Consider the following 131,752-nt stretch of genomic DNA (forward strand, 5'->3'; position numbering starts at 1 on the left):
TGTCTTTTAGGAGGCAATCTGCGTGAGCGTTTATTCAATGGAAAAAGCTCCGCTCTCATTCGTCTCTCTTCTGAAAAAAAGGGGGAAAAAAGGCAGCCATCTGCTTCCCACAGTTCAGGACCTGTCCGCGTTGAGGCATGGGAAGTCGTGGCCTAATGATTAGAGAGTCGGACTCGAAATCGAAGGGTTGTGAGTTCGAGTGTTGGGCCGGCAGGAATTGTAGGTGGGGGGAGTGCATGTACAATGCTCTTTCCACCCTCAATTCCACGACTTAGGTGCCCTTGAGCAATGCATCAAACCCCCAACTGCTCCCCGGGCGCCGCAGCATAAATGGCTGCCCACTGCTCCGGGTGTGTGTTCACAGTGTGTGTGTGTGTTCACTGCTCTGTGTGTGTGCACCTTTGGATGGGTTAAATGAACAACATATAGGGGTCCTTGCCTGTCTCGATCTGAGGATCAAAGACGGGCCCAGAAGGCTAATGTCGCAACTCGCGCTCCTCCCCCACCTGCAGGCAGGGGTTAGAGGAATCGTGGGTCACGAGGAGGTAAGCAGAACCTAACGGGTGTGAGCTAGACGAGGCAGCATTCTCGTCCGAATCAGAGTGATACCGAGGTATCTACTTGTTTCCTTTGGGGATTTTTAACCCTCTGGAGTCTAAGAGGTTATCAGGAGCGAATAGCCTCATAACGTGTATATGCGTTAATCGACTTCAGAGGGTTAACTTCTGCTTTTACCGTCCCCTTCCTAATTCCCCTGTAACCACCAGCTCTCCACCTGATCGAGGTTAGGTGGAAACCTCTCGCATAACAGTCTCCTATGCTGGACCTATAATGTTTTTGGCTGGTTCTATGTTCATAGCAACCACCTGACTGATGGTCCAGACTAAACGGAGGCTCCCCTTGAGCGGAGCTCCAGTGCAGGAGGGTGGGTGAGTAAATGTTACCCTCTCTGTATATACTTATGTATATTTAATTGCTGGTGGTTACGTTTCTACTAATAAACTCTGTGAGTTTCCTTTGCAGTGCTCAGTTACAGTGTTTACTAAACACTAGCCAGCAGCAGCCATCTGGCTTCATGTTCCGGTATTAGGTGGCTGAGATCACAGGTTTCTGAGGGAGCATCCTTGATCATCAGAACTGGCACAGCACTGCAGGGAATTTCATGGATGTTCGGCCAGGTCACCCCGAGGGTGCTTCGTGCCCTTTCTTGAGTTGGTAAAAGCCCCGTTCATCTTGGGCGCCACTCCACCTATGTATCCTCAGATTCCTATCTATCTAAACAGGGCTACTAGAGAACTGGCGAGACAGCTCTTTCAGCAAGCTTATGCGTAAGCTAGCGGTAGCCCCTGTGTGACAGGCAAGACTTGGTACAAATGCTAGGTTCTTAGCCGTATCCCTTTAAAGGAATCTTTCCTGATTCCAGGCCTTCAGCTCTACCCTGGGCAGAGGCCCTAACAATTAAGTTGGGTATGTAGCTTAGACCTTTGGCCATAAAGGGTACTGTCACAGACAGCCATCTAAACCTTCAGCATGGCAGCATGGGTATACTGTTCCCCAAAGCGGCCCCTAGAGGACGCAGTTCGAAGTTCCCTCGAAAGGGAACTGTCTCAGGTTACGTATGTAACCAGAGTTCCCTGAGTAGGGAACGAGACACTGCGTCCTCTAGCTCCCTCTCATGCTTTGGACGCAAGCTTCAAACGAAGAAGATAGTGACGTCCTCTCCCGGTGCTTATTTATAGTCGCGCCAGTAGTGACGTCAGAGGCTGTCACCGGTCAACAAGTTGGAGTTTTTTCAATGTATGCTTCAGACATGGGTAACGATGAGGTGTTCCCCAAAGCGGCCCCTAGAGGACGCAGTGTCTCGTTCCCTACTCAGGGAACTATGGTTACATACTAGTGCTGTCAATCGATTAAAAAAAATTAACTAATTAATCGCACAATTTTTTACAATTAATCGCGATTAATCGCAATTAAAAGACTGAAACTTTTTGGATATGTAAATGTAAAATGTAAATAATTAATGTAAACTCAAGACAAATAAACTATTTAAATTCAAAATATGATTGTTTATTGGAATTTTTGTTTAATTGTAACACAGATTTTCTCATGTAAACAACATACCTGCAATAAACCATCAATATCCTCCAAATTAACTGTTGGCTTGAAAGCCATATTTATTACAGAAATAAAAACACAGGCATGTAAGTACCATTTGAATTTCAAATCAATCAATGCCAATAAAAAACAAAAATGATTTCCATGTTGAATTCTAAGTGGACTGCAAAAAAATTCCAAAGTATAGTCATTGCCAGTGCTTTAAGTGGGCCGGTACTCAGTACTGCCACTTCCAAATATAGCTCTTGAGCGTACCGCCACCTATCCGTGCGCCCAGAACGTGCTTGTAGTGTACCGGTACGCTCATTTGGACATCTGTTTTAATAGAGGTTTTAATCTTTTACCTGCACTGCTGATTTTCAGAGCGCCCTTCACAATGCAAGCTTCCTAATTCATCCCACCCAGAGCAGAATCACATTACCCATTCACCCTTAAGTTATACAAGTGAATAGCGCATGTGTCGCTTTTCCCACTGTTAAGTGTCAACAACTCAACGTGGCCGGAGAAGGTGTGTGAAACTCGTTGTGAGTTATACTAAAGCAAAATCTTGAGTATTTATTGTCTGATAAACATTAAAAACTGTCTGCGGAGGTTGAGTCGTCCTGCAGCCCCCGCTGGCGGTTCATTGGCTGCAGCATCTTTTTTCTAAGTTCTAAAAAAATACCGTAGACGGCAAGACACAAATTTAGATATTCATTTATCTAATTAATCTATAGCCTATGCACAAAGACAATATGATCTTTTTGTCCCCTTTTTGTTTTAAAGCTTGATGAAGAGAGAGAGCGCAAGTTGCTGCAGCTGAGGAGGACAGTGATGCACGCGCACAGGAGTGATTGACAGTTCGCGGCACTGTGTACAAAAAATACTCTGCTACACAATTATTTCGTTATTTTCGTTTAAGCTTATTAACGTTAGCGTTACAGAAAGGTCTGATTTACTGTTACAGTCATTGTTTTTTTTTTTTTTTAAACAATGACATTTGAGTTCATGATTTTAATGTTGCTGTTTCTTGTGGCAGACTAAATGAAGAGTAATGTTTCTTGTGGCAGACTGAAGAGTAATCCGGCAGAGTTTTATACTGAAACTTTCCATCTAAAAGTCCTTCCTTGGTCTTATCCATATTTCTTTGCACGTTGAACACACATAGGCCACAACTGGAAATAAAAAAAAACTGCAACCGCGTTAATTGCGTTATTTTTTTTAACGCGTTAAATATTTCAAATTAATCGAATGCGTTAACGCGCTAATTTTGACAGCACTATTACATACGTAACCTGAGACAGTTTTCTCAACTTGTTGTATTCAGTTTATGCAACAAAATATTGAGAAAATTCAAAAATCTTGTGCACCTGGTTGCCTTAAACTTTACATTTTTCTCAACTTATGAACTTTTACAGTGTTTAACAGATAATAAAGTTGTCATTTTATGATGATAAAAACAAACAAGCAGTAGAGATGTGCTATATATCAGAAATTAATTTGGCTGGGTCTTTGACAGAAAGTAGAGATATAGCAGATGTATTGTAGTCTTCTTTTAGGTCGATGTGATGCACATTATTTTAAAGATATGTATATGGATTTTCACTCTAGTTTAAAAACGGAGGAATATCTGCAGACTAATAAAGCCTATGTTTTGAAGGTTTTACAAATCATCCAACAAAATAAAAGTGATAATGTGAATGGGAGAGTTTAGAAGATTTGTGGTTATCAGTTCTGAGACATCAGTTGTTTGTTTTTCAGACCTCATTGAAATTTCTGAGAAAAAAAAAAAATACTAAATTCCTAATTAGACCAATGCATGACAACTGAACAATTTCTCGTCAAGGCTCTGCCCTGTCAGCTTTGTCTGGGTTGTCTTTGTTTAATTTTTCTTTGTTTGTCTTGTGTCTTCACACATTGCTTTGTCTTTGTTTATGCCTGTCATGTTCCTGTGGTCCCACTTCCTTGTTTCCCTTGTTCAAGCTCTCTTGTTTAGGCCTTATCTTGTCCTTGTTTATGTAATTGTACTCACCTGGTCCTTGTGCACTTTCCTCCCTATATATTGTGCTGTTTCCTCGTGTGGTTGCTGGTTTGTCTTGTAAAAGCCCTCATAGAGACAGTTACTGACTTGCTGCTCTATATTCCAGTCTTGCCCTGTTACCGTGTATCCTTGCTGTAGTTTTTGCTCTTGATTATCTGATTTGGTTAGAGAGTCGAACTCCCAATCGAAAGGTTATGAGTTCGAGTCTCAGGCCGGCAGGAATTGTGGGTGGGGGGAGTGCATGTACAGTTCTCTCTCCACCTTCAATACCACGACTTAGGTGCCCTTGAGCAACCCCGGGCGCCGCATTATAAATGGCTGCCCACTGTTCCGGGTGTGTGTTCACAGTGTGTGTGTGTGTTCACTGCTCTGTGTGTGTGCACTTCGGATGGGTTAAATGCAGAGCACAAATTCTGAGTATGGGTCACCATACTTGGCTGAATGTCACGTCACTTTCACTTTGACTTTTTTTTTATTATTGTAATGTCATATTTAGTTAATCATCAGTCTTGTTTCTACTCTTGAACTTTTTAGATTTTATCAGAGATGTGCCGAACGAAGCTTCTGACACAGTGCTTTACCCCTACATCTGGTGGTCGATAAAAAATGTATCATTTAGATGTTTTGTTCATTGGGATGTCATTGTAAAGTTTAATTGTCTATTTAATAAGAATATGTTTTAAAGCTAGGTGGCATATGTGTGCAGCAATACGTCAATAAATTAGATTCACGTCATTTTTATTGCACCATAGAGAACTTTGAGAACTTCACTCCGCCCAAGTAGCCACTCCGCCCAAGTAACGTTAGCTGTGCTCCTACGCCTAGTGAGAATATAGTTCCCAGTATTTATACGATTAAATTAGTCTCTGTCTCATATAGCCTTGTTATGTGTACACGCTGTAACTATACAGATCCCAACATGTAAATAGGAAAATGTTTGCATTATTTTGACTCTTATTGGGATTACTATGCTACCAATATCCATTTACATCCAGTCTTTGTGCTAAGCTAGGCTAGCGGTGGGTGCGTCAAATAACACTTACAGAACGCACATAAATAAAAAAAGAATGTATGGACTTATCTAACTTTGGGGAATACTGTGAATAAGCTAAAGTCCCAAAAAGTCGGAGTGTTCCTTTAAGGATGGACTTTTATCCTTTTTGGGAACAGTGGTTGAGCCCGCAAGCTGTTTTAATTTTCATTCAGTCAACTGACATTCACATTGTTTTTAATAGTAGTTCTATAATTAACAACAATACGCCACATAACATTGCACTAAAAGGATCGCGAGTATGGGACAGTGCAATTGATGCGCTTTGTATCTGAGCCTATAGTGACGTGTCAGTGAGGTAATGAAGCTCTGTATTCACAGGTCACGTGACAGCCTCATTTCAAGCAATGCTCCGGAACACTAGTGTCAAAAACTCTAAACATGTGTCGACACTAGGTGTCGATCTACCCATCCCTAGATTTTATACTTTAGATATCTTTCTGTCTAAATTTGGATTTTTCCCTTCTATTTGTTTTTGTTAATTTTGCTTTTCTTTTTCCTTTATTTTCCCTTCTTTCATTTGATCTTCCCCAGCCCAGATTTGACCATGACTTACCCCAGACTGTCTCCCTCTTAGGGCATTAATCTCTTCTTCTCAGGGCATTAATCTCTTCCTCTCAGAGCATTGATCTCTTCCTCTCAGAGCATTGATCTCTTCCTCTCAGGGCATTATCTCTTCCTCTCAGTGCATTGATCTCTTCCTCTCAGGGCATTGAGATGGGTAGTCTCTCCAGCCATCTGAGGGAAAATTGAGATTGTTTTATCTGTGAAGCACCCGTTGGTGTTCGGCAAAAGCGGAACTTGCGGTATTGGATGGATACATCTTGCCATCGGAGGGAAAATGTGTTTTAGCTGCGATGTACTCGTTGGTGTTCGATAGGTAAGTGTAGCTGACTGATTTTTTTTGGGGGGGGGGGGGTTAATCAGGCTTTTTCATCGGGTGAGCTTCGCTGGTGGTCGGATGGAAAGTCCAAGATTGCTTAAACGGGAAAGCATCTGACAGGATTTTAATACCCGCGATGTCATACGAGTAAGCTTTGCTGATAGTTGAACGGAGAAGGCAAAGGTTGGCTCAACCGGGAGCACTCTTGCAGCGCCTGACAGGGAGTTCGATACTAAGGATGATTTGTTTGTCTACGAGGGTAGACGCTGTGAGGCTTACATGAATAATTGTTTAGCAAATCCAATGAGCTGCTTTCGATAATGAGTTCGAAAAATCTTGGTGCAGTCATTGTATTAGAAATTAAGCGTGCAAAAATAAATTGGATTTCCTGTGCCAGTGTAGCCCAAATAGGTGCCATGTATCGGCCATGTGGTCGTTGTCGAATCATCATATTGTCAGCACATGAGATTTATGGTACATATCGATGATGTAATCGTGCATGGGTGGAGTAAGAGAAAAATTCTTTATACTTGTCTGGGCTTACTATTTGCCATTTTAATCATGCAGGTGCAAGAAAAGAGCCTATGGAATCACCAATAATCGAAAAATGTACGGACGTACTGATAAACTGGCATTAAATATAAAATACTATATTTAAAACTTCTAATTCATGTAGTCGGCACTACTGTCATATCGTTTGTCCTGTAATTTATTATTATAATTTTTTTTTACGATAGTAGATTCCATTTTAAGTCCAATGATTTAACCCTAATATGGACGTAAATGAATGCCTTAAATATAAGGTATTCAAAAACCGGTAAGTTCATATATTTGTAGTGAGTTCAGTTGAAATGATGCCTTGGTTGTACGCGCTCCGGACCACATGCCTCATGATGGAACCGACGCGCCGCCCCTGAAACCAGAATGAGATGCGTTCTAACGTAACTGTGGCATTAAACTCCGTTAGTGAAAGCTCCTTTAAAATATGGCACGTATCGGATTACCTGTTAAAGTACGATGGAATACCTTATATCTGCAAACGATATATGTCTATTTGTGGATGGAGACTTCTTTCCACCTACAGGCTCACATCATCCTTTGAGAGCATGGGCGAGCGTGAAGTGCAGTGCTGAGATGGGATAACAGAGCGGTTTGATAGCCGAATTATGGTAGGCTGCCTAATAATTATAATAAAAAACGTTGATTGGAGAATGGGCCCAATATCTTCTTGGCTATTGTCGATACATGATGCTATCACCGCAACCTAGGATGCGTGGCATACCTTCAAGCGGAGGTGATGTGTGTTTTTTTTTTTTTTTTTGTGTGAACAGAAGCTGCTGCGGCAGAGGGGGGGGTACAGGAAAGGCTCCAGCGGGAGCAGACACTGCTGCGGCAGTGGGGGGGTACAGGAAAGGCTACTTGCTTCGGCTGCTGTAGATGTTGGCTGCGGGAAGAGTAAAAAGGATTAGTAACATTTGATGGGGCAAGCTGAAAATTAATGGGTAGCCTACTGTGTTACCAGCTTAGCAATTGGTTGCCTGATTTGACAATTCCTCAAGCCTTGTCCACATTATTATGTTCCTGTTGGAAAAGCATCTTTCCTCTCATTTGGCCTCTGGGCTTTTTAGACGGCCTCCCGAGCGGATACGTTTGGAACGCTGTTTTCACGTTGTAGTAAGGACTGTGGAAACAGAGGCTTTTGGAAATGATGAAGCATGTTTAGTCTTGTAAGACGTTGTACCGAAAGACATGATTATAGCAGTAACGTTAACCCCTTACCAGTCACCCCCAATTTTTGGCATGGAGACAGAAATTACAAACCCAAAATAAAGATGTTTCTGCATGATTCTTTCTGACTAGATCCATGATCAACATTTGTCCACGAGCTAACACTTTTGACATTTACCGTTCAGGAATAGGAATTGTTTTCCTGACATAATTACTAAATAACTGTCACTGAAATTATGTTTTATCGAAATATTGGACAAATATCAAAGCCAAAGTCTTTAGACTTTCAACTGATGCATGGTTTATCCAGATCAAGTAAGAGAGTGATGTTTAAAGTGCTGTGAAAGTGAAACGATAATAAACTGGGGCTGTAGGCAATGCTTGCAAGCAAATGGGTTAATAGCAGTTATCTGCTATTCGCTTCCAAGTGGTTTCTAAAGATATTTACTTGCCAGTTTTTTTTGTTTTTTTTTTCTACCGTCCTTAAAAGGCGACAGTAATTTTTACTCACACTTGCTATCCTGCGTCAAAACACAAGGGCAGATGCGTTTTAGATGAATTTGAGTGATCACGCTGGTGAATGGTGAAATAGGTCCCTAAATGATTTGGTCCTACCAGAAAACTTTCATGGAGATTAAAATGTTAAATTAAATTAAGCATTTAGCAGACACTTTTATCCAGAGATTTACAAGAGATTTTTATTTTTTTTTTTTTTAATCATGGAACTGTCTGTATCGTTTCAGTGAGGTTTAAAAGTGCGCGGTAAGGCAAATGTAATGCCTTGGCTTCGTGATTAAAGGTGGCATCATCATCCGACGGAACGTTGTATCTGAAGTCCAAATCTATTCGCGATCCACACTCCAGATCAGCGGGTGGCGGTAATGCACCTTTACGCTGGTTTGCCAAAACCGCCATAAAACACTAGTAGAAGAAGACGGAACTGCGTCATAACGTACTTTAACAAACTTTAGCCGCGAACCTGCTTTTAGATGCAACACTTTGGATGCCAACTGAAAAATCCAGTGAAGAAAAAGGAGAACCTGTTTTTAGCGTCTTCGCCTGAAAATGTATTGGTTAACGTCGCGCGGTCTATGCCGCTAGAGGAAGCGGCCTCAAACTGCCACTCGGCCGGAACGCCGGGGTTAAAGGCTGAGCCGCGGTGAGAACTGGGGTTTGGCCCGGGCTGGGTGGATTATTTCTGCTGCAATCCAGCGCTCGGGGAGAGCTCGGTCTCGGGCGGCACGATCGTTGTGTCGAGTGAGGCGAGCTCGGAGCTTGCACGGTCTGTTGGCCATGATGTGTGACTTGGCGAGGAGAGCAGCTGTCGCAATGACGCTTAATGCTGCTCAACGGCCGTGTTTGGCTGGGTAGGAATGATCGCGGGTCCGGCAAAAGCAGCAGGTCTTATAAATCCCTTGTGTAGCTCTCTTCGTTGGTACGAAAACTGGGTCTGTGATAAGGTGACAGACGAAGCGAACCAGCATGCTGAGAAACCGTCAATGGATAGAGGTAAGTCAGCGATATTTATACTATGGGATTGATTACTTGATTATGGTCCACCTGTGTTGATTAGGCTAAGTATCTGATGCGCTCCTCCCGAATCTTATTAATAAATTACATTTATAGAGTAGTCAGTTAAGTTATCTGCTACAGTTTGCTTACAGGAGTATTGGGAGTGTGGAGAATGATACTCTTAAATTTCATATACAGAGATGTGGATACTGAGGCCTGTTACATAAAAGACACTAAGAAACAAATCATTTTACTGACTGATGTTTTAGTCTCATTTTATTTTTATTAGTAATAAAACTGCCTGGGTTTTTGAGCTGTGCAAGGCACAATACATTAAATACAGTTGGTTGTAGTCTATATTTTTACTTATTTGGTGTATTATTTACTTGCATTTTCTGTATACTTCCAATAATAGTATGAGTGAGAGTCAATGATAATATCAATGCGTTCAATATCAAAGTTTCCCAGCATTGTCACAGTGATTGAGCTTGACCTATGTTAAAATAATTGCTTTATGGAACCAAATAATTTGACAATAGCTGGGGTTCCTTCCAAAGTTGCGAATTTAACTTGTGGAAATTGGAATATCGCACAAACCATTTAAGAACAAGCTCTGTTTCAAAGACAGACAGAGAACAAAATTGGCACTTCCTGATAAACTGGTACTATACATAATTAAGTAAAGTAGCTTCTGAATATAATAATTTTCCAGTATAATAAATTACTTGCTCCTCAGAACGAGAAGACGAAACACAATGAATGTGGTCATTGCTTTCGGAGGTGGATGCTGCTGTAACAGTTCTAGGAGGCAATTATACAGAAATACTCTGATGACAGACTTTGGTTGGGCATTTCCAAATGACCATATAACAACATTTCAGATGCTGTGGAACAAGATCGGTCCGCTGGTTAGTCAGGTTATACTGACCCATAGTGCAGAGTCAAATTATTTTTTTTTGATGCGCTTAGAGGAATTTCTTAGCAAAATGCATTTCCATCTTCTATTATTCAAATTAACCATTTTTTTTGCACAAGTCAAAAACCACCTCAAGCGAGCGTAAACATTTTAGTGAATCAAGGCATTTTTATTTAAGATCTCAAAGAGTATGAGTAAATGCAGGACATTAGAACTTTACTCCTCAGTGGACTGTATTCTTTCACCTCTATTATTTTATTCTATACTCTGACAGGTGCAGAAATCATTATCCAGCCAGGCACATTATTAAATATGCCGATGATCTGGTGGTGCTAAACCTGTTAAAATAAGGTGAAACAGAGCATGGGCAGGTTTTGAACTATTTTTGGATTGGTGTGATAGATCTCCTCTACAAATGAATGTTTCCAAGATGATAAACTTCTATAATAGTATAGACTAAAATATATTATTTTGGGTACCAGACAAGATTTGCTGTTACAGATTTTGGGTATCGACAGCTCTGCTGACTGGTTGTTCTGTTACCAGACAAAACAGATATGTCTACACGATCTGGTGTCCAGGGCTTGATCTTGATTATCTATCATGGAGGCATGATCTAACAATGCAGATGGAGTTGGATATGGAAGTTATATATCCTCCTATCTTATCTTTTATTGTCATTGTCATAATAACAATGAAATATCGTTAGAGTATCCCCACTGCATTGCAATGGTGACAGTGATGTAAAAGCCCAAACCTAGATCCCATAAATAATAAGGAAAAGATAAATAATAGATATATTACATGATGTTGTGAGATTGCTGCAGCACTGCAAAGTCCAGTCACAGTTACTTCAGTGGTGGGATATGATGTGTGCCTGTAGATACAGAACGAGGGGAGATTCTGCCTCACTTCCTCTGGAGCTGGAGCTTCTACCTGAGGGCAGCAGGGGAACAGGTGATGTGCAGGATGGTGCTGGTCACGCAGGATCTTCTACAACTTTATTTAAAGAGCTGGGCAATAATATAGTTGCTATTTTTGATAAAATGAGAAGAAAAAAAATTAAGCAGCTGAGATTTGCTAGAGAAGAATAGAGAAGCTGTAGAGAAAAGTATTCCCGGCCAACCCTTTTTTTTTTTTTTTTGAAGTCTCTTATGCTCACCAAGGATGCATTTATTTATACAACATAGAGTTAACGCTGTTATATTGTGAAATTTGTCAATTTAAAATATATAAAAAAATTAAAACATATTTCTAATGGTCTGTTAATGATACAACCACAACTGATACAACTGATAACAGAGCGCTCAAGCGGGTACTGCATGTCATGTTGAGGTCATTAAAATATGACTTTATAATCCTGCAGAGGTCTGGGAACCCCTGAGTTTATTTGTTACATTGGAAGTAGAAGTTGACCACAATGCACTGTGGGATGCAATATTTTACACATTTTGTCAGTCGGTAGTTTTTGCTATTCTAGAAAATGTCCATACTATGGAAAGTATATACTGTACAGTCCTGCTCAAATAATAGTTTGATAGTTTGCTATACAGTTAATCAGTCAAGTTCCAGAAGTAAAACCTGATTCTATTAACAATACATTTAAAGACTAAACTACTGTGAGCTCTGAGGTTGTTATTATTATTAAAAAAACACTGCTACTTGTACTATAAGTACTTATATCACAGCACTTATATATTGTTGCTTTCTTGTTGGTTTGATTGCTTCTATTGTACGTCCTCCCTAAATGATTTAATGTAAATGTTACAATGTCAGCCACTATCTTGTTTTTGGCCTTATACGAGATGTTGCACCCTTGTGAATGGACAGGGAACAGCTGCTTCATGGAACAGGAGTGTGCAGTAATATCCTGAGAAAGCAGCAGAGGGCAGCAGAGAGCCTTTTAGTTTTTAGTTTTTAGTCATTCTGGGCGAGGTGTGAATATCATTCACCAGCCAGGGATGTTCTGAAAGTGATTTTAAGCCTCTCTGTGATCTTACCACGAGGTGTCGCTCATTAGTGGAGCTTTTCACCACAGACACAAGAGAGCTGTATAGGCTGCTGAGAAAAAAGGACCATATTTTTTTTTTTTTTTTGTGAGAGAGACAGGGTGAGAAAGAGAGAGGTGAGAAAGTCAGAAAGGGTGAAACACACACTTATTACAATACTTGTTAATAATTTGATTTGTGACTTTAAGATCATTTGCATTTGTCCCTTTGACCCAATGAAAATAGTGCAGAAACAATGCATTTGATGTCAAATTCAACCATAAGTAAAGTAGTAGAACTAGTTTTATAACTAGTCATTCATTAGTTCTGTCTCTAGTCTGTCTCGACAAACAGTGCTTGTTTGCTGCTTGTTCAAATAATTCCTTTCTCATTCATATTTTTTTAATATATAATTTTTTATTTCAATGAAATGAGGTGAATTTTTTCAACATGCATTTTAACTGTATTTTTTAATATTTATATATTATATTTTGAAACATTTTTAGCTGTTATGTATTTTAAATGTTACCACTCATGCGAATAACCCTTATAATAATTAAATTGGAATTAGAAAGGTTAAGGAAGAATGGGCTGTGGAAGAAATATTAGAGAGCAACAAAAAGAGGAAAAATATTTACAGTGACAGAGGGAATGAAAATGAGAGAAAATGAGGAACACAGGGGCCCTCATAAAGGAGTCACTGTTACACACATCATTTAAACACTGTGGTATGTTAGGTCTCCTCTAGGGCTATGTAATAAATTACATTCTCAAAAGGTTAAAAATGAGTTATGTCATCATTTACTCATTTACCCTCAAAAAAAATAAAAAAAATAAATAAATAAATAAATAAATTATTTTGAAGAATGCTGGTAAGCAAACAGCCACTGGCTTCCACTGAGTTGTTTTCCATACCATGGGAGTCAATACCAACATAGTAAATTGCTTTAATGAGTGTCATCATTCACCCTTCAGATGTGCTTAGAGTCTGACCTGTTGAATCACTTTCTAGATAACCCAGTCTTTCAAAGTTTGCATTTACATTCATTTATCTATAGCAGATGCTTTTATGCAAAGCTATTTACAAATTACAATAATACACAACAGAGCAATGTATCCAAGCCAAATGAGAGAACAATACAACTGGAGCTAATCTGATTCTTTTAGATGTAATAACAGAACATGAAATTCAAAGCAAAGCTTCATAGTTCCTGTCTGTGTCCAGAAATATATCAGACGCAAACACAACTATGTGGCACCACACTGCATTGACACTGTGTGCATAAACCCAGTTCAAATAATGCTAACAAAAGAGTCTCATAACACAGCTTTTATGAAATAAAGGATTTTTACAAAATAACTATGTTGGTTGATCTTTTTCTATTAAAAACCATGCAAAAAAAAAAAAAGGTCTTTAATAATTGGTTAGACTAATTGGTCTAAAATGTAAAATGCAAAAATTGTAAAAGTATTAATTGTGTTTATTTATAGAATAAAGAATATAGGTTGTGTTTTAGCCGTACTGGCATCGCCGTCGTCATGCAAACATTCATTTATAGGAAAGAATGAGACAAGTCTAACCTGTTTTATTACATGAACAATTGACCTTCTTGTGACAGACAGAGAAGACAAGTCATACAGGTGATTTAAAGAGAGAAAAGACATAAGACAGCTCTCTTTCCCAGTCTTTCACTTCAGCCATGGAGTTGTCAGTGATCCTGCTCAGCTTGATGTTCAGTACGGAGGGTGAGTTTGATTATGAGTATTTAAGTATGTGTGCTTGCAGAGTCAATTGTGAATTGTGTCTCAATTAAATGTTCTTAAAAAAGGGTCAAATTTCTAAATGTGTAGAAACTCTGATGCTTTTTTTGTTTCTAATGCTTTCACTGTGTTGAATCAATAATTACATTAATCATTATTTTCTTTTTCATTTTCCAGTTAAGAATGTAAAAACTTCCTTAAAACAAGGTGCATTTACATAAAAGAAGAACTGCATAGGTTATTATTAGCATATGTATTTACTCCTTTCTGGGGAAGTCTGGATTAGGCAAGTTCTTTAAAAGTTTAAAATGGTTTACTCTACAGGCTCAAATGCACGGTAAACAATAAGAGCAGCACAAAATACACCACTGGGCAAACGTTTGGAATTATTAAGATTTTTTCATGTTTTTGAAAGAAGCCTTTTCTTTGAGTTTGCACAAAAGTATTGTGCAGCACAACCGTTTTCAACTCTGATAATAATCAGAAATGTTTCTTGAGCAGTAAATCATCATATTATTCTGATTTCTGAAGATCATGTGACACTGAAGACTGGAGGAATGATGCTGAAAATACAGCGGAGCATCACAGAAATACATTACACTTTAACACAGATTCACAACGAAAACAGCTACTTATATATATATATATATATATATATATATATATATATATATATATATATATATATATATATATATATATATATTCACAAAATTACTGTTATTTTACTGAATTTTAGATCAGATAAATGCAGTTTTGCGTATAAAAGACTTTTTTCAAAAACATTGAAACATCTTATTCCAAACTTTTGACTAGTAGAATATTTTGTGTATATTGTGCACATAATTTAGTGGCTGCAAACTGTGGAGTAGCTCCTCTAAATACACGTGTAGTGGGTGGCACTGATGCGCCTGTGGGTAACTGGCCCTGGCAGGTCAGTGTCCATTACAACAGCAGACACATCTGTGGAGGAACCCTGATCCACAGCCAGTGGGTGATGACGGCCGCTCACTGCATCATCTCGTAAGAAGCGCTGCTGCATGACTTTTCCATCTTTAGCAGCTTAAAACAATAGTTCACCCAAATATGAATATATGCTGAACATTTACTCACCCTCAGGCCATTCAAGATCAGGATGAGTGTGTTTCTTCATCGGATTTGTAGAAATAGCATTGAATCAGTGTCTCATCAATGGATGCTCTGCAGTAAATGGGTGCCGTCAGAATGAGAGTCCAAACAGCTGATAAAAACATCACAATAATCCACAGCTCTCCAGTCCATCAGTGAACATCTGGAGAAGACAAAAGATGAAACAAATCCAGCATTAAGACGTTTTTAACATCAAGCCATTGCATCCAGTTAAAATATGAGTCCTTTATACATAATATTGCTTACTTCAAATCTGTTCTGATGAAGAAAGCTCTGAGGTTCAGTACATTTTCTGCATTTTATTTTTGGGTGAAATATTTGTTTAAGATTTAAACTATTTTTCCATGAGACTGGTAGCAAATTTTGTGAAACTTTTCTCTATCTTAAGCAAAGGTTTATTCTATCTCTATTTGTAACAGGACTAACCTCAACAGCTGGACACTGTACCTGGGAAGACAAACCCAGATCACGCCTGCTGCCAACCCAAATGAAGTAAGAGTTGGTATTCAGTCCATCACCATCCATCCAAAGTACAACAGCACCCTGTTCAATAATGACATCTCCCTGATGAAACTGAGCCAGTCTGTGACCTTCACTCCATACATTCGTCCAGTCTGCCTGGCATCCAAAGGGAGCATCTTTCTCAATGCCACATTCTGCTGGGCTACAGGCTGGGGAAACATTGGCAAAAACCGTGAGTGCTCCATTCACAACATAAACATACGTGTTTGAAGCACATTTTTAATGCACAGGGTACAATTTCTATAGCTCTAACCTCTATAAACACAACTCTGCATTAATTAATTACTCTGTAGATTTCATACTTTAATATATGTAGCTTTGACAACCTGAGAACACCAGTGAATCTCTCAAAATCTAAGAAAATCTAAGAAAAAAAAATTCTAAAAACAAAAGAACAAAAGTAAAATAGTGTGTGTGTGTGTGTGTCTGTGTGTGTTAATTTATTTGATTAAGAAAACAATCTTTTCAGAAAAAAATTAATTACTGTAATAAAAGATCAATTATTTATAAATAATTTTATTCACTTTAATTAATGTTAGTTTAAAACCCTACTTTAAAAAATAAAAAAAATGCATAGATGTTTGCTTCCGGCTTCACTACCATTCGGACGTTCTAGCTTATTGCTCTGCACTTTGCTGCTTATTTCTGTACTTTTTTTTTATATATATATATATATATATTCAGCAGATCAGCACAGTGCTCAAACTACAGATTTTTGGCACAAACACTAAAACTAAAAACTCTTTGGGACTGGTATAGTACTTCAAAAAGAAGACTTTGCCTCCCACATTCAGCAGCTTAACATTCCTGAGACGGGATAACAACTGCCTACATTCAAACAGAAGAGAGAGAAAATGCCTCCTGTTGGATCTACTTGTTGCATGAACTGCTGCAAACTTCTACAAAAGGATTGTGATTCTTGAAACAAAGTTACTTTCTGGACTTCCAAAACAGAGGGAACACTCAGCAGACCGTCATCACGGACCCTCTCAGCAAACAGCCGGTGAGTCCCACGAATCTTCTGAATCTCAACAGTTTATACCAAGTGTAGAGGAACAAGCCGAAACTGATCTCCACACTAATCGAAGGCACAAACAGGGAGCGAGACCCAAAGGAACACGAGACATCTGATTGTCACGAGTTTCTCGTATTGCTGCCGTAGCTTCCTCTACCCCAGATAAGACTATGACAAGGCTTGTAAATACTGGTATTCTTACTCCCCTTAAACATCTTGAGTACAGATTTGAAGCATTAATGAATGTGGGTGAGGAATCCCCAAATGTGATTGAACATGGATCGGATCAACCAGCAGCTAACACCGCTACTAACAGGCGCTCAAGGACGAGCAGACAGCAGCTTTCAGCTCAGAGCGCAGCCGAGCCCAGGACTCTGATAGTGGGTGACTCTGTTATCAGAAACATCCGTAGCAGGACTACATCAACATGCTGCCTTCCTCAAGCAACGGTCTCTGATGTGAACAAGGAACTTCAGAACATTCTGATGAAGCACAAGACTGCAAATCAAATCCTCCATGTGGGAAAGAATGATATTCGGAAAGAACAGTCAGAACTCCTTAAGAAGGACTTCATTGAACTCTTTGAAACACTTTAAAGACTCAAAGTTCAGTCGTTCATCAGTGGACCACTCCCAGCAAGGGGAACAAATGTGTTTTCATGGTTGCTTGGGCTGAATACATGGCTACAAAGATCTTGCAATATTAAAGAAGTCTATTTTATCAACAACTTCAATCTTTTCTGGGGCCATATTCAAGTCACCTTTATTTATATAATGCTTTAAACAAAATACATTGCGTCAAAGCAACTGAACAACATTCATTTGGAAAACAGTGTGTCAATAATGCAGAATGATAGTTAAAGGCAGTCCATCATTGAATTCAGTGATGTCATCTCTGTTCAGTTGAAATAGTGTCTGTGCATTTATTTGCAATCAAGTCAATGATATCGCTGTAGATGAAGTGACACCAACTAAGCAAGCCAGAGGCGACAGCGGCAAGGAACCTAAACTCCATCGGTGACAGAATGGAGAAAAAAACCTTGGGAGAAACCAGGCTCAGTTGGGGCCAGTTCTCCTCTGACCAGTCGAAACCAGTAGTTCAATTCCAGGCTGCAGCAAAGTCAGATTGTGCAGAAGAATCATCTGTTTCCTGTGGTCTTGTCCTGGTGGTCCTCTGAGACAAGGTCTTTACAGGGGATCTGTATCTGGGCTCTAGTTGTCCTGGTCTCCGCTGTCTTTCAGGGCAGTAGAGGTCCTTTCTAGGTGCTGATCCACCATCTGGTCTGGATACATACTGGATCCGGGTGACTGCAGTGACCCTCTGATCTGGACACAGACTGGATCTGGTGGCTACGGTGACCTCAGAACAAGAGAGAAACAGACAAATATTAGCGTAGATGCCATTCTTCTAATGATGTAGCAAGTACATAGGGTCTTATGGGAAGTGTTTGCGGTTCCGGTTTACCTAATTAATGCAGCCTAAAAATCCTTTAAAGGATTTGGATATTAAAACCATATTAGTATGTTATGTGTAAGCCAGGTTAAATAGATGGGTCTTTAATCTAGATTTAAACTGCAAGAGAGTGTCTGCCTCCCGAACAATGTTAGGTAGGTTATTCCAGAGTTTAGGCGCCAAATAGGAAAAGGATCTGCCGCCCGCAGTTGATTTTGATATTCTAGATATTATCAAATTGCCTGAGTTTTGAGAACATAGCGGATGTAGAGGATTATAATGTAAAAGGATCTCATTTAAATACTGAGGTGCTAAACCACTCAGGGCTTTATAAGTAATAAACAATATTTTAAAATCTATACGATGTTTGATAGGGAGCCAGTGCAGTGTGGACAGGACCGGGCTAATATGGTCATACTTCCTGGTTCTAGTAAGAACTCTTGCTGCTGCATTTTGGACTAGCTGTAGTTTGTTTACTAAGCGTGCAGAACAACCACCCAATAAAGCACCAATAAAGCAATAATCTAACCTTGAGGTCATAAATGCATGGATTGACATTTCTGCATTTGACATTGAGAGCATGGGCCGTATTTTGATATGTTTTTGAGATGGAAAAATGAAGTTTTATAAATGCTAGAAACATGGCTTTCTAAGGAAAGATTGCGATCAAATAGCACACCTAGGTTCCTAACTGATGACGAAGAATTGACAGAGCAACCATCAAGTCTTAGACAGTGTTCTAGGTTATTACAAGCAGAGTTTTTAGGTCCTATAATTAACACCTCTGTTTTTTTTCTCGGAATTTAGCAGTAAGAAATTACTCGTCATCCAGTTTTTTATATCGACTATGCATTCCATTAGTTTTTCAAATTGGTGTGTTTCACCGAGCCGCGAAAAAATATAGAGCAGAGTATCATCAGCATAACAGTGAAAGCTAACACCATGTTTCCTGATGATATCTCCCAGGGGTAACATATAAAGTGTGAAGAGTAGCGGCCCCAGTACTGAGCCTTGAGGTACTCCACACTGCACCTGTGATCGATATGATACATCTTCATTCACTGCTACAAACTGATGGCAGTCATATAAATACGATTTAAACCATGATAATGCACTTCCATTAAAGTGTTCAAGTCTATGCAAAAGAATGTTGTGGTCAATTGTGTCAAACGCAGCACTAAGATCCAGTAGAACTAACAGAGAGATACAACCTGCATAATTTCAACACTATCAACATCAATTCCATGTGACAGTATTAAATTTAGAGTATGACTTTGACAATGAGTAGGTGCTGAAACGTGTTGTCTAACCCCAATAGAGTTCAGAATGTCTATAAATGCTGATATCAATGGATCTTTTTCATTATCAACATGGATATTTAAATCACCAACTATTAAAACTTTATCTGCAGCCAGAACTAACTCGGATGTAAAATCACCAAACTCTTTAATAAAGTATGTATGGTGCCCAGGTGGCCTGTATACAGTAGCCAGTACAAACATAACAGGGGATTTATCATTAACATTGGTTTCTCTAGATAATGTTATATGAAGCACCGAGATGTCAGGCGCTCTGGCTCCCGGTAAACATTTGACTATGGTGGCTGGTGTCTCTATATTCACGTTCCGTACAATAGAATCACCAATAATTAGAGCACTTTCATCAGGTTTCTCAGTGGGTGCATCAGTGGGGAGAACCTGTTTAATGTTTTGATCGGAACAGAAGAGCGGTGTTTTGACCCACGACTACGCTGCCTCACTGTCACCCAGTTGCCCTGCTGCAGGGGCTCTGTTGCAGGAACTGAACAATGTAAAGGAATCCCTCAGCTAGACGCATCCAAAGCCGTATCGAGAGCCCTAACACTCTTACTGTCCTCAATTAAAGTTTGGATGCGTGTCTCTAATTCTGAAATCTTCTCTGTCAGCCTAACAATTTCCCTGCATTTATCACATCTGAATCCCTCATCTGTAGGGATGGGTACCGAAACCCGCTATTAAACTGGCCCCGGGGCTAAATTATGAAAGACCGTGGTATCAGTAAGATCTGACGGTATCGTTTCTGCTTTTGGTACTGGAGGGAAAAAAAATAATGTACTATGTATTTTTGCTTAATAATGTTGTCGTGCACATTTAATCTCGCCAAACATTTCTAATGTGCGATCAGTCACACACAACAAGAACGAGCGTGGTACACGCATAACAGTACGAAAACTTCCGCTTAATACAAAGAGTGACGATGGCGGAGAGAGCAAAATGTTCCAAAGTGTGGTTATACTTCACTAGAGTTAATGCTGACAACCCTCGTGGTCATAAGTGCAAAACAATATTTGCATGTAAGGGCAGAAACACAAGCAATCTGTCAAAGCATCTTTCAAAAATGCATTATGTGTATCGACTGCCTAGCTAGCTCGTCTCTGGTTGTTGCCCCATCTACGTCAGGTATGTATGCTAAAATCATGTTGAATCTCCCTGGTTTGCTAACCTTAAGTAGAAATTCTGTTGATTTATTTTGGGAAAAATGAGAATGAAATCAACATATTTTCTACTTGTTTTTAAAATTCCAAATAAGGAAAAATCAGTATGTAAATGTAAACATTTATTTGGCTAACTTAAATGCACAGCACCTCAAGTTAGTTTACAAAATAGCCAATTGCCACATTTTGCAACCTTTTTATTATATATATATATATATATATATATATATATATATATATATATATATATATATATATATATATATATATATATACACTAAAAAATTGCTGTAGTTTCTACAGCTAATTTTTACAGAATTTTACTGTATAAACATTTTACAAGATGCAGCTGTAATTCACAATGCATTATGGGTCAAATAAGGTTTTACAGTTGTTAACAGTATATTTCCACATCAACTGTAATTAATTTACAAGAAGCAGGTGTTGTCACTGTAGTTCCTGCTTTTTACACTTAATTATACTTGATAAATATATCATTTTTAATATTTATTTGAGTATATACTTATAATGTATAAGAGATATCATGTCACAATAGCCTCCTATCCTGATATTACACAAGCGGCCTTGTAACTTCTGTGTAGTAAACTGGGAATTGCTATCATAGCATAGTTACACAACAAAATCCCCAGTGTTAATTTAACACTCTGAGTGTGGACACATATAAAAGTTACACTGAAGCAGAGTTGAAGTTAATGAGATAATTAAGAAGTTAATTGAGTTATGATTGAGCATTATTGAAGACACCTGATGTTAACAAGCAGACTCACCAAACGAGAAAATAACAATTTGTGTGTCACCATTATAGTGGTCAATGTTTGCTTTAGTTGGGATCTTGGCTTGTAACTTTTTATTTTTCAGAATAATGTGTCAAGCCAAAAGCAAAAACCATCGGGTGGTGATCATTATGTTTTAATGTAAGTGTTGCTTGACCTTAATCACTGAGCTCATTTAAAGGCTTTTCTCTTATTATCGATCATTATTGATTGTAACAGCGACTGGACAAGTTAGCCTGATTAAAAAACTAGAAAAAAAAAAGACTGAGGAAGCATCGAAATGCGAGACTGATTTTGATTTTGAATATTCTTAATTTAATAGAACATAAGCTCAAACAACAGAATTTGTGATTTAATGTTGATTCCAGCATTTTGTTTTAATAATTTTCTTTAAAACATTTTTTTTTTTACAAAAATTATACAAATTCTGTTGATTGACCTTCATTTGTATAGAAAGTTAATGTTCTACTCTGAGTATGGCTTATTTTTTAAACATGTATTTGTAGTTATTTGTGATGCTATGTTTTTCTATAATAAGATTTTAACTGTTAAAAGACTGACATTTTTATTTTACCAGTAAAAGCCTTGCAATGTCTTTCTGCCAGTTTTAATAAATACTTGCAACATCATTGGCTTTATTCATTTTTATTCATTTGTAAATGTATTAAGATAGAGCTCATGATATGGCATTTATATACATATTTTATAGTTTACTGTTAAAATTATTCTTTAAAGCAGTTTCATTGTTAAATTATTACAACATCATATTTTATTTAGGGGTATTTACAGAATTTTATTGGCAACTTTTTTGCTAGGTAAATACTGTACTTTAGTGAAGTTACAAAATATTGCTGTAAAATATATTTACAGGACTTTATTGGCAACTTTTTTGCCAGGTAAATACTGTACTTTAGTGAAATTACAAAATATTGCTGTAAAATATATTTACAGGACTTTATTGGCAACTTTTTTGCCAAGTAAATACTGTACTTTAGTGAAAGTACAAAATATTGATGTAAAATAAACTACAAGTTAAATTCAATGTTACTACAAAAAATACTACAAACTACTATATTTCACATACACTGTGCTTTGGACACAAACTTTCAATAATAAAAAAAGTAATTTGACCCGTTTTATGGTCTTGTATTTATTTAGACTATTTGAATAATATAAAGTTGTGGCCTAGTGGTTAGAGAGTTTGACTCCTAACCCTAGGGTTGTGGGTTCGAAACTTGGGCCGGCGATAACACGACTGAGGTGTCCTTGAGCAAAGCATTGAACCACCAACTGCTCCCCGGGTGCTGCAGCATAAATGATGAACACCGCTCTTTTTTTACTACTACTTTTTTTTTTTCAGGGTACAGCAATTAACTGTAATTTGCTTTGCAGTAATTTCCTGTAATGCATTTTACAGCAATTACCAGCATTTTTACAGGATTTTATTGGCAACTTTTTTGTTCTTAAAAAAAAACACACACACACAACACAAAGTACCGATAAGAATACTGTTAAAGTACCGGACCGTTAAGCAGTATCGGTAAGATTAGTAATACCGTTAAAACCTTAACGATACCCATCCCTACTCATCTGTGACAGAGATAGATAGACTGTACATGTGGCAAGAGGTGCAAATAACAATAGCAGGAGAAGCCATTACTCACCTTGCTTGATGAAATATTCTTACTGCGGTTGTTTGATGAACTTGTGAAAAACTGGAGCGAGAGAGAGAGAGGTGAAAAGAAAACAGCGATAGGTTCGAATGAAAACGCTAATGACAAGCTAACGAGTGCTAACGCTTTTTAGATATACTTAACTCCCGGATCAGTGTTTAAACCAGATGCTTAAGGTCAATATCTACTTTTCCCTCCATCATCCTTCAGTAGAGTGTGTCAATCTATTCCGCACACACACACCGGGTCTGAGTCATCATGTGGTTGACATATCCCACAAGGACACTGATAACACCATGCAGCCAAAATAAGCACAGCGGACGGACACTATCCCGGATGAGCCCTGCCCACAGAGCTCCTCACAGACTGACTGTGATGTTTCAAAACAGCTACTACTGAAAGCAGCTCTCAGTGAAATGAAATGACGTCAGTGAAATGAAGTCAGGTACATGCTATAATAGCAGCAACATTCACAAATGTTTACAGAACAAGCGGGAACCCAGTGTGCCTGTAGCTTTTTCTATTTCAGTTTTATCACGTGATAGAAAGTCTAAGGCCTTCTCAAGCCGAAGGGCAAACTCATCTAATCTGGGGACTATTATGCATCAAACTAAGATTGATGTAAAGACACAAAGTACTGCCATCAAGCTAGCACTTTTAAACATTCGCTCACTGAAAAATAAATAATTTCTAATCAATGACTTTATAACCATAAACAATCTGGATTTTATGTTTCTAAATGAAACATGGCTAGAAGACAGCTGCAGTGCAACAGTCCTAAATGAAGCAGCCCCTCCTAACTTCACTTACATGAGTGTTTGTAGGACTGTTGGGGGGGGGGGTGTAGCTGCTCTATTTAAAGATGTCTATGAATTTATCAGTTTGGAGAAGATCAACAGCAGTTCAGACTATGAAAAGACAACGCAGAAAAGCCAAGCGGATGTGGCGAAAGACGAAACTTGAAATTCACCATAGCATCTATAAAGACAGCCTTCATGCTTTTAATGTGAAACTAGACACAGCTAGACAGAATTTCTTCTCAAACCTTATAAACAGTAACTTTATAACAAAACTCGTTTATAACAACACTCATTCTCTTTTTGCCACTGTTGAGAAACTGACACAATGCAGAGGTCAGATAGATTTGTCCACAATATCAAAAAGATACTATGTCTGCTTTTGAACCAATTGATAGCAACATTTTGGAAGAAATAGCGCATCACCTAAAATCATCAACCTGCTATATTGACACACTTCCCACATCTCTTTTTTAAAAGTGTGTTTAGAAGCAGATCTTTAAGAAGTCGTGAACACCTCACTTCTTTCTGGGACATTTCCAAACTCCCTGAAACTGCAGTTGTTAAGCCCCTCCTGAAAAAGAGCAATCTTGATAACACCATTTGGGCAATTATAGACCAATATCTAATCTTCCTTTTATATGCAAAATTATAGAAAAGGTCGTTTTTAGTCAGCTGAACAAATACTTAAACTCAAATGGATACCTGGACAATTTTCAATCGGGTTTCTGCATCACAGCACAAAGACAGCACTCATAATGTTAATAAATGATATTCGCTTAAATTCTGACTCTGGCAAAATATCGGTGCTGGTATTGCTAGATCTCAGTGCTGCGTTAGACACTGTCGATCATAACATACTACTAGAGAGACTGGAAAACTGAGTCAGGCTTTCTGGGATCGCATCAAATGGTTCAGATCATACTTAGAAGAGAGAGGCTGTTATGTGAGTCTATATATTGCAGATATGCTCACTGAATAAAAACCTAACAGAGCACTCAGATCATTAGGATCAAGTCAGTTAGAAATACCAAGGGTTCACACAAAACAAGGGGAGTCCTCCTTTACTTACTATGCTGCCCGCTGTTGGAATCAGCTTCCAGAAGAGATCAGATGTGCTAAAACACTAGTCACATTTAAATCTAGACTCAAAACCCATCTGTTTAGCTGTGCATTTATTGAATGAGCACTGTGCAATGTCTGAACTGATTGCACTGTATTTTATGTATTCACTGTATTTTATGTAAAATCATTTTCTATTTTTAACTGTTTTAAATTCATTTTAAATAAATCCATTTTTAAATCATTTCCAAAGGTTTAAAATTGTTTGTTTTTATTTTTGTATTATTTTCCTTCATGATTATTTTATTTTCTTTTATGTTAAGCACTTTGAATTACCATTGTGTACGAAATGTGCTATACATAAACTTCTCTTGCTTTGCCTTGCCTTGCCTAGTTAAGTAGGAATGAGTTGGATGTATATCGATATTGATTTTATTGATATATTGATCGGACATGTGTTATAAAAGCTGAACCTTCTTGTCTTTATTTATGGGTATGACGTAAATACACAGATAAACTACAGAAGAATGCATTTTCTTAGGAAATCTGCCAGGTCACTTTTAGGAATATTGTAATTATGTCAAACAATTAATTAATTAATTAATTAATTAATTAATTATTTTTTTATTTTTTTGTGGTGAAATGAGACATGGACATGTTTTTGTAATTTTGATTTATGTTCTTTCTTTTAGAGTAGTTGTATGAGGATTCTCATTTCTCCTTTATTTTTATAGTAGACTTGATATTTTTATTGTAAGAGCAGATGCAGCCATTTGTAACTTGTATATGTGAATGTAGCTTCTTCTAGTTATTTACTAATGGCTAAGGAATAAGAATTATTGCTTTCACAGTAAATAGCTTACTACCATGTTGCAATATAAGGTGTATATTTTCTTATTTATAAGTATTTTTTACTTACTTTCTAATCATACATTGTTTTCCCATTTCACATGAACAATGCTAAGAAGGAAAAAAAATTAAATAAAGATCAACATCTACTGTTTGTAGTCCGAGCCGCTAGACTGAGGGTGTTGTGGATCTTCCATTAGTGCTGTTGTGTTCCTAACTCTCAGAGGCTGTGTTTGACAGAACCGCTGCCGGCTCCTCAGGCTCTTCAGGAGGTGGAGGTCCCGGTTGTGGGCAGCTCACAGTGCAGCTGCCAGTATGAGCCAGCAGGTGATGCTACAATCACAGCACAGATGATCTGTGCAGGGAGGGCAGACAAAGGAATCTGTCAGGTGAGTACAGAAGCTTTTTTTCCAGCACAGAAAAAAGGGCTAGTTGTGAATTCACAATCTGTTCTTTTTGTCATGCAGTTCTGAGAAGAATACAGAATTGATATGTGTCAGCTTGCAACTGAGATATATAAACATGGAATTCAGAGAAGAAAAATCTGAACTGTGAGATATAAACTCAAAAATGTGTGAAAAAAACCCCTCAGAAATGAGATATAAACATGCAATTTTGAGAAGAAAAGTCCAAACTGTTAGATTTAAACTCACAATTGCAAGGAAAAAAGTATATTTTTTATTCATATACATTTTAGTATAATCTTCCATGGTAACAAGCCTTCCACAATTCTGACTTTTTTTTTTACAACAGCAAGTTTATATCTTACAATATGGACATTTCTTTTCAGAATTGTGAGTATATCTCATCGTTGTGAATTATAAACCCACAAATTACTTAAGTTTTTCACTTTTTTTAACATGTTTGACACTCTCTCTGAATCTAAATTAACCAATATCCCGGTGAAATTAACTTACTGAAACAGTACACTGACTGAACTGCTGTGACAAGTTAACTGAACATGAACATGAGCAGACCAGAATGTGTGTACTAACTTTTCTATGCAGACTCGGAGGGCTGTGCAGTCTGCACACTGTGACTCCGTGTTGTTTCAAGTTCATCATTCTGAGCACAGGGTGTAAATCGGATGGTTTGTCACGATACAATAAGATTTTGATTCTCATACCCAGCAATTAGATATTTGCCAATACCTCAAAAATTTAGATTACGATTCGATTACGGTTCGATTTGATACTAAAAATCTTATTCTTGCAATGTTTTTTAAATGATAGTATGCTGATTTAGTTACTGCTTTGACATGACTACTGAAACTAAGGTCTGTCTCCAGAATCACACCAAGATTCCTGACGTGTTTTTTCGTTGTTTGACCCCTAGAGTCAAGGTATGCATTCACCTTGAGAACTTCATCTTTGTTTCCAAATGCAATGACTTCAGTTTTTTCCTTATCTAACTGAAGAAAGTTCTGGAACATAACTATTAATTTCATCAATGCATTGGCAGATGGAGTCAATGGGGCTGTAGTCATTTGGAGATAAGGCTAGGTAAATCTGGGTATCATTAACATAGCTGTGATTGGCAATTTGGTACTTTCTCATTATTTGACTTAGTGGAAGCATATACAGGCTAAACAAGAGCAGTGCTAGAATCGAGCCTTGTGGGACTTCGCATGTCATGGACGTCCACTTAAGACTTATGCTCTCCTAGACTCACATAATAGCCTCTCCCTTCTAAGTATGACCTGAACCATTTGAGTACCATCCCAGAAAGCCCGACCCAGTTTTCCAGTCTCTCTAGTAGTATGTTATGATCGACAGTGTCTAACGCAGCACTGAGATCTAGCAATACCAGCACCGATATTTTGCCAGAGTCAGAATTTAAGCGAATATCATTTATTAACATTATGAGTGCTGTCTCTGTGCTGTGACGCAGAAACCAGATTGAAAATTGTCCAGGTATCCATTTCAGTTTAAGTATTTGTTCAGCTGACTAAAAACTACCTTTTCTGTAATTTTGCCTATAAAAGGAAGATTAGATATTGGTCTATTATTGCCCAAATGGTGTTATCAAGATTTATCTTTTTCAGGAGGGGCTAACAACTGCAGTTTCAGGGAGTTTGGAAATGTCCCAGAAAGAAGTGAGGTGTTTACCTGAAATGTTCACATAGTGTACCTCAATTGGGAGATTCAGAATAACAACAACAACAACAAAAAAGAAGCCTACACTTTTTTTAATGTATTTATTTTTTATATTTTTTGATAATAAAGAAAATAAACAATTTGGCAAAAAAATCTAGTTGCTACTATGGGCTCAGTGCAAAAAAAAAAAAAAAAAAAAGTTTCTACAGGTAACCAAATTATAAGCAGGAAATAAATGCAATACAACAAGACACACGTTCAACAAACTTAAAACAGTTAAATAAACTGCTTTTAGGTTTTTCAGTTCAGTCTATAATACATTTTAAGGTACGCTACAAAAATGTAATAATCAAATGTAAATAACTGCATAGTCTTCACTGTTTAAAACTTAATATAGATTAATCATTTTGATGTAACAAAGGTTATTTAGTCAGAAGCAGTGAGCACTTGTATTGTTCTTTGAAAGCATTCGATTTATTAGTTTGTTTCACTTCAAGAACCAAGCACAGATTTAGTATAACACATCATTTTCTTTCTGAAGCGTTAACGTTAAGACATATGCCTAACTGACTGTGTTTACTAGGATATTCCCCAAAACGCCGTTTTTATGTAATCATGTATTTATTGATCCATGCACAAAAAAGCGGAAGATACCTCAATGTATATGTGTGCGTGCACGCGCTTCAGATGTGTGCGGTGAAAACTTCTCACACAGCGCTCGACTGCTCCACAAACAATCCCAGCGTCTTTTATACTCACCTTGTGCCTTTATCAGTCCGAGTCCTGATCCGTGAGTTTGAACGAGAATGCATACGTTGTAATGCATAGACGGACATTATGTGAAAATGTAGACAGTTCCAAATAAGCTGCCTATTTATATTCCAGTTATCGATATTTTACGCGTGCCATCGATGCATCGCATCCATGTTGATGAATCATTACGCCCCTAATAATTTTCTGTGCAGTCAAAGATTATTAATAGTCTTTATTGTTCTGTCCTATCTATCACATGTTGCTGCCTTTATCACTGTGCTATACATTTAAAAGAAACATCTTTTATATTTCTATATACATCTATATACTTGTTTTTTTTTTCTTCATGAATGTATTTTACAACAATACAAAGAGCAATGTGTAACATTTTACGAGATTTTAGACTTATACAATTTTATGTGTAAATAAAATATTTCACTAAATTTTATACAATTATTGTGCACAGATCATATTTTGCTGTTGAAGTTATCCACTAACATATAATAAACATAGATTATGTTTATATATTTTTTCATTAGTTATTTTTCATTCAAATGCAGTTGTTTATATGTAGTAAATTGTGTTTAACACACAAAAGAGTGTGTTACTGTACAGTGATAAAAAATAAAATAAAAAATACTGTGCTGGTATTGGATTGGATCGGTATCAGCAGATACTCTGAATTTTCTGTATCGGATCGGTTCTGAAATAAATGGTATCATTGCATCCCTATAGACGGTTTCAACGGCAACAACATAAACAAACATTACTGCTCATGCGCGCTTTTGTGGCCCTAACTTAACTTCCGGTAACTTAATGAAAATGCAATTTTTTTTTTTTTTTCGAGCAGGAGATGCATAAAGCGCGAGAAATAGAGGTTTCCCCAGTAACAGCTGTAAACAAAGCAGAGCTACGCTCACAAATGCTGCGTTATCAGGCATATAACATGCAAGTCTTCCTTCAGAAATAGTGATATAAAAACACCTGTGCCTCATTTTGATATTTAAACATATAAATGTAAGGAATTATTATTATTAAACGTGCAGTACATAACATTACTCATTTTTATTCAACGAAGCCTTTTTGAAAATCGATCAGTTTTAAAATCATTGCGAGTCTCCAAAAATAAATAAATGTATGGGAAACACATCCCACAGCACAACCACCTGAGCACAACTTCAGTCTTACTCATCACCTTAACTTTAACTGCGTTTGTAGAAGGCACCGCAGCCAGACGATATTGAGAGTGAGGAATCACGTGCCGATTTGAGTTGATTTGGGAGGGGTCTGAGCCGATCGGCCATGATGGTAGGACACGCTATCGGTTGCCAGGGGCAACGCCTTCAGAACTGCACAGAGGCGCGGGTAAACATTCCAGAGCTCTTAAATTTTTGCGCATTTATTATGTCGGCGGAACAGAGACAGATCTACGAATACGAGATGGAAAAGAAGAATGTAAAGCAATGCAGAAAGATAAGGCGAAAGAAAGGGGACCTTACAGGAACAAGCTCACACCAAGCGCAAAACAGCGGTGTTTGGAAAGCTCTGGGGCATCCAAAATATGGACCCATACGAGCTCCCTGCAGCGGCACAGACCATTTACCTCCATGCACACATACGGACATTGTGAATTATATTGTTTACGATGTAACTTGCATTCACGCTGTTAATGGCTTAATCTAACCCGGACATTTACATCTCGCAATCACACATTTAACTACCCTAGCTAACCCAGAACTGGTTTGTCCACTTTGCAGCCCCCAACACAAAAACCTGGTACAGTATGTGTCATTGGGCAAAAATCTAATTATAACTAAACATACACAGCTTTAGCCTACATCAAAACATGCTGGAAACGTTTGTGTACATTGAACATCTCATTATAATCTAGAGTTTACGAAACAGTCGCAGTTATTTAAGTTACTTTGTCGTTTTGGTCAAGAAGTGTCTGTACAACACTGCTGTCATCACCTGCTGTAGATGGACCCAGCCACAACAGAAAGCCTCGTAACTTTCCAAAGACTTGTGGCTTTTAAACTCCTGCATTGTGTAGTAACTTAAACCAAAAACAATATAATTCCCAATGTCCATATGAGTGCGTGGAGGTAAATGGTCCAGGTCTCTGTGCCATTCCACAGCAGGGAGCTCGTATGAGTCGATATTTTGGATGCCTGAGAGCTTCTCCAAATACTGCTGTTCTGCGCTTGGTGTAACCTAAAAAAAAACTGAATTCCATTGTTCCTATGTGTTCCATATGTATCGTGAGAGGTACTGGAGCAGTTTTTAACGCAGCAGTAACTTCCAGGCATGGTAAAACAGTGCAGAATTGCGAGAACCTTCTCTAGTACTGAGTTTACAACACATGTAAACATTCCTGTTTCGCCGCCGGTGTCCTGCCAACATGGCGGAGACTGTGATATCGAGGGGAGGGGCTCTGTACTATGACGACAACTCCTCACTCTCAATACACAACACAGACCGGAAGTTAACTTAGGGCCAGGCGCGTGTACCCGATGAAACCGTCTATAACAGATCTGGAAAAAAATTGCATTCCGTAACATGCACTGAAAATATTTAAACTGAACAGAGATGACATCACTGAATTCAATGATGAACTGCCTTTAACTATCATTTTGCATTATTGACACACTGTTTTCCTAATGAATGTTGTTCAGTTGCTTTGACGCAATGTATTCTGTTTAAATCGCTATATAAATAAAGGTGACTTGACTTGACTTGCTCAGAAGTGGATGCTCTGCAGTGAATGGGTGCCGTCCAAACAGCAATTAAAAACATTGCAATAATCCACAAGTAATCCACAGCACTCCAGTCCATCAGTTAACATATTGAGAAGACTAAAGCTGAAATAAATTCCTCTTTAAGATGTTTTTAACCAAATTAGTCCATAATCCACATTAACGCTTCCTTCAGTGAATAAGTGCATCTTCTGTTAAAATCCATCAATATATTTGTTTAGAGCTGTTTGGACTCTATTGTGTTATTAACAGTGTTTGATCAGATTTCCTTCCTGATTCAGACAGGGCACATTTTTCACCGGAGGAAGCAATCTTATTGATAGAGGACTTATATTTCAGCCAGAAGCAACATTTTACATATACATTTGTTTCTTATAAACATGCAGGTTTCTGCTTCTTAAAATGTTGACAGATGGACTAGACAGGAGTTCATTACTTGTGGATGATTGTGCTGTTTCTATCCGCTGTTTGGACTCTCATTCTGATGGCACCCATTCACTGCATATGATGCATTGCTGAGACTGCGATGCAATGACACATTTCTCCAAATCTCATCTACATTTTTGATGGCCTCAAGATTTTCTGCTAATTTAAAATTTTGGGTTAACTATTCCTTTAATTTCCTACAAAGATTTAGAAGAACTGAAAGTCTGAATTGGATCAAATAAAATACAGTTTGCATAAATACATTCTGAAGTGGCATTTTAAGATACTCTATAATGATAACATTAGAAGTTACATACACAAGTTTATTCAAAGCCTTTGCACTGTAGGTCAATAATTTTTGCTGTTTAATCTCTCCTATTCTTATTAACTAAAGTTGGAAAATTTAAAAAGCATAATAGGACCCCTTTAAAGCAATGCATCAGTTGTGTTTTCACAGCTCATCTTTCTTTGTCTGCAGGGAGATTCTGGAGGTCCGCTACAGTGCAAACAGGGTTCTGTGTGGGTCCAGGCTGGAATCACCAGCTTTGGGACGAGTCTGGGCTGTGCTAAAGAAGGTTTCCCAGAGGTGTATTCACGTGTCTCTGAGTTCCACGCCTGGGTCACGGAGAACGTGGAAGGAGCCACCATTGGCTTCGTGACCTTTTTGTCCAATGGCACAGACAGCAGTTTCACGTGTTCTGCCGTATATCAGCTCTCACACTACTCTAATTTCATCATTCTGTTCATGACGCTCATCTCACTCTTACAGTCTCTTTAAACTTACTCGCACACACACATGTGCAATGGTTTATGGGTAACAGCATGAAATTCTAAAGACGTGGAAAAAGGTCCAAATGCTAAAAAAGACATCTGAAAATGTAAAGCTCATGAGTGACTCATTAAAAGGTCCTTGCTACTAGAAACATAACTACAGCTTTATGTGGGGAGAAATTTTATTGTGATCAACATAAACATTTCATAATTGTCACTGTATTATAGCGGATGTTACCAGTGAGCAGTTTTTGCACTTATGAAGTGGGAAGTTCTGATAGTTCAAGTTACGCTGGGAATATTGTGCAATTTGAACGCAAATGAATGCCACCACAAAGTCATAATTCTGAGTGAAAAACTCTGAACTTACTTTAATTCCAGAGTTTCTGACCTCTAAGTGACAAATATGTAAAGGGACAGAATAGACGCAGCATCTGTAATGACTGTGAATTCCTTGAAATTTATGTTTTTTTAATTTATTATTTATTCATAATAAAACGTACAAAAATATGACATTAATGTACAATTACGATAATTATGATAAAATAAGTAATGCTTAAATTTACATCACCTAAAAATGGACAAATACATCTAATGCACATTATTATTTAACATTTTTAAGAGGAAGAGTGCGAGATGAGAAGTAATGATTACAACTTCCCAACTTGTAAATACCTACCTCAAAAAATGTAGAACTGAAAGCTCAGATCTCACAAAGTCTGCCACTCCATAGTCATAAGAAAACAAAGACCAAATATGACCATCAAGTTTTTATTTATTAATCAATTTTGTATGTAATTTTAGCTTTCAGATCTCATTACAATAATGTGCTGTGATATTTTAAATGAAATATGTTAATTACATAATACAGTCATTATATATATATATATATATATATATATATATATATATACACACACACATATAGGGGTGCACATAAGTGGTCCGCAGTGAACCGAAATAAAAAATGCGTAATATAAATATTTTCTTTAGCACATTTGCGTACTGACATGGTTGACAGCTGTTAATGCACAATTACCATTTTAGATCACAAACTGTACTATTTAAGTTTTATTTTCAACCTGAAAGCATAAATCTAGGCTATGCCTACCATTTTAAAGCACAATACAAAACTGTGACATTCATCCCCTGACGCTCTTTAATCAGCATCACTAAATCCAGAAGTCAAGTCAAGTCAGCTTTATTTATATAGCGCTTTAAACAGAATACATTGCGTCAAAGCAACTGAACAACATTCATTAGGAAAACAGTGTCAATAATGCAAAATGATAGTTAAAGGCAGTTCATCATTGAATTCAGTGATGTCATCTCTGTTCAGTTAAATAGTGTCTGTGCATTTATTTGCAATCAAGTCAACGATATCGCTGTAGATGAAGTGACTCCAACTAAGCAAGCCAGAGGCGACAGCGGCAAGGAACCGAAACTCCATCGGTGACAGAATGGAGAAAAAAACCTTGGGAGAAACCAGGCTCAGTTGGGGGCCAGTTCTCCTCTGACCAGACGAAACCAGTAGTTCAATTCCAGGCTGCAGCAAAGTCAGATTGTGCAGAAGAATAATCTGTTTCCTGTGGTCTTGTCCTGGTGCTCCTCTGAGACAAGGTCTTTACAGGGGATCTGTATCTGGGCTCTAGTTGTCCTGGTCTCCGCTGTCTTTCAGGGATGTAGAGGTCCTTTCTAGGTGCTGATCCACCATCTGGTCTGTGTGACGACTGGGTGAAGGAGGAACTTGAAACAGATGCGAGTTAACAATTTATTAAAGATAAGACACACAAACAAGAGTTCAGTAACAAGGCTGGGAAGACGACAATCCAAGATGGTGGGGAGACGGTGAGTAATCCAGGTGAAGATGGTGAGACGGCAGCAGGAGAGGATGGCACAGGAACTGCGGGGAATTGAGCCGAAGGTAAGTCTGGTGCTGAGTGATAGTGCGGAGAGTGGATGAGGTTCCGGGGGAGACACGGACATCCAAACGCATACAACACTGAAGCAAACAGACAAGGTAGCGATATTAAACAACGATCTCACAAACACAAGACGTGAGACAAGCCAATATATAGGGGATGAGTAATGAGTGACAGCTGTTGCTGATGACAATTAATGGAGACGCCCACAAACTAATCAGTGGAGACGCAAAACACACAGACTTCACCACAAAGTGCAAACACCCCTAGATCACAGTTTACCAAACCGTGACAGTACCCCCCCCCCTCTAGGAACTCCTCTTGGAGTTCCCAGAAGGGCCTACCTGCTGATTGTAGTCATCAATAAGGGAGTGATCCAATATGTCCCTAGCAGTTACCCAACTCCTCTCCTCCGGACCGTAACCTTCCCAGTCCACCAGGTACTGGAATCCTCGTCCCCTCCGTCTCGAGTCCAGAATACGATTTACCGAATAAGTCGGTTCCCCATCTACGAGACACGGCGGCGGGGGAACCAGAGTAGGCAGATAAATACGTGCATATAACACGGGTTTAATTTTGGACACATGAAAGGCGGGGTGTATCCTCTTGTACCCAGGAGGTAGTTTAAGGCGGACTGTCACTGTGATAGTAAACGGGCCAATAAATTTGGGAGCTAATTTATTAGAAACGGAATGCAGAGGAATGTTACTAGAAAGAAAGCCACACCTTTTGACCCATGACGTAAACGGGAGGCTTTGACTGGTTTGACCTTTTGATCCGGAGCAGAGTCTCACGGGCTCTGGTCCAGGTGCGGTGGCACCTCTGGACAAATGCGTGAGCGACTTCAGATTCCAGACTGGGAAAGACTGCTGGCTGGTACCCTACACTACACTGAAACGGAGAAAGGCCCGTGGCTGACACTGGCAACGAATTGTGGGCGTAATCCACCATAGAGAGTTGTTGACTCCAGGAAGAAGGATTCTTGGAGACCAAACATCGTAACGTCCTCTCTAAATCTTGATTGGCTCGCTCAGATTGTCCGTTACTTTGGGGATGATAACCAGAAGACAAGCTAACTCACAATTTGCAAAACTCTTTCCAAAATTTGGATATGAACGGAGATCCCCTGTCAGAAACCACGTCTACCGGGAGGCCATGAAGCCGAAAGACGTGATCTAGGACAATGACCGCTGTCTCCTTGGCTGTAGTTAATTTGGGCATGGGAATGAAATGTGCCGCCTTCGAGAACCGGTCCACTACAGTAAAAACGACCGTCATGCCATTAGAAGGCGGTAGGGCTGTAACAAAATCTAGAGCGATGTGGGACCAGGGTCTTGAAGGGACAGACAGCGGTTGAAGAAGACCATCAGGAAGTCGGTTAGATGACTTACCACTGGCGCAAACGGAGAAAGACAAAACAAAATCGCAGACGTCACGACCCATATGTGGCCACCAGAATCGCTGTCTAATCTACCCATTAGTTATACTTATCCATGGGTGACAAGCTACATTAGAACAATGACCCCACTGGACAACCTCGGACCTTAAGTCCTTCGGCACAAATAAACGGTTCGGTGGACAACTGGATGGAGGCGTTACCCCTTGTAAGGCCGTCTTGACCTTCCACTCAACCTCCCATACGAGTGCTGAGACCACTAACTTCTCAGGTAAAATTCACTCGGGAGTCACCGGTCGGGCGGAGGGATCAAAAAGGCGTGATAAAGAGTCGGGTTTGACATTCTTGGAACCCGGGCTGTACGATAAACATCAAAACGACTGAAAAAAAGTGCCCACCTAGCCTGCCTGGAATTGAGACTTTTGGCAGTTCTAATGTACTCTAAATTCTTATGATCGGTCCAAACAATAAAAGGAACCCCTGAACCTTCCAGCCAGTGATGCCACCCCTCTAATGCTAATTTGATGGCCAACAACTCTCTTTTGCCAATGTCATAATTATGTTCTGGAGGAGATAGTCGATGAGAGAAAAACGCGCAAGGATGTAGCTTATCGTTCGAAGCAGCACGTTAGGACAACACTGCTCCTACCCCCACCTCTGACGCATCGACCTCCACCACGAACTGCCGTGTAGGATCAGGGGCCACAAGGATGGGAGCCGAAACGAAGCGGCTTCATCTTTCTCTGTCTGCAGGGAGATTCTTGAGGTTAGCGTTCCCGATTTACCCGGATTACCTAATTAAATGCAGCCTAAAAATCCTTTGACGGATTTGGATATTAAAGGCATATTAGTATGTTATGTGTATGCCAGGTTAAAGAGATGGGCCTTTAATCTAGATTTAAACTGCAAGAGTGTGTCTGCCTCCCGAACAATGTTAGGTAGGTTATTGAGTTTAGGCACCAAATAGGAATTTTGATATTCTAGGTATTATCAAATTGTAGCGCAATTTGCAATGCAGCACCCCTGGTAAAATTATAAATACAATAAGGTTATCAAAGCAGACTAGTGAGTAGATGAATACTTTTTTAATCCCATACAGTGACATTTTAGCAACCAACTTTTTTATCAGTAACATAAAAGCTAAAAATATGGCATATTACTGATATTTCTTATGTTGTTGAATAAAACATGAAAATGTATTGAGCTTGTATTCACCAAAGACCTTATTTCCCATTCATTAAAATAATAATAATAATAATAATAATAATAATAATAATAATAATAATAATAATAATAATAATAATCCCATAGACTAACTTGTTTTGTTGTGTTAGGATTTATTGTTGGCTTTGTTTAAGCTGGTATAGGAGAAAGTATTTTAATGCTGAAAAAAATACACACATGACCTTTAATGATTACAATACCATGGTATTTCTTTGATATGTTCAAAGAAATAAACATTTCATGTCAAAGAAAAATGAAATAAACAAGTAAAGTGTATAATTTGTAATGTGATGTAGAAGAAAGCATAACCTACATTTTTAGCATTGCAATCTCGGTTGTTGAAGGAAGTACTGTAATTTCCCTTTTGGATTAAAATGTGTGCTAAAATATTGATGGTAACTCAAAGGGATTTTTTGATAAGGAAGTGTTTTGATTAACTGTTAATCTAAATACAAAGAGTGAGTTTTTTTATATTATTTTTGAACTTCTGCTTTTATTTATACAGTATTGTTCAAAATAATAGCAGTACAATGTGACTAACCAGAATAATCAAGGTTTTTAGTATATTTTTTATTGCTACGTGGCAAACAAGTTACCAGTAGGTTCAGTAGATTGTCAGAAAACAAACAAGACCCAGCATTCATGATATGCACGCTCTTAAGGCTGTGCAATTGGGCAATTAGTTGAAAGGGGTGTGTTCAAAAAAATAGCAGTGTCTACCTTTGACTGTACAAACTCAAAACTATTTTGTACAAACATTTTTTTTTTTCTGGGATTTAGCAATCCTGTGAATCAGTAAACTAATATTTAGTTGTATGACCACAGTTTTTTAAAACTGCTTGACATCTGTGTGGCATGGAGTCAACCAACTTGTGGCACCTCTCAGCTGTTATTCCACTACATGATTCTTTAACAACATTCCACAATTCATTCACATTTCTTGGTTTTGCTTCAGAAACAGCATTTTTGATATCACCCCACAAGTTCTCAATTGGATTAAGGTCTGGAGATTGGGCTGGCCACTCCATAACATTAATTTTGTTGGTTTGGAACCAAGACTTTGCCCGTTTACTAGTGTGTTTTGGGTCATTGTCTTGTTGAAACAACCATTTCAAGGGCATGTCCTCTTCAGCATAGGGCAACATGACCTCTTCAAGTATTTTAACATATGCAAACTGATCCATGATCCCTGGTATGCGATAAATAGGACCAACACCATAGTAGGAGAAACATGCCCATATCATGATGCTTGCACCTCCATGCTTCACTGTCTTCACTGTGTACTGTGGCTTGAATTCAGAGTTTGGGGGTCGTCTCACAAACTGCCTGTGGCCCTTGGACCCAAAAAGAACAATTTTACTCTCATCAGTCCACAAAATGTTCCTCCATTTCTCTTTAGGCCAGTTGATGTGTTCTTTGGCAAATTGTAACCTCTTCTGCACATGCCTTTTTTTTTAACAGAGGGACTTTGCGGGGGATTCTTGAAAATAGATTAGCTTCACACAGACGTCTTCTAACTGTCACAGTACTTACAGGTAACTCCAGACTGTCTTTGATCATCCTGGAGGTGATCATTGGCTGAGCCTTTGCCATTCTGGTTATTCTTCTATCCATTTTGATGGTTGTCTTCCGTTTTCTTCCACGTCTCTCTGGTTATGCTCTCCATTTTAAGGCATTGGAGATCATTTTAGCTGAACAGCCTATCATTTTGTGCACCTCTTTATAGGTTTTCCCCTCTCTAATCAACTTTTTAATCAAAGTACGCTGTTCTTCTGAACAATGTCTTGAACGACCCATTTTCCTCAGCTTTCAAATGCATGTTCAACAAGTGTTGGCTTCATCCTTAAATAGGGGCCACCTGATTCACACCTGTTTCTTCACAAAATTGATGACCTCAGTGATTGAATGCCACACTGCTATTTTTTTGAACACATCCCTTTCAACTAATTCAACTAATTGCCCAATTGCACAGCCTTAAGAGCGTGCATATCATGAATGCTGGGTCTCATTTGTTTTCTGAGAATCTACTGAACCTACTGGTAACTTGTTTGCCACGTAGCAATAAAAAAATATACGAAAAACCTTGATTATTCTGGTTAGTCACATTGTACTGCTATTATTTTGAACAATACTGTATGTATTAGTGTACAGGGAAACAGTGCAACAGTACTTAAAGCCTGCTCTTAACTTTTATCTTTCTTTCTTTTCATTTCCTCATAATGCTGTCACTTACTCCTGCTTTCTGACCTCCTCAAGAGTTTTGTACACATGTATAAAGACTTGCTACTCTCATTGTTGACTTTTATATAAGTTATGTAGGACAAGCTCTTTTCTTGTCACCCCCTACATTCACTGATTCTACCTTAGCCCTTTTTGATACTTCTGTCTAAGAGTTCTGACTATATATAAACCAGTGCCTACCAGCTGTTCTTGCACGAGGTTATATATATATATCTCCAAAAGGTTTTAATGTATATTGTTTTCATTTGTTCTGTTTGTTCCATTGGTGAACATTGCAGGCTGCAACCAATAAGTGTTCGATAACAATAAGTGCAATAAGTACAATGGTTTATTGTACACAAAGTACAAAAAGTATTTGATTTGTTTCTACACTTGAACCCTCAGAGACCCAAGCACTGATGATATATTATTTTTTATAATTACGTTTAGTCAGATTGTTTATAATCATTCCAAATTAATAGTTTAGTTTCATTCATTAATGGTTTAGCTAAATGGTTTTGTTGTGTGAACATCATTAAAATCTGTCATGATCTGGTCTATGAACTTCAATTCACTCACCACCAGAGGTCACCCGCTCACAAAATGTCTTGCACCATACTAACTGTTGCACATCACCCTGGACTACAGTTCCCATCATCCATTGCACTAATTACACACATACAGCTGAAGGCACTGATTGTACACAGCTGTAACCCATCATACGTTCACTATATAAAACTCACTTAGATCACTTTCAAACTGTTGTGTATTGATCAGGATATATTCCTCTCTTAGCTGTGTTACGTAAGGCTTCCTGTGTTAGTTTCTAGTTTTCATTGTGTTCTTTCAGTTTCTTGATTATAAAAATAATGCACATGGATCCATACATCTCACGACACATCAGCCCTGTTATAGGATACTCGGCCGCACAAGAATCCAGCGGCTTTTCTAATGGACCCTGGCCAGGTATGGACCCATTTGAGCAGCTGCTTGGCCTGCGATTATTAGTTCATTGAGGAATGTCGCTTAGTTTTGCTAATTCTTTTAAGTTACCATGTAATGAGAATGCACTTGAGGTTAAATGAGCCCATAAAATCATTGTTACCTGAGGGAAAGTTTAATTGGTGTCTCGGGGACTTTACTGACTATGCTTTGCTGTCTGCTGACTCTTCATTCACTGTGGGTGTCATTGAGGAAGGACTCCCCACACTTGTAGTAATATTTTATTAGTTCTGTTGTTGATTCAGGGTTAGCATCATCTCAGGTCTTCTGTCCTCTTTTCCTGTGTTCTGGATCCAGACTGGAGCTTGTGTAAATCCTAGTTACCACGGGATGTAAATCCTGTGGCAAAACAGAAACAAATAAAGACATTATTAGTATAGCTGCTGTTCCAACAAAGTAAAACTAATTAGTTTAACCCAAGCTAAAGATTAAGAATGTCCATTTGATCAGATACAACTGCAGTCGCAATTTAAGAAATTCCTTATTCGAATGCTTGACAAAATAGTTTGGGAGCCAAATGTGAAAAAGCTCAACCTCCTTTAGTGGACTTTGCTATCCTAGGAACTACCAAAAGTCCAGTGTTTTGTGAACTTAGGGAGGGAGATGGATTGTAATCATTTAGGGCCTTATAGGTAAGTAATGATAACTTGTAACTGATACGGAAATTAATAGGTAGCCAGTGCACAGTCTATAAAATTGGGGTAATATGATCATATTTTCTTGACCTGGTAAGGACTCTAGCTGCTGCATTTTGGACTACCTGTAGCTTGTTTATTGAAGAAGCAGGACAACCACCTAGAAGTGCATTACAATAGTCCAGTCTAGAGGTCATGAATGCATGAACTAGCTTCTTTGCATCAGAAACAGATAACATGTTTCGTAGCTTGGCAATGTTTCTAAGATGGAAGAATGCAGTTTTTGTAACATGGGGAAACACAATTTTCAAAAGGCAAGTTGCTGTCTAATATAACACCCATATTTTTGACTGTAGAGTAAGTAGCAGTGTATCCTTTTGGTTGCAAATTGTAATCTACTAGAATCTGTGTACTGTACTTTTTTTTTTTTTTTTTTTTTTTTTTTTTTTTGTGTTCCAGTAATTTAACATCGGTCTTATCCGAATTTAAAAAGAGAAAAACACACTCTGATTTAGAAGTTTCATCTGGTCTCGTTGAGATCACTGAATATCATCAGCATTGCAATGGAAACTAATCCCATATTTTCTAATAATATTACCAAGGGGCAACGTATATTAAAAATAGAAGGGGACCTAGGACGGCTCCTTGTGGCACTCACTTTAAATAAACAATGGTAGCGATTGGACGGGTAGGATTTAAACCATCTTAGAGCCTGCCCTTGAATACCTGTATAGGTTTAATCGATCTATGAGTATGTCATGATCTATGGTGTCGAACGCAGCACTAAGATCAAGTAAAACTAGCAATGAGATGCAACCTTGATTTGACGCAAGAAGCATGTCGTTTGTAATTTTAACAAGTGCATCGTTACATTTTCAGTTTTGATGTGAATGTTTCCATACCTGACTGCGTGTCTGGTTGTTTAAACTCCATTTAATAAGGAGGAGTTAGTTCTATCATTTCAGTGTATACTTTATCACAATCTAGAACGTGTTTACTTGTCTGATTGTTTGCATTAAATTCTGAGGAATGAATTTACAGTTATTTAACTTGTGAAGTTAGATGTATCGAAAGGACTACTGGGCAAGAGCAGCCCCCTCCACGTTCAAACAGCGTGTTGCCGCCCGCGTTCCCCACTTCGGGACCAGAGGCTGAAGCAACGCTCTGGGCCAGCGACTTCTCAGCCTATTAAGGAAGGAGGCCATTGAAGTGGTCCCTCTAGATGGAGTCCGGGTTTTACAGCCGGTATTTCATAGTTCCAAAGAAGGATGGGGGGTTGCATCCGATCTTAGACTTATGTCATCTAAACCTCTCAATGTCACTGAAGTTCAAAATGCTTACTTTCAAACAGGTTGTATCTCAAATCTGATCCGAGGACTGGTTTGTCACAATAGATCTCAAAGACGCATTCTTCCATATCCATCCTTCCACAACACCGGAAGTTTCTGAGGTTCAGTTTCAGGGGCAAAGCCTACCAATATCGACGCACTCTCACCCCGCATGTTCCTGAAATGTGTAGATGTGGCTCTGTTCCCTTCATATGCAGGGCATCCGCATTCTGAACTATATCGACGATTGGTTGATTTTAAGCTCAATCAATCACCTTTATTTATATACCGCTTTAAAAAAAATACATTGAGTCAAAGCACTGAACAACATTCATTTGGAAAACAGTCTCAATAATGCAAAACGATAAAGGCAGTTCATCATCGAATTCAGTTATGTCATCTCTGTTCAGTTGAAATGGTGTCTGTGCATTTATTTGCAATCAAGTCAATGATATCGCTGTAGATGAAGTGACCCCAACTAAGCAAGCCAGAGGCGACAGCAGCAAGGAACCGAAACTCCATCGGTGACAGAATGGAGAAAAAAACCTTGGGAGAAACCAGGCTCAGTTGGGAGGCCAGTTCTCATCTGACCAGACGAAACCAGTAGTTCAATTCCAGACTGCAGCAAAGTCAGATTGTACAGAAGAATCATCGGTTTCCTGTGGTCTTGTCCTGGTGGTCCTCTGTAAATACCTTGTCTCAGGGGATCTGTATCTGGGGCTTTAGTTGTCCTGGTCTCCACTGTCTTTCAGGGAAGTAGAGGTCCTTTCTAGGTGCTGATCCACCATCAATCAATTTGAGACTAAACACCAATTCACTAGTTCACGCTTACATATAATTAGCTGAGGTATGGTATGCGTATTTGGCGTGCTGTCCGGGGAAGGGCTCCGAGCTCGGGAATTGCCCGAAGCTAGAGTACCCCCCCTTCCCCGTATATTGTAAAGTGAACTTGAAGTGAGGAGATGGGGTGGAGGAGGGATGCTGATAAACCGTCAATGGATAGAGGTAAGTCAGCGATATTTATACTGTGGGATTGATTACTTGATTGTGGTCCACCTGTGATGATTAGGCTAAGTATCTGACGCGCTCCTCCCGAATCTTCATAGATAATTACATTTCACTAGTTCACGCTTACATATAATTAGCTGAGGTATGGTATGCGTATTTGGCGTGCTGTCCGGGGAAGGGCTCCGAGCTCGGGAATTGCCCGAAGCTAGAGTACCCCCCAAAAAGGCAAATGTACAGGAGGACAGCCGCCAGTTTAAAGAATGCCCCCCAAAAAGCAGAGTACTGGCGGGGGCTGATTTGGTTTCTGAGAAGTTATCTCGTTGGCAGGCTGGAAGGGCCTACGTACTCCGGAGGGAGCGACTTGGGCGTTGAGAGAGTAGGCCCTACCAGCTGCAGCTAGTGAACTACGTGGTTGTTGGCGCCCGGTCGGTAGGGCTCGGGCCGATGCTCAACTGGAGTTTTTTTTTTTTTTTTGGCGTTGGATCGGTGAGCCCTGCCGGCCGATGAGGAGGAGCGGCGTGGTTGTGGTGCCCGACCGGGAGGACCCGAGTTGCCTCGACCGGAATAGGTCACGGTGTCGGCGTACGGGCCCTACTGGCTGATAGCCCCTGCTATTCAGTGGGTGAAGGGCCTAACGCTGACCGAGAGGGCCCATGAAGCCTCCGACAGGAGATTGAGACTCAGGATGACGGACGTCTGGGTCCTCTCGGTTAGGCAGATAAAAAGCTTTTGGGCCAGCCGACAAGGAGGACTCTGGCAACATCCGAAGGGAGATCCCGACTCACGGCATCGGCTGGATGAGATTCACTTGCGGCTGGCAAGCATAGGCCCGTCCGGGAGACTCTCGCCAGACGTCTGAAGGGAGCGCACGCGACAGACGGGTAAGCCTCGGCGGACGGGGAGGGTTGGAAAGGAAAACCCGACTGGGAGGACTCTCGCAGCATCCGATGGGGCCTCAAACTCAGAACATCGAACGGGTAAGCCTCGCCAGACGGGGTTAAAAGATGTGAGAGTAGCTGAGGGTAGCTTTTTTTTTTTTTTTTTTTTTTTTTTTGCAGGATTTGGCGAGAGGACGAGACTCGTGGCGTCGGACGGTTAAGCCTCGCCTACCGTCAAATGGAAAGGTAAGTTGTGTGGCCGAGAGACTGTTGCCGACGTTCGAAGGGAGCACACACATCGAACGGGTAAGCCTCGCCGACCGTAGGGTGGAAACGTAAAGCAAGTCTGACCAGGAGGCTCTCGCCAGCGTCCGAAGGGAGCACACACATCGAACGGGTAAGCCTCGCTGACCATAGAAAAGGAAAAGGTAAGGTTGTCTAACCGGGAGGCTCTCGCCGGCGTCCGAAGGGAGCACGCGCATCGAACGGGTAAGCCTCTCCGGATGGCGGACAGAAAAGGTAACGATAGGTGGCCAGGAGGCTCTTGCCAGCGTCCGGCGGGGACAAACTGGGTGAGCCTCGCAGGCCGTAGGTTGGAAAAGGTAAGTTTGCGTGGTCGTTAGGCTGTCGTCGGCGTTTAAGGGAGTTTGCTACTCCTGGCAAGAGACGGTTTAGCCTTGGTGACCATAGGAAGGAAGGAGAGTTTATTGTGTGTTAGGTACTTGCAGCATTTAAGCAGCTTGCTTGTAGGTTAGTAACCTGAAACACACAGTAGGGTCGTGGTTGGCTGGCCAGGAGGCTGTCGCCGGCGTCCGATGGGAGCACTCACATCGGACGGGTAAGCCTCGCTGGCCAAGGGTGGAAAAGGTCAGGTTGTCTAGCCAGGAGGCTCGGACCGACGTCCGATAGGAGCTTAGCTCCAGGAATCGAACGGGTAAACCTCTCTGGCTGAAGGACGGAAAAGGTTGTCCGGCCGGGAGGCTCTTACCTTCGTCCGACAGGAGCTTAGCTCCCGGATAGAACGGTTAAGCCTCGCTGGCCAAAGGACGGAAAAGGTAAGGTTGTCTAGCCGGGAAGCTCTCGCCTACGTTCAATGGGAGCCTTGACTCCATGCGTTGGGCAGGTAAACTTCTCCGTACGAAAGACAGAAATGGAAAAGCAGGTAGCCGGGGGCTTTCACCTACGTCCGAAGGGAGTGTGAGCTCCAGGCAACGAACGGGTAAGCCTTGTTGGCCGCAGAATGGAAAAGGTGAGGTTGTCTGGCCGGGAGGCTCTCGTCAGCATCCGATGGGAGCTCAAGCTCTTGGCATCGAAGAGAGAAGCCTTGCCGGCCATAGGATTGAAAAAAGGTAAGGTTATCTGGTCGGGAGGCTATGGCCAGCATCCGGTGTCTTTTTATTTATTATTTATTTATTTATTTATTTTCTATATTTATTTGTATTTTCATTTATTATATTTATTAAAATTTGCGACACCAGATGGGTAGTCTCTCCAGCCATCGGAGAGAAAATTGAGATTGTTTTATCTGCGAAGAGCCCGTTAGTGTTCGGCGAAAGCGTAACTTGCGGTATTGAATGGGTACATCTTGCCATCGAAGGGAAAATTTATTTGGGCTGCAATGTACTCATTGGTGTTCGATAGGTAAATGTCGTGTTTTTTTTTTTTTTTTTTTTTTTTGGCTTTTTTAATCGGGTAAGCTTCGCTGGTGGTTGGATGGAAAGTCCAAGATTGATTAAGTGGGAAAGCATCTGGCAGGATTTGAATATTTGCGTTGTCAAACGAGTAAGCTTTGCTGATAGTTGAATGGAGAAGGCAAAGGTTGGTTCAACCGGGAGCCCTCTTGCAGCGCCTGGCAGGGAGTTCGATACTAAGGATGATTTATTTGTCTACGAGGGTAGACGCTGTGTGGCTTACTTGGATAATTGTTTAGCACATCCAATGAGCTGCTCCCGATAATGAGTCCGAAAAAATCTTGGTGCAGTCATAGTATCCGAAATTAAGCGTGCTAAAATAAGTTAGGATTTCCTGTGCCAGTGTACCCCAAATGGGTGCCATGTATCGGCGATGTGGTCATTGTCAGCACGTGAGATCGATGGTACATATCGACAATGTAATCGTGCATGGGTGGAGTAAGAGAAAGATTCTTTATACTGTCTGAGCTTACTATTTACCATTTTGACCATGCAGGTGCACGAAAAGAGCCTATGGAATCGCCCATAATCAAAAAAAAAAAAAAAAAATATATATACTTTCGGAAGTACTGATACACTGGTATTAAGTATAAATACTATATTTAAATACTGCTAGTTCATGTAGTCGGCACTACGATCATCTCGCTTGTCCAATGTTTTTTTTTTTTTTTTTTTTTTTTTTTAACCTACGGGCTCACATCGTCCTTTGAGGGCACGGGCGAGCGGGAAATGCAGTGCTGAGATGGGATAACGGAGCGGTTTGATTAATTAAGGTAGGCCGAATTAAGGTAGGCCGCCTAATGATTATTATAAAAAACGTTGGTTGGAGAATGGGCCTAATATCGTCTTGGCTATTGTCGATACATGATGCTATCACCGCAACCTCAGATGCATGGCATGCCTTTAGGCGGAGGTGATGTGTGGTATTTTATTTTATAATTTTTTTTTTTTTATATATATATATAAGTGTAGGAAAGGCTCCTGCGGGAGCAGACGCTGCAACAGCAGTGGGGAGAACGGGAAAGGCTCCTGCGGGAGCAGACACTGCTACGGCAGTGTGGAGGTACAGGAAAGGCTCCTGCGGGAGCAGACACTGCGCGGCAGTGAGGAGGTGTAGGAAGGCTCCTGCGGGAGCAGACACTGCACAGCAGGGAGAAGGTGTAGGAAGGCTCCTGCGGGAGCAGACACTGCACGGCAGTGAGGAGGTATAGGAAGGGCTCCTGCGGGAGCAGACACTGCTGCGGCAGTGGGGAGAACGGGAAAGGCTCCTGCGGGAGCAGACACTGCTGCGGCAGTGGGGAGATACGGGAAAGGCTCCTGCGGGAGCAGACACTGCAGCGGCAGTGGGGAGATACGGGAAAGGCTCCTGCGGGAGCAGACACTGCAGCGGCAGTGAGGAGGTATAGGAAGGGCTCCTGCGGGAGCAGACACTGCACGGCAGTGAGGAGGTATAGGAAGGGCTCCTGCGGGAGCAGACACTGCTGCGGCAGTGGGGAGAACGGGAAAGGCTCCTGCGGGAGCAGACACTGCTGCGGCAGTGGGGAGATACGGAAAAGGCTCCTGCGGGAGCAGACACTGCAGCGGCAGTGGGGAGATACGGGAAAGGCTCCTACGGGAGCAGACACTCCAGCGGCGGTGGGGAGGTACAAGAAAGGCTCCTGCAGGAGCAGACACTGCAGCGGCGGTGGGGAGGTACAGGAAAGGCCCCTGCGGGAGCAGACACTGCTGCGGCAGTGAGGAGGTACATGAAAGGCTACTTGCTTCGGCTGCTGTAGATGTTGGCTGTGGGAAGAGTAAAAGTGTTAGTAATATTTGATGGGGCAAGCTAAAAATGGATGGGTAGCCTACTGTGTTACCAGCTTAGCAATTTGTTGCCTGATTTGACGATTCCTCAGGCCTTGTCCACCTTATGTTCCTGTTGGAAAAGCATCTTTCCTCTCATTTGGCCTCCGGGCTCTTTAGACGGACTCCCGAGTGGATACGTTTGGAACGCTGTTTTCACGTTGTATTATGGACTGTGGAAACAGAGGCTTTTGGAAACGATTGAGCATGTTTAGTCTTGTAAGGCGTTGTACCAAAAGACATGATTATAGCAGTAACGTTAACCCCTTACAAGATACCCCCCATTTTTGGCATGGAGGCAGAAATTATATACCCAAAATAAAGATGTTTCTGTTCATGATTCTTTCTGACTAGATCCATGATCAACATTTGTCCACGAGCTAACACTTTGACGTTTACCGTTCAGGAATAGGAATAGTTTTCCTGACATGATGGAAAATTAATCACTGGAATTATGTTTTATCGAAATATTGGTCAGATATAAAAGCCAAAGTCTTTGGACTTCAATTGATGCGCGGCTTATCCAGATCAAGTAAGAGAGTGATGTTTAACGTGCTGTGAAAACGAAACATAGACTGGGGCCGTTGGCGATGCTTGCAGCAAATGGGTTAACGGCAGTTATGTGCTATTTGCTTCCAAGTGGTTTCTAAAGAGACTTACTTTCCGGTTTTCCGTATTACGGTCCTTAAAAGGCGATGGTAATTTTACTCATGCTTGCTATCCTGCATCAAAACACGAGGGCAGATGCGTTTTAGATTAATTTTGAGTGATCACGCCAGTGAATGGTAAAATAGGTCCCTAAATGATTTGGTCCTACCAGAAGACTTGCATGCAAATGAAAATTTTTAAATTAAATTAAGCATTTAGCAGGCGCTTTTATCCAGAGACTTTTTTTTTTTTTTTTTTTTTTTTGAACTTATGTCTGTATCATTTCGGCGAGGTTTAAACGTGCGCGGTAAGGCGAATGTAACAATAATAATAATGCATTTTATTTGTAGGAACAAACGCCAAAAGCAATACAATAATTCATTAAAGACAGACAGTCTTGAATAAATGTGACTTAATCAACAAAAAATCGCCCAACATAGGTGCATGCAGAAGAAGTACATACCATAGCGTAGGGGCTTTATATGAAAAGGCTCTTTCCCCCATGGTCTTTAGCTCACATTATGGCTGGTGAAGTGAAGAGTTAGTAGAGCGAAGAGAGCGTGATGGAATATCAGGACTGATGAGTTCACAAAAATACTCAGGTGCAGTCCCATGAAGTGCCTAGTATGTTAAGATAAGAATTTTAAAATCAATTCTCGTGTTTACGGGAAGCCCGTGTAATTGTGAAAGAACCGGTGTAATGTGTTCGCGAGGAGAAGTACAAGCGTGCGGCAGAATTTGTATACTGAAGCTTGCTCAACGATTTAGCTGGAAGGCCTGAGAACGAGGCATTACAATAATCTAACCTAATGCCTTTGGCTTCGTGGTTAAAAAGTGGCATCATCATCCGACGGAACGGTGTATCTGTAGTCCAAATCTATGCGGAATCCACACCCCGGATCAGCGGGTGGCGGTAATGCACCTTTACGTTGGTTTGCCAAAACCTCCATAAAACACTACTAGAAGAAGACGGAACAAAACTTTAGCCGCAAAACTGCTTTTAGATGCAACACTTGAATGCAAACTGCCGTAAAAATCCAATGAAGAAAAAGAAGAACCTGTTTTTTTTTTTTTTTTTTAGCGTCTTCGCCTGGAAATGTATTAGTCTGCGCGCCGCTAGAGGAAGCGGCCTCAAACTGCCACTCGGCCGGAACGCCGTGGTGAAAGGCTGAACCGTGGTTGGATTCTTTCTGCTGCAATCCAGCGCTCGACGAGAGCTCGGTCTCGGGCGGCGCGATCGTGTATCGAGCAGGCAAGCTCGGAGTTGCACGGTCTATTGGCCACGATGTGTGGCTTGGCGAGGATAGCAGCTGTCGCGATGACGCTTAATGCTGCTCAACGGCCGCGTTTGGCTGGGTAGAAATGATCTCGGGTCCGGCAAAAGCAGCAGGTCTTATAAATCCCCTGTGTAGCACTCTTCGTTGGTACGAAAATTGGGTCTGTGATAAGGTGACTGACGAGGCGAACCAGCATGCTGATAAACCGTCAATGGATAGAGGTAAGTCAGCGATATTTATACTGTGGGATTGATTACTTGATTGTGGTCCACCTGTGATGATTAGGCTAAGTATCTGACGCGCTCCTCCCGAATCTTCATAGATAATTACATGAAGAGTGTACTTTCTCCAGTTCAGAGAACCACCTATCTAGGTGCACCAGTAAAGCCGACATACTCTCCTATTTCTGTTACTTAAAAAAAAATAAAAAATTAGCAGACGTTTTTATCCAAAGCGGCTTATATTGTATTCATGCTAACAATTTTCTCCTAACATGTGTTCCCTGGGATTGTTACCTTATACAAATACTTTTAGCCGCATGCATGGCCCATTTCACCTGGCAATTTTCATGAAACATGCAAGCAACATAACATCGTTACAGTGGTAATTGTCCTGGGATTATATTAATTTTGTAGGTATCAGGAAAGGGTAATTTTAACTGTTATATGACAAGTATTTATCAAATTAATTTAAGTGATTTTAATATAGATATTTTAATAAGCTCAACATCGACCCACAGAGGCCTCACTATAATTCTTAACTACCAAAATATAGCTTTAAAGGGATGGTTCACTTTCAAATTAAATTTTGATATGTTTTACCTTACCTCAAGGGCATCCAAGATGTAGGTGTCTTTGTTTCAGCCACTCATTGTTTACACTTAATGTCTATGGTTTACACACAGATTTCGGAAGGGTTACCTTTCACTGTGAAGATCTGAACATGTTTAGATGCACAGGAAATTGAACGTTGACAACGCTGAATTTTTTTCACAACCATATTTATTTGAACCAGAATACACAGATCAAATACTCAGGAGCGATGGAGGAAGCACCGCTGGAGCAGCACGTCTTCAAGCCTCAGAGAGACAGATTCTTCAAAATTGGTGGTGTTTTAGTAGCAAGTGTTTAAATGCCAACAGAAGTGGAGAGTATATGTTGTCACGAATGGAACATAGCAATGTCACAACTACAAGACGACGACGAGGACATTGACCGTATCGCATCACACACCTGCCTGACTGAAGTTCCTGAGATCTCTCCGCTGTTGAGACGCAGCGTTTTGCACGTTGTGTTTAGTTTGCGACGTATAAACTGGAGGTGACGTCCAAGGCTAGAGGGACCGAATGGCACGCTGTCAATAGTGTGAGTAATGTGTTGTATTTTTATTATAATTGCAACGATTATAGGGTGCATTATAAACAAACTAATTACAATTTACTGCATTATATTTTAGACAGTGCAGATTGGTGGTGTATCATGTGGTAAACAGTAAACAATTAGTGACGTACACACACGAGAGTGATCACTTCCGGCGCTTTCCGTGCTTGCACAGACTAAGCCGGAGCATGTGCAAACGTCGCAAGAGTCACGACATCAGAAAGCACTCGCGCCCTCCGATCAGTTGGACGTGGTCGTGTACAAGAGGTAAAAACTATATAAATACTGTTCGTTTTCTTACACAAACCGCTCCTTTCGTGTCTAAGGTCATCAATGTGTACTTACGATGGGTAATTGTTTAATTTGGACTCCTCTGTGCATGTTCTTTGAGGTGGTGACCATAGACCTCCATTATATGAGTCACAGACAAGAACGGTTTGACCTAAAAATATCAAAATGGAAACTACTGAGGAAACAAAGACACCTACATCTTGGATGTCCTTGAGGTAAGCTAAAACCTATCAAATTTAATTTGAAAGTGAACTATCCCTTTAATACCTGCTCACTGCAGGTATTATAGTTTTGTATTCAACATAGTAGAAAATGTAAGTGTCTACAACAGGGCAGCCTAAAGAAAAGTGCCTTACAACATGCAGTTTTACTCAATGACAAATGAGCTTTTCAGCAAAAAATTATAAAAGCCAGAATAGAGAAAGTGAGAGATGGTTAGTAGCTGTATCCTTAACCTGCTGGAGATACTGTTAATTTTTTTTTCTTCTAAAATTAACAATTGCCCAATATTTTTCTTTTTTTTTTTTTAGATATTCAGTGATCACTATTATACGCTTTCTGGATTTATAAGAGAATGGATAGGTCATATGCATTGATTTAAACTTTAAATGAGGGAAAATTTCAAGCTGTGATAAAAAGACATTGAATGATCAATTGTTTGACACTGTGAGCAGAATAAAAAAAATAAAATAAAAAAAACAGGAAAGAAAAATTCAACACTGTCTTTTGCAAGGTTAAAAATTGCAACACCTCATTTGATAGATTCACACGCCCATGGTTTAACACAATAAATGGTGCAACCCTTTAATGGTAATCTCTTTTAAGGTACAAAGGTCAATCAATTCTTTTGACCAAAAATGTCATTTTTAGATTAGATTCAACTATTGTCATTGCACATGTAAGGTACAAGGCAAAGAAATGCAGTATATTCTTTTTCTCGTCCTAGCAGATGGTCTGACTAAACGCATATGACATTTTCTGTAATCCACCAAAGTCTTTCCACTGTGGTTTTGTACTTCATTGTCAATGACCATGCAGTAATTTTTATACTTTCAATATTTACAACTACTTATAAGGGGAGACTGGCCCCAAAAATGTTTCTCAATTTCTGTCACAGATGGAATTTTGGTTCTTTGCCACTTTCTTCTCTGGCTTGCTTAGTTGGGTATGCTTAATTTGTGACAACACTATATTGCACAGATACAGTTTGAAGAGAACTGAACTGCATGATGACATCACTGAATCAAAATGTAACGATTATTGTCCTCCTCTTAGAGCTGCTTCACAGCAGAATATAATTTTTGTTTGCATTATTGTCACTGTTTTTCTGTTTAACACTGTAAAGCTGCTTCGACACAGTCTGTTTTGTATGCAGGGTCTCGATTATCTTTTGGTTGTAGGGGTAGGGGGAAGGGCCAGATAGCCCTTCAAACTAAGATTTTTCCAGACCACACTTCAAACGAAGGGGTATGAATTATCTCAGCAACATGGCTGCTACAGCAAACAAAAATACACATAAATGTAAACTTTTCTGGCATAAAGATTTTAACGAAAAGTATTCATTTGTTACATTCAATTGTGAGTTCATATTAATGGTCATGTTACTCAAAGAAATGTTTGCAGAAAATCGCTAATATTTGCCAATGTCATATCATTACAGACTGCATGATAGTGGCACAGCATATGGTAGACATTGATGGGGGCTAATCCCCCCAATTCTCTCCAAATCCAAGGAGAAATCATAAACCATTTTCTCAAATACTGCCTATTCGAGAGAGAAAAAGAGAGAGGAAGAGAGAGAGATGTATGCGTGTATTCGCGTCTGTGCGTTTAACTTTTTAGAGTGAGTTTACTTGAAAACAGCGATTGTATCTTCTCGTCACTGGAAAATATAATGTAGCAATTCAGTGTTTAAACTGTGTTTTAATAAAAGTCGTGGGGCAGCGTTGGAACGTTTATTATTCCTGGATATGTGAGCTGCGCGTTTTCTGATATGTGTGTGTCAGTATGCAGCTCATTAATCCAGAACTATAATTAAAGGCTCTAATGCACTCCAGTATATATGTGTATTGTAAGAGCTAGACGACGGATGATGATGTGTGAAGGCATAGTAGTGGTGTCCCAATCCAGGGGAATATTTTCTCCCCTACCCCTTGACACTCTGTTTCAAGGGACAAGGGGAAGGGGTAGGTGGAATTGGGAAGATAAAAACCCAGCAGAGCACTAACCTCAGTGTCAGAAAGTGTATAACATCATCCTCCCGAGGCACTTTCTCGTTTACCACCATTACAAGCACGAAAGGGAAAGTACCTCTTTAAACCATTCAGACAGTTCCACCTGTATTCTCACAAGCTCCGTCTCCTCCGTGCCTCAGCAGTGGCTGGACCTGAACCGCGGGAAGGAGAGGGCTGCCTTTTTTTTCCTTTTTTCCTCGGAAAGAGAGACGAATGAGAATGGAGCTTTTTCTTTTAGAAAAACACTCACAATGCACACAGATTGCCTCCTCAAAGACATTGCATGCGTGCTCTTCGCCCAAACAAATGATGCAAAGATCGTGTGTGTGATCAGGTGTCAAATGCAGACACGGATGGACACATTGTCTAAACGTTTGCTCGTAGTCGCCATGACATACAGAGAAAGATCACTCTTACCGGTTCTTTCAGATGCATGCTTTAAACAGAACAGTCAGTGAAGACGAAGAAAATTACGTGTTCTCCCAGTGTCTGTTTATTATCGCGCCGGTAGTGACATCGGAGGCTGTTTCCGGCTAACAAGTTGGTGTTTTTTTCATTTTATGCTTCAGACACAGGTCACGATGAAGTGTTACCCATAGTGCCCCATAGAGGACGCGGTTCGAAGTTCCCTTGAAAGGGAACCACAGGAACTTATAGACAAAAAAGACAAAAACCGAGTACAAAACATAACTGTGGCAAGAATATATTGTTGATTTACATTTTCCATTGGCTTTTTAATGGCCTATTTTGTTGAAGAAAATGTTTTTAACTTTAGGGCCATTCAGAAGGATCTTAAAATTCTCAGACCAATTTTAAGATCTTCCATTCAAATTTGGTATCACCAACTGCTCTGAGATTCCTTGGGACATGCAGAGTTCATTGAACACCTAGACCAAAAACACATTTTGTCCAGTTATCACCTTTGTGATAACTCCTCATTCATAGAGCAGTATACATCGTAGAGGTGTTTGTGATCACATTATTCAAACAACTGATTTTCTTTTTTTTTTAACTCCGATTCATTCAGTGAATAAACGCAACTGATGTGTATTCCTCAGGTATGTGGTTTTCCTTTGGTACTGTCAATTGACAGAGCCACCGGTACAGTATACCTAAAATTGAAGCTAGTCTTTTTTATATTTTTTTTTTTACTACTTGTTTATCATGTATATAGCAACACTGCAGTCCAGTCATTTAGCCACTCTGATATTGCAGTCCAAGAGCATACAGTATTTCTTGAAGTTTTTTTTTTTTTCATTTTTCTGGTTCATCATGACCTTTTGATTATATCTTTCAAATTTTGCTTAGTCATTCGGGGCCGTTATATCCATTTCCTCTGCATTTTTGGCTGCCCCTCCTTAGTTGAATGTACTGACTCTTGCATAAACTCTTTCTCAATAAAAGCTTGTTTTGTTTTTCATATAATAGAAGATTTGGACCTTTCATGTCACCATTGCCTCTGAGCCTGATATGAACATGGATTGGAATTTCTGCATCTTTTTGTACCTGTTTTGTGGTAAGACCAAAACATGATGTAATGTGAACTTTTTCAAATTGGCGCAAATGTAGAATAGCACCTGTTGACCAAAAGAAGGACTATCAGTTGTCAAAATGTATGTTTCATTAAAATTATAATGAATCTGTACTAATTATTGATGAAACCATTACCTGTTTAATGGTAAACAATGATATAAATCCAGAAAGTTAGATTTAATGTATCCTATTTTAATGATCATTAACTCTTTCCCGCCAAAGACCAGATTTTACGGCTCTCCTTGTTTTTACTCTTATTCAGTCAGGGTGCTATTACACATTTTCTGAATGAGATGAGTCTCCCAATTAAAAACACATGTGAGGAAGATGCAGGGACAAGCAAATTCATATGTAAGCAGATGCATATGAATAATAATATGACCATCAACAATAAACAGAATATAAATGAAAACGGCCTAATGTTAACAGGGTGAAATGTTGATCCAGGAAGTGGTTTAGGACTTTGAAGCTTTGGTAGTGTTGATGGAATTGATCTACTGCATCTATGCTTTGGTCATCATACTGAATATGATACAGATGTAATATTTGATGAAAACGTAATTTTAAACCTAACTTAGCTTTTTGCTTAAAAATAAACTTTCATTCAAGTGTTGATTAAAAAAAGAATGCTTGAAATTTTATTATTGTGATTTGAAAAACTTAAATGCACTAAATACTCGTCAGCATTGAGCAAAGTTTGACCCATACAGGCGCAACATCCAGCGCAGGTTTGGTTTGTGTGAAAACATGAATAAAGGTTTAATTACAAGTTGTTATTATATACCATGTAAGGTTTTAAGCAACCCAACCAATGTTTTTGTTTGTTTAAAATTCAACCATAATTTTTAAGGTTATTTTACTTTTTTAACAATTCTAGCACATATTAATATTACGGTGATAATATTGACAACATTTTGGTCACTTTAATTGTGATATGACAATTCATACTGTTTCATATCTATTTATATGTTCAGATGTTTTAGTCTATTGTTTATTTATTTTATTGTGTTGCTGTCAAACTATTTTGTTGGCTACAAATTTGGTGATCCGTACATCAAGGTCTTGAGTGAGTTTATTATTTATTTTTAAGATGTGGGGTGACAGGACTGCAAATATTTTAGTGCCTTTTTGCAACAAGGAAAGACTCATCCAGTGCAGGCCTTTTATAAAAAAAAATAAAAAAAAGACACCCGACCGCTCCTGTTGGGAACCTGATGAAGGGCAGCCAATGATCATTTGGGAGGTGGCAGCTGACTCATCACATGTCATATAACACGATGCTCTGTCAACGGAGCTATACAATACCTGAATTATGATGCAGATCACAGTGTACAAAGGATTAATATGAAAGTGTCCTGTTGTCAATAGGGGCGCAATTGACCTCTGATGGGTCATATTTCAGGGATTTGGATAAATTACCTATGCAGGCTTATTGGTTGGAGGACATGTTGTGGCAGCACTGTATTTTGTATTCACAGCTTCAAATACATGATTAAGAAGATGTGTATATACTACCCCACTTTTTTTTTTTTTTTTTTTTTTTGTAAACTTACTGTCACTAGAGTAGAAACTATTACTCCATAGCATCGGTTTGGCAACTTCTATATAAGTTAGCTATCTTCCCCTTTACTCTGTCACTTGAGAACTCTAACAGTCTCTTTCTGTTTGTTTCCACAAAACCTATCAATAATGATCAATCAATCAAGTATTATGTTGTTTTTATAAAGTAGTTATTGGTAGATAATAAATTACATCTAAAGCATTTAGTCTGTCTAATTCACACCTTTTATTTTTCTCAAATCAAAGAAATTAGTGTTTCTACATGCAACCCATAATTATTATGTATTAAGTACAAACCCGATTCCAAAAAAAGTTGGGACACTGTACAAATTGTGAGTAAAAAAGGAATGGAATAATTTACAAATCTCAAACTTATATTTTATTCACAATAGAATATAGATAACATGTCAAATGTTGAAAGTGAGACATTTTGAAATATTAGCTCATTTTGGATTTCATGAGAGCAACACATTCCAAAAAAGTTGGGACAGGTAGCAATAAGAGGCCAAAAAATTTAAATGTACATATAAGGAACAGCTGGAGGACCAATTTGCAACTTTATTAGGTCAATTGGCAACATGATTGGGTATAAAAAAGCCTCTCAGAGTGGAAAACCATACTGGATAGCTGTGATCTCCGAGCCCTTAGACAGCACTGCATCACATACAGGAATGCTACTGTAATGGAAATCACAACATGGTCTCAGGAATACTTCCAGAAAACATTGTCGTGAACACAATTAACCGTGCTATTTGTCGTTGCCAGCTATAACTCTATAGGTCAAAAAAGAAGCCATATCTAGACATGATCCAGAAGCCCAGGTGTTTTCTCTGGGCCAAGGCTCATTTAAAATGGATTGTGGCAAAGTGAAAAACTATTCTGTGGTCAGACGAATTAAAATTTGAAGTTATTTTTGAAAAGGACAACCCAAGTTGCTATCGTGCTCAGTTCTCAGTTCATAAGCCAGCTTCTCTGATGGTATGGGGTTGCATGAGTGTGTGTGTGGCATGGGCAGCTTACACAACTGGAAATGTACCATTAATGCTGAAAGGTATATCCAAGTTCTAGAACGATGTATGCTCCCATCCAGATGTCATCTTTCCAACATGACAATGCCAGACCACATACTGCATCAATTACAACATCGTGGCTTCATAGATAAAGTATCCGGGTACTGAAATGGCCAGCCTGCAGTCCAGATCCTTCACCCATAGAAAACTGGTGCATCATAAAGAGGAAAATGCAACAAAGAAGACCTAAAACAGTTGAGCAACTAGAAGCCTGTATTAGACAAGAATGGGACAACATTCCTACTCCTAAACTTGAGCAACTTGTCTCCTCAGTCCCCAGATGTTTGCAGACTGTTATAAAAAGAAGAGGGGATGCCACACAGTGGTAAACATGGCCTTGTCCCAACTTTTTTAGACGTGTTGATGCCATGAAATTTAAAATCAACTTATGTTTCCCTTAAACGTACATTTTCTCAGTTTAAACATTTGATATGTTATCTATGTTGTATTCTGAATAAAATATTGACATTTGGAACTTCCACATCATTGCATTCTGTTTTTATACACAATTTGTACAGTGTCTCAACTTTTTTGGAATTGGTTTTGTACAAGGGAATGATCATATATGCCTGGCCTTGACATAGAAAGTGTGAAAACCTCTGTAAACCTTGATAAAAATACATATATTATTGTTAGCGAAGTTTCAGTCAGTGTAGGTGTAACACAGGCTTGTTTCCCCTCCACAAGCTTTGCAAAAAGTTCTAAAAACCTCTGCTGAAATGCAGTCTGTTGTCGTCTGACCTCAACAGCTTCTGCTTGTTCCTCAGTCAGTTCTCTTGCTCATGCCGCAGCCTCTCTCGACTCTTGCTCCAACAACATATGTAAGAAATGATCCATTGCAGCGTTGGCTTCCTTCTTCCAGGCTTCCTCCAACTAACTCATTCCCTTCAGTGCCAACATAACAGGTGTTTGTCCCTTTTTCCACTTTCCGAGCATGAAGACAATAAATCTATACAATCCGGTCTTACATAAACTCTACATTGCAGCTATTGCATTAATTGTACCACATATAAGCATTTTCACAGCACAGTTTACAAACTTCACAGACTTAAACCATGTGATTGATTGTAATGTTGTTTGGGCTACTAGATTTGACTAGATATCCTTGGTGGAGAAAATTCTCATCAAGGCTTTTTCCTTGCAGTCAGTCCATTTTTGTGAATTCTCCATATTTTATGAAAATTACTAAAGTAAGATTCTGCTAAAACAAGACTGAGTCTTCTTTTTCATTAGTTTATGCATTTTTAAGGTGTTACCATGAGGCTCAACAGAAATTTGACTGGTAACACTTCAGTCTAACAAATACTCCTTTTCCCCTTTTTATTCCATAAATGCATAATATATTTAATTCCTCCAGCAATAACCAATATACTGAAACAGTCTTTATCACTGTGTGAAGGTGACAAAGTAATAAATGAAACTTAACGTCAATGACCAGTCTTTGGATGTGATGAGATGAGTTGAAATCCTTGAAGTTGCTTGTGTGCGATTCAATGATATAAATGCCTCAATTCAGAAAGAAGATGAGGTGAAGTCATTCAATGGCGTTTGTTGCCATGCTACAACGTGATAACACCCAGAAGCCTACTTCTAGTTTCTGAGAGATGTGTAGTTGTCATGGTTGGTAAACCCTGATCTCTGGGTTTTTCTCTATATGGGTGATGTTTGTGTGTTACGCGTCAGCAATGATTGTTTCTTCTGGGTGTCTCTGCTAATTGTCATCAGCAACAGCTGTCAATCATTACTCCTCCCTATATATTGCCCTGTCTAACGTCTTGTGTTTGTCAGAGCATTGTTTCAGTTCCTTGTCTCATGTTCTGCTCTCTTTGTTGTTTCTTCAATTGGATGTTCTTGTCTCCCTGGAACCCTGTCTGCTCATCTCATCTCACCGTTGGATTCATCACTTACCTCTCGGCTCGCTTCCCCACAGTTCCTGTGTCATACCTCTCCTGCTGCCATCTCATCACCGCACTTCGTACCCTCCACTAACCTGCATCTTCTCCAACTGTGTATCCCCAGCAAAGTATCACCTGTGTTTCTGTTTTCATGTACTGTGTCCTTCATTATATTAAATATCTATTTACTCGCACTTGCTTCCTGCCACTCCTTTCACCAGTCGTTACAGAACGCTCTGACCAAACATGGAAGCAGCGAGCACCACTACACTCTCCGACTTCATCCACCACAGCGTCAACCGCATGAATCAGCAGCAGGAGAGTATTGTAAACACCGGACGCGCGATCCAACCGCTGGTGTCCGAGCTCACCCAGCAGATCCATCAGTTAACTTCTCCCGCTGCTCCACCCGCACCGCCTGCGCTGCCAGCCCACCTGGAGGTCTCCCATGACCACTTCCGGCCAGAGCGCCTACTTCCGGCACCAGAGAGTTACTCCGGTGAGCCTGACTTTTGCAGAACTTATATTAACAAGTGTTCCATGCACCTTGCTTTACAACCACACACCTTCGCGACGGAAGAGTCCAAGGTTGTTTTTGCTCTCACTCTGCTTTCTGGCAGAGCCACCTTATGGGGGCCGGTGGTGTGGGAGAACCATCATCCGTGTTGCGCCTCATTCCACGCCCTCTCCGTGTAGATGAAGAGGGTATTCGATCGGGCCGCGGCCTGCAAGGAAGCTGCTCACCAGCTATCAGACCTCCGACAAGGGAATTTGTCGGTGGCGGATTACTCCATCCAGTTCGGCACCTTGGCGGCAGCATGCCAGTGGAAGAAGGAGGCACAGTGGGATTGATTCCTGCATGGGCTGGCGACTGTGTTCATATGGAGATCTACCTCCTCGAGCTGCCCCCAACTCTCAATGGTCTGATCGACTTGGTGCTCCTTGTGGATGCCCGGATTAATCGTCTTGGTAAACAAACCAGTCCGTCACGCCTTCACAACTCTCCTGAACGGGTCACTCGAGTCGAGAGAACATGGTTGGTCCCATCTACGATCACGATGCCATGCAGGTGGGTAGAGCTCGAATATCCCGGAAGGAGAGAGAGAGGCGGAGGTCCCAAGGACTGTGTTCATATTGCGGTGGCTTGGGTCATTCCCTTCATTCATGCCCGGTAAAAGAGCCAGCCTGGTAGTAAGTTTGAGGGTACTATCGGGTGGGATCTCCGCCGGGAAGTCCTCAACCACATCTTCAACTCTCCTTCCGGTGAAACTGCGGTGGGAGAACCATACTCCCAACTGTCACACCCTTCTGGACTCTGGAGCCGAAGGTAATCTCATTGACACTGTCCTTGCACATCACCTGAACCTTCCTGTCCTTCCCGTGTCTCGTCCTATCCATGTCACCGCACTCAATGGCCAGGAACTGCCACCCATCACTAACACCACTGAACCCATAACTCTGCTCACCTCAGGAAACCACACCGAGAATATATCCTTTTACCTTATGGACTCCCCTGTCGCTTCCATTGTTTTAGGTCATCCCTGGTAGGTTAAACACAGTCCACGAGTGGACTGGGGTTCCAACACCGTCACTTTGTGTAGTGAAAGTTGTCATGAGTCGTGTCTGGTTTCTGCTTGTCCTGTTCTGTCTGTTTCTGTCTTTCAGGAGGAGACCATGGTTTTATCAAACGTGCCCGCAGAGTACTTGGACCTGAAGGAAGTGTTCAGTAAGTCCCGCGCAGCTCCTCTTCCTCCTCATCACCCCTTTGACTGTGCCATAGCCTTAGTTCCAGGTAAGTCTCCGCCTAAGGGCAAGCTTTACTCTCTTTCTATTCCAGACAGGGAGGCCATGGATAAATAAATTTCTGATTCCTTGGCAACGAGGTTCATCCGCCCTTCCTCTTCTCCAGCATGGGAGGGATTCTTTTTGTGGGTAAGAAGGATAGTTCTCTGTGACCTTGTATTGACTACTGAGAGCTGAAACATTAAACCCGATTCTTTGCCACATCTTTTTGATCCTTTCGAATGCCCGGTGACTCCCGAGTGTATTTTACCTGAGAATATAGTCATCTCAGCACTCGTATGGGAGGTTGAATCGAAGGTCAAGACGGCTTTAGAAGGGGTAAAGCCTCCCCCTGGATGCCCACCGAATCGTTTATTTGTGCCGGAAGAATTACGGTCAGAGGTTATTCAGTGGGGTCACTGCTCTAATGTTGCTTGTCATCCAGGGATAAGCTGAACCAAGGGTTTAGTTAAGCAATGATTCTGGTGGCCACTTATGGCTTTTGGCTTGCTCAGTTTGCGCCAGTGGTAAGTCATCTAACCGACCTCCAGATTCAATTCAAGTTTATTTGTATAGCGCTTTTTACAATACAAATTGTTACAACTCTGGTGATGGCCTGCAATGCTATACAACTCTGCTCCAGATGAGGGAGCGCACTTAGGCCAAAGCCAATCGCCACCGGTCGAAGCCTCCCGTATATGTCGTGGGTCAAAAAGTGTGGCTTTCTACTAACAACATTCCGCTCTGCTCCGTTTCTAATAAATTAGCTCCAAAATTTATTGGCTCATTTCCTGTCACCAAGATCATTAGTCTTCCGGCATACAGGAGGATTCATCCCGCCTTCCATGTGTCCAAAATAAAGCCCGTGTTTTATTCACGCATTAATCCACCTACCCCGGTTCCCCCACCGCCGCGTCTTATAGATGGGGGGCCAACTTATTCGGTAAATCGGATTCTGGACTCAGGACGGAGGGGACTAGGATTCCAGTACTTGGTGGACTGGGAAGGTTACGGTCCAGAGGAGAGGAGTTGGGTACCTGCTAGGGACATACTGGCTCACTCCCTTATTGATGATTACAATCAGCAGGTAAGCCCTTCTGGGAACTCCAGGAGGCGTTCCTAGAGTGGGGGGTACTGTCACGGTTGGGAATCTGTGATCTCGGGGTTTTTCACTATATGGCTGAAGTCTGTGTGCTACGCGTCAGCACTGATTGTTTCTTGTGGGCGTCTCCACTAATTGTCATCAGCAACAGCTGTCACTCATTACTCCTCCCTATATATTGCCCTGTTTAAAGTCTTGTGTTTGTCAGAGCGTTGTTTCAATTCCTCGTCTCATGTTCTGCTCTCTTTGTTGTTTCTTCGATTGGATGTTCTTGTCTCCCCGGAACCCCGTCCACTCATCTCATCTCACCGTTGGATTCATCACTTACCTCTCGGCTCGCTTCCCCGCAGTTCCTGTGTCACCCTCTGCTGCTGCCATCTCATCACCACACTTCGGACCCTCCACTCACCTGCATCTTCTCGGACTGTGTATCCACGGCCAAGTATCACCGGTGTTTCTGTTTTCATGTACTGTGTCCTTCATTATATTAAATATCTATTTACTCGCACTTGCTCCTTTCACCAGTCGTTACAGTAGTGGATTATACAACCACATCCATTTAACAAACATAGTGTGATAGCGCTGATCCAATAATGTAAAGTCATCTGAGCTTAAAGTCTACAAGTTCTCAAAACCGGACTTCCAACAGCTAGCAGGTAGCATAAAAGTTACCAATGAGGTTTCCCTTTACCAAACTGAACTGACTTGTTCATGTTTTTTTTTTTTTGGCTTATATCTGGTAGCTACCATGCATTAGTGCCCTCAAGCATTTGACCCAGAAACCTATTTTTAAGCAATTGCCAGAAGAAATACAATAATAAATATTAAAAGGTAATTTTTTATACTGTTACATGCTAAATAAATGGAGTTCCTCAAACAGCACTTGAAATGAGGATTAGGTTCTGCATAGAACCATTTTAATAATCTGCTACAATTCTGGGGTTGTAAAGAGGTTGTTTTTGAATGATGGGGCAAACTGCAAACCCCACAGCTTACTTGTGTTGATCTTTTTTTTTTATTTTTTTTTTTATTTAAGGCTTTGACATAGCACCAAAAAAGGCCTGTTTGTCTCTCGAGACAAACATAGTGTGTGTGTGTGTGTGTGTGTGTGTGTGTGTGTGTGTGTGTGTGTGTGTGTGTGTGTGTGTGTGTGTGATATAATGGTCTTAATTTTCGTCATCCAGAATTTCACTCAGTGCTGACATTCAACATCGATCCTGTGTCTTGGAAGTACTTCACAAGAAACAATGATGTTGGCTTTGGCTATAGAGTGATACAGGTGGATACAACTAGGTGAGATAAAAATAATTTTAGTATTAATATATATATATATATATATATATATATATATGTATATGTATATATATATATGTATATGTATATGTGTGTGTGTTCATTAATTTATTTAAGACTATTTTGTATACTTTTTTTTTTTTGCTGTGTGAGCAACCATTACAGTACAACCATCGCAATTCATAAAATATGTAATTGAAACCTAACATGTTTTCCTTTACTTTTTTATAGTTTTCTTGTGAGTGATCCTTTAGTACAATATAGCCATAACAAAAGAGGACAAGTTTATAGCTGTGGCATTTCACAGGAAACTTGCCTGCCAGTGACAATTAATGGTATTTTGTTTTTCATGTTTCAAATGTACAAGTGATCAGTCTGTTTTACATGTAAAATCTAAACGGTTTAAATTATTTATGCAATGACAGTGCCCTCTGAAGCTGTTAACATGTCTCTTGGACTTTCTATGACTAAGGATATACAATCTTCTAATTCAGTGGTATGTTGTATGTTCATCCTAAAACACAAATAAATACATATATAGATACCTTATATAAATGTTGTGCTGGATGTTGCACAGATCGCAAGATTTTAAATCAGGATTCTGGGATTTGTACTTTCAACATTGATACAATGTTTGACATGTCTTCAATACAATGAATCTCCTTCAGGTTTGTGGTCCAACCATTCCTAAGGACTGCAAAGTGCTTACTACCCTCAACGGTATGTGTTTTATCGTGAACGGAAGCAATGCAGTGAGTGCACCTATACCAAGTGCTTTAAGAAGTAAGTAAAATTAAGAATTACCTAGGTTTTTCTTTGTATTGCTGATTGATAATCAAATTGTATGCCTGTTTTCCTACACACTTCCTTCACAGGCTGCCCTCTAAAAATAGACATCGCTTTTCTAATAGATGGCTCTGGGAGTGTAGAAGAAGTAGATTTTGTTAAAATGAAAACTTTTGTCATAACAATAATCCAGAGTTTTTCCGACTGCAGTTCTCAGGTAGGAGTCCATATGGCCAATTTTTACATTTAGATGCTAATAAAAAAAGTGTAGTTCACATTGCAGGCCATCACCAATTTAGACAGAAGCAGCTTGTTTGACTAACATGTAATGTATAGATGTATGTGTTCTTCTTGTATAGTTTGCCATCGCACAGTTCTCCACTGGTTTTGAAATTCACTCCAAGTTCGAAGCAGTCAATGACATTGATTCATGGAGGACATTAATAGGTGGCATTGAACAGCAAAAAGGATTGACCTACAGTGCAAAGGCTATAAATAAACTTGTGTATGTAACTTCTAATGTTATCATTATAGAGTATCTTAAAATGCCACTTCAGAATGTATTTATGCAAACTGTATTTTATTTGATCCAAATCAGACTTTCAGTTCTTCTAAATCTTTGTAGGAAATTAAAGGAATAGTTAACCCAAAAATTAAAATTAACAGAAAATCTTGAGGCCATCAAAAATGTAGATGAGATTTGGAGAAATGTGTCATTGCATCGCAGTCTCAGCAATGCATCATATGCAGTGAATGGGTGCCATCAGAATGAGAGTCCAAACAGCGGATAGAAACAGCACAATCATCCACAAGTAATGAACTCCTGTCTAGTCCATCTGTCAACATTTTAAAAAGCAGAAACCTGCATGTTTATAAGAAACAAATTTAACTGTAAAGTGTTGCTTCTGGCTGAAATAGAAGTCCTATATCAAAAAGATTGCTTCCTCCGGTGAAAAATGTGCCCTGTCTGAATCAGGAAGGAAATCTGGTCAACCAGAGTCCAAACAGCTCTAAACACATATATTGGCAGGTTTTGATTTGAGAAACAACAGAAGATGCACTTATTCACTGACGTCTTAAAAATTGATTTATTTCAGCTTTAGTCTTCTCAAGCTGTTAACTGATGGACTGGAGTGCTGTGGATTACTTGTGGATTATTGCAATGGTTTTATTTGCTGTTTGGCAACCATTAATTGCAGAGCATCTACTGCTGAGCAAGTGATGGAATGCAGTTTTATCCAGATCTGTTATAGGGATGCAATGATTTTTTTTTCTGAACCGATCCAATACAGAAAATTCTGAGAATCTGCCGATACCCATCCAATCCAATACCAGGACAGTTTTCTTAATCAGTTTAGAATTTCTATACTTCTGTGTTGACCTGATCATCACTCGTTTGTGTGTTAAACACAATTTACTAAATATAAACAACTTCATTCAAATGAACAATATCAAATAAAATATATAATCATAATATTTGACAGAAATACTATTAAAAACTATATTAGTGGATAATTCAACAGCAAAAGATACTCTAGAGTTTAGAAAAATCCCAGGTACACATTAATTTCAAATGTAAGTGATCAATAATCCAATCTAGTGAATCAAATCTAGTGATATTATCTACAAATAAAAGTGAATAAGTCTAAAATATGGTAAAATATTACACATATACATTTATATAGAAATATAAAAGACATTTATTTTAAATGTATAGCACAGTAATAAAGGCAGCAACATATGATAGTTAGGACAGAACAAGAAAGACTATTAATAATCTTTGATTTTGCAGAAAATTATTATAATACTGAAGTTGCCGATACAGAGTGGCAGAGCATGATTATGTGCATCCTGTTTGCAGAATGATGAACTTGAAACAACATGGAGTCACTGTGCAGACTGCACAGCCCTATGAGCCTGTATAGAAAAGTTAGTACACACATGATGCTCTGCTCATGTTTATGTTCAGTTCTCTCTTTTTAGATTAAATTAAACTTTATTCTCAGTCAGTGTACTGTTTCAGTAAATTAATTACTCCTGGATATTGGTTAATTTTGACTGAGAGAGAGTGTCAGCCACATTAAGAAAGTGAATAATTTGAGTAATTTGTGGATAAATTCTTAATGGAGAAGCGAACCATTTCGACCGATTCAGTTCGATTTGATGAACTGGTTCAGCTTGTTCACTACAGAACTGGCTACATAAAAAGATTCATTCACAAACCGGATATCACTAGTAAAAATGGAAGAGATTGATACTTAGTGTATTAATTCAGTGCATTAGTTAATTGAGCCTTTTCATTGAACCATTTTAAACCTCAGTTACTGTGCGCTCTTGAAGAGAGTTTCATCGTTATTACTGTAGTAACGAACGCTACACACAGTTTGATTGCTGAATGGAAAATGACAGATAGCCGCAGCAGAAAGAAGAGTTTATGTGAACTTGAATTTAATTACTTCAATATTAATTCGTACCTCACACTGAAATATGGAACAGCTTCAGAACACTTGAAATATGTGCACAAAAATGTTTTGGTGCTTTATAATTTTTTGTTGTGCCTTTTGTGGAGCTCAACGATAACACAAAGTATGCACACAGAATCGGCTTTGGATCGTTTTCGTCTGACCGATACCTGATCCGCATAAAATGCCAGTATCGGAGCCGATACCAATCCCGATTATCAGATCGATGCACTCCTGATCTATTGTTCAGAATCTCATCTACATGGCCTAAGGCTGAGCAAATTTGCAGTTTATTTTTATTTTGAATAAACTATTTATTTAATGGGTTGTTTGGCTGATCTGGATAAAAACTAATTGTTTATCTGAGTTTGAAACTGCAACACCCATAAGCAGTAAATCACACAAACAATTATGTGATTTCTAATAGCTGGTTTCAACACTGTTTATGATGCTTTTCTTATTTCCACTGTACAGGGATGAGCTCTTCGTAACTGAAGGAGGGGCGAGGCAATCAGCAATTAAAATCCTAATTGTTATTACTGATGGTAGATCAAATGATGAACCTCATCTCAGAGGTGCTGTTGAAAAGGCAGAAAAGAAGAATATTATCAGATTTGCTATTGGCGTAAGATCCATGTTTTCTTCAACCAAAGGACTGCAAGCATCAAAAGGGATGAAAAAAAAAAAAAAAAAAAAAGTAGAATTGATGTAGTCCTCTAAATAGAGTGTCCAAGTTGTCAACAAGTCATTCTTTTGAATCAGTTTTTTCATTGAATTAGTGGTTTCAGTTTATAAACATCTAACATTCTTTTATTGTACTTTCATTGTGTTTTTGTCTTTGCACAAACTTTTTTTTACCTTTTATCTTTGCATTTAACAAGATATAATAGGATTACATTTTTTAATGTCCCAAAATGACCCATCTAGTCTTTTCAAATCCCAAAGATCGGTGAAGCTTTTGATGATGCCGAAACAAAGCAGCAGTTACATGTTATTGCATCTGCTCCTCTTGCTAAGTATGTGTTCAATGTGACTGACTTTGACGCATTGGACAGCATCCGTGAACAACTGGAAGAAAACATTGCTATTGAAGGTAAAATGACAAATAAGAACAAAGAACACAATAAAGGTGTAGATGAGGGAAACAATGAAAATGGATTTGACAGTCAGTGTTGCATGAGTTCCATACAAAAAAACAAACTAACAAAAAAACTTCACCTTTCAAATCACAGCAATGCTAATATCATAACAGCACAGTCAACAGTCAACACAATATTGCTTATGATATTATGTTAGATCGTTTTAACTTCTTTTATATAATTTTTCCCCAATATATTATTTCAGGTGTCCAGTCCACTGGCAGTTCTGCCACAATGGAGTTTGCTCAGGATGGATTTACTGCCGTGTTTACATCCAATGTAACTCACTTTGCAAGCATTTGATAACTATCTTTACTGGCCATTATTTATTAATCAACTGTAGTTAAACTAAGAAATCCTTAGTTTAAGGCAACCAGACATCATGAAAAGTGGTGAAGAGAGAAAGAAAACCAACAGATTCAAACCTATTTGTTCAGGAAAGCCTGATCGTGAGTTCTGTCGGAGCTTTCCAGGGGAAGGGTGGATATCAGGAACACTATCAGTCCCAACACTATGGCCATTCATCAGACTTCCAAGTGGGAAGTGAGGAAGATAGTTATTTTGGTGAGAAAAACCTCAAACTGGCCTTAAGTTTATTGAGGATAGATATAATTTTTTTATCTAATAATAATAATAAAATCCTGCAGACCCCCCAAACTAAATTAGCATATATTCATTTCCAAATCCTTATAAATGTATTTATCTGTGAAACACAGAAAACTAATTCTGAGTACAATATTTACACATGTAAGGAAAGCATGTTGTGACCGATGGTATTGTGAGGGTGAGTAATGACTATTTTTTATTTCTGAGTGTATCAGGTTATTCAATGACAATAGCAACACGGTCTAAAAAGAGGCTTGTCATTTTGGGAGCACCAAGATACAGGCATAAAGGACAAGTGATGATTTCAATAATTGGAAATAATGCAACCAACCTGCTGGTGGATTCACCCAAGGTACATATAAATATTTCAACAAATACAGTATATGTTATTTTCCAAAAGTAACGTTATTGTACTCTTATATAATATTTTCTGCTTTTGTACACCAGTATCAATGATCTAGAAATACTTCTGAATATACACATAGATTCAAAGACCAGAAATTGTTTTGTTACTTAATGATGATTCCTGATAAATGTACCTAAATTAAAGACAGTTTGGTGTTGATTCAGTTCAGCTCAATAACTGTAAAATTCATCAATTATGAAATAAGCTTAGTTCAGCTATAAGCAGCCCATCAAAAAATAAGCCTATTTAAGCAATAAATCAGCACTACAGAAAACAAGTCAAAGGCTACAGTTTAGTTGGCAGAGGATTTAATTTTGAACAGATTTTTTTTCTTCTTTCTCAGCCTCAGATTGGATCATACTTTGGAGCCGAGGTCTGTGTGGTTGATCTGAACTCTGACACAAAAACAGATCTACTATTAATATCCGCACCAACCTACGTAGACTCTCATTCTGAAGGCAGAGTTTTTGTGTACTTTTACTCTCGGCAGGTATAGGGTAAAATACCAATCCTACTTCCTCTTCAGGAACTCGAGCTGCGTCGAAAAAGGAATGGGGAACATGTCCAGCGTGTCGTCTCTGAATAACATGTATAAGCAGTCCGATTGTAAGGGGCGAGACGTCATAGGCGGGTGACGTCAAAGACCAGCATAAAAGCATAAAAGCATGAGCGGCGTAGCCGGTAATCTGCTCTGTGTGTCTGTGTCAGTCGCTATCTGTTTGTGAGTCATATTTAGTGTCGTTTTTCCACTGATAAACTCCATTGTCAAAGCTTCAATCAAGAGAAGCTTTGGGCGAGAGCAGGCAGTGTTCAGGCTGTGTGTTTTACCCCCCCCCCCCCCCAAAAAAAAGGTATGGACACACGCAGCTCATGTGTTGTCTGCTTGAGAGTGAAGCGCGTATTGTCAGCTCACGAGGGAGTTGACGACTGCGATGCGAGCCTTTGATTCACTCTCAGAAGGCTCTCTTTGAGGAGAGAGCTTTCACTGGTGTTTCTTGCGGTGCCAGCCCTGCTTTCGCCGAGGCGGAGTGGTGGTTGTGCTTGCGGGATTCGTTTTTGCATCTGCTGGAAGGAATGTAAGACGGGCAAGTCCCGATCTTCTTTCTTAGCCATCAGATCCGGTGCCCGCTCTCGGGGGTCGGAAGCCCACATTTGCGGTACTTTCTCCCCGATGAGAGGGCGCGACGCGCTGCCTGTCTTTCTCTGAAGAGATTGATTTGGAAAGGCGTCGATGAGCTCGCCAGTTGCACATGCACCAGTCACAAGCATATTATGCATAATTTTAATATAAGCATCATTAATTAAGAGTGGAGCTCGCGCAGTCAGCTCTCGCGACGGCTCATCCGATCTCCACCCGTGTTCACTAGAACTAGAGCTCGTTCTCCAAACTTGGAAACCAGCACTGCGGTTTCCTCATCCTCGGAGGCAGAGCTAGCTGCAGCATCCATCTTTCTCTGAGGAGATTGATGTTGTTTGTGTGACTGAGTAGCATAAAAAAAAAAATTATATATATATATATATATATATATATATATATGACATGTGAGCTGCCGAGGCAACGCGTGTATTACATTGTTTCATTTTTATGTGAGTTTTTTTCTACACCAGACCGTGTTGACTAGTCTGGTTGCTGACTACATTTAATTCGAAGGAATAAAATGACATCTTTATCTGACTATGTGAAGTTAGATTTACAGGGGCTCTAGGGATGTAATTTCTTGTGTGAGAACACGTGTGTACTGCTCTTCCTCTGAGGAGGTTGAGGCGGTCAGGGGCTGCTGGGCGGAGCAGTCCCAACCGTGTTCCAGCCCCTTGGGCCAGAGGTGTCAATTTTGTACTCCGCAGACGCAAGAGTCAGAGTGGCGTTCCCAGGCCGAAGGCTCCTAGTGGAAAGCAGTTCTACAGACCGTTGTTTTCACTGGATAGCCTTCATTATAATGTCCTGACGCCTAGGCCTAGGACGTTTTGAGGGGCAGCTCCCTCTGGGGAAGAGTGGTGTACACCACATTACACGGTGCCCGTATCTCCTCAGTGCCCTCAGGAGATCGATCTGCCAACCCTGCTGGTGTTCCAGGGTGCAGCGGTCTCCAGCGAGCACTTCTCTATTACCGCCCGAAATCGTAGAGGTGCTAAGAGGCTCGCGAACTCCTAGGAGGTTTCCAGAGCAGCTAGTTCGGCCATCTCTTGTGGGTGCGCCACTTCAGGGCACCGAGCTAATTGCTCTGATGCCACCAGAGATCAGTCTTGAGAGGCTGATTCCCTTAGTAGACTATTTTGCAGCATGAAAACTACTGCGAAATGTGTCTCAGTGGGTCCTGCACACTGTAGTGAGAGGCCACAGAATCCAGTTCTGGTGGGCCCCAAGCAGGCTCTGGTAATGGAACAGAAATAGACTCTCTCTTAGGACGGAGACCATCGAGGTGGTCCCTCCTTGGGTTGCAGAGTCCGGGTCCTACAGCCGGTACTTCACTGTTCCGAGGAAGGATGAGGTGTTGTGTCCATTTCTAGATCTGTGCTTTTTGAACCGCTCTGTCAGGGGGCTGAAGTTTAGCACGAGGACTGGTGTGTCACGATCTATCAAAAGATGCACTTATCTCCATCCTTCATTGGAAGTTCCTGAGGTTTGCTTTTGGGGGCAAAAGCCTACCAATAGGGATCTTCCACTGGCCTTGCACTCTCACCCCACATTTTCACGACTCAACCACATTGACGATTGGTTGATATCAGCTCAATCTGAGCAGATGACGGTTTGGCATCGAGGTGTCGTTCTGGCTCACATGAAAGAGCTGGGGTTAAGACTTAACGCCAAGAAAGTGTGCTTTCTCCAGTTCAGAGAACCACTTATCTGGGCATGGTGTGGGATTCGACCATGATGCAGGCACGAATGTCACCTGCTCGGATCGAGTCGATCCTCACTTCAGTCGCGAGAGTGAGAGAAGGCCGGTGACTCGCTGTCAAGCAGTCACAGAGATTGCTGGGTCTGATGTCAGCTGCGTCCAACGTGAATACTATTGGCCTGCTGTACATGAGACCCCTACAGTGGTGGCTCAAGACCAAGGGGTTGTACAACCGAGGTTGTAAGATCGTTCTCCAATCCAGAGCTCCCTCAATGAGGAAACTGTATGCCTTGAAGTGAAGGCTTTTCACTTCTTGGTGTGGAGACCGCCAGCTCGACCCAGTTAACTGCCCGGATGGTACAGTGCTGGAGTTCCTGCAGAGTTGACCCACTCCATCCTGAAGGTCTACGTGGTGGCAATGGTGGCCTACCATGCCCCTTTCAGTGGCCAGTCAGTGGGCAGAAACCTTCTGGTTACATGTTTCCTCCATGGTGTGCTGAGGCAGAGGCCTCCGGCCAGATGAAGCTTATGCTAAGCGGTGATCAGGATGCTATCCTAAGCCTCTCCTGGGGGTCAAGACTCCCTCCTTCTGAAGTTTGGCCATTGAACGGGTTGTCCCCGATTTTCGCAGGCTTCTTCTCCTGCTCTTGCTTTAGCTGTGCTCTTTCATACTAGGCAGAGATTTGAAAGTCTGGAGGCGTGGGCATTCTCGTTCCCCATACGCAGCTCGAGTTCCTGAAGAGGAACGTCTAAGGTTACGTATGTAACCCTGGTTCCTCGGAGGAAAGAGATGCTGCGTCGCAGTGCCAGACTTCCGGCATCTCTGGCCGGCGCTTGCTTCTTACTCTGAGGATGATTACTGGCTTCGCCGCTCAAGCTTTTATGCTTCCTGGTCTCTGACATCACCCGCCTATGACGTCTCACCCTTAAAATTTGACTGATTATACACGTTATTCAGAGACGTCATGCTGGACGTGTTCCCCATTCGTTTTCGATGCAGCGTCTCGTTCCTTCGAGGAACCAGGGTTACATATGTAACCTTAGACGTTTTTCTTTAATGTTATACTCATACCCTTTATACCCTTGTGTTTTTTTTTTTTTAATCTTTTTGTAGCCATACTTCACTTTCTCTGTGGCGCTGATGGGAATGGCAGGTCACAGGGGTCGATTTGGCTCTTCTCTGGCCAGTCCAGCAGATCTGAATGGTGATGGTTTCAGGGATGTGCTGATTGGAGCTCCTTTAGAGGAGGACAGACAGGGCACCATCTATATCTTCAATGGAGGAGTAGATCAAATAAATCCCACATATTCTCAGGTCTGTGTATTTTAGTACTTAGTGTTGTTCCTTGAGTTTCATGTTTATCCTTTTGTTGACTGCCACGTTAAACCACTTATTTTTGAAGATTATTAGCAGTTTCTCTGTTCTGTTATTTTGTGTGTGGTTTTAGAGAATTACTGGATCATCTGTACGCTCAGGTTTACAGTTTTTTGGACAAGCTCTGAGTCAGTCCTCCTTAGATCACAGTGGAGACAGTCTACCAGACATTGCTGTTGGATCAAAAGGAGCTGTTGTGCTTCTTAGGTACAGTGTTCGTCCTGCGACTTCAGTAAATTCACACACTTATTCTATTTAATAGAATAAACTGATTAATTACAAGTAAAGATCCACTGAATTCACAGGTAGAAACATAGAGAGACCAATCTGATCTATTTATTTGTTATGTTTTGCAAGTGTATAATGTGTACATTTCTAAAACAAACAGATCTAGACCCATAATGCTTGTCGATGTGAAAGTAACATACAGCCCATCAAAAATCTCAACCAGTCAAACAAACTGCACCAAGCCACTGGAAAACACCTTGACCGTATGCTTCAACATGAGTGGATACAAACATGCTATAACAGGTTTCCCCAATTTAATGACATATTTTGTTTTATTTTAAAAATATTTTAATGCAAATAACATAAAATAGTACTTAATGATATTTCCAGATATGAGTGGAAGCATTAGCTATATATTAAAGCTGGATGCCAAACGATATAACCACAGAGCATACTTCTTGCCAAAAAATCGTGTCCTCAGTGATGTTGTAAATGTTACACTAGAGGAAGTGTGCAAAGACCATCCATTCCTCATAGAGGTAAGTCACATACAGTAGGTAGACAACCAGAATGGGTCATACTGCTGTGTGTACCGCTGCCGCAGGGTCACGTTGTTAACTGCAGGTCAGTCGCATGTGAAAAAGATTCGCAAAACTGCCGCCATGTGGTGCAAAGGGACAGATTGTGAAATGAATGTAATAGTAAAATTAGATAAAAGGAGGAAGTACAACAACAATAACATTATGATTTAACATTTTAACATCTTTAAAAAACATTTAAAAGATTTACAGTAAATTCATTTCAAAACATAGGCTACAGTCTACTCATCAAAAATTAAAAGAAAGACCTTTACAAAAAAAGGATCTTATGCATGCTATTGTTATTAAACAGTCATTAAATATAATGCCTACACACACACACACACACACACACACACACACACACACACACACACACACACACACATATATATATATATATATATATATATATCCATTCACAAATAAAAGCTTCATGTTTTCATTATGCCTTTTACTGTGTGACCCAAATTTGAGTATTTTCTGTTTCAGCTGTTTGGTCTCGCAGGTGGCTCACGCACACATATTCATATCATTAATTTTCACACAAACACTTGAATATGAATATTAATTCAAATTTTGCATATTCATTTTTTTACATGCAGTTATCCAAAATAAAACCAAACAAGAGTAAATGCTGCACATCTGCACTCAGCCTCAAACTCGCATCACAAATCTTGCACTAGCCATTTTACACACCTGGATTAAAATGCGGCTGTAAACATATACAGCAGATTCACACACAAACACTTTCGTAATGCATTCAGACAAAGGTAATCTTACAGTGCTACTACATTATCAGTATCTGGTTTTGAATGATTTTGAAATCTGTAAGAAATGTATCAATCTGTTTAGTTAAGATAACTGATGAAAATGTACTGTTATTTCCATCACAAACAAAATTTGCACAGCAGAAAGCAGCAATTATAGATGCTTACAATGTTATTAGTTTGGCATGTGGTAGGGAAAAAAAGTTTACACACAATAGCCTAAACCTCTTTGAAACTCTCCTTTTATTTTATTTTATTTTATTTATTTTTTATCTATCTATTTATTTTTGACTACGTTATGAGCATAACATTTCAAACATACTGAAATACTTTATCCACGGAGTGAAGGCGAAGCGGTGATTCTGCTATCCGTGAGCGCTGAACGGAGTGATTATGCTCTGAGTGCAGTTGGGAAGTTGTTGCTGCTCCACTCCGCTCACAGACTCTGCTGCCGAGTGAGACAGATGTTTCACTCTACGAAATGAAGACGACTGCAACAGCACAAAGCAAACTGCAGCAATGCTCGTTGCTTGGCTCGCCAAGCTTTACTTTTGTGGCTCACATGGCAGTAAATAATAGGATGATATTACCATGCAGTCAATACAGATATTTAATAAAAACATAAAAACAAGCAGGGCTGTAACATAACTCATTAATAAAATCACACCAGCTCTACACCGGACATGAGTGATGCAGTCCTACAAAAGACAATAGAAACCAGGGATGTTGTCAATCAATCAATCACCTTTATTTATATAGTGCTTTAAACAAAATACATTGCGTCAAAATTGTCTACACTGACACGGTGTGATGTGACATGATCCCCATCAGTAAACTGATACTCGTTCTAATTATGAAGAAATGTACTGATACTGCGTTCAGATGATTTGACACTGTGGTGTGATGTCATCAAGTTTAGACACACTTTTACCGTAGCAGGGAATGCACGACAACTCTCATGTCTGGTGCCTGCTCTATTTAAAAATAAAAATAAAAAATAAAAAAACTAAACCAGCGGCATAACGAGATGGAAATATAGACTACAAAAAATATTTACACTTGCTCTCTCCTACGTCCATGAGACTCACTGCGGAGTTGACAGTTTTAATCTGTACAGTGCTTAATGCAGAGTGGATGTTAGATGCTTGATGGGCTAGTTTAAAAAATAATAATAAATGAAATTAAGGTCTTTCCAGCATTAAGGTAATAACATTAGTTTTTTTTATTTTTTATTTTTGTATTTTTTAATAAAATTCTGTTATAAATTTGACCGCTTAATGAAAGAGAACGAACTACAGTAGGTGGCCATCCAAAATGCCGGTTCTACCACCGCCGCGTCTATGAAGTGCATTTGCAGCTTTTGACCACTGAGTGGCGCTTTAACCAACACTTTTAAGTTAACAATCAAGCGCATCAAAGCACATTTTTGCAAATAGACGTCAGTTTTGCCTCGCTGATGTGTTACATTTAACGGCTTCAGTCAGGGAAAGTGAGAGAAAAACACTATCGTTAAAATATTTTATATATTTCATATTTAATATTCACAGATCAAAGTTTGGTACTAATGAAGTCATGCACATTTCTTAGAACAATTTCAAGCAGGATAAATGTCAAACCTGAGCCTGTGCTTATATTTTCTCTAAACTAAATGGCATTTAACCATATTATAGATTTGACACATTTAAAAGGAATGCAATATTATTTATATAACATGAATTATTTGTTATATTATTCAAAAGAATTTGTGGTTTACTTTGCATCGGAGCATTAAAAGTGGTAGCCTATTTTAGGGGGGTGGGCTACATGGATTAATATGCAAAATGTCTATATTTTCATATGTTATGCCTATATTTAGGGCTCAAGCCCGAAGGGGCGAAGAGCCCTATTGTTTTCCTTAGGATTATTTATTATTATTAGGGCTCAAGCCTGGAGGGCGAGGGTTAGGGTTAGGGTTAGGGGTTAGCTATTTTGGCTATTTTGACTTGAATATGGATTTTTGGGAATTTTCTTTTGTGAATTAATGCATACTCCTCCCAGGGGAAGTACACTATACACACCAAACTTGGTCTACATTAAGAAAAAACATTGAGGAACTTAAATTGCGAATGAATTTTGGATAGCTTGAACGGTTTTGTCGTGGTGATTTTTTGAAATAACAGTAAAAAGTGAAACATTAATCGTCTTGTATTTTTAAATTGCAGCTTCCAAACCTTTAAAAAACATTTTTCATTTAGAAAAACCAGTGATTCTGAGGAAGTATGCATAGTTTCATGAATTTACAGCACTGTATGATTAAAAGAAAATTAAAAAAACTGTCAGATATCTCAACTCACTCTGTCCCTCTGTTTGAGGAATGTATGTGTGCTGACTGTGTGTGTGTGTGTGTGTGTGTGTGTGTGTGAGTGTGAGTGGGGGAGAGGTGTGAGGTGTGAGGTGAGTGGCAGACAAGACAGGGAGAGAGAGAGGGACTTAAACATCTCTTTAATCACCAGAAAAAAATATTATTTTAAATTGTTATTTTTTTGTTGTTGTTGCTAATTGTGCTGTTTTCATTACAGCTTAAGAAATATCTGGAGGGCGAGAGCCCTATTGTTTTCCTTAGGATTATTATTATTATTATTATTATTATTATTATTATTTTTTTTTTTTTATTATTCTAATTTTTTTCTAAGGTTTCAGGGGCTTTTGGGGTCCTTAACATGCTCAAAAACTCTTGAAAATTGGCACACACCTTGGAACCTGCGGCCATTAGGGCCGGGCAGAGTCTGATACACGGGCGTGGCACAGGGGCTCTACAGCGCCCCCTGTAGTACCGAGGGCCATATATCATGCATACTTGCACGTATACATATGAAACTTGGTACATATATATAACTCATCAAACCAAACAAATTTCACACTGCATGTCATAAGCTCCGCCCAACAGGAAGTTGGCTATTTAGGGTTTTATGAAAAACACATGCTCTGGAATTTGATATACTCCTCTGAGGAACTCCACCCGTTCACCACAAAACTCGGTGAACACGATCTCAAGACATTGGGGATGCTAAATTGCGAAGAGATTATTGATATCTCGAACTGTTTGCCCATGGCGAGCGTGGAAATTATGGTGAGAAATGAGAAACAGGAAATGTCTAATAACATCCACATACATTTGCTGAATTTGATCAATCTTCATTGGTTTGTTCGTTGTATGATACCGATCTTATATATGTGACTATTAAGAGTCGACGTTATAGCGCCACCAACTGGCAGCAGGAAGTGAGTCATTTTCAAAATGTTTTGAATTCAGCATCTTATTTTTACTCGATTTACTTAAAACTTCATCAGAATAATGACAAAACACGGCCGATGTAAATCTGTTGTGGGGATATTGCTATCTAATATGGCGTTGCCATGGCAACGTGTCAAACTTGAATGTTCTGTTATGGTGAGTTTGAGGCAGACAACAACCTCAGATTTACATGAACCTCAAAACACATATCAGTATTAGTGATAGCTAGACAATGGCGAAAGCTTTTAAAAGGGCATGAAGGAGGCACGCTATAGCGCCACCTTTTGTCAAAAGTGGGTTCGTTTTAGCTACAGACACCAAACTTGGTACATAAATTGTTCTTATCAAGATGGACAACTTTCTAATTCACAGTCATCAGCTACGACCAACAGGAAGTTGGCTATTTAGGGTTTTATGAAAAACACATGCTCTGGAATTTGATATACTCCTCTGAGGAACTCCACCCGTTCACCACAAAACTCGGTGAACACGATCTCAAGACATTGGGGATGCTAAATTGCGAAGAGATTATTGATATCTCGAACTGTTTGCCCATGGCGAGCGTGGAAATTATGGTGAGAAATGAGAAACAGGAAATGTCTAATAACATCCACATACATTTGCTGAATTTGATCAATCTTCATTGGTTTGTTCGTTGTATGATACCGATCTTATATATGTGACTATTAAGAGTCGACGTTATAGCGCCACCAACTGGCAGCAGGAAGTGAGTCATTTTCAAAATGTTTTGAATTCAGCATCTTATTTTTACTCGATTTACTTAAAACTTCATCAGAATAATGACAAAACACGGCCGATGTAAATCTGTTGTGGGGATATTGCTATCTAATATGGCGTTGCCATGGCAACGTGTCAAACTTGAATGTTCTGTTATGGTGAGTTTGAGGCAGACAACAACCTCAGATTTACATGAACCTCAAAACACATATCAGTATTAGTGATAGCTAGACAATGGCGAAAGCTTTTAAAAGGGCGTGAAGGAGGCACTCTATAGCGCCACCTTTTGTCAAAAGTGGGGGGGTTCGTTTTAGCTACAGACACCAAACTTGGTACATATATTGTTCTTATCAAGATGGACAACTTTCTAATTCACAGTCATCAGCTACGACCAACAGGAAGTCAGCTATTTTGATTTGAATGTGTATTTTTGAGATTTTACAGTTGTGAATTAATGCATACTCCTCACAGGGGAAGTACACTATACACACCAAACTTTGTCTACATGAAGAAAAAACATTGAGGAACTTAAATGTCGTGGTGATTTTTTGAAATGACAGTAAAAAGGGAAACATTAATTGTCTTGTATGTTTAAATTGCAGCTTCCAAACACTTCAAAGCATTTTTTCATACAGAGATCAAATCATTCTGAGGAAATATGCATAGTTTCACGACTTTACAACACTGTATGGATAAAAGAAAATGTAAAAACTGTCAGACTTCTCAACTGACATGATCTCACTCTGGCCACTCTGTCTGTGTGAGGGAAGGGAGGGGGAGAGGGAGGGGGAGTGTGATGGGGTTGGTGACTGTGAATTTTTGGTGACTGACAGTGTGTGTGGACTGTAGGGAGGGGCTGACTGGCAGAGAGAGAGAGAGAGACCTAATTATTCCTTTAATAATCAGGAAAAAAAAATCTGTATTTTAAATTGTTATTGTTTTTGACGTTGCTAATGGTGGTGTTTTTTTTCCTTTCATTACAGGTTAAGAAATCTCTAAGGCCTTATCCTTTTCTGACAGTTTTAGGGATTTAAAAACATCCTAAGAATCCTTATTAGTGCTGCAAATAATAATTTCAAACTCATTTGATACTGACCTATGACATCCTGTGACGTGACATGACATTTATTAATCTCATGGATGTAACAATAAAACTCTTCAACTGACAGATAAAGCTGCAATGCAAGCAAAACTATTTCACAAATGCTTATAGGTCATTAAAATCATTACAAAACACTAATACATTATTTAAGGATTTGGTAACACTGTAAAATAATGTATAATTTGTTAACATTAGTATATGCATTGGTAACACTTGATAATAACTGCACTCATTAGCTAAGCATTAGTAAATAGTTCATGATTATAAAGCCTTTTCCCTTAATAATAGTCATTATTAAGCAGTAATACATCTATAAATAAATTGTTCTTGGTTTAAAAGCACATATATTACAAAGGAGATTAAAGTCTCAGTTGTCTTATTAAATAAATAAATAAACACAACCCAGTTTGATTCAGAATTCAGAAATATTTATTTCAAGATGCAATAAAAGGAAACTGTACACTTGAATAGCTCTTTTATGATGGTTTGAGGAATATATCTTCCAGATAGTACCGCCGCTCCCTATATGCAGAGTATGCAGTCTTCGTAGGGCACCAACTCCCAGAGGGGGCACCATCCCAGTTGCTCAAAAAAAAAAAAACAAAAAAAAAAACAAACATGCGCCATTCTCCCATCCGCGCTCGCAACCGCTCACACCTCATGTTTGTGGCTGAATGTTCGTAATTGATGGATGGACATCTATGCCTGGGTATGGGACATCAGCAATCCGGCACAGAGAAAAGAAAAATAAAGAAAGTAAAAAATAAAACAAAAACAGGCATAAAGTTGGCTTGACATTGGACATTCGAGAGTCTCAAATTTAGGGTCGGTCTCTAAAGTTACATGTGATATTGTTATACACTTTTCTAACATCAGTAGCATTTGAAGAGAATAACTTACAGTCATAAAAACAACTTTAATTGTTCATCTAGGTGACAGCTAAAATGCACAATTAATTTGAAAGTTTGATATTTATTACAACAAACTGTAAGTCATATGTAAATTATGCTACTTTTTCACATGGGCTCAAATGCAAATTTGAAGCTCAATAGCATTTGAGAAGAAAGACTTGCAGTCACAAAACAATTGTAATGTGTTCATATAGGTGTCAGCTACAATGCACACCTTATACATTTTTTATAAATATAAAAATAAAGTGTTACTAAAGTTATATATATTGTTCTGTGTATGTGATTTCAAAGTCTAGATTGGTCGGATTAACCCTTTAACTGCCGCATCCCTTAAAACTTGATTGTCAGAGGGTTACTGTAAATGCTTATGCCCGCTGGGCACAGTTGTCCCGATGCCACCGGGGTGGCATTGCACTGATGTCTTGAGCCCGACATCGCTGCTTGCAGCTATATTTTAATTTATATTTTATCCTATTCCTTTAATAAAACAACTTTAATTTTTGTTATTCATAAACTGTACTTTATTTGGACAGATAACTTATTGGGAAAAATATATTTTTCTGTAAACGGATTAAGAAATTGTTGCATGTTTAGTAAAACGTGAAGAACTGTATAATTTTGTTGCCATTATTTAGGCCTTATTATCCTAAAACAAGATACAAATAAATTAAACCTGACAATTTAGCTAAATCTTTGAAACTCTAAAAAATGGATGGATTAATAAAACATCCTCAGGATTAAACTCAAGTTCTCTTATTATAATCTATAAAATGCACTCAATGTAAAAAAGAGCTTCATTAATTGACAACTTAAGTGATTTTAAAGTGAGCCCTCTTTACTTGCTTTTAGGGCTGGGTGATATGGCCTAAAAAAAAATCCCTGATTTTTTCAGAAATTTATGAATTAAATTGTTTTTAAAAGCAATGTTCAAATGACAAACACATTTTTAAAAACAAGTTTTAATATAGTTCTTTATCATTCATTTACCAGTCAAATTTATAACTGAGACAAGATGATAAAAAAAAAAAAAAAAACATTCAGGTTAATCGATAAAATCGATTTATCACCCAGTCCTACTTGCTTTCATATAATTTAATATAAAAAATTGCAGCTGCATTTAAATGCAGGTGTGTAAAATATGTGCAAGATTTTCACGGCGCATGTCAGAATCAGAATCAGAAAGAGCTTTATTGCCAAGTATGCTTGCGCATACAAGGAATTCGTTTTAGTGACATAAGCTTCCAGTGACATAAGCTTCCAGTACACAGATAAGCATTTTTAATAACTTATTTTTGCACCGCGGAACGTTTCTCACTGGATGAGTTTCGGTGGACCGATTATACTGGAGCACCAACTAGCGTTCGCATATCACCGCAGCACATCAAGCCTCAAGTATCACCTCAACGCAAAACATATAGCAGCTAGCGTGGACTTTACACTTTATGTTGAACTATGTATTATTTTGTTGGTGCAACAGTTTATGTTGAACTCGTTATTGTTTTGGCCAAGGTTATTGAGAGTTGGACTTAGTATGTTATGGCCTCTGAAGCAACAGAGAGATGTTTTCTAATAGTCAGTGTTTCCAATGTTCTGAATGTAATTGACAGTATTGTGTTTTACTTAAAAAACACTTTACAGAAGGTTCCAGCACCTATAAGCTTCCTGAATTTCTGAAATGTACTATTTCTAAATTGTTTCTAAATATGCTATTGCTACACTTCATGGCAAAAATTGCACTGGTCTGCTAGACTTGGTTGAACAAAAATAAACAATATATTGTTGCTTAAGCTTATGTATTCAGTCATTATTCAATGGTATACTATAAATCCATGTGAAAAAAAAAATTACTTCTCACTGTTCTCAGGTCAAATAGTTATATGCGATTAAAATGGGTTTAATTTCGATTAATTAATTACAAAGCCTCTAATTAATTAGATAAATTTTTTTAATGTAGTCCCGGCCCTAATATATATATATATATATATATATATATATATATATATATATATATTTAGGCAAATAAATAAGTGTATAAACAATTGTGCTTTAAATGATAATGGAATAGGATTGAATAAGATGCAGGGATGTACTAGAATGGAGGGGTAATAAATAAATATAAGGATATTGCACATTTTTTTGCATAAGCATAAGTGGGGAACATTTAACTGTTCATGAGGTAGATTGCCTCATGTGTGCGATGTGCAGCATTTATTCTTAATGGTTTTATCTTCATTACAAATCTTGTTTGGTTTTATTTTGGATAATTGCATGCAAAAGATTATTTACAATGCATATGCAAAATGTGAATTAATATTCATATTCAAGTGTTTGTTTATTTATGTGCATTAATTACAGGGAGGTGCCCTCTCATAACTTTTACAATTTTTACCTGATAATGAATTTACTTAAAATTTTGGTATCTCACATTAAAAATATATCTACAGAAAGCTTGAAATGTCTTTTAAACTAAAACAAAAGCATTGTGTAATCTGTCAAAGTTGCATTTCTCTCATCGGAGAGAGCCAGCACTGTGAATTTCATCTTGCAGCTGACAAGAAAACATTTCTTTATTAATAAATAATTAAAATGTCTCACAATTATTAGGCTACTTCTGCATGTGCTTTGTTGCAAACTTAATGCATGTGCTTGAGAGCGGAATATATTAAGATTATAAGACTTGATTAAGTACATTTTAGATAAACCTCTTATTAGTTGAATATAACAAATGAATGACTAGAAATAGAAAAATCTTATGTGGGGGCAGACCATTTTTTAGAGTGTATAACCAATACGATGAGTCCTATCTAAACCTGCTCAGCAAGTTTGAAACCCCCTATAGACACTGTTCAGATGAAAGAGCAAGAGATTCTTTATCTTGACCCCTACAAGATATGCATAAATACCCCCCAAAACACCAACCCCCTCCAGCTGAACTGAATTCATTTTGTTTTTTGTCTGAAGGAACAATGTGTTGTCATGTTACTGTGCTGGAACATGTATGCACTCACAGCAGCCTTACTCTTTGTATTCATTATTTTTTCACAGCCCATATTATTATTTTCACAAGACCATAATGATAATAACAAATTCTCAATTGATAATTAATGATTATTTTACAAAATTCATTGACCAAGCGGAATCCTCTGCAGCTGCTCCGCCTCACAGCGAGCGGGACTCTGCTAACCATCACCATCTGCAGTTTGACTTTACTAAATCAGATTGAGGCGAATACAACTTATTGATCATGAGCCCATCATTAAGCAAGGCAGGAAAACATTCATTCTACCTGAAGGCAGACATATTTCATTGAGCTAATGCTATTAAGTAAAGAATTAAATAGAGAGAGAGAGAGCGAGAGCGAGAGAGAGAGAACCTAGGCTAGGGCTATTTTTAAACATGGAGCTTATTATTCTGAAGTACAAATCCAAACACCAGAAATTTTATGCATTTTATGAATAATGAAATGTTAGGAAAAGTATGCATTTTATTTATTCACAGGCTATATGGTTGAAATAAAATTTTAGTTCACAACTTGAAGTTTTTCAAAAATGTTTTATTGGCTTACGTTTCATAGAACTTCATATGTTATGCTCTAAAATCCAAGCCATTTGTAATTACACAGTATTTTCAACTCCTAAATCATGAACTTTTAAAGTCACAATTCTATAATGGTCAAATTTACTCCAGCCGATGGCATTTTTTAATGAAATTATTTTATTATTTTTATTTATTTTTTAATAATTGTAGCCTACATAAATAGGTGAAACAAAACTAATATTTGGATCGTCCCTTATTTTTTCCCTTATATTCTTAAATAATAAACACTTATTTTCTACAAGAATAAACATGACAACATATTATTAATTCATAGAAATAATGTAAGCAATTACAACCTTTTTTTAAACTTGAATTTAAATACTATTAAACTTTAAAATCTCAAGGAGTTTAAAAATTAAAAAGGGTAAAATGTCACGTTGCATGTTAAATAGCCTAAATGAACTTGGGTTAACAATATAATTAGAACTAAAATTTGTAAATGTATGTATTTATTTATTTATTTATTTATTTATTTTTATTAACAATTCCTGTATAAAATGGGACAGGAACCTTTATATCAAACATTTCTAAACCGTTCACAGCTAAGCAATGCAGGAGGCGGATCTGTGCCAGAGCACGTGAAGTGAAGTCATTTTCAGATGCAATGAAAAAAAAAAAAAAAAAAACCTGGATAGCCTAGATTAGGCAAAGGCTCTGTTTCGAAGTATATTATAATTATAATTCCTGTTAACCCAGAGTGACACTTTTTTTAACACGCTGAAAAATAGATTACGTTTGTCAGAGGAAAAAATATGTAAATCATGCATAATTTGCATTTTCATGGATTAATCACCTATTTTTGGTCGCTGCATTTATTTTATTTTTTTAACACGCTAAAAAATTAATTTAGTTTGTGAGAGGAAAAAAAAAAAAAAAGTATTTTATTACATTTAGAAACTATAACGACTGGCCTAATGATGTTAGAATGTACCAACAGGATATTTTCAGTTCCCTTCACTTTACCACAAATCCTTTAAAGGTCCCCTTCTTCGTGATTCCATGTTTTAAACTTTAGTTAGTGTGTAATGTTGTTGTTAGAGTATAAATAATTCTAAAGCTCAAAGTTCAATGCCAAGCGAGATATTTGATTTAACAGAATTCGCCTACAAAAAACGACCCGTTTGGACTACAGCCCTCTAGTTCCTGTAGTAATGACGTCACTAAAACAGTTTTTTTGACTACCCACCACCCACATGAATTCACAAACAGGGGGGCGTGGCCTTGTTGTGCTCCGATGGAGAAGAAGGAAGAGCTGTTTGTTTTTGTCGCCATGTCGTTGAAACGCTGTTTTTTTCATCTCTGAGTCCAATCACCTTTGGGCTTCCCAGGAACGCTGTACTTTGAGATTAATGGTTACAATTTATGTTTAACTCGGTTCCTGAGTTAAATATGCACATGTAAAACTATGTGCAGCACATTTTGCTGAGGACAGCTTCCTCAATCTCAATCAGTTTAATGCCGGATTCGCACAAAGATTATTCTTGAAAGATGGAGCAGTCCCCTCTTTGTCTGGACCACAACTGGTAAGTGTATTTTATCATTTAAGTTGGTGCGTTTAACAGTTTCTGTAACTTATTACACAAAGGGCAACGCTTTTTAGCTTTGTTAACTAGATGGTAGGGCTGTGCAAAAAAACAAATGCGTTTTTCATGTGCATCTCGTTAGTAAAAACGCTCCTGTGACTATAAATACATCTCCAGCACATGCGTTCTAGCCCAATCACATTACCAGGAGGGCAGCCTGCTCTCAGCTGGTGTCGAATCACAACACCGGAACCGCTGGCCCAATCAGAACTCGTTACGTATTTCTGAAGGAGAGGCTTCATAGAACAAGGAAGTCATCAGCCCGTTTTTATGACAGTGAAAACAGCAGTATACAGATAGGTGAATTGTGTGAAAAATACTGTTTTTTTTTACACGTGAAACATGAACACATGTTATATTGCACATTGTAAACACAATCAAAGCTTCAAAAAAGCGCGTAAAACGGGACCTTTAAATTTAAATAATTTACCGGAACAAAACAAGAATTACAAATAATAAATTCAAATGGATAAATATAATTGCTGTATATAATAATATTGGCTTAGCTATAAACTAAAAAATTATAATAAGAAGAAGAAACATAAGGTAAGGTTGGGCTTTCTCATTCTCTCACTCGGGAGAAATCCAAATGTTTCCATATTTGTGATGTTGCATATTTGATGCTTAACCATTATTCATGAGATAAAATAGGCTTTGTAGTTCTATGTAGTTTTTTTTAAAGATGTTACAATGTTATATCATAATGTTATTGGCTTCCTCTCAAAATCAAAAAAAAAAGTTATTTATTTTTTTTTAAATTATTATTATAATGAGAGAACTGGAGTTTAAACTTGAGGATATTTGATTAATCCATCCATTCTTTAGAGTTTCAAAGATTTAGCTAAATCGTGCAGATTTAATTTATTCATTTCTTGTTTTAGGCTAATGAGGCCTAAATAATGGGAACAAAATTATACAGTGCCTCACATTTTACTTAAATAAAGGAAATAATTCATAAAAGATGTAACAATTTCTTAATCAGTGTACAGACAAATACATTTTCCCCAAGAAGTTATCTGTCAAAATAAAGGACAGGTAATGAATAACAAAAATGCATGTTGTTTTATTAAAGTAATTTTAAAATATAAATTAAAATATAGGCCTAATAAATGAGAATATTGACATTTTGCATATTAATCCATGCATCCTAGCTCACTAAAATAGGCTAACCCTTGTAATGCTTCGATGCAAAGTAAACCACAATTTCTTTGAATAATATAACACATAATTCATATTATATAAATAATACTGCATAGCTATTAAATGTGTCAAATGTAAAATATGATTCAAAACAATGTAGCTTAGAGAAAATATCAGCACAGGCTCATAAGCTTGACATTTATCCTGCTTGAATTTGTTATAAGAAATTCATATTACTTCATAAGTACCACATTTTCATCTGTGAATATTAATTATTTTAACTACAGTGTTTTTCTTTCATTTTCCCTTACTACAGTCGTCAAATGTAACACATAAGTGAGGCAAAACTGACGTCTATTTGACGTCTATTTGCCTTTTTTTGCAGATATTTTTATACCAGTTTCCTGCAATGTGCTATCAGATTTTCTTTGATACCCTCCACCTCCCTGAACTCCACCTGTCTAGATCTGCTATAGGATTTATGTATGCCCACTGATGCAGCAGCAGCATATTTCCTATGCACACAGCAGCATGTTGGTGTATCTGTTGGCACTACCAATAAAAAAAAAAAAAAAAAAAAAAAATATATATATATATATATATATATATATATATATATATATATATATATATATATATATATATATATATATATATATATAATTTTTTTATTTATTTATTTATTTATTTTTTATGAGAAAAGATACCAACATAAAAAGTAAAAAAAAAAAAAATAATAATCCTTTAATTTATTATATTGCTTGTCTTGTCCAGGCTTGCACAGAGGATCATCTCAACCCACTGCTTAATGAATTAATGATCACTTTTGAGGGTCTGCCCTCCCGAAGCCTAGAGAATTTACAGCCTGTTCTCTTACCATGGATAAAAAACACAACATTGTGGATGGTAAGAGATGTTTCATATTCAATTTTAACTTGTTACAAAGTGTAAATAGTGTGATCAAATGTACAGTATATGACACAATATGTGCACTTTTAATCATATTACAGTTAGATTATGAAATGAACTGTGGATCAGACAACCTTTGTGTTGACAACCTCAAAATGGACTTTAGCTTTGGGTAAGTGAATGGTATAAAGTTTGTTCATTTCTGCATCTTGAACATTCCCTCTGGCTGGACAGTCAATTAGACTTAATCTAAAATTAGTTAATTTTAACCATGCATCTCTTTTGTTTCTCTGATTCAGATCTGCTAACATAGAAGTTGGGATAATGCAGGAAATCAATGTGACAGTATTTGTTGAAAACACAGGAGAAAACTCATACAACACTCATTTCACCCTCAACTACCCCTCTGGACTTTCCTACAGGAGAATTATGTCTCGAATGGTAAGACAGGATGATGTCCATGGCATGTGGGGTTAAATACAGCAAGAATAGCTGATTATTTAACATAATGTTTGAACATAATTGAGTAATTTTAATAGTTTACATCTATACAAATATTTTCAAAATAAATGTCCATCTATTTTCCAAAGCATTTGTATTATGTAGGGTCATGTGGATGCTTAGAAAAGGATTTTGCAGTATTTGTTTTTTTTTTTTTTTTTCTGTTTGAACAGGGCAGAGTGAATTGCCTTTCTACAGATGGCATGCAAGGAATTTTATTAGGGGAGACCATCTGTCAGGTCAACAAACCTCTTTTCGCAGGAAACACTTCTGTGAGTCAAAATCTGTGTGAACAGACACAAATAGATATAAAGAGGTCTAAAAGTCTGAGACCAAAAAAATCTACTTGGAACTTAGAAAATAATGCATGGTTGAGTAACCCTATAGGCTTCTTCAATGAAATATCAGAAAGACACCCAGTTTTCAATTATTCATACCATAAAGGGATTCAATTAAATTCAGTTCAATTCAAGTTTATTTGTATGGCACTTTTCACAATATAAATCAACGCAAAGCAACTTTAATATAAATTATGTTTCTACAATATTTAGTATTGGCTAATCAGTAATGTGCATATAGTTAATGTGCATATGGCAGAAATGTAGGGAAAAATCAATTAAAGTCGTAATCAAACAGATGATGAACACTATTAACAGCAATTATTATATGATGCGAACTTTTATCAAAATTGTGTAGTTTTTGTATGTTATTAAAGGTTAAACATCATCTGAAGGGTTGGCATCTCTTCTCAGGTGTTCTGGATCCAAACTGGAGCTTGTGTAAATCCTAGTTACCACAAGATGTAAATTCCATGGCAAAACAGAGACATAATTAGAGTAGCTGCTATTCCAATCAAAGAATAATAATGTGCATTTGATCATATATAACTGTCGTCCAAAATTATGAGATGCATTATTTCAATGCTTGGCGAAAGAGACGTGTTTTTAATCTATATTTAAACAGAGAGAGTGTGTCTGAACCCCATATATTATCATGAAGGCTATTCCAGAGTTTGGGAGCCAAATGCGAAAAATCTCTACCCCCTTTAGTGGACTTTGCTATCCTAGGAACTACCAAAATCCAGCATTTTGTGACCCTAGGAAGCATGATGGATTGTAGCATGGTAGAAGACTAGATAGGTACGCAGGAGCTAAACCATTAAACATGCAATGTCTGAACTGCCCGAAACTTTGCATGTTTGGTAAGAGTCCTGACCTGAAGACATTTACATGCTGATATTCACTTATAAACATAGTGCCACCTGTTGGCAGCAGAAGGGGCACAAATACATATATATATATATATATATATATATATATATATATATATATATATATATATATATATATATATATATATATTTTGTTTGTTTTTTTTTTCAATGTTACTTCACTTTTTTTTTTTTTTTTTTCTTTTTTTTTTTTATATTTACCTTTTTGTAAGCATATGGCCCAAACGTTCTCTGTTGTCCTATGGCCACCGGGTGATAGTGAGCACGGATGCGAGGGCTCTTTCATCGCTGCTTGCAGCTTTAATTGGGGCCCAAGCACTGCAGTGCGAGGACCCTATTAGAATTGCTCCGTTTATTATTGGGGCCCGAGCAATGCAGTGCGAGGACCCTATTGGAATTGATCCGTTTATTCTTCTTCTTCTTCTTCTTCTCCGTAATGAAGCGCATTTTTAAGGGCCTAAACATGCTCCAAAACTCATGAAACTTTACACACGCATCAGGACTGGCAAAAATGTACATATGATATAGGTTTCAGAAGTGGGTGTGGCAAAATGGCTCGATAGCGCCACCTGTTAAATTTCAACGGAGTGCGCCTCGAGCTGTGTTTCACGTACATTCATGAAAATCGGTACACACATGTAACACACCATTACCTACAAAAAAATTATCTTGGTACAAAATCCCAAACCCAACAGGAAGTAAGTTATTTTGAATTTACTGTATGATTTTTGTGCAGTTTTTTCCATTTCCATGCCTCGTACTTTGACGAACTCCTCCTACAGTTTTAATCGGATTATCTTAAAATTTGGTGAGGGTCATCATAAGACCTTTGTGATGTTAAATTACGAAGGTTTTGAGTTTTCGTCAAGGGGTGTGTCCCTGGCAGCCTGACAAAGTTCGATGTTTCGCCATGAAACGGGAAGTTGCTGTAACTCAGGCATGCAATGTCTGATCTTCCCCAAACTTCACACGTGTGATAGGTGTTCTGTCCTGAACAAACACCCATGACCAAATTCAGTTATAGTCATAGCGCCACCTGCTGGTAACAGGAAGTGACAAGGTTAACACTGTTACAGACTCCTAGGAACAAATTAAAAAGTGTAAACAAGTGTTAAATAGATTGGCAACATTCTAGATACATACTTATACATGCTAGTATAAAATTAAATAGGCTGGCAACATACTAATACATGCTAGCAACACTTAGCTAAGTGCTAAAGCATGCTAATAATGTAGTGAAAAGGGAAGTTGCTGTAACTCAGGCAAGCGATGTCCAATCTTCCCCAAACTTCACACGTGTGATAAGTGTTCTATTCCAGACAAACACCTATGACCAAATTCAGTTATAGTCACAGCGTCACCTGCTGGTAACAGGAAGTGACAAGGCTAATTCTGTTATGAACTTATAAATTAAAAAGTGTCAAAAAGTGTTGAATAGGCTGGCAACATGCTAGAAGCATAATAAAACATGCTAGCAACACTTAGCTAATTTTTAAAGCATGCAACAATGGCATGTTTTATAAGAGTCCTGGCCTGAACACACCTAAAGGCCAATATTCAATTATAAGTATAGCACCACCTGCTGGCAACAGGAATAACTTATTACATACTAACTTAAACATGAGATGTCTGATCTGCCTGAAACCTTGCATGTTTGGTAAGAGACCTGGCTTAAAGACATTTACATGGCGATATTCAATTATAATCATAACGCTAGAGCTGTAGTCAAGTCCGGCTTTGTCGAGTCCAAGTCAAGTCCAAGTCCAGGACTAGTCGAGACCGAGTCAAGACCGAGTCCAAAGAGGTTCGAGTCCAAGTCAAGTCCAAGTCCAAAAGTTTCGAGTCCAAGTCCAAGACCGAGTCCAAATGAGTGAAAAAAGGGTCCTATTCAAGACCACATACTTAACTACTGATAATGTTTGTGATGCGAGAGAAAGCATATCTCCTATTCTAAGAAAATCATTTTACATTATTATTTGTAATGATCAAAAAGCATGTGCAAAGTAACAACTCTGTAGGACAGGGGTCTCCAAACTACATCCTGGATGGCCAATGTCCTGAAAAGTTTAGCTCCAACTGGCCTTAAAACACCTGGAAGATTAGTGTGTCTAGTAAGAGCTTGATTAGGTTCAAGTGTGTATAATTAGGGTTAAAGCTAACAGGGGCGTTAAACAAGATCCTGGGCCCTATGCATAGGCAGTCCTGATGGGCCCCCATGGCCCCCACCCATGAAAATATCCAGGTAAAATAAAATATATTTCAGATTCATACTTTTCAAGGGCCCTCTCTTCCTTTGGGGCCTTGCTATTGAGTACTGGTTTTACCCCCAGTCCGACCCTGGGAGCTAAACTTGGATAAACAAACAAAGTTTGGAACTGTAAGGTCAAATAATTTGTATGTACTTTATTTTTTGTTGACATTATATCTGTGGTCAAAAATGTATATGACTATGCCTAATTGGCACAGTGCACAGACACACGCAAAGCTCAGGATATGACAAATGCACGCAGCAAGGCTAGAATGGATACGTTTGGCTCTACTGGGCATGCGCACATAAATACAGCAATTTTTGTCATACTGTGCTAGTGTTTGCATAGACTAGTCGAGCACTGTCGGAAACAATCGACTACTCCAGCATGTATTAACCATAATGCATACGAAGTGTTTGCAAGTACGACGTGAATTTTAGAATTACAATATTGCGTGGAGCTGTTACTATATGACCTTATCTATGTTGCATGTAAAAATAAAATAGGCCTATGTAATGTAATAATTAGGGTTGTGCCTGAAGCCGAATACCTTATTCGGAATGGCACGGATAATGGCTTAAATTCTGCCTGAATACTCGGCTGAAGCTGACACAGTCTGGTGTTTGCTAGATAACAGGTGAGCCAGGGCATCAGCGCCAGAAGAGAATGAATGTAAACGTTATGAGTGAAAAGCGTGCAAATCAAACACTGCATTGTTGTCGCCTCTCTGTGCATCTCTCAGAAATCAGAGCGTTGCAAGAGTAATTTTACCTATAATAATACATCATAGCTACACGTTATATTATTTGTATATATTTAAAAGGCAAATATTGAAAGCTTAGGCTACCATGATACGAATGAATGGAATAAGCACAGCGCGCTCACCAATCAAATAGCCGCGCTGCGCGTCTCAGTCTCTCAAAAACCAAATCAGTTCTCTCTCAAAAGTAGGCTAATAATCAACATAGATATGAATACATTGTCTACTTGTCCTACATGTTTGCATCTTTATGTTTTGCTGGTTTGCGCGGAACACACACATCTGTTTAGTGAAGTTCATTAACATTAAGACTCGCTTAAAGTGTTCTGCGTAATGAGAATGTGTGCATTGAATGGATTCAGTCGTGTTCAAATGATCACTATGACACGTTTGTCATGACATCTCTCTGCTTGCATGATAAATATTATTTTAGAAATTAATAATTAATTCAGTTTAACACGACATACTTGTTCAGTGATAACTACGAAAAAATATATAAAAAGTCATAACAGTCTTATCAAGTAACTGTAGGCTACGATGTTGTATCCGAATGCAGATAGGAAAAATTTTGTGATTGTTACAGATACAAATACTGGCTGTTACATGAAAATGTAAATATGTAATGTCATATATAAAGTTTTTAAAATTTACATATTTAATTGTTGCATAAGGCTATACATTAATACGCGTTTATTGATTAAAAAAAAAAGGCTATCTAGGTGTAGACGTAAATAAAACACAATCTAACAGGTAGAAAATTAAATTAGAAACATCTAAACTTTTCAGGTCGCAGTAAGTGCACCACTGGTCATGCACATCCTTTCCCGGAACAATACTGAAAGCTAAGGCAAGATGGAGAAACAGATGATCATAGTTGTACAAGGATAGCCATTTTTTAAATGAATCTATTAGCAGAGCTACTGCAAGTGATTTTAAGTGCTGGACTTCCATTTATTCTTTGCTGAAACTTCTGCGTCATCATGGAGAGCGGGTCATGGTTGCCCAGCAACAGCAGACGCCACTGGAGCGCGAGCGCAGGCTACAGAGTGCTTTGGAAAGAGCGGCGCGCCTAGCGTTTTCCACACAGTTTCAGTCGCGACATCATGCAAATGTGGTTTTGTTTTGAAGGAGACATTTTTTTATTTTATTTTTTTTGCTGGACTCGGTCGAGACCAACTAGAAGACTTGGCGAGTCCAATGGCCAAGTCCGAGACAAGTCCGAGTGCAAATTCAACGAGTCCGAGACAAGTCCGAGACGACAGAAAAATGTCTCGAGTCCGGACTCGAGTCCAAGACCGGACTCGAGTACTACAGCCCTGCATAACGCCACCTGTTGACAGCAGGAAATGTGGCAAAAATATTTACTATTTTATAAGCATATGGCCCAACATTCAGGGTTCCTCCTATGGGCACCGGGTGGTGGAGAGCCAGGGTGCGAGGGCCCGTTCATCGCTGCTTGCAGCTTTAATTTTCATTGCATCTGAAAATGACTTTGTGCATCACATTCACTCCACATGCTCTGCCCAGAACCTGCCTCTCGCATTGCCTAGCTGCGGACAATTTAAAAATATTTGATATAAAGGTTGTTGTCCCATTTTATACTTGATTTAGTTTTATGCTAACATGCAATCAAGGTCTTAGGATAAAGATTAAAGTTCATTAAGGGTATTTAAAGGTCCCATTTTTCGCACTTTTTTGAAGCTTTGATTGTGTTTACAGTGTGCAATATAACATGTGTTCATGTTTCGCGTGTAAAAAAAAACACATGATTTTTCACACAATTCACCTATCTGTATACTGCTGTTTTCTCTGTCACAAAAACGGGCTGATGACTTCCTTGTTCTATAAAGTCCCTCCCTCAGAAATACGTAACTAGTTCTGATTGGGCCAGCGGTTCCTGTGTTGTGATTCGACACCAGATGAATACAGGCTGCCCTCCTGGTAACGCGATTGGACTAGTTTTGAGAAACAAGTGGGCAGGAGCATGTGCTGGAGATGTACTTATAATCACAGGAGCATTTTTACTGACGAGATGCGCATGAAAATCGCATCCATTTTTTTGCACAGCTCTAACATACAGTTAACAAAGCTAAACAGCGTTGCCCTTTGTGTAGTAAGTTACAGAAACTGTTAAACGCACCAACTTAAATAATAAAATACACTTACCGATTGTGGTCCATAAACAACGCCTTCTCCAGACAAAGAGGGAACTCTTTAATCTTTCAAGAATAATCTTTTTGCGAATTCGGCATTGAACTGATTGAGGAAGTTGTCCTCAGCAAAATGTGCTGCACAAAGTTTTACATGTGAATTATAATTTTCGGGAACAGAGTTAAACATAAATTATTATTATTACCAATAATCTCCAAGTACAGTGTCCCTGGGAAGCCCAAACAAAGATTATTGGATTTCGAGATGAAAATAACAGCGTTTCAACGACATGGAAAACACAAACGCAGCTCTTCCTTCTTCTTGGTCGGAGGGCAACAAGACCACGCCCCCTTTTTGTGAATTTATGTGGGCGGAGGTTAGTCAAAAAACTGTTTTAGTGACGTCATTACTGCAGTAACTAGAGGGCTGTAGTCCAAACGGGTCATTTTTTGTAGGCGAATTCTGTTAAATAAAATATCTTGCTTGGCATTGAACTTTGAGCTTTAGAATTTTACAGATATTAATTATACTCTAAAAACAACATTACACACTAACTAAAGTTTAAAACAAGGGATCACGAAGAAGGGGACCTGTAACATGCATTGTGACATTTTACGGTTTCAATTTATAAACTCCTTAAGATTTTAAAGTCAGTTCAATAGTATTGAAATTCAAGTTGAATCTAGTATAAAAAGGTTTTAAATGCTTAAATTACTTATATGAATTAATAATATGTTAGCATGACTTTTTCATCATATAATTTTTTTCCGAGCTGTATTCATTTTCCAAAATGAAGCACACACTTTTTTCTTTTTTAAATCTATGAATCACTCGCATATCTCCTACAAGGGGGATTGATTTATTTATTTTATTTTTTTGGGCAAGGTGCCACTTTAGGGAGTCAAAAAATAATTACATCATCATTAGAGTTGCCAGTTAACTCCAGAAATGGAAAATAAGGTGTTAAGGGCTAATTGAGATTCTTTCTTTTATTCTTTATTTAGAATGTTTATTCTTATAAAATAAGTGTTTATTCTTTAAGAAATTAAGGTAAGGGACGATTCAAATATTTGTAATGATAATATATTTTTAATAATATAGGCCTATATCTGCCTGCAACCAAAAACGTTTTGTTTTAACAATATAGGCTACAGTTATTCTAAAAAATAAAATAAAATAAAAATAAATAAAACAAACCATCGGCATGAGTAAATTTTAGCAATATACAATTGCCTACAATATATATATATATATATTTGTTACTTTCTATTTAACAGCATTAACTTTGAACAATTAACAATAAAATACTTTTTTTTTCAGGTAGACTGAATGTTTTCCTGCCTTGCCAAATGTTGGGCTCATGATCAATGAGTTGTATTCGCTCAAACGGATTTTGTAAAATCAAAACTTGCTGACGATGAAGCTGGGTCATTCAGCGCTCACACTCACTGTAAAGTGGGAGCAGCTGACAGAGGGTTCAGCTTGGTCTTAAAGCCCTCCTCAAACGCCTACAATCACAAATAACAATGATTTTCGCAAAACATAATGATTAATTATCAATTGATAATTTGTTATTATTATGGTCTTGTGAAAATAATAATATGGGCGGTGAGGAAATAATTAATACAAAGAGTACAGCTACTGTGAGTGCAGGAATATTTCAACCCAGTAACATGATTAAACACATGCCGAACAGGCCGATTTCAGTTCAGCTGGAGGGGGTTGGGGTTTTTGTGGGGTAGTTCTGTATAGTTTGTGGGGGTCGATATAAAGGTGTGAATTTCTCGCTCTTTCATATGTAGATTGTCTTATGAGGGTTTCAAACTTGCAAAACAGGTTTAGATAGTACAAATGAACATGTTTTATATGCTATTTTAGATTTGAGAAATGCACATGCATTACAGACATGACAAAAAACATTTTGGAGTTTTTGGAGACATTATATATGTATTATGCTTGCCGCAATAGACTGTGTTGACGGTGTTACCGGTTTTAAGCTGCAACACCAGTTATATTTCTTTCCCACCGAAAAAAAAAAACATTATAAATAATTTAGTTCAAAAGAGAGCATACATTATAATTAAAAGCTCAACACATCTACAATGCTGCTTGTCAAGAGACATTTACATCACAGATCAGCATACAGCATCAATTCTTCTCCCTGTGCGGCGTCTCATTAAAGATGACACATTTGCCCCATCGGATGAGGATGGACAACTGACAGCCAACCTGAAAGCTGGCATCATGTCTATTTAAGATGAGAAATATAAAGCTCTGCCAGAAGCAAGCTGGCAGCTTATGTGCAAGACAACATTCTTGGACCCGTACTACTGGTGACCACGACCCGAATGTTGAAGAGACGAAGAAGATAGGAAAGCACAGTCAATGCACCCTGTGAGAGAAGAGGGAGAACAAAATTAGGAGGAAGCCGACGTCAAGCCTAACCCCCCCAAAAAAAACAAATCTCTTTAAACACCGTTAATGTAAATTTATAGTGTTTTTTTAAGAGTGCTGACTTGTGGTTTATGAAAGTGAAAGTGAAGTGACATTCAGCCAAGTATGGTGACCCATACTCAGAATTTGTGCTCTGCATTTAACCCATCCAAAATGCACACACACAGAGCAGTGAACACACACACACACACACTGTGAGCACACACCCGGAGCAGTGCACCCTGCACCTGCCACTCTTCCTACAACCACATACACACACACACACACACACACACACACACAATGACTATTGCACTACATTTCCCACAAGCACCCTTACTTGCACTCTGATTACTCTCCAGCTGCAGCTCATTGGATTTTAGTATTTAAGATGCCAGCTTTCTTGTGTTCATTGCAAGGTCTTCACTGCATGAAAAGAGGTGTATCTGTACTAGGAAACTCCTGTATACACCACTGATTTTCGGAAGTATCTACTAGTTCCACTGAGGGTAAACTTCAAATTCCACCAACTTAGGAAACTCCCGTAATGATACCAATTCGGATGTATCTTGCTGAAGGGATATCCCCGTGGTATATGCAGCCATTTGTTGCCATGGCAAGTAATCCCCTGAAGAATGTTGTCAGGAGACATTTTCACACCTCAAGAGCCCTTTCACTTCACACCTTGACACACCTCTGCTGTCCTTATTGGTGTTTTTTCTCAACATTGATTGTTGTTTAAATAAAAAAAACACCCCAAACCCTGACAACTATTGGGACAGAGACCTGTAAATTTCCTGATACTAGTATTTGATTGGTCACGGTTTTCATTTAGCCCAACCCAAGCCCTCATAGCATAGTGGAGGTTCTTCATCCGGTCTGAGTGAACGCTGGCGTGTGTATCGGCCGCTGCTCTCCGGCATTTTTAGACTTTTTTAAAAGTTTTAAAAAGTTTTTTTTTTTTTTTTTTTTTTTTTTTTTTTTTTCTGCAAATTTTTAAACTATTTTAACGAATTTAAAAGGATTTGAAAAAGGACTGTCCTCACAGGTTTGGAGACTAAACTCACATCCGTTCTGTTTATTCTGCTGTTTCCTGCGAAAGACGCGAAACAGGCTTATCTCAACTGGTTCTTGTCGTCTGTTCATGGTTTGGAAACTATGCAACTGACTTCTCTGCCGTTCTTGTCAAGATCTTCACGAAAGGACGCACACCAGGGTGATACCACCTGATTCCTGTGTTTTGTTCGTCCATGGTAGGATTGAATGTCCACTATTAACTCTGGATTGCGAGCGGAAAATGTAAATGTTATCCCTTTTGTTTTTCTTGATGTGTTTGACTCTCCCTGCTGATCATCGTCAATATCAATCAGATTTTCTCTGTCTGCCTGCATACTCAGACCATTGTTTTATCTTCGATATGGCTTTATACTATTCATCATCCGACTTGCTACGTTTAAAATCCTCGTACCGCCTGCCAGTCGGAGTTTATAATCAATGTGCTGCCCTGGGAATTACGCGTCGACCACGGTATGTGCATCGTGGATCACGTCGCTGTTATAGCAGTTTTCAGATGGCTTCTTCTGACAGTCATGTTCCAGTCATCTGGTCTTCTCGTCGTCATCAACTGAATGATCTAAATGATGTAAAACGCGGTGTTAATGTAAACAATCTTAGCGTGTTAAAATACACTGCCAGTGTCCCGTTGGAAAAGACTGAAATCACCTCCATAAAAATGGGTCTCTTAAATGCACGATCTATATCTAACAAGGCCTTTATTTTGAATGATTTTATGATGTCATGTTCGCTTGACTTTTTCTTTATTACTGAGACTTGGTTGAATCCTGGTGATCAGATGGCTTTGGGTGAGTTGACACCACCAGGCTGTGACTCTTTGAACTCTCCTCGGACCGCAGGACGAGGAGGTGGGGTTGCCACTGTTTTCCGTAACACTTTTAAATGCAGACTACTATCCACACAAATCTATTCGAGTTTCGAGGTACAGCTACTAAAGATTGATACTCTGGATTCTTTTTTCTGTGCTTTGGTATATAGACCGCCCAAATGGAATAAGGATTTCATTCAGCAATTTTCTGATTTTCTCTCTGGTTTGATGTCTCGCTGTGATAAACTTTTGGTCCTTGGGGATTTTAATGTCCATTTATGCTGCCCATCAATGCCATTGGTTAATGAATTTCTTTCTCTTATTGAGACTTTTAATTTAACACAACATGTTTTTGGTTCTACTCATATGAAAGGTCACACATTAGATCTTGTGTTATCATTTGGTATTTCAGTATCAAATCTGGAGGTTTCAGATGTAGGTATTTCTGACCATTATTCAGTGGTATTCGATGCTGTTTGTTCTTATATCTATCCAATCTCTTCTCAGCCTTTACATTATGCTAGGTCCATCAATTCTACAACTGCAAACCTTTTTTCAGAATTTTATTTATCTCATGTTACAGACAAAATCGATGGAGAGGACATTGAGGTGCAGGTTGAGGTTTTTACTAAGTCTTGCACTTTTGCTTTAGATTGTGTTGCCCCTCTTAAACTAAAGAAACACAAGGGAATCTCTCAACCTTGGCTAAATAATGTAACACGCACTTTTAGAAAAGAATGTAGAAAAGCTGAACGCAAGTGGAAGAGAGATAAACTTCAAATTTCATCTGAAATGTTAAAAAATTCTTTGGCTAACTATCAGAAAGTAGTAAAGGAGGAAAAAATGAAATTTTTCTCTAAGGTAATTTCAGATAATGCAAACCGGCCAAAAGTACTGTTTAACACAATTGATTCCATTTTAAACCCCCCAAGGAATGTCATGAGAGATGCCACACAAGAAACTTGTGAAGAATTTTTATTGTTTTTTACTCAAAAAATTGAGAAGATCAGAAGTGAAATTGTACCTTTACAATCCTGTTCATCAATTAATCCTGCGCTGTCTAATATTTTTTCAAACTTTGAACCGGTTTCCTCAGCGCAGTTAGCAGATATTGTCTGTAAAATGAACGGAGGTAGTTGCAGACTGGATGTTCTACCTACTCATCTTTTTAAAGATGTTTTCTCTACTGTGAGTTCTAGCCTAACAGCTATAATTAACAGCTCTTTGATGAGTGGAGTAGTACCTAAAAGTTTCAAACATGCAATTCTTCATCCCTTGTTAAAAAAACCTAATTTGGATCATACAGTCCATAACAACTTTAGGCCAATTTCTAAATTGCCTTTTATTTCCAAGATTTTAGAGAAAGTGGTCTATTCGCAGCTATATTCATATCTGAATACTTATGATATTTTAGATACATTCCAGTCGGGCTTTAGGACCTGTCATAGCACAGAATCTGCACTGCTCAAGGTCACTAATGATATTTTATTATCGTTGGACTCCGGATCACATGTTGTTCTGGTTTTATTGGATCTGAGTGCTGCCTTCGATACGATAGACCATGAAATTCTTCTCAATCGGCTGGAGTGTTGGGTTGGTGTCCAGGGTATAGCACTACAGTGGTTTGCATCATATTTAAGAGACAGGACAGTTGCTGTGAATTTGGGAGACTTCTCTTCCACATTGGCCCCTTTAGTTTGTGGTGTCCCTCAGGGGTCGATTTTGGGACCGTTGCTGTTTTCTCTTTACATGCTTCCTCTAAGCGCTATTTTTCGGAAGTATAGTATTTCATATCACTGTTATGCAGACGATCTCCAGTTTTACCTTCCTGTGAGCTTAGATAAAACCTGTTCACTGAACAAAGCACAGGAATGTTACAGTGACATTAAACTCTGGCTATCTAGCAACTTTCTCCAATTAAATGAGAGTAAAACTGAGGTTTTGATTGTAGGCTCTCCCGTCTCACCTGCCTTTCCTGATCATTTAGGATCCTTATCCCTAAAGACTGCGAATCATGTAAAGAGTTTAGGGGTTATTATGGACTCATCACTTAACTTTAAGAAACAGATTGGTGCCGTTGTTAAAGGTAGCTTTTTTAACCTGAGATCAATTGCTAAAGTAAAGCATTTTTTATCCAGTAAGGATTTGGAAATTGTGGTTCACTCCTTTATCACATCTAAGCTTGACTATTGTAATTCTCTATATATTGGTCTTCCCCAGACTTTGCTTGCCCGCTTGCAGTTAGTGCAGAATGCAGCAGCAAGGCTGTTAATGGGGGTGAGAAAGAGAGACCATATTACTCCTGTACTACAATCCTTACATTGGCTTCCGGTCAAATTCAGGATTGATTTTAAAATTCTCTTGTTTGTCTACAAGGCGCTGTCAGGCCTTGCACCCCAGTACATCAGTGATCTTATTGTTCCTTACTCTCCTTCTAGAGTCCTTAGGTCTACCGATCAACGGCTTTTAAAGGTCCCTCGTTGTAGTCTAAAATCAAAAGGAGATCGAGCTTTTTCTGTAGTAGGTCCCAAACTCTGGAATAGTCTCCCATTCCATGTGAGGTCAGCTCCATCGGTAACAACTTTTAAGTCCTATTTAAAAACGTATTTGTTTTCTTTAGCTTTTGAATAAGTATGTTTATTTTATTGTATGATTTTAATTTATTAATTTTGTAAAGCACTTTGGGGCAGCGTCTGTTGTTTAAAAATGTGCTATATAAATAAAGTTGCTTGCTTGCTTGCTTGCTAGTGACTTGATTGGTTTTGGCCAGCTATATTAATAAACCATAACCACCCTACCCACTATACAACCCAACCCCCTCAAAAATGGAAAACAGAATGGATTCAGAATTTATTTTTATTAAAATTAAACCAAAACACTTAAAGCATTAAATATATAAATAAATATATAAATAAAACTATAGGAACTGTACAGGGGGAAAAAGTACTTTTATAAAATTTAACCAAACACAAGCAATATTATAACAGTTAGAGAAAATAAAACTAAATAAATCTAACCTAATAAGTATACAAAGAATAATATAAAATAGAAGAGAATAAGTGAAAATGTGCAGTTTGTGGTGCAGTTATTAAAATTGCAAAACCAGTGTGGTTTAGTTAAAGTTGAAGAAAGGAAGGTCCATCATGTCCATTTCCATCAGCCTTAACACGCTGATGATGCAAAATAGTGTAGCGCATGTCTGCCTCCAATCTGCGCTGAGGATGTGAGATGGAGACCTCACAATCAACGCTGGCCTTCCATCAACAATGGCATCCTCCTCGTCAGACATCAGGTCTACTGTTGCAGTCTGCCAAAGCTCCATCTCTGCATCGGTTTGAACAACCTTGGACCTGGAATCCAGCAACTGCAAAACACACAATGTGTTAACCACTAAAAACACAGAGAAATGTATCAAAATCAGGGCCGGCCCGCGGTATAGGCAAATGCTAAGGGCGCCAGTCATCCATAGGGGCGCCAGAATGAGTGAGTGATTTATTTATTTATTTTTTATTATTTTTACATATTTTCTTTTTTTTTTTTTATAATAGGCTACTATTTAAAAACCATTAATTCGAAATACTACCAAATAAAGCAAAAAAAAAAGTCCGGCTCTTCAATCTTCCCCCGCCCATCGAGTGCTTGAAGTGCGTCAGAAACAGAGCGCGCGCACGATCAGTTGTTGGTAATTTGTTGTGTAGCGTGCCCGACGCCGCATCCAATGTAGACAGCACTGCTTTTGTTAACACACAGCTCGTAGAAACGGGCCTGGCAGCTCGCGCCAGTTCTAGACACGGTGAAAGTTTCCTGATTGTGACGGAAGGCCGAATTTACATGACACATTATAAATGAGCATAGTCTGTGATAGATACAGTGCCAAAAAGAAGAGAAGAGGATAAAGACAGAGGTAAAGAGATGGAGTGAAAGAACAATTTATTGCATAGGAGTAAGATGATTTCATGGCAGTTATTTTTACCTTAAACTTAATGTCTGAGTTCTGAGTCCCCAGACTGTGATTTTGTATAATCATGTCAGTTTTAAGACGCATTTTTATTATCACTTTTTTATTAATGTTTTACTCTACAGTTGTGCAGTTTTGGGGGGATACAGTACAGGCCAAAAGTTTGGAAACATTACTATTTTTAATGTTTTTGAAAGAAGTTTCTTCTGCTCATCAAGCCTGCATTTATTTGATCAAAAATACAGAAAAATGTAATATTGTGATATATTATTACAATTTAAAATAATTTGTTTTCAATTTATAATACTTTAAATTATCATTTATTTCTGTGATGCAAAGCTGAATTTTCAGCATCATTACTCCATTCTTCAGTGTCACATGTGACATCCAGTCTATCACATGATCCTTTAGAAATCATTCTAATATGATGATTTATTATGAGTGTTGGAAACAGTTCTGCTGTAATGTGTGTGTGTGTGTGTGTGTGTGTGTGTGTATATATATATATATATATATGTGTGTGTGTGTATGCTAAATCATGAACACAATGACAGGGTGAAATGGGCTGTGATGCATGGGGCGCCAGGTAAAATCTTGCCTAGGGCAGCAAATTGGTCAGGGCCAGCACTGGTCAAACTTAAAGGAATAGTTCACTCAAAAATGAAAATTCTGCCAATGTACTCACTCTCATGTTGTTACAAACCTGTAAATGTCTTTGTTCTGATAACCACAAAAGATGGAATGTTTATAATCCAACCAATCATGAGCCCCATTGACTTTAAAGTAGAAAAAAAAAGAAAAAAACTATGGAAGTGATTGGAGCTCATGATCAGTTTGATTTAAAACATTCCTAAAAATATTTTCTTTTGTGGTTATCAGAAGAAAATAATTTTCAATTCGGGGTGAACTGTCCCTTTAAAGACAAGTTGATGAATTTCTACACTCACCAGTCTTTTCCTTTGTCGTTTTTTAGCTCCTGTTTTAATGGTATCTCTTAGCTGGGACTTTTCTGGCTGAGACAAATTGTACTTTCTCTGAAGTGTTTCAAAGTATGCCTTGCAACACGCTGAATAAAAGAAATTTCAGATAAATGACAGAAACTACACTATTGAAATCATAAGATGGACAAAATATAAGACACTAAAATTATGGACATTAAAATTGTTAAACATTTTAAAATTACCTTGTATACACTCAGGGTCTGCATCTGCAAACGTTTTTAATTCCTCTAGCAGATAAGTCATGACTGCTTGGTTACGAGGCGAACTTATTCTGTGTGGAAAGAGAGAAGTGTCTCATTAAATACATTTAAAAGGAATATGTAAAACCCCATAAACAGCATGGCCCACAAAGGCCAAATAAACATAGCAGAAAAACAGCAGTCTTACCCAGTTTGTGGATCATATTTATGTGGGTTGTTTTCCGAATTGTGAAGGCACCTTGCAGCTTCCTGTAACATTGAATGACATCCCTAAGTGTCATAGGTTAATCTCTAACGTTTATAACAAACCAAACCGTTTGAAAATCGGTAGAAAATGGAGCAAGTTATGGTTATTTAAAAGTCCATGCAACATTAAAACACAATACTGCGAGCGAGCTCCCCGTGGTAAGATGGCCGCCAAATGCGGTGCGGGCCAAACATCTAGCCTTTATTATACACATCTTTACTACTATATTGTCCGCTAAAATAAAACTCAACTTACCGCAATGCCCATGTTTTGCGCCCTCTTTATCATTTTATGTAATGGCTCTTCCCGCGGTCTTTTGTTCCTCTTGCGGTCTTTGCTCGTCAAACTTTCGCTCATAGGCACAGAGATGCTGGATAGCATCTTCTTCGAGAAGAACAGTGTTTGCAGCTTGCTTCTCCATCAAACCCTCAAGCTGACGAGACAAAGCGTTCTGACCGGAGATCAACGGTTTCATTAAATCATATTTGCTGCGGGTTGCAAAGCCCTATTATTCACGGGAGTAGTAAAACTCAGGTTTCTTTTACACGCCATCACAAACAATAGTCAGTTTCACCAAGTCGCAATTCGCAAAAAATTACTTCACACAATGCCGACAATTTAAATTGTGTTTGCGCGAATGATACTGTCATGTCATTGGTTGCATTCCCTTACGTCACCGAGGCACACCTGTGGAGTGTATTGCAGGCAGATGTGTACTTAGTACATCAACCGTGCAGTTAAGTCACACTAAAGAGAAGGTCTCGGTTGTAATTCCACTATGCACTGTGGTAGAGATTTAGAAATTTGTTTTGTCATTCTTAATGTCTATTTTCATTTATGTCATTATCTGTAAATGTCAAACTTTACAGTTAACCTTTTTCTTGATATAGCTACTAAAACAATGTTTGTTGTATTCCTCTTAACTAATGTAACCCATGAAGAGTCAGACATATAAAGTAATATTTACACATTAAAAAGGTAATCATGTCTATTGACTTTGTTTATTTGAGAAAATTTTTGCAACAGTCAAAATAACAAATTGAATTATATTACTAACAAGCGTGTTTAGGGGATAAGGTGTGTTGCGGAAAGTCGCTTGGCTGTGTCGCTTGATATGATCTACCACAAGTTATTTTGATATAGCAATTAAACTTACATAAAATTTATAATATGTGTCCCTGGACCATAACCAGTCATATAAAGTAAAACTCAAAAAAAAAAAAATTACTTGTAAGTATTTGGCAGAAAAAAAAAAAAAAAAAAAAAAAAAAAATATATATATATATTGAGAAAATCCCCAGTTGTCCAAATGAAGTCCTTAGCAACTAATATTAGGCTACTAATGATAAATATATTTTTGATAAATGTAGTGATCATGAAATCATGAAAAGAACATGAAAAGTCAGAGACATAATTTTCACATATTAAAATGGTAATTGTGTCCATTGAATTTCAGTTAATTTGAATGATGCTAAGTTTCTTAAATAGACTAATTAAATTATATTAATAATAAACGTATTTAGCAAACACAGTTTTTATGTTCCACAATACTGTATGTGCTGTCTTTAAGAGACATTGTTACCCCCCCCACTCCCCCCACCATACCTGGGGGTCATTAACATATAAAAAGCCCTTCACACCTCACACCCAGCCCTCCTCACAACCAGCTGTAAGGATTCCTGGAAACTTCCACCAGTTCCTATATACATCCACATACGTAAGGTTTCTGGATGTTTCACAAGTTTACTTCTGTATATTACCTTTCCAAGCACTCTGCCTCATTTATCTGGCAAACCTACAGTTTAGCAGAGATTTCCCATCTCGTAGTTGTCCGTATACAGCTCTTTTCATGCAGTGCTTGTCTTACTACGGTTTGCATTTCTGAGCGTTTACTATTTCTGTTGTCTGCCTGTTACTGATTTGGTCTGTCTCCCATTTACGATTAATGCTGCCAGCCTACTGGATTATTGCTTGTTTATTGGACTGTGATTCTCTGCTTGATACCCTGACATTCCACCTGTACAATGACTATGATTCTGCCTGTCCTTCTCTGCTGTGTTCGCCGTCATTGACCCCTGCCTGCATGACCACAATGTTTCTTATTAAAAGCTTGCAAAAGGATTCCATGTCCTGTGATGACTCCTCCATTACAGAAGACCTCGTCATGAATGAATCCAGTGACTTACCCAATGAACACTGGTCAGGTATGAGCACAGCAAGTCTGTTACTAGAGCTGTATTAGGGCACATGGACTATCGAACATTACATTGGGGAATATTTGGCCTTAGCCAATGGCTCAGATCTACCAGACTGTCTGTTAATAGACTTTTTTCTGTGATGGCCTTAATCAACCTTTAAAGTCTAAAGTAATTCATGAGGGTCCTTGTTCATCGTTCTGCAACTTCTTGGATTATGTTCTCTGGACTGCTGGATCAGCGTTCACTGTGGGTGTTGTGGATGAGGAACATTGCAGTCCTGCAGTATCTCCGATTCCAGAAACGTTCTACGACATGGCTGCCATTCCAGAGTCTGCTTTTGTCAGGCCTGTCAAGCCGACACTGCTGCACAAGATAGCTGCCAGCCCAGCGCCTCTGCACAAGATGGCCACCAGTCCAGCACCTCTGCACAAGATGGCCACCAGCCCAGTCCGGCCCCCCTACATGAAATGGCCGCCACAGTTGATCTTTGGGAGTCATCACGTTCCCATTGATCTTCCAGACTTAAGTCAAGTCCCTGTTGATCTTCCAAAATCAAGTTCAGTCTCCGTTGATCTTCACAAGTCAAGTCATTGTCGATCTTCCTGAATCGAAGTCCAGTTAAGTCAGTTGAGTCAGGTCAAGTCTCCGCTGACTGTCCAGAGTCAGGTCAAGTCACCATTAACCACTATGAGTCAAGTAAAACCATAGTTGATCTCCGTGAACAAAGTCAAGTCACCATTAACCAACCCCCATGAGTCAAGTCAAGCCACAGTTAATTTTCATGAACAAAGCCAAGTCACCATTAATCTCCATAAGTCAAGTAAAGCCAAAGGTAAACTTCATGAGTTAAATCAAGTCACCGTTAGTCTTCATGAGCAAAGTCAAGTCGCCAATGATCTTTGTGAGTCAAGTCACCATTAACCTCCATGAGTCAAGTAAAACCACAGTTAAACTTCATGAGTCAAGTCAAGCCACAGTTGATCTTCATGAACAAAGTCAAGTCCCAGTTGATCATCATAAACAAAGCCAAGTCACCATTAATCTCCATAAGTCAAGTAAAGTCACAGGTAAACTTCATGAGTCAAATCAAGTCACCGTTAGTCTTCATGAGCAAAGTCAAGTGACCACCAATCTTTGTGAACTAAATCAAGTCACAGTTGATCTTTATGAGCCCAGTCAAATCACAAAGGATCTTCCAGAATTTCATCACATCTCAGCAGATCTTCCAGAGATTTAACACATCTTAGCAGATCTTCCAGAGCTTCATCATACCACAACAGATCTTCCAAAGCCTCGTCATGTATCAGCAGACATTCCAGAGCCGTGTCACGTCTTGGCAGAAATTCCAGAGCCTCGTCACATCACAGCAGACTCTGCAGAGCCTCGTCACGTCTCAGCAGACTCTCCAGAACCTCGACACGTCTCAGCAGATTCTCCAGAGTCTCGTCACATCTCAGCAGACCTTCTAGAACCTTGTAACGTCTCAACAGACCTTCCAGAATCTTGTCATGTCTCAACAGATCTTTAAATGGGTCATCATGTCTCTGCTATATACCATGAAGGGACTTTAGAACTCGCTCCAGGCTATAAACCCCTTCTAGAACATCCTCCAGTTCAGAGATTGACTCCAGACTCCACTCCAGAGTCCACTTCAGTCCTTGAATTCACTCCAGAGCCTGTCCCAGTCCTTGAACCTGTCCAAGAGTCTGCTCTGCCCTGGTGGGCTTCTGTCCCATCTGCTGTACTTTGGTGGTCTTCTGCTCCACCCTGGTGGGCTCTGGTTCCGCCTGCACTATCCTGGTGGGCTCCGGTTCTGCCTGCGCCTCCCCGGTGGGCTCCAGTTCTGCCTGCGCCGCCCTGGTGGGTTCCAGTTCCACCTGCTCCGCACCGGTGGGCTCCAGTTCCACTAGCTCTGCCCTGTGGGCTCCAGTTCCACCTGCTCCACCCTGGATTCCTGCTCTGTCGGCACTTCCACATGGACCTGGCCCTACCTCCTCTACCTCCTCTCCACCTCCCACCTGAACTTTGGACTTTTCTTTAATTAGGAGCGTCTGAAAGCCACTCCTTAAGGGTGAGGGGGGATATTGTCATGATCACAAGTGAGAGTGCCTGTTATGGCCACCAGAGGGCACTCCAAAGTGGACTTCACATATCCATTAAACTCCATTTCACATTCATCCTGCACCTGAAACTCTTCCTACAACAACACACACACACACACACACAATGACTATTGCACTAAATGCACTCCCAAATATACTCTTCCTTGCACTCCGATTACTCTCCAACTGCAGCTCATTGGATTTTAGTATTTAAGCTGCCAGCTTTCTTGTGTTCATCGCAAGGTCTTGTCTTACTACGGTTTGCATTTCTGAGTGTTTACTATTTCTGATGTCTGCTTGTTATTGATTTGATCTGTTTCCCGTTTACGATTACTGCTGCCGGCCTACCGGATTATTGCTAGTTTATTGGACTGTGATTCTCTGCTTGATACCCTGGCATTTCACCTGTGCACCAACTACGATTCTGTCTGTCCTTCTTTGCTGTGTTCGCTGTCATTAACCCCTGCCTGTACGACCACAATATTTCTTATTAAAAGCTTGCAAATTGATTCCATGTCTTGTGATGACTCCTCCATTACACTAATATTGGCTAGACAATAAACATGATTCTTATTTATTTGCTTCCACAGTTTTCAGCCTATGCATGGTGGTATTTTTATTTGGTGTGTTAACCTGTTAGCCAGAAGCCCCATTATGGGACTCACAGCTGAAAGTGCTCTACCTAACTTAACATGTTAACCAGACCCCCCATTACCCCGCCCCCCCATTTTCTAAGTACTCTACTTAACTTAAAATTGTAACATTTCCTTACTTCTTTCGGGTGAGCAGTGCAGCCATACCTTTCTCGCGTTCCCCACCGATGTTCCCAGACACCTGTAGATTGTCGACTCTTTCTAGAAACTGACCAAGGCTGTCTCCATGTGTATATATATATATATATATATATATATATATATATATATATATATATATATATATATATATATATATATATATATATATATATATTCTTTTTTTTTTCTTTAAAGAGCCAGTGAGATGAAAATTCTAATCTTCCTATCACTGTTTATAAGTCCTGTACATTAGGTTTAAATCCATCCAAGGTTAAAAAACATTGTCATTTTGTCAAAATATCATTTTAAAATTACCTCAATTCTCAGAGATCCCCAAACGGTTCACGCGAAGCTGTTCAAAAGATTCAGTTTCCTTAAACCCAACCTTTCGGTAGCATACAGTGTTCTGATTGGTCAACTGACATAATTTTGATTGGTTGTTCCGCACACAACTTCACGGTAAACAATGCGTTAGCATCTGTTTGGGGTGAATTATGTCTTATTCCTCTCACCACGAAGCAAACAGTAAAATAAAAAACTTGAACTTGAGTCTCGCTGCTTTTTCTTCTGTGTGGGTGTATTCAAGCCGCGCGCTTCAGTTTGAATCTGAATAGCGCGTTCAGCGCGGGGGCGTGGTCACATTAGATATAATGAAGGGAGACGTGAAAAACAGACATCGCGTTGTTTTCATATGGATTACTTTATCACAGAATATCTGTTTTCGCCAGCACTTGTTTATTTTTAAAGTAGACATGTCAAGCTTTCTATAGATATCTCTCTCATGTCTCTTCATTGAGTATTCACGGAGTTACACTTCATTTTAATGACGTTTTTGTAAATGAAGATCAGTGCAGACAGGCTGCAGACAGCACACATACTGATAAAACGCTCGGGAGAAAACAAACACAGAACTTCATAATCATACTTCGCGTTGTGATTCGGAGATGCTCGTTGGTCTAAATAAAGTTGGTCTTTTATGGCCAAACGCTTTGAAAATCCCGCCTTGTACTCACCGAGATTAGAAAAGCAGTCATCAGTGAAATGTTGTGAACTGCTCTGGTCTGGTAAGGATTTGTTGTACTGCTCTGGTATTTTGGTAAAAATGAATTTTAGCCATTGGTTCTTCTGATTTTCATTCTTTGGCAGTGAAAATAAAACAAACTTGCCTTTACAATTAAAAACCCACTGTCTCCTCGACATGATGCTCTCACACCAACCAGAGCATCTGTGTGTGGGGGGAGGGGCAGGTCAGAGTTCAGTTTCTCCCAACACGGTAGGCAGAGATTCACTGTCTACGCTTGTGGAGGGTGTGGACAGGTACAGTACGCTCACGCAACTTCATTGAGTCCAGGAAAAGGGCTCTTATTTGTGCGCCATTATACCAACGACTGTTCACTTCCTGCTATCTGTGCCTCAGACATGTAGCTCTGTATGGTGTCAAAATAATGCCTCATATATGCAAAAAAAAAATAAAGTTTTGCAAAGGAAAATAAAGTTTTGGCGTCCTCCCACAAGTAAAGAGATGGTAAAGAAACAATGTTAATACACATGAAGTTAACCAAATGAAGCAATACACATTTTAATGCTATAAAATTGTATACATCGAGAGAAATAAACAGCAGATGTTCATGTTGACAACTTCTTTAACTTGAGCCAATGCTGCTAATACACACATACATTTGTCAATAAAGTTAATAAAATGAAAACATGCAAGTTTTAAGGGGGGAGTGCATGTACAGTTCTGTCTCCACCTTCAATACCAAGACTTAGGTGCCCTTGAGCAAGGCATCGAACCCCCAACTGCTCCCCGGGCGCCGCAGCATAAATGGCTGCCCACTGCTCCGGGTGTGTGCTCACAGTGTGTGTGTGTGTGTTCACTGCTCTGTGTGTGTGCATTTCGGATGGGTTAAATGCAGAGCACAAATTCTGAGTATGGGTCACCATGCTTGGCTGAATGTCACTTCACTTTCACTTTCACTTTCTTCACTTAATGCTAGTGAATAAGAAGAAATGATCCACTGGCAAACCACTGCTCATGACAGTACCCGGATCAGTGAGCTGCATCATGGGCCGATGACATCATATTGTACACGCCCTCGTCCCTTGAATTCACCCCCATGTCAAAACAGTGCCACAAAGTGAGATGCTCAGAAAAATTTAATACAAAAGGAAAACGTTATCGTAAGTTCAAACTAGACTGATACGCAAAATAAAAGCAGCGTTGCAAATAAATTAATGGATATGACCATGGAAAATATGTTTTGCAAAATCATTGCTTTCGAGCTGTTTCATTTATGTTTTGCAATTCTTTATTTTCTTTTGCAAAAATTCATTTTTTTTCTCCCAATAATTTTCCAATACTTTATTTTTGCTTGCAAAAATGCTTTAATTTGCATCAGCAAAACGTTATTTTCTTTTGCAAAACTTATTTTTTTGTGTATATATGCAGCATGATTTTGACTCCATAGCACTGCTCTTCCTGTGCTCAACAGCTGCCTGTGTCCCGCGCACAGATTTCAAAATACCACACAAATTACATGATAGCGAATGATTGCAATGTAGTATGTGCATGCAGACGCACTTCCGGAAAAAAAGAACAAAAACCGGCCAATTGTGTATTTTAAGCAAAAACCGTCTGGTTCTGATTTATGGCCGGTCAACGGGGGTATCCCTAAAAATAAATAGTTGATAAAGAATCAACGTGACAGAGCTCAAACTCAAGACACACATGGCTGTAGATTCTGAAGCCTAGTGGAAAAAAATAAAAATAAATAAATGGCACATTTTCTTTAAAATACATTTATTTCATTAATTCATTGATATATTAATATATATATATATATATATATATATATATATATATATATATATATATATATATATATATATATATATATATAGACATATCACTTAAGATCTAATGATTTAAAATTATAATTAAACTTTATTTGGAGCATTTCTTTATTGCTCAATGCACATAATATTATACCTAAATAATATATATATACCAGTTTACCAAATTTCAGGGTATTTTTAGTAAGCGCATAAATATGTACATTTGTCTATTGTATTCATATCACAATTTTTATTTATTTATACATGACATGTTCCCATGAAAGAAAAATCCAATATTGATATTGCCACTTCTGGACAAGTCCAATAACTTGAATTATACTTGATTGCATTTGGTCCTCCCATACATATAAATTATACTAAATGAGTTCAGTTTTGCTCTGGGGATCCTTGAGGATGGTTCAGAGTTGGACTGGGGTCCAGTACTCAATAGGGTTAAGACTCAATGAGTTGGAGAGCTTACAACTGTCTCACAACTGACTTCTTGATCCCGCTGTATCTAGATACACATATGCACAAATTAAAATATATTAATTGTAAGCATCCTAGATTTAAAATGTTTTATAATGCTTTTTAACATCTTACCTCTTTCTTCTAGGCAGTGTTTGATATTATTTACAGTATTAATAAACAAAGTAATTTTGACCAAAAGGTGACATTGAGTGCATCTCTTACCAGGTATGTTAATCTGTGTCTATCAAATGAATTATATCAGCATGAAAAGTAGCACTAACCAAAATGTTCTGTCATTTCCAGTGGCAATGCAAATCACTCTGAAAGCAGTGAACTGTTGAAAATTAAAAACATAAGTGTAAAACATGCTATCTATGTTGCCTTGTTGAGGTCAGTGCTTTGGTTTGCTGTAGTGTGCTTACAATTATGATTTCTGGATCCTTTGTAGTTTGCTTTTCTCAATGGATGTTTCTCCTAAAGACATACAGATTCCAGCCTTTACATCAATTTCACAAGTGGGAAGAATAATCTTGAAAAACCACTAAAACAGATATTGGAGGTAAAGTTTTTTCTGAATTATGTGTTTCATTATTCCCTCTTACATATCACAATAAAATCAGTTGTTGGTATTAATCAGTCTCCTCCTGTTTATGTCTTAAAGGTGAAGAATGAGTTTAGAGAGCTAAATTTAACAGTTTTCATTAGAGTACCTGTAAAACTGGGAGTTGAAAACATCTGGACTAATAAAAACTTACAGGTAAAAGTGTGTGCAAATCAAATAAATCAAGGAGAAACAAACACAAACCAAAGTCAATTTTTGTCTTCATGGTGCCATTATTGTAGTCCATATGACTTTTGCAGTCCAAATTTAATTTAATACTTTCATTGTCTGTAATGTAAATAATTTCCTTCTGGTTCTATAGAAGTATAACTATATTTTGGAGTGAACCGACATTTTAAGTCATAAAGAAATATTTTGCTTTGTAAAAGATTCCAGATTGCTTCAAGGAAAGAGATGAGCAGCCCACCTTGACCAATTTTCTGAAAGTGCTCAAAAAGAAAAATGTCTTGGTGGGTTAGATTTGTATTCATTTTAATTGGAAATTATTTTGAATAAAATATCTTATTTAACTGTAAATTGTGTCAAAATAAACATTTAACTGTTTTAAGGGTTTTTTTTTTTTTTTTTTCTGTCAGAATTGCTCTGTGGCGGTGTGTGCAGTTTTCAGGTGTGATGTGAATCTAATGAGAAATGAAAGGAAGTTCTATAATATTTCCAGCAACTTGAGCTCTGGGTGGATTGAGCAGGTATCTGAAGTTACAGAGCGTGAAATCTTTATTAGATGAGAGCTTTTCTGCCATTCTAATATACACAACATTTATTTTCATAGATTGGGATTAGGTCTGCATCTTTTCAGTTGGTCAGTACAGCATCTATGGATTATGATGAGGATAAATATATATACTTCTCTGATTCCCTGGGCTCTGTGTCAGTGTGCGAGGTAATGCGTATAATTCACTAAAGATAATATCATAATTTCACCTATATTTATTTATATAACACTTTAAACAAAACAGATTATTCTAATAATCTCCAACTGTTAGTGACATTACTTAAACATTATACTATCTATGCATCAAAATTTGTGAGATTTAGCTTCTAATAGTATGAAATCTTTATTGTGTTGGTGCCTGTGAAGTTAAGCACTCAGGTGGAGGTCTATGAGGAATTCAGCATCCTAAAGGAGGTCACTGGAGGAGTTATTGGAGGAGTGCTGATCATGTCACTCATCACAGCTGCCCTCTATAAGGTGCAATATACCAGCCTTTTCATAATTCTCTAATAGTGTTAATGTAATGAATAATGTTTTATTTTCCTTTCCTTAATAGAGTGGTTTTTTTAAAAGAAAGGCCAAGCAACACAGGAAGGATCCAACACAAAATACTGATGAAGTGGAAAATCTAAATGAAAATTAATGCAGAATTTATTAATTACAAGTCAGATTCCAAAAAAATTTAGACACTGTACAAATTGTGAATAAAAGCAGACTGCAACAATGTGGAAGTTTCAAAATTCTATATTTTATTCAGAATACAACATAGATGACACATCAAATGTTTAAACTGAGAACATGTATAATTTTGAGGGAAACATAAGATGATTTTAAATTTCATGGCATCAACACATCTCAAAAAAGCCATGTTTACCACTGTGTGGCATCCCCTTTTCTTTTTATATCTTCCTCTTTATGAGGCTTTATGATGAGGTGAAATATCTGGACTGCAGGCTGGCCATTTCAGTACCCGGATCCTTCTTCTACGCAGCCATGATGTTGTAATTGATGCAGCATGTGGTCTGCCATTGTCATGTTGAAAAATGCAAGGTCTTCCCTGTAAGAGACAATGGCAGGATGGGAGCATATGTTGTTCTAAAACTTGGATATACATTTGAGCATTGATGGTGCCTTTCCAGATGTGTAAGCTGCCCATGCCACACGCACTCATGCAACCCCATACCATCAGAGATGCAAGACTTCTGAACTTAGCGCTGATAACAACTTGGGTTGTCCTTGTCCTCTTTAGTACGGATGACATGGGGTCCCAGCTTTCCAAAAAGAACTTCAAATTTTGATTCGTCTGACCACAGAACAGTTTTCCACTTTGCCGCAGATATATATATATATATATATATATATATATATATATATATATATATATATATATATATCATTTTTGGCTCTTTTTTTTACTGTCTAGGTTTGCTTGATATGATAAATGGTAAAAGTAGAGATTTCAAAGCAGTAGATTCAATTAAAGTTAAATAAACACTCTGGAAGGGAGATGCAATTTTGCAACATGATCTCAATATAATTTGTATGTATTTGACATAAAATGTCGTTCTACAATACGTACATTTACTTACGTTTTTAGAGGCATTAAAGTGTACAATACTAACTTATTTTAATAATCTAAACATACAAATACTTATGTTTTTCAGCATTTAAATTTACAAAACTTACTTATTGATGACACCTAAAAAGGAATCCTTATAAATATTGAAATCGGTGCATTAATTGTATTATTATTGTTGTTTTTAGTTGTCATTTCAATGACATTATGTGTTCAGTTGCATTATTAAATTGTTTACTCATTTACTTTATATGAAATAATATTTTATTTTGTTCTGTGTGATAGCAACCAGGTTGTTTCCAAGAATAGCTTACATAATGTTAAACAAGACATCACTTTAAACCCTTAAAATGAATACAATTTCTGCAATCATTTAACCTTTATTTGTCATGTTACTTTGTCATGTTACTTTGTTTTTGTTGGGCAAAAGAACTGGCAATAGAACTATAAAATACACCAAAAAAAAAAAAAAAAAACGTAAGCAGCAAAGCCCATGGTGACTGACATGCTCTTCACAAATTCAAATATTGTCACTTCAAATCACAAGTTTTACCTATGCACACTCCAGATCAGTAGGTGGCATTAATACACCTGGCTTGCCAAACAGTCATAAAACACCAGAAGAAGAATTAAAAGAAGAAGCAGAAGAAGAAGACCGGTTTTACGCCAGCAAAATCAAACGCTAACTGGGTCTTGTCTGCATCATCACAAATTGCGATTTGCCTTGTTTCTGGTGGGGTGTGTTTGAATGGTGCGCACTCTAGGAAAAAAACCCAAACCATGGGTCCCACTTTAATGAAATTATTTGGCCTGCCCTGCAAATAAAGTAAAATTTATTTAATAGCCTCGGACCTCGGGCACAGAGGCTGAAATCATGATCGCTGATCATAAACCTAGATGTGCTCTGTTCGACAGAAACCTGGCTAAAACCTGATGATTACAATATTTGAATTGAGTATACCCCTCAAGATCACTGTTAGAAATTTGAGCAATGTCAAAAAGGTAAAGGGGAGGTTTCTAACAATGTTTTCAGTATTTCTCAGATGGCAGGCTTCAAGTATAACTTGTTTGAAGTAATGCTACTTCATGTAACATTATCCAGAAAAACAATTGTTAATGATAAATCCCCTGCAATGTTTGTACTAGCCACTTTATACAGGCCACCAGGTCATCATACAGAATTTATTTAAGTGTGCTGATTTTATATCCCAGAATCAGAATGAGCTTTATTGCCAGGTATGTTCACACATACGAGGAATTTGTTTTCATGACAGAAGCTCCACAGAGCAACATAACAGCGACAGAACAAAAAACACAATAAGGAATAAAAAATACAAAAAAATACAAATAGGTGGGTAAGGAATGACAATATACAAATCACAATGTATGGCAGGTATATTACAATGAGCATTTATGTATGTACATGTATATTATGTGCAAAAAATGTAAGTGTATGCTAAGTATGTGTTTTAGATAAATAAGTTTATGTGTATTTAAATATAAATAGTGTAGTGTGTTCCACAGTTATTATCAACTGTTCATAAGATGGATTGCCTGGGGGAAGAAACTGGTCCTGTGTCTGGTCGTTCTAGTGCTCAGTGCTCAGTAGCATCGACCAGATGGCAACAGTTCAAAGAGGGAGTGTGCTGGATGTGAGGGGTCCAGAGTGATTTTGCCAGCCCTTTTGCTCACTCTGGATAAGTACAGTTCTTGAATAGATGGGAGGGTTGTACCGATGATCCGCTCAGCAGTCCGGACTACCCTCTGTAGTCTTCTGAGGTCAGATTTAGAAGCTGAGCTGAACCAGACAGTTACTCAAGTGCAGAGGATGGATCCGATGGATACGGTAATAATAATAATAATAATTCCTTACATTTATATAGCGCTTTTCTAGGCACTCAAAGCGCTTTACATAGACAGGGGGTATCTCCTCATCCACCACCAGTGTGAAGCATCCACCTGGATGATGCGACGGCAGCCATAGTGCGCCAGAACGCCCACCACACACCAGCTTACTGGTGGAGAGGAGACAGAGTGATGAAGCCAATCAGCGAATATGGGGACTGTTAGGAGGCCATGATGGTTAGAGGCCAATGGGCGAATTGAGCCAGGATGCCGAGGTCACACCTCTACTCTTTTCGAAAGACATCCTGGGATTTTTAATGACCACAGAGAGTCAGGACCTCGGTTTAACGTCTCATCCGAAGGACGGTGCTTGTTGACAGTATAGTGTCCCCGTCACTACACTGGGGCGCTAGGACCCACACAGACCATAGGGTCAGCACCCCCTGCTGGCCTCACTAGCACCTCTTCCAGCAGCAACCTAGTTTTCTCAGGAGGTCTCCCATCCAGGTACTGACCAGGCTCAGCCCTGCTTAGCTTCAGTGGGAAACCGGTCTTGGGCTCCAGGGTGATATGGCTGCCGGCGTAGTGGGTTACGGTGTAGTAGAACTGTTTCAGCAGCTCCTGTGGCAGGTTAAACTTCCTCAGCTGGCGAAGGAAGTACAAACTCTGCTGGGCCTTTTTCACGATGGAGTCAATGTGAATGTCCCACTTCAGGTCCTGAGAGATAGTGGTGCCCAGGAACCTGAATGACTCCACTGCAGTCACAGTGCTGTTCATGATGGTGAGTGGGGGGAGTGCAGGGGGGTTTCTCCTGAAGTCCACGATCATCTCCACTGTTTTGAGCGTGTTAAGCTCCAGGTTGTTGAGAGTGCACCAGACAGACGGTGTCGTCTTCAAACTTCAGGAGCTTGACAGATTGGTCCTTAGACATGCAATCATTAGTGTACAGGGAGAAGAGCAGTGGGGAGAGAACACAGCCCTGGGGAGCTCCGGTGCTTATTGTATGGGTACTGGATGTGTATTTACCTAGCCTCTCTAGCTGCTGCCTGTCTGTCAGGAAGCTGTTGATCCACTGACAGAAGGAGGTGGGCACGGAGAGCTGAGTTAGTTTGGGCAAGAGGAGGTTGGGGATGATCGTGTTGAAGGCAGAGCTGAAGTCCACAAACAGGATCCTCACATAAGTCCCCGGTCTGTCTAGGTGTTGCAGAACATAATGCAGTCCGATGTTTACTGCATTGTCCACAGACCTGTTTGCTCTGTAGGCAAACTGAAGAGGATCTAGCAAGGGTCCAATGATGTCCTTCAGGTGGGCCAGCACCAGTTTTTCAAATGACTTCATGACTACAGACATTAGAGCCACAGGCCTGTAGTCATTTAGTCCTTTAATTTTGGATTTATTTGGGATGGGGATGATGGTGGAGCATTTGAAGCATGAAGGGACTTCGCACAGTTCCAGCGATCTGTGTGAAGATGGGGGCCAGCTGGTCAGCACAGGATTTCAGACAGGCTGGTGTAACACAATCTGGGCCTGGTGCTTTTTTCCTTTTCTGCTTCCGGAAGACCTGGAGCACCGCATCCTTGCTGATCTGAATTGCAGGTGTGGGGGAGAGGGGGGATACAGGAAGTGTGAATGGTGAGAGTGCTCGATTGGAGATGTGTTCAGGGCGGGTTCCAGGAGTTGTGAGTGTTGTGAATGGTTAGTGCTGGCAGCAGATAAAGTTTTAATTGTTAGGGATTTTCTAGCATGAAAAAAAAAACTGCATTTTTCCATTTCCAAAATATATCTAAATTATGCCTTATGTCAAGTCAAGTCAAGTCACCTTTATTTAAATTACCCTTTTAACAAAATAGCCAGAGGCGACAGCAGCAAGGAACCGAAACTCCATCGGTGACAGAATGGAGAAAAAAACCTTGGGAGAAACCAGGCTCAGTTGGGGTTATTACAAGCTCTTATTACAGTGTTCTAGGTTATTACAAGCAGAGTTTTTAGGTCCTATAATTAACACCTCTGGTTTTTTTTCAGAATTTAGCAGTAAGAAATTACTCGTCATCCAGTTTTTTATATCGACTATGCATTCCATTAGTTTTTCAAATTGGTGTTTTTCACCGGCCCGTGAAGAAATATAGAGCTGAATATCATCAGCATAACAGTGAAAGCTAACACCATGTGTCCTGATGATATCTCCCAAGGGTAACATATAAAGTGTGAAGAGTAGCGGCCCTAGTACTGAGCCTTGAGGTACTCCATACTGCACTTGTGATCTTCATTCACTGCTACGAACTGATGGCGGTCATATAAGTATGATTTAAACCATGCTAATGCACTTCCATTAATGCCAACAAAGTGTTCAAGTCTATGCAAAAGAATGTTGTGGTCAATTGTGTCAAACGCAGCACTAAGATCGAATAAAACTAATAGAGAAATACTCCCACGATCAGATGATAAGAGCAGATCATTTGTAACTCTAAGGAGAGCAGACTCTGTACTGTGATACGGTCTAAATCCTGACTGGAAATCCTAACATATACCATTTTTCTCTAAGAAGGAATATAATTGTGAGGATACCACTTTTTCTATCTTGGACAGGAAAGGGAGATTCGAGATTGGTCTATAATTAACTAGTTCTTTGGGGACAAGTTGTGTTTTTTTTGATGAGAGGCTTAATTACAACCAGTTTGAAGGTTTTGGGGACATATCCTAAGGACAATGAGGAATTAATAATAGTCAGAAGAGGATCTATAACTTTTGGAAGCACATATTTTAGGAGCTTAGATGGTATAGGGTCTAACATGCATGTTGTTTACAATTCGTCCTCTCCTATAGTAGAGAATGAGTGGAACTGCTCCTCAGGGGGTCTATAGTGCACTGTCTGATGCGATACTGTAGCTGACTGCTGAATGGTTGCAATTTTATCTCTAATAGTATCGATTTTAGAAGTAAAGTAGTTCATAAGTCATTACTGCTGTGGTGTTGGGAAATGTCAACACTTGTTGAGGCTTTATTTTTCTTTAATTTAGCCACTGTATTGCATAAATGCCTGGGGTTATGTTTGTTTTCTTCTAAAAGAGAAGAAAATTAATCGGATCTAGTAGTTTTTAATGCTTTTCTGTAGGATAGGTTACTTTCCCGCCAAGCAATACGAAATACCTCTAGTTTTGTTTTCCTCCAGCTGCACTCCATTTTTCGGGCTGCTCTCTTTAGGGTGCGAGTATGCTCATTATACCATGGTGTCAAACTGTTTTCATTAACCTTCCTTAAGCATAGAGGAGCAACTGTATTTAAAATGCTAGAAAAGAGAGAGTCCATAGTTTCTGTTACATCATCAGGTTGATTTTTTTTCTTTTCTTTTTCCACAGGAGCTGAGAAGAACAATTGGAAGGCATCAGGTTATTTATAGCATGTGGAGATCCGTTGTTGGAACACCTCATTTTCCCAAACATTTATTTTTTTCTTTTTTTTTATAAACATTATGCTAAGCTGACACATGGGTTACCCAACCAGACCTAGAATGGCCGTTTGAGTACACATTTTGTCAATGAGGCAATAAAACAGGTGGGCAGTTCTTAAGAATTGATATGAGAACACATTGTGCCTTGCACATCGTGCCAGCAGAGGCGCTATTGAACGGGAAAATCAGACGGTAAAAAACAAATTGGCAAAGTGTTGTGAGGAAACTGGACTCTCATGGGTGAAAGCACTCCCAACCATGTTATTGTACATGAAAATGAGAAAGAGAGTCGAAACAAATTTGAGCACATTCGAAATTCTCTTTGGTAGACCACCATTCATGGGAATAGAAGAGGGAAAAACACAGGCATCCATCAACGGATGTGTCTGAAAATGAAATGTTGAATTACTGCAAAGAAATGTCTTGTCTGTTATTCAACAGTTCTGTGCAGTTGAAAGCTGCCCAGAGGAAGGTTGCTGAGACGTTTCTGCATAAGATCAGGCCGGGGGATTACGTGGTAATTCCTGACCTGAGGAGGAAGAACTGGAGGGCGAAACGGTGGCGAGGGCCATTCCAAGTTTTGTTGAGAACACACATGGCAATGAAGGTCGGAGAGAGAGCTACATGGGTGCACGCCAGCCACTGCAGGAGAGTTCTGCCCATATCGGAAGGGCAACAAGAGGAGGAGCCTCAGCAACAAGAACAACAAGTTCAACAATAAGCCCCAAGATCGAGCCCAAACACCAAGTGCAAGAGCAAGGTCACTCAGGAGGAGTGATAAGGCCGGTGAGCAGAGTAAAGCGATCTGTGCAGCCACAACCAGAGACATTGCAAAGACCTGCAATTACTAGACAAGACAGATCGTTCAAGACCATGTTACCCATTGAGACTGCCAGGAATGTGTGGACTTTGTAAGACTACAGTCATTTTGACTTTCAACATAACTGAACCCATGAGAGAGGCCCTAAGAGAACTCGAGCGGACTGACAACCTGTGGGCTGGATGGGTTTGTATCTTTGTGGGGAGGATGAATGTGCTGGATAATTCAAACTGTTTCTGCCAATTGTAGTGATAGGAATTCTGATCATGTTTTGCTTGCAATGAATTATGAGATGTATTTCCAGCTTAGTACAGAGATAAATCAGGGCCGTGACACCCACACAAGCAGTAAAAGTGACAGCTTAACCAATAGATAATGAACACAATTGTGATGATTATTAGAGTGACGAAAATGATGACATTTACAAAAACAAAAAGAAATTTGTGCACATTGATCAGGTATACGAAAGTCAGACATGAGGAGTCTAACTGTGATGAAATGACTTGAAACAATTAAAATAATTTATGTTTTCGATATTATAATCATGTATGAGTTTGCATAGAATTAAAAACAAGTGAGTTTTTAAGTTGTTATTATCAAAACTAATGTCAATTAATCCAAATCTTTTATCAGAGAATGATTGTCACGGTTCATGAATTCTCTCTCTCTCTCTCGTCTAGTGTGCTGTTGTGTGTGTGTGTCTGTGGGCGTGGTCACTGATCATTGATGATCAGCAGCGCCAGCTGGATTCAATTGTTTGTTCCCTATATAAGTTCAGTAACCTGTGTTTCATGTTGTCAGATCGCTGTTCTTCCCGGTGTGTTCGTGTACCTGTTCCCGTGTCTGTATAGTCAGTTTGAGTCCCCGTGTTGTCATCATTCTTCCCTGGATCACCACTCAGCACTGGATTACCGAACACCGTCACGAGGATTACTACACTTAACGGGAATCATTCGAGGAATCATCACGGGATTGAGCACCACCACCAGTTTTTCATCGAAAGTCCCTGTGCCACCGTTCCACCCTGCCTTGTGTCTGCCCGCCTGTGCTACTCTGTTACTTCGTAATTTCTGATCTTGTGCTGAATTAATAAACTGTGTTTTGCATTTACATCCTGTTTCTGTCTTACGTAACAGAACGATCTGACCCTCATGGATGTAGCAGGCGCTACCACGTGGGACGAGTTTGCGGCTCGAAGCATCGCTAGAATGGACACCCAAGAGGAGAACATCTCTCTCACAGGACGGGCGGTCCAAGCGCTTGTGACGCAGGTGTCCGAGCTCACCCAACAGATACAACAGCTAAGAGTCTCCACTGTGCCACCCACACCGTCAGCTCCTCCCCCTCTACCAGAGCCGCAGCCGCGGCGAGAACCGAGACTGCCGACAACAGAAGGATATGCAGGTGAACCAGAGTTTTGCAGAGCTTTCTTGACCCGATGTTCTATGCACTTTGCATTACAGCCTCAGACGTTCGATCAGGAACGATCCAAGGTGGCGTTTCTGCTGACACTGTTATCCGGCAGGACGGCTCTCTGGAGAATGGTAGTGTGGGAGAATCAAAACCCATGCTGCGCCTCATTCCAGGCACTCTCCGAGGAGATGAAGAGGGTTTTCGATCGGGTGGTGGCGGGTAGGGAGGCGGCCAGACTACTTGCCGATCTCCGCCAAGGTCACAGTTCAGTGTCGGAATATTCTATCCAATTCCGCACCCTGGTTGCAGAGTGCCGATGGAACGAGGAAGCGCAGTGGGACAGATTCCTGCATGGGTTGGCTGACCGTGTCCAGAGGGATATCTATATGCTGGACCTTCCCACTAGTCTTAATGGACTGATCGAGTTTGCACTTTGAGTGGATGCTCGGCTGAGCAGAATGGGCCATTTCCAACAAGAACATCCGTTTCGCGGCACAGAGACCAGACGCTCTGAGAACCTGGATACGGTCAGTCCCCTTTACGACCCTGAGCCCATGCAGGTGGGTAGAGCTCAGCTTTCCCAGTAGGAGAGAGAACGGCGGAGGTCCTTTGCCTATACTGCGGGAGGGCGGGTCACTTCATCCACTCATGCCGATTAAAAGATCAAGCCCGGTAGTAACTATGAGGCTACTATCGGGTGGGATCTCTGCCGAGAAGACCTCATCCTCACCATCATCATCTACTCCTACTCTCCTTCTGGTAAGACTAAGGTGGGCAACCAACACACACGACACCTAGGCCTTACTGGATTCGGGGGCAGAAGATAATTTTATGGATTTAGAACTGGCTCGCCACTTCACATTCCTACCACCCCCCTCACGTACAAGATATCTGTCAATGCTCTCAATGGACAACAGCTTCCCAGCATTTCACACGCCACTGAACCCATTACTCTCACCACGTCTGGCAACCACACCGAGACTATAACATTCCTCCTCATGGGCTCACCCCGGCACCTATCAACTTGGTCATCCTTGGTTTACTTAGCAGAATCCTAGAGTCGATTGGGGGCACAATTCTGTATCCATGTGGAGTAATACGTGTCATGAGTCATGTCTAGTGTCAGCGTGTTTGTCTGTACCTGTGTCTGTTTTTCAGGAGGAGGCAGTGAATTTATCTAATGTGCCCAAAGAGTACAAGGACCTGAGAGAAGTGTTCAGTAGGTCTTGTGCTGCTTCTCTTCCTTCACATCGTCCCTATGACTGTGCCATAGACTTAGACCTTCCTCATCTCCAGCGGGGGCGGGGTTCTTTTTTGTGGGGAAGAAGGATGGGTCTCTGCGACCGTGCATTGATTATCAAGGGTTGAACAACATCACGGTAAAGAATACTTATTCTTTGCCATTGATGTCTTCAGCCTTCGAACGATTACAGGGAGCATCCATCTTCACAAAATTGGATTTAAGTATCGCTTATCATTTGGTTTGCATAAGGAAGGGGGATGAATGGAAGACCACATTTAATACCCCCAGGGGGCACTTTGAATACTTGGTTATGCCCTTCGGGCTATCCAACTCGCCCACGGTCTTCCAAGCACTCGTCAATGACATGCTGAGAGATATGGTTGATGAATTAATATGTTTACCTGGATGACATATTGATCTTTTCCTCACATTCAGCACATCAGACGAGTGCTTCAGAGGTTGCTAGAGAATGGGCTTTTTGTCAAGGCGGAGAAATGCGTTTTTCATGCACAGTCCATTCCCTTTCTAGGGTACATCGTCTCGTCTGAGGGAGTGCGTATTGATCCTGACAAAGTTAAGGCTGTGATAGATTGGCCAAGTCCAGATTCCCGTAAGGCCCTACAGAGGTTTGACTGCCTTGACCTCCCCCAGAACGATGTTCTGGTGGTCTGATACAGCGGAAGCTGTATTTGCCAAACTTAAGAGCCGCTTCGTTTCGGCTCCCATCCTCGTTGCCCCTGACCTATAACGTCAGTTCGTGGTGGAGGTCGACATGTCAGAGGTGGGGGTAGGAGCAGTTCTTTCCCATCGTTCTGCCACAGACGACAAGATTCACCCTTGCACGTTTTCGTCTCATCGTTTATCACCTGCCGAACGTAATTATGACATTGGTAACAGAGAGTTGTTGGCATTCAAGTTAGCACTGGAGGAATGGTGTCACTGGTTAGAAGGGTCAGGGGTACCTTTTATCGTTTGGACCGATCACAAGAACCTAGAATATATTAGAACCGCTAAAAGACTCAACTCTAGGCAGGCTTGGTGGGCACTTTTTCGGATGTTTTGACTTTTCTCTTTCGTACCGCCCGGGTTCCAAAAACATCAAACCCAATTCTTTATCTCGTATTTTTGACCATGCCGGACGCCCATCCACTCCCGAGTGTATTTTACCCGAGACATTAGTGGTCTCCACTCTTAGATGGGAGGTCGAATCGAAGGTCATGAAGGCCTTAGAAGGGTTAATGCCTCCGCCCGATTGTCCACCGAACCGGTTATTCGTGCTTGAGGAGTATCGGCCTGAAGTTCTTCTGCACAATCTGACTTTGAACTGGCCCCCCAACTGAGCCTGGTTTCTCCCAAGGTTTTTTTCTCCATTCTGTCACCGATGGAGTTTCGGTTCCTTGCCGCTGTCGCCTCTGGCTTGCTTAGTTGGGGTCACTTCATCTACAGCTATATCATTGACTTGATTGCAAATAAATTCACAGACACTATTTAAACTGAACAGAGATGACATAACTGAATTCAATGATGAACTGCCTTTAACTATCATTTTGCATTATTGAGACACTGTTTTCCAAATGAATGTTGTTCAGTGCTTTGACGCAATGTATTTTGTTTAAAGCGCTATATAAATAAAGGTGATTGATTGATTGATTGATTGAAGTTATTCAGTGGAGTCATTTCTCCAGTATAGCGTGTCATCCAGGAGTAAATCGCACCAGTTTTTTGGTGAAGCAATGATTCTGGTGGCCCTTAATGGCTCGCGACATCCGCAGTTTCGTTTTGGCTTGTTCGGTTTGTGCCACTGGTAAGACTTCCAACCGACCCCCAGATGGGTTACTCCAACCACTGTCAGTCCCTTCGAGACCCTGGTCCCAGATTGCGCTACATTTTATTACCGCCCTCCCGCCCTGCCAAGGCAAGACTGTCATTTTGACTGTCGTGGACCGGTTCTCAAAGGCGGCTCATTTTATTGCCTTGCCCAAATTACCTTCAGCCAAGGAAACAGCGGTTGCTGTCATAGATCATGTCTTTCGTTTACATGGCCTCCCGATGGACGTTGTTTCCAACAGGGGTCCCCAATTTGTGTCCAAATTTTGGCAAGAATTTTGTATATTATTGGGGGCGACTGTCAGTCTCTCTTCAGGGTTTCATCCCCAAAGCAATGGTCAAACTGAGAGGGCCAACCAAGATCTGGAGAGAATGTTGCGATGTTTGGTTTCCAAGAATCCTTCCTCTTGGAGCCAACAACTTTCTATGGTGGAGTATGCCCACAATTCATTACCAGTGTCATCCACGGGCCTTACTCCATTTGAATGTAGTTTAGGTTACCAGCCACCAGTTTTTGCTAGTATGGAGTCCGTAGTCGCGGTCCCCTCTGCTCACGCCTTCATCCAGAGGTGTCACCACACTTGGAATAGAGCCCGTGAGACTCTTCTCCAAGTGGGGGCGCGCACCGAGGACAAGGCCGATTGCCACCGGTCAAAGCCTCCCGTATACGTTGTTGGTCAAAAAGTGTGGCTTTCTACCAAGAACATTCCTCTCCGCTCCGTGTCTAATAAACTTGCTCTTAAATTCATTGGCCCGTTTCCTGTCACCAAGATCATTACTCCGGTGGCAGTCCGACTCAAACTTCCTCCTACTTACAGGAGAATCCATCCCGCCTTCCATGTATCTAAGATCAAACCCGTGTTTTGGGCACCCATTAATCCACCAGTCCCAGTACCATGCGAGGGATCATCACGGGATTGAGCACCACCACCAGTTGTTCATCGAAGTCCCTGAATCACCGTTCCACCCTGCCTTCTGTCCGCCCGCCTGTGCTACTGTGTTTTTCGTCATTTCTGACCTTGTGCTGAATTAATAAACTGCGTTTTGCATTTACATCCTGTTTCTGTCTTACGTAACAATGATAAAGAGCAGGAATTTTTGTAGAAAAATTTATATTTTCTCTTTCTTATTTACTTAGACATTTAGTGGGTTTTCATATATTTTTATTTTTCCTTTTGATTTAACTTGTGTTTCTCTTTCAGTATTTATGTTTGTCACCTGAAATGCAACGAAGACATCACACAGTAAAACAAAGAGCCTTTTAAGTCTTTAGTGTGGGCCATTTACTCAGGAAAGATCAGAGGGGTTAGTTATAAATAAAGACGTTGACCTCACGGGTATGACGATAATAAAAACCAAGGGGGTTAGGAGGACCATTGTGTTTTCTGAGAACAACTAGTTTTGCTTTACGGGGCTAAGTGGAAATTTACAGAGAAGGAGCCTTGTAAGAAGTAGGGGTGATAACAGTATAATAAAGGGCTGTACACACCGGGATGAATATCGGCGCGCGTTATTCTCCAACGTTTTTCAATGCATTTTTTTATGTTCACACCAAGGCGATTTTCGCTAACGATGAGGCGAGTGAACATACAAATTCATTCCCTGACATTAGATGGCACTTAATGTAAAACAGAAATACCCCAGTACACAAGGTAGCGCTGCGCAACTTTACGCTTCTGACACTCGCTTTTCACTCAGAAGAAGAGAGCAAGTATTTACGCGCTTGTCAAAATCATACAAAGAAAATGTGAATATTTCAAGCACCAGTAGCTCCAGCTCCAGTTCCAGCGATGAAGAAATTATTGTTCTGTTGAATGAGGAAAGACGCCGGAAAATATGCCGATATTGGATACATCCCATAGTTATGAGAAGAGAAGAACATGGGAAGTTTTATTGACTGGTACAAGAGCTGAAAATGTATCATGAGTGTTTTCAGGGGTATTTTAGAATGTCCGTCAGCGAGTACTAAATTTACTTCAACAACTGGCTCCCTCGCTGACAAAAGAACAGACACACTACCGTAAACCAATCGCCCCAGAACAGCGTTTGGCCATGTGTTTATGGTGAGTTCGTTTACATTGTTTTTCACTTCAAGAGCCACACAGATGAGAAATCAAAAATTACCTGTATTACAGTGTATGATGTAGCTGTCCATCAGTGTAAACAATGTGCAAAGTAATTAAACCAAAAAGTACACGATTTATAAAGTTATTGGCTTCTAAAGTAAGGAGTCGACTCTGAATCGCTGAAACGAGTCGTTATAGATTTCAAATCTTTTGCCCATCTCTATGTACGTCACTAGGAGCACTTTGCATAATAATCTCCACCTACCATTTTTACCACAATACCAGAGCAGTACAACAAATCCCTTTTGTTGTGTTCACAACATTTTACTGATGACTGCTTTTCTAATCTTGGTGAGTACAAGGCGGATTTTCAAAGCGTTTGGCCATAGACGCGAAGTATGATTATGAAGTTATGTGTTTGTTTTCTCCCAAGCGTCTTATCAGTTTGGGTGCTGTCTGCAGCCTTTGTTTGTGATGATCGTCATGTACAAACACGTCATTAAAATGAAGTGTAACTCCGTGAATACTCAATGAAGAGACATGAGAGAGATATCTATAGAAAGCTTGACATGTCTACTTTGAAACTAAACAAGTGCTGCCGAAAACAGATATTCTGTGATAAAGTAATCCATATGAAAACAACGCAATGTCTGTTTTTCATGTCTCCCTTTGTGACCACGCCCCCGCGCTGAACGCGCTATTCAGATTCAAACTGAAGCGCACAGCTTGAATACACCCACACAGAAGAAAAAGCAGCGAGACTGTTCAAGTTTTTTATTTTACTGTTTGCTTCGCGATGAGAGGAATAAGACATAATTCACCCCAAACAGATGCTAACGCATAGTTTACCGTGAAGTTGTGTGCGGAACAACCAATCAAACCTGACTATGTTAGTTGACCAATCAGAACTAAGTATGCTACCGAAAGGTGGGGTTTAAGGAAACTGAATCTTTTGAAAAGCTTTGCGCGAACCGTTTGGGGATCTCTGAGAATTGAGGTAATTTTAAAATGATATTTTGACAAAATGACAATGTTTTTTAACCTTGGATGGATTTAAACCTAATGTACAGGACTTATAAACAGTGATAGGAAGCTTAGAATTTTCATCTTACTGGCTCTTTCAATGAATGTCGTAAAAAGATAAGTGAAACGTTGTTAAAAACTAGTATTTGTCTATTTCTATTTCAGTTTTCTAAGCACTGGGGACTCGTACCGCACTATTGTGTCCAGCTTTCGGCTTGGTGTGTCAACTGTGGCTTTGATAGTGAGTGAAACCTGTGATGCATTGTGTCACTGCCTCAGAGATGAAGAGTACTTCAACTCACCAGCAGGAGAAGTTGCTTGGCAGTATGACCATGTGAACCATGCTCTGGGGAACAGATGAAATCAACCTGGAAATTTGAGCCATGTTCATTACATTTTCCATTGTGAAATCTGCTAATGTATGTCTATATATACAATTTCTGTGAACTTGAATACACTATCAAATCTATTGCATCTGATTCTTCATTAATTAATATGGCAGCACTCACCACAGCAAATTAAATATTTTTGATATAACATGTTCTATCAAAGTTAAAACATTTTTTTTTTTTTTTTTTTGCAAAATGTAAAGTATTTGATCACTTCAACATATACTTATTTGCAACTAAATTTAAGTTGTATTTTTGAAAATGTGTATTTTTAATAAACATTTTTACTAGCATTTTATTTAAAATGTTCTCATTCCCTGCACAATGCTTAGCCCTAAATGGTTATGTTCCTGTAGATTTATAACTGTTGCCTATAAATGCAGTGACTCTGTAATTAGGCACATAGCTATTTCAATAAGAGGTCAAGAATACTTATGTACAAATATATTCCAAATCTCAAAATATGTTATATTACTTTTAAGTCACATATGCACAGTTTCTTTTGGAAAAATTAAACATTTTTTTTTAATGAACTACAAGTTGCAATAACAATCACAAACATAAAGTAAAAAAGGGAGTCAGAAAAGGTAGTGCAAATAAGTCACAATGACTGTAGTGCAAGTGAACGATTTAAAATAAACATTTATGAAATAGCCATTTTCAACTAAATTTCTTGAATGTAAAAAAATACAGAATTAAAATGTATATAACAAACATCTATTAGGGTAGCCAAGAAGTTGTAGAGCAACCATAGTTTGTTGGGGTCTGCGGGGGGACACCGGCGACTGCTGTGGAAAAACAGCAGAAGAGGCCTGGCCAAACTCAGCATCATGCAACAGCTGATGTATTTTTAATTTGACTTAAGACTGTACGGCTGGGGACAATCTACTTAGTGCTGGTATCAAGCCAAGAGCAAACAAGTAATTTTCATCATTTTGTTGCTCTCTTCGTTGCTCTCTGTGCTCCTCATTCTCACTTTCCCTGGCTTCTTTGGACAAGAGGTACCGGTCCAAGAAGTCAGGGGTCTCTGGCCATTTTCCTTTGTTTACAGTAGACCTTGTCACAGTTGGGCTGGAGAAGGATGATCCTGGAGATGTGCTTGCTGGTGCTTCTTCTCTGCCGCTCACTTCTTTTTGAACCACCACTTGGTCAATCCCTTCATCCACATTTTCAGGAGAAATATTGCTCTGAACACTGTAAAGACAAATTCAGTTTACATCAGAAACAATAACTCACACTGTGGGCAAAGCCACACTTCATACCCATCTTGACAAAATACTCCAGAGCTTAATGTGTAATTAACAATTTAGTTTAGATTCATACTAAAGTTAATGTACCATATGTCTGTTACCTATACACAGAACATAAACTAATATATTGAACTAGAGGTGTGATCACATGGTGAACAGGGAACATGCAATGATATCATGTTAATCAATGTTAGTCTAGATGGAAATAGGGGTCCACGCGCACCCCCTGGCTTTTTTGATGCCACCTGATTTTTTAAGATCCTTAAAGTGTCTATTTTCATAATCTGCCAG

At 39.2% G+C, this 131,752-nt stretch overlaps 3 protein-coding genes across 3 annotated transcripts; all 3 read left to right on the forward strand.

Moving 5' to 3' along the window:
- Positions 1-13,634: 13,634 nt before the first annotated feature.
- Positions 13,635-33,145, forward strand: LOC113112087 (serine protease 27). Its single transcript, XM_026277480.1, has 5 exons — positions 13,635-13,959; positions 14,826-14,997; positions 15,543-15,817; positions 26,001-26,149; positions 32,270-33,145. The coding sequence occupies exons 1-5, from the start codon at positions 13,914-13,916 to the stop codon at positions 32,567-32,569; spliced, it is 942 nt and encodes a 313-aa protein (XP_026133265.1). The 5' UTR covers positions 13,635-13,913; the 3' UTR covers positions 32,570-33,145.
- Positions 33,146-54,935: 21,790 nt separating this feature from the next.
- Positions 54,936-115,675, forward strand: LOC113112088 (integrin alpha-X). Its single transcript, XM_026277481.1, has 30 exons — positions 54,936-55,053; positions 63,664-63,772; positions 64,004-64,107; positions 64,198-64,268; positions 64,441-64,555; positions 64,648-64,775; positions 64,918-65,063; positions 67,495-67,645; positions 67,966-68,113; positions 68,365-68,438; positions 68,597-68,723; positions 68,981-69,117; positions 69,515-69,661; positions 73,123-73,323; positions 73,457-73,590; positions 73,772-73,914; positions 74,002-74,150; positions 88,079-88,210; positions 88,315-88,385; positions 88,513-88,654; positions 88,888-88,986; positions 113,372-113,451; positions 113,530-113,616; positions 113,707-113,785; positions 113,888-113,983; positions 114,217-114,297; positions 114,424-114,534; positions 114,618-114,728; positions 114,927-115,037; positions 115,117-115,675. Exons 1-30 carry the CDS (start codon positions 55,008-55,010, stop codon positions 115,201-115,203), a joined length of 3,417 nt encoding a protein of 1,138 aa, XP_026133266.1. The 5' UTR covers positions 54,936-55,007; the 3' UTR covers positions 115,204-115,675.
- Positions 98,533-102,898, forward strand: LOC113112090 (uncharacterized). Its single transcript, XM_026277483.1, has 2 exons — positions 98,533-100,008; positions 100,061-102,898. Exons 1-2 carry the CDS (start codon positions 98,842-98,844, stop codon positions 100,070-100,072), a joined length of 1,179 nt encoding a protein of 392 aa, XP_026133268.1. The 5' UTR covers positions 98,533-98,841; the 3' UTR covers positions 100,073-102,898.
- Positions 115,676-131,752: the final 16,077 nt, after the last annotated feature.

The sequence above is a fragment of the Carassius auratus genome, chromosome 12 (genome assembly GCF_003368295.1).
Source record: "Carassius auratus strain Wakin chromosome 12, ASM336829v1, whole genome shotgun sequence".
Classification (NCBI taxonomy): domain Eukaryota; kingdom Metazoa; phylum Chordata; class Actinopteri; order Cypriniformes; family Cyprinidae; genus Carassius; species Carassius auratus.

Bases quoted from the DNA above. Each gene is read 5' to 3' on its own strand.
- LOC113112087 (XM_026277480.1), top strand. From the start codon at position 13,914: ATGGAGTTGTCAGTGATCCTGCTCAGCTTGATGTTCAGTACGGAGG. The intron at 14,998-15,542 runs GTAAGAAGCGCT...TATTTGTAACAG, and splicing joins GCCGCTCACTGCATCATCTC to GACTAACCTCAACAGCTGGA. The intron at 15,818-26,000 runs GTGAGTGCTCCA...TGTGTTTGACAG, and splicing joins GGGAAACATTGGCAAAAACC to AACCGCTGCCGGCTCCTCAG.
- LOC113112088 (XM_026277481.1), top strand. From the start codon at position 55,008: ATGAACATGGATTGGAATTTCTGCATCTTTTTGTACCTGTTTTGTG. The intron at 65,064-67,494 runs GTATGTAACTTC...TCCACTGTACAG, and splicing joins AAGGCTATAAATAAACTTGT to GGATGAGCTCTTCGTAACTG. The intron at 115,038-115,116 runs GTGCAATATACC...TTTCCTTAATAG, and splicing joins TCACAGCTGCCCTCTATAAG to AGTGGTTTTTTTAAAAGAAA.
- LOC113112090 (XM_026277483.1), top strand. From the start codon at position 98,842: ATGTTATCCCTTTTGTTTTTCTTGATGTGTTTGACTCTCCCTGCTGAT.